Here is a 144,179-nt window from a genome sequence, read left to right on the forward strand (position 1 = left end):
TCATGAATGAGGACCTCCGGTCGCTATGAATGTTGTCGGGGTACCTGAACAGGGTGAAGATGCTGCACAGTGCCTTGGTAACTGTTATCGAGGTCATGTCTAGGCAAGGAATAGCAAAGGGGAACCTGGAGAATTTGTCCACCACCATCAGGAAGTAGGCGTTCCCATTGGAGGTTGGGAGGGGGCCCTTGAAATTGACACTGAGTCATTCGAAGGGGCGTGTGGGCTTAATGAGGTGTGCCTTTTCTGGCTGGTGGAACTGTGGCTTACATTCGGTGCAGATCTGGCAGTGTCTGGTAGTGGACTGGATGTCCTCAACAGAGTACGGGAGGTTCCGAGTCTTAACAAAATGGTACAGCCTCATGATTCCAGGGTGGCACAGATTGTCGTGCAGGGCCTGGAGATTGTCGAGATGTGCGTCCCTTGGGATAAGGCATCTGGGGGATCGTTGAGTTTGCCCAGCCAATACAAGATATCATAATTAGAAGTGGATAACTCGATCCTCCACCTAAGAATCTTGTCATTTTTGATTTTACCCCACTGTCTTGTATTGAACATGAAGGCCACTGCCCTCTGGTCAGACTGCAGGGTAAACCTTTTACCGGCCAGGTAACGCCGCCAGTGACACACCGCCACAACGATTGCTTGTGCCCCCTTTCGATGGAGGAGTGCCGTACTTCGGGACCGTGCAGGGTGTGGGAGAAAAACGCTATCGGCCTGCCTGTCTGGTTAAGTGTGGCGGCCAGTGTGAAATCGGAGGCATCGCTCTCCACCTCGAAAGGAATGGCCTTTGCGATGTCTCCTCTGATCTGTTGAAACGCAGCCTGGGCTTCTGCTGATAATGAGAAGATTGTGGACTTAATCAGGGGGTGGGCTTTATCGGCGTAATTGGACACCCATTGTGCGTAGTAGGAAATCAGCCCCAGCCACCTCTTCAGCGCCTTTAGGGTGTTTGGGACTGGGAGCTCCATTAGTGGTCGCATGCGGTTGGGGTCTAGGGCAATTACACCATGTGCCACGACGCATCCAAGAAGGACCAGGTGATCTGTATTGAACGTGCTCTTGTCCTTATTGTACGTCAAGTTGAGGGACTTGGCCGTACGCAAGAACTTGGTGAGGTTTGGGTCATGGTCCTGCTGGTCGTGACCGCAGATTATGACATTGTCGAGATATGGGAACGTTGCCGTCAGCTTGTGCTCCTCCACCATCTGGTCCATAACCCTCTGAAAAGAAGAGACACCGTTAGTCACATCAAAAGGCACTCGCAGGAAGTGGAAAAGTTTGCTGTCGGCCTCGAATCCTGTGTAGATTCGATCGCTCAGGTGGAGGGGGAGCTGGTGGTAAGCCAACTTAAGGTCAAAAAACTCTATAACGTGCAATCTTATTGACCAAGTTGGCTATCCAGGGTAGCGGGTATGCGTCCAACTGGGTAAACCGGTTGATGGTCTGACTTTAGTCAATCACCATCCTGGGCTTGCCTCCCCCTCTGACCATGAGGACCTGCGCCCTCCAGGGTTGGTGATGATCCCCTCCACCAGAAGTTTCTGAACCTCAGCCTGGATGAACTGCATATCCTCTGTGCTATAGCACCCTCTCTTGGTTGTGATGAGCTTACAGTCCGGGGTGAGGTTCGCAAATAATGATGGAGGGGCTATCCGTAAGGTGGTGAGACTACAGGACGGTGCTGGAGACTGGGTGCTTGGTTGGGGGAGGTGGTCCGCAAGCTGGGGATTGTGAACCATCAGGGGCGGTTGGGGGCTCCCGAATGCCTTCGTCATACTCCTGAGCTGACTCTGGAAGTTGAGGCCCAGGAGAATCAGTGCGCAGAGCTGGGGCATGATCAACAGTACAAAGTCATTGTAACACTCTCTCCCCACTGTTAGAGACGCTACACAGAACCCCTGGATATAGGTTTGTTGGTCCTTCGCTGCCATTGATACCAATCCAGTCATCAGCCTGACAGGAAGGGAGAGTCCACAGACCACGTCAGGATGGACAAAATTTTCGGTACTCCCACTGTCAAAGAGGCAGTTCGTCTTATGCCCATTCACCTCTATCTGCATCATGGAGTTCGAGATCAGGTGAGGGCTGGCTTGATTCAGGGTTACTGACGCCAGGACAGGCATCTCCTCATCATCGTCGTCGGTGGGGAGGCCTGCCCAAGATGGCGACCTCCATGTTGTCCATGTTGACCACGCTGCCCTCGTCGGAGAAGGGGAAAGTGGGGCCATGGCAGGCGAAAGTGACGTTATTGGTGTGGTAGGCTGCGGCGTAGAGGTTGGGAGTGGTAGCAGGTAAGATGGCGTCCCCCTTACCGCGCATGCAGTCGGTATCGGAAGTTCCTTGGGTACACACACCGCACTGCTCCTGGACAGGGGTCTGGACCTACAGACCTTCTGGTAATGGCCCTTTTTCCCACAGCCCGAGCATGTGGCTCCTTTCGCGGGGCAGAGGAATCTCGAGTGCCTAGCCTGCACGCAGAAGTTGCATCTAGACGATGCCAATTGCATCACCGCAGCGGTGTTTGGTTTGGTAACCCCCGACTCTAAGTCCCAAATGGTGGCCCTCGTGGCGGGACATTCGTGGTAGGCCCGCTTCTGTCCGCGATCGACTCCGTGTAGCGCTGGGCCGAGTCTAGAGTTTTGATCAGGCAGACCGCCCTTTTTAGCAGGAGTTGATCCTCCTCGAGGAGATGTTGTCAGATACAATCTGACCTCAATCCCGACATACAGGTGTCTCGGACCAGATCTTCTATGCACTGGGTCAACAATATTGTGGCCGTGGGGTTCCCCAAACAGTCTTTTCCCAGTGTGACCAAGGATCGGATGAACTTTTCAGCGGACTCACCAGGCTGTTGTTTTCAGGACGCCAGCAGGTAATGGGAGTAGACTTCGTTCACCTTTGGCTTGTACAGCCATTGCCTCGATGTAGGTCACGCTGCTTTGGATGGTCTGGAAAGTCATCTGGCTGACTCATCCTTATAAGAGCTACAACTTCTTCTCGTTGGAATTGAGAACTTCAGCGGCGGTGTCGAGGAAATTATTAAAACAGTTCACCCACTGTTCAAAGAGTTCAGATGCACCCGGGACTTGGGGATCTAATTGCTGATCAGGAGGCAGCAACTTCTCCATTACCGGAGACCTTCAAAATCTTGTATAATAAATTGTTGGGCATTACCAGTTGCCCCAATAATCACCAAGACAAAGATGAAGGGAAACGATAGGCTTTATTACACATGAGACTGTTGGCCCGGGTCAAGGCTAGGGAAAATGAGGAGAGGAAGACAAGACTCGACCTTTATGGCCTGGGTCACATAGGAGGAGTCCAGGGAGGAGTCTAGCAGAGGATATCATCAGGAGGGCGGGCCAGCCTGTACATACAACCATATCATTACAGGGGGTACGTGTCCAGGAGTGTGAAATGATTAATTGTTTGGCTGTAGTCATTCATTAGCCTGGACTTTTTTATTCCCCTTTCACAACTACCTCCCGGGCTCTCCATGGGCTGTTGCTAGGTTCGACGATGTTTTCTATGAACAGCCGCTGTGTCTTGGCTCTGATAAACTCCCAATCCCCCGCTCTGTATTGCCTGCTCTTTGTGGGTATTGGTTTGCAATTGGGAGTCAGGTTAGGAAATGGGGGGGGCGGGGGGGAGGGGGGTGGGTGGAATTCAATATTTAGGGTGGAGAAATGGCATGTGGTGTCTGGCTTTTGGGACCTTCCATTCCACACTGTGATTGGAGGGAGTGGGCCAGAGTACTCCATGGTCACCCTTTTAAGGTGACACAGGAAGTCCAGGTCCAGCAACACAGGAGCACACAAATTCTTCAGTACATATAGTCAGAACTTAAAAAATCCCCCCCCCCCCCATTTTACTGTTAGATGTACTATACAGTACCCCTGGATTGTCGCAGAGCATGAGTGCGAAGCTAGGAAAATATGATAGTTCGTCAGGTACACTCTTAAATCATACTACAGAGCCTTCGCAGCATTTATAATGCTCTAAGTAGATCCATTGTCAATTAAGCAATCAGTCAAATGTCTGTTCACCCTCTCCTCCAATGTCAAATTATTCAATTGGTGAGGTATTTCCTGATCCAGGACAACCGATGCCAGTGCTCCGGAAACCCCATCGTTTCTCACACTGATGTTGACTCTATCTTCTTGGCCTGTGGGAAGACAAGATAGCGTAAACCATGAACTGATGGACATCACAGAATGCCTTTTTTTCCACACTGTAGTTTCCCTGCCATCAAAATGAACTGAGCTCTTGGCCACAATTTTTCCATTTCCTGTTCATCTGTTCTCATACATTCCTCACAAGGTCGAGACTCAAGAGGGGAACTCCCTCTTTACAGCTTTTACACAATTAGACTCACATTTTACAGATTAATCTCTGCCACCTTCATTCAATGTGATTATCCACATTAATTTCAGGATGTTCCACAATGCCAAGTTAAACTAAATCTCTGCTGCTGCTTGCACATGATCAGATGAATGCAGAGAGTAATTTCCCAGAGAAATGGAAAATCTGGGTTGTAACCAGAGGACATAGGTTTGAGGCATGGGGAGGAAAAATTTAATAGGAGGATTGTGGGTGTATGGAATGGAATGCCAGAGGAGATGGTGGAAATTTTAATGAAAAAGTTTGACAGATGAATGCCTTGGATGGTATTAGAGAGATATGGGCCAAATACAGGCAGGAGGGACTTGAGTGTATGGGACATTTTTGGTTGACATTAGCAAGTTTGAATGAAGGGCCTGTTCCCGTGCTGTATGACTTAATAACATAACATATAACATAACAATTACAGCACGGAAACAGGCCATTAGGCCCTTCTTGTCCGCACCGAACCAAACACTCCTCTCTAGTCCCACCTACCTGCACAATGACCATAACCCTCCACCTTCTTCTCATCCATATACCTGTCCAGCTTTTTCTTAAATAATAAAATTGACTCTGCCGCCACTATTTCTCCCGGAAGCTCGTTCCACACCGCTACCACTCTCTGAGTAAAGAGGTTCCCCCTCATGTTACCTCTAAACCTCTGCCCCTAACTCTTAACTTATGTCCTCTTGTTTCAATCTCTCCTACTCTTAACGGAAATAGTCTATTCACATCCACTCTGTCTATCCCTTTCATAATCTTAAATACCTCTATCAAATCCCCTCTCAACCTACGCTCCAAAGAATAAAGACCTAATCTGCCCAATCTCTCCCTGTACTCTAGATGCTTAAACCCAAGTAACATTCTGGTAAATCTTCTCTGCACTCTCTCCACTCTGTTTATATCCTTCCTATAATTAGGCGACCAGAACTGCACACAGAACTCTAAATTAGGCCGCACCAACGTCTTATACAGTCTCAACATCACTTCCCAACTCCTATATTCCATGCAATGATTGATAAAGGCCAGCATACTAAAAGCCTTCATCTCCACCCTATTCACATGAGTTTCTACCTTCAGGGAACGATGTACCGTTACTCCTAAATCCTTCTGCTCTTCTGTATTCATCAATGCTCTCCCATTTACTATGTATGTCCTGTTCTGATTCTTCTGACCAAAATGAAGCAGCTCACACTTATCAGCATTAAATTCCATCTGCCATTTTTCAGCCCACTTTTCTTAGCAGCCCAAATCCCTCTGCAATCCTTGAAAACCTTCTTCATTATCCACTATTCCGCCTATCTTGGTATCGTCTGCATATTTACTAATCCAATTCACCACCCCATCATCTAGATCATTAATGTATATAACGAACAACAATGAGCCCAATACAGATCCCTGAGGCACACCACTGGTCACCGGCCTCCAACCTGACAGACAATTTTCCACTACCACTCTCTGGCCTCTCCCTTTCAGCCAATGTTCAATCCATTTGACCATCTCAAAATTTATACCTAAAGACTGCACCTTCCTAACTAACCTTCCATGTGGTACCTTATCGAAGGCCTTACTGAAGTCCATATAGACAACATCCACCGTGCTACCCTCATCCACGTTCCTAGTCACTTCTTAAAAAAATTCAATCAGATTGGTCAAACAAGACCTTCCGCCTACGAATCCATGTTGAGTGCTCCTGATCAGACCCTGTCTATCCAGATATTTATAAGTACTATCTCTAAGAACTTTCTCCATTAATTTACCTACCACAGACGTCAAGCTTACAGACTGATAATTGCCAGGCTTCCTCCTTGAACCCTTTTTAAATAACAGAACCACATGCGCAATACGCCAATCCTCCGGCACTATCCCCATCTCTAATGACATTTGGAAAATTACCGTCAGAGCCTCTGCTATTTCCTCCTTTACTTCTCTCAATGTCCTGGGGAAGATCCCGTCTGGTCCCAGAGACTTATCCACCTTTATATTCCTCAAAAGCCCTAACACTACATCTTTCGTAATCACTATATTCTCCATATTTACCCAATTTGCTTTTTTTTATCTCACATATCCCAATATCCTTTTCCTTAATGATACACGTCCGTTCATCCTCTGCATATTAATGTGTCTTTATAAAACCCTCTTAATTGCATCTGATGCAAGGATCGACAAAGAGATAGACAACAGACTCGCCAAGGCAAATAGCGCCTTTGGAAGACTACACAAAAGAGTCTGGAAAAACAACCACCTGAAGAAACACACTAAGATCAGTGTGTGCAGAGCCATTGTCGTACCCACGCTCCTGTCCAGCTCCGAATCATGGGTCCTCTACCGGCATCACCTACGGCTCCTAGAATGCTTCCATCAGCGCTATCTCCGCTCCATCCTCAACATTCATTGGAATGACTTCATCACCAACATAGAAGTACTCGAGCTGGCAGAGTCCGCAAGCATCAAATCCATGCTGCTGAAGACCCAACTGCGCTGGGTAGGTCACGTCTCCAGAATGGAGGACCATCGCCTTCCCAAGATCGTGTTCTATGGTGAGCTCTCCACTGGCCACTGAGACAGAGGTGCACCAAAGAAGAGGTACAAGGACTGCTTAAAGAAATCTCTTGGTGCCTGCCACATTGACCACCGCCAGTGGGCTGATATCGCCTTCAACCATGCATCTTGGCGCCTCACAGTTCGGCGGCCACCAACCTCCTTTGAAGAAGACCGCAGAGTCCACCTCACTGACAAAAGACAAAGGAGGAAAAACCCAACACCCAACCCCAACCCACCAATTTTCCCTTGCAACCACTGCAACCGTGCCTGCCTGTCCCGCATCGGACTTGTCAGTTACCAACGAGCCTGCAGCAGACGTGGACATACCCCTCCATAATTCTTCGTCCGCGAAGCCAAGCCAAAGAATTGCTACTATTAGAATCAGAGAAGAATACAGCACAGAAATGCCCTTTGACCCACTTAGTCCATTATTGAGCCTCATCCCATTTACCAGTACCCAGATCATAGCCCTCCATACCCCTCCCATCTACATACCTATCAAAATTTCTCTTAAATGTTGAAATCAAACCTGCATCCACCACTTTCACTCATTCCACACTGTTAACCACTGGCTGATTCCTTCCATGGTATATGCTTCCACCACTACACTTGGCAACCTAGTCCAGGTATCCATCGCCATCTGTTTAAAGAACATGCCCTTAGCCCAACTTCACAATTTTAATCCCTTTTTATTATTTTGTACTATCTTTTATTTTGTATTTATTATCTATTTTAAATTTAATGTATACTATTGTATTTGTTTTCTTTTTCATAGTTGCAGGAAGTAAGAATTTTGATGCATAGGCACATTGTATAATATTTGTGACAATAAACTCATTATTATTGTCATTTATGAACTTACTAATCACTCAATATTTGCTTATGAGTTTTATACACACACATACAGTATATATACATATACACACACACACACATTTTTATATACATATATATATTATATATATATATCTTTCTTTGGCTTGGCTTCGCGGACGAAGATTTATGGAGGGGGTAAAAAGTCCACGTCAGCTGCAGGCTCGTTTGTGGCTGACCAGTCCGATGCGGGACAGGCAGACACGATTGCAGCGGTTGCAAGGGAAAATTGGTTGGTTGGGGTTGGGTGTTGGGTTTTTCCTCCTTTGCCTTTTGTCAGTGAGGTGGGCTCTGCGGTCTTCTTCAAAGGAGGCTGCTGCCCGCCAAACTGTGAGGCGCCAAGATGCACGGTTTGAGGCGTTATCAGCCCACTGGCGGTGGTCAATGTGGCAGGCACCAAGACTATGATGGAATATTTGGGATATTTATGGGAGATAAATTGGTAAAATTAGAGTAGGTTGCATACACACACAATTTAAAACAGATCATATTTGAAATACTGAAGACTTCATATCCACAGTACTTTGCAGAAACTACAGAATGTCTATGGAGGATTTCACAAGTGGGTGTTACTTGAATTGACATCATAAATTAATGAACTATTGAGTTGCAGAGTGGTCACTCAAACATCATTCAGGTCCTAAAAACCACAGATGAACCAGGAGACGAATTCCTCATGTTTGCTGGAGAAGGATGGGGTTTTACAAGTGAGAGAGAGAGAAGGCAGCTGGAATCTGAGAGATAGAGAGAGACACACAGCTGAAACAAGCAAGAGAAGCTTTTTGGAAATGAAACAGAAGCTCCAGACAGGCAGATGGCTGGAAGTGTTATCTGTCTGATATTTCTCTTGGAATAAGAGGAATGGAAAGGAATTCTGTGGTAGTCTGAAATAAAGAGGTAATCATCTGGAGAACCCTGATGGGACAAGTTTCATTAGCAAGACATTGAGGTGACTAATGGTGGTACCTCAGATGTGGAAATCCTGGAACAACAAATCTCTCTCTGCAAAACCTACAAAGAACCTTCCTGAGTGGTAAACATGTATCGTTCGAGCACCAAAGCCTGGTGAACTTTATACATGTTAAATTCTGTGCGCAGTATAAGAATTGCCTGCAACCAGAGAACTTGGAAGAATGAGAGGTGAAATTGAACTGTGAACTAAAGAACTTTTCTTAAATTTACACACACACACACTAGAAGGGGGTTAAGTTGGGTTAGTTAAGTTAATAGAGATAAGTTAAAGTTTGATTCTGTTTTCATGTTTAAAGATAATTAAAACAACTTTTGTTTAAGTAATTACTTGTCTTGGTGAATATCTATTGCTGCTGGGTTTTGGGGTCCTTTGGGCTCGTAACAATATATATATATTCATCTACACACATAAACACACACAGTTTATACATACACACACACACACACACACACACACACACACACACACACACACACACACACACACACACACACACACACACACACACACACACACAGAGAGAAAATACTAATGAAATTTCTAACTTGTTCTGTTTTCAGACATCATATAAACATATTAAAGCATATGGCAATGGAATCATTCACTCTTGTCTGACATCAGTGCACTGGCTTTGGATACAAAAGTCTTTTCTTAATTTCTGTAAGTATTGATGAAGGCAGGGTTGTAAGTTTAGACTATATGAACTTAAATATGGCATATGCAATGGTCCTGCTTGATAGGATGGTTCAGAAGCTTAAGACACATGGGATCTAAGATGAGATTGTTAATTGGATCCGAAGTTTTCTTGGCGATAGGATGCAGAGCGAGTTGTGGTGGAAGGATGCCTTTTGGAATGAAAGTGTGTGACCAGTAGTGTATAGCAGAGATTGGTACTACGACCTTTGCCATTTGTTACATATGTTAATGTTTTGGATGTGAATGTAGGAGGAATATGATTAATAAGTTGGTGGATAACAAAAAAAATTGATTGTGGATAATGATAAAGATTGTCGGAGGCTAGAACTTGACATAAATCAATACTAAGTTGGGCAGAATATTGGCAGTTGGATTTAATCCTGATGAACACCAGATGGATGTATTATTTTCTGTTCGGCACATATAGGTAGGATGTAATTGCATGGGGCAGAGTGTATTGCAGATTACGCAGGACGTTGCCTGGATTGGAAGACTTTCATTATGGAGGAGATTGGAGAGCTTAGCTTGTTTTCCATGAAGGGATGGAAGCTGAATTAAAACTGACAGAGGTAGAAATATTATGTGGAAGAGGGTAAATTTAGCAGATATTCAGAATTTTTTTTTCCATTGCAGGCTTAACAAAAATAATAAGGACATGGCGTTAAAGTAAGTGGCAGGAGTTATAATGAGAATCTGAAAGATATTTTTTTATGCAGAGAGAATTTAGTGTTAGATGAGATGATGAAATCAGATACAATAATTGGATTTAAGAGACAGTAATAAATGGGATTAGTGTAAATGGGCAAAAAGTTGGCCTGGATGTGATGGGTTGAAAGGACAATTTTTTGTATTCCATGACCAATGAACCCTTGGTATTGCAGTAACAAGAAATAAATACGGTTTATTCAGTTATGTTAAATTTCTAAAATAAACTTGTTGAGATCTTATGATTTTTGATTTATTCACCCTAAGGCTCCTGCCATAATCTTTTAAAATGCGTTTCATCAGTTATAGCTGTGACTTGAATTGCTGTGAACTGTATCATCTATTATCACTCTGAGATTTATTTATTCCAGGAAATACTTCTTTAATGTTAATAACTGAACTACTTTGTCCTACTGCAAAAATCCAGCAATTGAATTTAAGGCTCACCTCTCCATAATTGACCTTTAGATGATGACAAAAGTTGCAAATTAAGAACTGGCCATGGTCTGAGTAATATACAGGAAGCAGGATTGAACTTAAACAGAGAGAAAGGCTAAAGGTGATATGAAATGTCAATGGAGAGTGAGATTGATAAGCATCCCAGGGAAGTTTATAGATAACATCAAGAGGGTAGTACCAATCAAAGACATGCGAGGGAATTTATGCCTAGAACCAGAGGAAGAGGCAAGATACTAAACAAACACTTTGCATTGGCATCCACCAAGGACCCGGAGGATATCAAGATCAGAGAGTTGTATACTGATATTCTGAGGCATGCTGATTAGATATCTCATGGTACTTTTCATCTTTAAGCTCTAAGTGTTCTATATTTTCATTTATTGTTCAGAGTAATTGATGCTCCTGTGGCAGATGTAGCCAATTGGAAAAACTTCTGAGTCATCATGTTCTTGGTTCATGTTTTTGGTCCAGAGATCAGAACATAAGATCAAGGCTAATGCTCCAATGCAATACTAAGGGAGTGGCTTTCATTTTTCACATGGAAATTTAACTATCGTATATTTTGGCACTTAAGTCAAGTCATGAAACCTAAAAGAATGCTCATAAAATGGGGGTCGACTTATACATCAGATATACTTTTGAGACCTTAAATTCAGCTCAAAATCCAGTCCATGTTGATCCGGCGTATAAGTCGAACCTTGAAAAAAAACCTGACTGTGACAGATTTTCATTGAGATTTTTATTGAAATTAAAAAACACAATTAAGCACCCTTCAAAACTGCTATCATTGTCTGAAAACCACACATTTAGAACCCTTCAAAATCAGTCTCACTATCGTCGTCTGAGGCAAAGATGGCGGCAAGCACATCCACCCTTGCACTGTTTAAACAGTCATCAAATGGGTCTCAGTGTGTATCTGATGAGGCGGTTTCAGCTTCGTCATCAGTGTCCTACAATAAATCATATTTTGTGGCAACAACTGCACAAGAGATACCACACTTTTTAAACCATTTATCACAGTCTCTACTTTCAATTTTGTCCCATGACTTGAACATGAAATTACACAGCATATCAAGTAATGCAACCTGCATTCCCCCACCTTTTGTAAATGGCTTTTCTGCACTCGACCTCCATGTATTCCATTCTTCACTCACTCTTTGAATGGCTTGTTCAAGCAGACATCGAGATTTTGCAATACAGACATCAAACCACCTGGGAAAATCGTCATGTAAGTATCATGTAGTGTTAATCTACTGTTAATGTTCTCAGTTAAGTGACTACGAAACATATCCCAGACCAGTAAGCTCCATTCTTTGCGTAAACTGCCTGGTCACCTGTTCCACACGTTGTCTATCCATAGTTTCATACTATTTTCATCCATCCATCGTTATTCATGAAAATGTACAAAAATACCTGTCGGGAATTTCATTTTCAGTTTAAGTTTACATTTGAAGATTACAATGGGTTTTAACTTTGTCCTGTCGACCATGCATGATAACACCACGGTAAACCAGATCCTTTTATGTCCTGTACTCTGGTTTGCACAGTTTCAACACCTTTCTATTCCACTGCTCTATTACCTATCATGTCAAAATTCATAGCGGTTTCATCCATATTTCCGAAGTTTGCCAATTCAAACTGGTGTTGCTGCCAGTTGCATAATAATAAACTGGTGAAAACTTACAAGCTTATGATAAAAAACCATAGTGTCAACAGAATCCTGAGTTTTACCCCCAACTTTATGATCAAGATCTTTTGGTAGTTTCTGTGTATTTTTTGTTTTCTGGTGTAACACCAGATATTTTCTGTTCATAAAACAGTTGCATTAGCCTACTGTGGAAGTCAACCAATGTCTCTGAAATTAAATCAGACTGCAAAAGAGCACAGAGCAAAACTATCTTTTCAAAGAATATAGATTATTATTTTAAATGATCAATTCATGTACAGAAATGAGGATGGCTATCAGGAATGTAGGATCCTATAATTCAACATTCATGCTGATATATTATAAGTACCTTGTGACTGCAATAATTTTTCTTTGGCTTGGCTTCGCGGACGAAGATTTATGGAGGGGTAATGTCCACGTCAGCTGCAGGCTCGTTTGTGGCTGACAAGTCCGATGCGGGACAGGCAGACACGGTTGCAGCGGTTGCAAGGGGAAATTGGTTGGTTGGGGTTGGGTGTTGGGTTTTTCCTCCTTTGTCTTTTGTCAGTGAGGTGGGCTCTGCGGTCTTCTTCAAAGGAGGTTGCTGCCCGTCGAACTGTGAGGCGCCAAGATGCACGGTTTGAGGCGATATCAGCCCACTGGCGGTGGTCAATGTGGCAGGCACCAAGAGATTTCTTTGGGCAGTTCTTGTACCTCTTCTTTGGTGTACCTCTGTCTTGGTGGCCAGTGGAGAGCTCGCCATATAACACGATCTTGGGAAGGCGATGGTCTGGAGACGTGACCTGCCCAGCGCAGTTTGATCTTCAGCAGCGTGGATTCGATGCTGTCGGACTCTGCCATCTCGAGTAATGCTGAGTCATTAACCTTATTGTTTTATGTCAATGATCTGTTGCATAATTAATACCCAAGCCCATTATAACCATATATGGTAAAATGTAAGCTCTGTATAGCTATGACTGAACCATCTTGGAATGTGACTTAACAACAACTTGGTCCATGTGTTATGTGAATAAACTACTTGAATTTCAGATCTTACTCAATCAAGTTGTGTGTCTTACTTCTGTTCTTTTACTTCTGTAAATGAACTACTGGGGCTTCTAACCATCCTCATATTTTCTCCAGTACACAAGATTGACGACGAGGACTTTTAAAGTACACACGATGGCAGATTTCAGTAATGTTGCTGTTTTTGCGGAGACTGTGGAGTCTTTTGAAGACTATGCTGATCGCATGGATCCCTTTTTCAAGGCCAATACCATTGCTGAGGGCAAGAAAACAAGTTTATTTCTTGCAAGTGTGGGACCGACGACATATAAGTTGCTGAAAAATCTGTGCAGCTCGGATCAGCCCACCAGAAGGGAATATCCAGGTTTGAAGAAGCTGCTTACTGAATATTTTAAGCCGGAACCTATTGTCATTGCATAGAGGCATAATTTTTGGATGGCACAACAGGGAGATAGAGAGCCCGTGGCAGACTTTGCCATCAGACTGAAGCATTTGGCTCAAATTGTTCCTTTGGCTCCTTTTTGAAGGACTACATCCCAAAATGTCCCGTAATCAGTGATATCTTCTTTCAGTTCGTGATTTAACATTGACAGTGCAAGGACTAAAGGCATCGCTGACGAGATAGTTGGGGCAGCAAACCTGGACTACATGGGGAAAGCACCCAGCAACGGAGAGGCACATTGGCTAGGACGGGAGGAAGAAGCAGATGTCAAAATTCCCTTCTAACTCATTCAACAAGGGGATGCAGTGCAAGTGCTTTGGAGGAAATCATTGGGCTGACACCTACTGATTCAAAGGCGCTACGTTCCACAGATGCAAGAAGTGAGGACATGTTTGCTCGGTGTGTTTCTCCTCAAAACACGGCCATGAGAAGACAACATTTGTTGAAACTGATTCTGATGATGACTCGAAGACTGAGAGTATACAAACGGACAAGGCATTTGGTTTGTTTCAGCTTGAGGGTGAATGTTACCATACATTTTTACCGTATAAGGTTAACACAAATGCAGGAAATGCATGTATTGAGATGGAGGTAGATACAGGAGCTTCCCGCTCGACCCTGTCTGACAAGGTGTACAATGCAAAATTGTCAGAGTTTCCATTAGAGGAAACAAATATCATCCTTAAGAGTTGCTGTGGGGAGATAGTACCACTCCTCGGTAAGATAACTGTCCCAGTGCAGTATTAAAATAGTGAAACATTCAGGCTGGAATTGTTGATTGTGAAAGGAAATTGTCCAGCTCTCTTTGAGAGAGATTGGCTTACCAAAATCAGATTGAATTAGGAGAACATTTTGCTGGTTAAGGATCAGGGTAATGAGACCAAATTTAAGTCCAAGCCAACCCATAAATCACACCATAAATGGGTTGCCACATCTTCTGCCCAGTTGGTGTTAGACTCAGTTCTAAGAATGCATGAGTAATTGTTTAGGAATGAAGGATCAGGCATAAAAGGGTTTATTGCTTCAGTTAAATGCAAGCCAGGTGCAAAACCGACACTTCAGAAAGTGCGACCTGCGCCCTACGCACTGGTGGAAACCAAAAATAAAGAGTATGAGTGGCTCGTAAATGATAACATACTGATTCTGTTGCACATAGTAAGTGAGCCTTGCCCACAGTTCACATTCTCAAGTCCCAAGAAAATATTCGCCTGTGTGGCTACTACAAGCACATGAATGAGGTCATCGAAGATAATGGCTAGAAGCTGCCCAATACACAAGATTTGTTTGCGGAACGCACAGAAGATAATACTATGTCGAGAGTGTATTCGGTCAATGACCAAGCTGGTGCTTTTAACCAGCTCTTTCTCGATGAGGCGTTGGCTGAACTCTTTGTACTCAACCCTCATACTGTGCAGCAAATTGCAGATTGAACGAGAAAAGATCAGGTGCTTGCAAAGGTGAATTAATGCACCCTGTCAAGATGGGCAACTCATAGTGAAGAAGTGTTGCTGCAACCATATTTCACACGTCGACATGAGCTGTCCTTGGAAGAATGATGCATTCTATGGGGTAGATGAGTTGTCATCTGAGATGCGCAATGTCAGCACCTACTCAGTAAGTTACATGAATGTCAATCTGGCATGAGCCGAATGAAGGCTTTCACATGATTATTCATTTGGTGGCCTGGTATCAACCAGGATATTGAAGACACAGTGTGCACTTGTTCGACATGTGTTGAAGCGCATTGACACACCTAAACAAGTTCTGTTGCTATTCTGGCCATGGGGCATGGATCCATGTCAGAGAATTCACTTTGACTTTTCCAAAGACAAAGGTCAGTAATTTCTACTTACAGTAAACGGCCACTTGAAGTGGCTGGAAGCATTTCCTTTGAGTGGCACTACATCAGCTGCTTCCATCACTACACTGCAATCCCTATTTGTCCATTTTGGATTGCCCTTACAGGGAGTAAGTGATAATGGCCTGTAGTTTACATCTGAGGAGTTTGTATCATTCCTCAAGGGTAATGACATCATGTTCAGACTTTCAAGCGGCTGCTTGAAAAATCTGACAAGAAGCTACCCATTCAACATAAGGTAGCAAACATGTTGTTTCATTACGGAAATACACCGCACACAACCATCAGAAAAACACCAAAAAAATCAGAAAAACACCAAAAAAAATTAGTTAGATTTCTCAAATATTTGCTCATAATAAACCCATCCTTACTGGCCGTGTGGGCTTTGATCCCCAAGATGTCTGTAGTAGCTGCCTGTGGACCATCTCTACAGCAGATAGCCCTGACTTAGCCTGCAGTGTCATCTGCATTTTAAACAATGCTAGGGCTAGCACTTTTTAGCCAATCTTAGACCTGTTTCTTCAGTCAACTTCGCCAACTTAAATTTTTTTAAATGTTTCATTCGCACATTCCACTATTTCTGGTGCCTGGAGTAGTGGAACCACAGTCAGATCCCCAATTCCTTATAAGATCCCCATTTCCTTATACAATTCTTCATTTATCTTGACTACAAATTGAGGACCATTATCTGAAAGCAATGCCTCAGGCAGACTGTAGCAGGGAATTATTTCTCTTAACAAAATTTTAAATAGTCAAAGCAGTAAAACAAAATCTTAATGACGTCAAGGCAGTATTGTCTTTTAAAAAAAAATGGCTAATTATAAACATGAAAAATGGCTTGCTGGCAAGAGGTACATACCTGCTGCCATGGTATCTCTTTACCTAAAATTTGGATGCCACCATGTCTGCAGTGAGGCATTTACAGTAAGATATCTATCATTCTCTCCTTGCCAATGTGGGAATCATTGTGAAGATAATCAAGCAACAAAGATATCAAGTTCTGTACTTATGTTTGGCTGGCTGACATAGTCTGAAACTGAGTATTTGTCTGTTGGCATTTTTTGGTTGATTATTGTCTCTGTTGCTAAGTTGCTGCATTTCAATGCATTAAGAAATCATATGGGCTTGTTCATTTTCACTTTAACCACTTACTAATTGCATTACCTTTGACGGTTTGCAGGAACACTATGTTAACTTATGACTGAGCTTAAAGAGTCCTCAGAAAATTGGTATTTAGGTCATCAAAATGTATATTCAATGATTATCAAGCATTGTTTTATTTCAAAGCATGTAGTCACCGGGCTGGAGGAGGGGTACCTCTTTGCCACCAATGGGTTCCTCAAGCTCTCTCTCTGTCTCCTACACCTGTGAGTGTTGGACTGACAGTGCTTTGGTCACTTGCTGTACATAGGTGACCATTTTGTCTCTTAACGTAGGTAAATCTAAAGTAATGTCACATCATTCTTAGCATTTTAACCCTGTACTGCGGTGTGGGGTTATACACATTTCAAATAACGCCAACGGCAATATCTTTATCCAATTCAATAGTTTCCTCTGACAACTTAGACAACTTGTTCTTTAAGGTCTCTGGTAAACTCTGGTAAATTAACAATACTTTTAGTTACACACTTAATTCTATAAAATCAATCTATGTACATGCAAATGGTAGGCATTCATGTCCTTCCCAGAAGGCATTAAATTTTTTTACCAGGTCTATTTTCTCAAATTAGTGATATGCCACTCCTATTATTCCTTCTTAGTCAAATATATTATTGCATATATATATAATTAAGTAGCACAGGTAAAAAAATTGCATTAGGTACAGAAAGTGTCCAGTTTCTGGATTTCTGTCACCCACCCTCCCCCCGCCACAGTTGTTTACAGAGCTTAAATGAAATTAGCAGGGCAGGGGCATATCCTTGTTAAGCTTCATCCCCATATCAGGCATCATTCTATTTTCAAGCTGTTTATCACTTTCTGAATAAGCGGGCAAAGGAACCATTTGTAACAACAGCTTTTGCAGTAGTATTTGTGTAAACATTTCCAAGAGCTACAAAGTACTAGTACAGGCTTAAATATTCCTTTCCCTATCATGTAGGTTCTAATAAGGATAAATAATTCAAATTCTGGGAAAACTGGATTATAGAAGGCAGCTGTCTTTATTACTTCATTTTTGTATTTTTCACAATTTCACAATTTGCAGTGTAGACCTGTAACATCAACGAAGGCTGACCAGTCAATTAACCAAGTTGCAGTTTGACTAATAGGAGTGTCTGTTAAATCTTCTCATTCCTGAAATAAAAAAGATAATTATGTTGCAACAATCATAAGATGGTCATTCAGGTTAATCTGGAGGTGGTGTTAAGAGAAGACTGCCAAGTTAACAGTAGGCCATTTCAGGTGAATCCTCCACCTTGAGGCCAGCGACAGGAGTGGATTGAATACTGAGAACTCACCTTTCAGGCAGTAGCCCTAAAAGGCTGCTCTAGTGTCTCATTCATATCCAGAAGCACCTCATAGTGCCCTCTGGATCTGATGGAGGTGGGGCGACTGGTGCCGCAGTGCCACCCGTCATAAATATGCTCTTTGTTTCCCAGAACAGTTCCAGCTGCATGGGAGATTATGGGTAGGGAAGACCGCCATGCTATGCTGCATTTTGGACCACAGAGAGTGGCCCCAAAGACTGAATTGCCCAGTGAGGTGCTGGAGTAGCCAGTTGAGCTGTCACAGCCCGTACCAGCCACTCCCAATGTCCCCCGCCGGCCACCCCTGCCCTGACATCCCCCACAGTCCTCCCCTGCCCCGGCGGCCCTCGCTGACCTCCCTCCCGTGAGAGGCTGGAGAATGTCAGGTAGTGGGGTGGGGGACTGTCAGGTAGCTGGGCAGGGGGCTGTCAGATAGTTGGGTCGTGGTCTGATAGAGTCATTAGCCTGCCCCTAAACAGCCGCTTAGTGAGGCTGTACATTCAGGTGAATTGGCGGAGTGATGCGCTCTGCTGATTAACTCTTCCCAAGGAGGGTTGGCATCAGCACCTCGGAGGTGCTCTCGGTGCATTCATGTAGGTAAGTATTTAGCCACAAGGGGGTATAATCTTTGCCTTTACACAAAGGTGTTTGGTCCACCTGAAAGGGCCAAGTTATACAGTCATGGAAGGTCAGATGAATTCACTAAGGGAAATGTAGCCTGCCTGATCAGACATAAGGAGAGCTATCACTGAATGCTGGATGTATTTCACTCTGGGTTTTAATGGTGCTTCAGCTCTCCCTCTTTATTACTTGGGCAGAAGGTCATCACCGCTCTTCTCAGTTCTTTATTTTAAACAATTTTGGAGGTTTTTTTTTTCTGGTAAGCTTTGCATTAAATATCTGATCTGCAGCATAAGTCTGGTATGCTTCCGAAATTCCTGCGCATTGGAGAGGGCCAACTCTGAAGGAGTTGAACATCGTTTAACTGTTATTAATGTCCAGCAGCTGTGAAGCTGTGAGTTTTTTTTACAAAACCACTTCTTCCTCTTCATGCACAGCCTCATTACACAAACAAAAGTGATCAAAGATGGGAGGCAAACTTCTATCAAATTTCTTTTTCCCAAAAAGAGCAACAATTCTCCATCAAAGCCAAGTCTGAAACCTTTTTCTTTATTGTAACTAGTAAGAGACATAACTGGTCACTCTGACTACTTGATTACATATGGGAATTACATATTCCTTGCCCACAAGGAATCTTTTGATTCCTCATTCTCATCATTCTGCAAGAATAGGGTCACGGTGGCTGATATCAGGTCCCCAGGGTTTTCTTTTCTCACTTTGTTTGTTAACATTCAGGCTGCAGAACTTCTCAGTTTTAAATTTTCTTGCTGCATCCTTTTCTTACATTTATCTGTCCCTGTGATTTAAAGGGAAAAGAAATGGTTGCGTGAGGGAAAGACTGATAATTAGGTAATGGTGTTTCCCTTCTAATATGTTGAATCAATGTATGAAAGTTTCAGAAGCAAGAAAAAAATGGGCACTTGATAAATCAATTTATTTAATAATGCCTAAAAAATTTATGCATGTATTTAAAGATATGTTAAAAATTGGCCCATAACATGTTTTGTCTTTGAAGAGTTTCAAGTAGAGCATTTAATGTGGGTTCAGTGCTGTTTTGAAAATGCTAGAAGCACTGGTGCTTAACGTGGTTTCAGAATACACGTACAGATTAACAGAACAAAGCGTTAAGTCAGTCACTTAGGCAGCAGAAAAAAATCTCTCTCTTAGGTGGGGATACAGGCAGAAAAATCCGCTACCATCTTTATAGTAAATATATCTTTAATCTGAAATGCTAAATCAATTGCACATTCCATTGTTGGTGCTGGTTTGTTCCTTACTTAAATTTTAGCCATTTGTGATCTTTAAACATCCCATTTAGTTTTAATTTCAATATTCATCACAATTGATAAGCACCTTCTAATTTAATGTCTGCTCATTCAAACAATTTAGCTTGATTATTTTCTGTAACCTCCTGTAAAAGATAAATTTCAGTCTTTAAAAAATATACTGCACAGACAGGGTGGGAGCTGCCATTCACTTTTAACTTTACTTGTTCTACCTTGTCTGTGTTACTAGTGTTATAAATTCTTCCTCCTGTTCCATATAATTTTGGAACAGTTCTGGTAAACTAGACATGGACGGGACTGGTTCCTTTTCTAATATATCATTGGTTTTTTAAACTCTATCATAAATTTACCCAGCATCTTGCTCAATTCCTCCCCTTTTTTTTTATTGAGTTGTGCAACTCACAGTCCAATTTAAATTTCTACCCTTAATCCCTTACCCTATTTTGGATACAAATAACAGATTTGCTGTACTGGACAGTTCCACCTGCCTTATCCATTTGCTGTCCCATATCATATCTCCTGCCTGTTTCACAAATTAAAACCTTTTATCCAGGCCCCTCTGGCCAAATGCTTGAATTAAATTTAACCTCAGGCAAATAATATAACCTTATTGGTTCTTTTGTGGATCTTGGCATGGAACCAGATCAACCTCGGAAGAGGGACCACAGTGTTCCTGGGTGTGGGTGATGGAGTCTGGGCGCAAAGGTCGTAGAGGTGCATTATCAGCTCCGTCTGACATCCACATATCTGTTCTATCCCTATCAATCATTTTTGTGAGATCCTTGCTTACGACACCAATGTGGAAGTCAGTCCGTGCCCTTGAAATGAAATCAGACTGCAAAAGAACACACAGCAAAAATATCTCTTCAAAGCATACAGATTTTTTAAAATTATAAATGTTCAATTCGTGGAGGGGAAGTGAGGATGATGATCAGGAGATGTCTCAAGCAGACATCTTTCTGAAGTCTCAGTACTCACTTCAAAAATACAGAGGTGCGCTTCTATACTTATTCAATTTCAAGTGAGTAAGGGGCAAAACAACCCTCACTCTTCATATTACATCATTCTATATTAAAGAAAATACAGTTTCCCTGCCCCGACACCTGGCTTTTTGGTTCTTACTTTTCACAAGCAAAATAGAATGTGTTATGGTCTAGCATTGCCTCAAAAAATACAAATTAATGATGTTTATGCTTGCTTTATCTAAACCTTTGCAAGCCATCTTCTTATTCGTCCGTCCTTGTAAAGCAGATTGGGTGCCATTTTTCACAACATGTTGCAAGGTCATATTTGCAGTTGTCTAACTGTTTTCAGGTATCTTATGACACATTAAAGGTTTGGTAGCCACCTTGTCCGTCTCCAAATGTTAAAAGCAAAAGCTTTAGCATTGAGATATAAACTATACTTCCACACTACTGTCACCTGAAAATCACCACTGAGGTCTAGGTGCGACTTGGCCCACTGCTGTGCAAAGGTTCTTATTTTATTTTGGGTTACTATGCAGCAATCCATTCATGTACCCATTCTGCAACATGATTTTCCAACCCTGGCCTACAAGTGATTCCTTTTCTCAAAGAGCATTGCCTTTTGGGTATGTTTCTTAAAATCTCTTCTTTCTTTCTCTTACCAACTTCAAATGCACATCAAATTTTCTGGTAGCAGCACAGTTATTGGTTTTCTTGACCATTTCTATCACTTTCAACTTAAAGCTCACTCCCATATTTTCATCATGTGCTGCGTTGTGTCGATGGAGACTCCATGATAGCAATCACCTCCACCAACTATGAGCAGATTAATCTGCGCCATCTATGGGTGTCGACGAATACGCCAATCAATGGCCCATTTCAGGCATTTTATGCTTTGGGGTTCGACCTATACGTTGGTCAACAGGGCATCTCAGTCAACCAGAAAATTGGGGTTGACATATTTGCCGGATATACCAGAAAACCCTTAAAATTAGGGTGATGATGGGGGGTGGGGGGGGGGTCCCGACATATACGTCAAAATGTACGGTCCTTTCCCCCAATATTTTAAAGAGCTCTCTTTAATTATTAAATATAAAAATATAAGCACATATTAGGAGTGGTTCATCAGGCCCCTTAAACCTGTCCTGTCATTCAGTAGGATCCTAGCCTTTGTGAGGTATTTAAGCAGATTTTGAATGTTACCAAAGACTCTTGAATACTTCTAAGGTGTACCGTGGAGAGCATTCTGGCTGGTTTTATCACTGTCTGGTACGGAGGTGCCAACACTCAGGACAAGAAAAATTCCAGAGGCTTGTTAACTCAGCTTGTGATATTACGGGCATCAGACTTCACTCCACTGAGGACATCTACAAGAGGCAGTGTCTTAAGAAAGCAGCCTCTATCCTCACGACCCAGGCCACATCTTCTTTACTCTGCTACCATCGATAAAAGCCTAAAGGAGTCTAAAGATGAGCACTCAGTGGCACAAGGACAGCTTCTTCCCTGCTGCTATCTGATTCCTGAATGATCAATGAACCAAAGACACTGCCTTAATTTGACTTTTTGTCACTATTTTTATTTATTTTTAGAAGGTGGTTTATATGAATGTTTGCACTGTGATGCTGCTGCAAGGAAAGAGATGATCTCATTTGTTCATGTCAATAAATTCTGATCTATTCCTCTTCTGTGCCAGTCCCTATACCCCTCAGCATTCTTGTTAAAAGAGATCAGAGGAGTAGTTCAGAAGTGCAGGCTGTCTGGGAGTGCAGCTTGCTGTTCTAAGAGGGTCATGTGGTTTTGCAAGCAGAGAGAGTTGAATAGCTTTCTCTGAGTGAGAGAGAGAGAGAGAGAAATCAGTTTTGCAGGGCTACAGTCAGCAGCAGCAGAAGCTGGGACTAGAACAGGACAAGCTGGAAAGCTTGTGGAAAACCCCCATTTGGAAGATGGGTTGTGAGTGCTTAGTTCAGCCTGGTCAAATCCCTTGTGGTTCATACAAGTGGAGAGGACTGACTACCTAATGTTTCATTTGAAATAAGAGAAACAAAAAGGAATTCTGTGGTGACCTGAAATAAAGAGATTATCATCTGGAGAACCCTGATGGGGCAAGTTTCTTTGGTAAGACACTGAAGTGGCTGATTACAAGGAATCAGTTGTGGGGGTCCAGCGAACAACAAATCTCTCTCTGAAAACCAACAAGAACCTTCCTGAGTGGTATCCATTTACCTTTCAAGCACCAAAGCCTGGTAAACTTCATAAATGTTAAATTCTGTGAACAGTATAAGAATTGCCTGCAACCAGTGAACTTGGAGGAATGAGAAGTGAGATTGGTCTGTTAACCAAAGAACTTTTCTTAATTTACTCATATAGTTCATACACGTGTGCTTAGAATTAGAAGAGGGTTAAGCTAGGTTAGTTAATAGAAATAAGTTAAAGTTTGATTCTGTTTTCATGTTTAAAGATAATTATAAGTAACTTTTGTTTAAGTAACTATTTGTCTTGGTGATTATCTATTGCTGCTGGGTCTTGGGGTCCTCTGGGCTTGTAACAATTGTAATAAGCAATAATACTTGGTCGTTGAGTAATTGATTTGGAATTGAAACAGCATAAACGAAGTGATTCTGGGGTGAAAATCAAATTAAGTTTTTGAGTAATAACATGCTTAACAGAGAGTCAGAGAGGTAAGTTCTGAAAGTGAGGGAATTAGAGGTGCTAATAAATATGGAGGTAAAGGTCATTGAGAGATGGAAGAAGAGAGTTATAGAAAAAAGTACAGAGAGATGGAGACAGAGATATGAAATATAGAGTGTATTGACTGTAAAGTGCTTTAGAAAGTCCTAGGGTTGTGGAAAATTAAATATAAATGCAAGAATTTTATTCTTTTACTCTGTTTTCATATTTTTTTCAGAATCCTCAATCTGACTGCAGTATGCAGCAAAATCTAGGCTGTTAATCAGCCTCCATGAAGAGACAGCTGTCCTTTGAGAAGCATCTATTTGAAATAAAAAGATTTTTTTAGACAGCCATTTTATTTTAGACAAAATACATCAAGCATGCTCTCTGTTGATGCATGGAATGCTGATATTTCTCCAAACATCTCAGGGATGGTTTTGATGTATGAAAGTTTCAATACTCTGAGGACATTGGCATGATGTTGTATCTTCTGTCAGATCACACATGAAAGCAATTACTTGTGGAGTGGACTGTGATGTAAAAATGTTCTGGTTGAAATGCACCATTCCAGAAATTTAATTAGACATTTCCTGCCTCAAATTGCAGTTGCTTTGATACATAGGTTATTAAATAAGATGAAGGTCCATGGAATTACAGGGATGCTATTAGACTGGATAGAAAATTGGCTGATAGGCAGAAAGCAAAGGGTTGAAATTAAGGGATCCCATTCAGGATGGCTGTGGTGTTCCACAGGTGTCGGTCTTGGAGCCACTGCTGTTTACAATTTATATAGCAATTTGGATGGTAGAATGACTGGTATTGTGGCCAGATTTTCAGATGACACTAAGATAGGTGGCGGAGCACAAACTGTTGAAGAAACCGTAAAATTGCAGAAGGATATAGATAGATTGGGAGTCAGGGCAAAAATATGGCAGATAAAGTACAATGTTGAGAAATGTTTGGTTCTACATTTTGGCAGTGGAAATAAACAGGCAGAGAACTATTTGGATGGGGAGAAAATTCAATCCTTGGAGGTGCAAAGAGATCTGGGCATCTTTGTGCAGAGTAATCTAAAAGTTAATGACCGGGTGGGATTGGTAGTGAAGAAGGCGAATGCTATTCTTGCATTCATTTCAAGAGGTATAGTACATAAGAGCAGAGAGGTATTAATGAGACTCTATGGGGGGCTGGTGAGACCCTATTTGGAGTTCTGTGTACAGTTCTGAGTCCCCTATCTTAGAAAAGATGTGATATTGTTGGAGAGGGTGCAGAGGAGATTTGCTAGGATGATTCCTGGAATGCAGGGGCTGGTGTATGGGAGTGTTTGACAGCTCTTGGGTTGTATTCGTTGGAGTATAGGAGAATGAGGGGGGGGGGTGGTGGGATTTCATAGAGACATTTTGAATATTGAAAGGTTTTGATAGAGTGAATGTGGATAAGATGTTTCCCTTAATGGGTGAATCAAGGACAAGGGGTAATAGTCTTAAAATTAGAAGGAGGAAGAACTTCTATAGTTAGAGGGTCGTGGACCTGTGGAACTCACTACCACACAAAGCAGTGGACCCCAGATCACTGGGAGTATTTAAACAGGAAATTAATAAGTATCTCATTAGTTAGGGTATCAAGGGATATGGGGAAAAGGGAGATAATTGGAACGAGGTGTGAACTTAATTCAGCTAGATGTAGAGCCTTGGACCAAATTCGATGGGCCTCAGGGCATGCTTCTGCTCCTTAAACTTGTGAACGGGAAATATCAGATGCAATTTCCTCATGCAGCACCAGTTAGAGGACCATCTGAGAATTAGATAAGACTATTTTGAGTACTGTTGGACACTCGTAACTTTATTAGCACTGCTCCATGGACACATCCCAACCTCAGGCTGAAAATCCCTCTTGGATATGTCCTCTTACTTCTCTCTTCTGGGAGTCCATCTATTTTGTACAGGTTTTACCTCCTATACCACCCCTTCAATTCACTGGATGACTGCTTGTCTGTGCACTCTGTCATCACAAACATAGCCGAACTCCCCTGATGAAGCCTAATTCCCTGATCGTCCCTCCTCTTCCTTGATCACTGTTTAAAATCCAACCCCAGCTATTATGTGAGCCCCTAACTCTGACAAAGGTCTTCATCTGACTTTTTATTCTAATGAAACCTGCAATGACCAATAACCTTAACAACAATCTCCCTTTTTTTTCTTGTTGCCTTAGTCTCTGCCACATCTTTATTTGATGCCTGATATTAAGTCTTAAAAGTAACAAAGCAATTTATGAAGTTGCAAGGGGCAAGTTGCTCATGACCTGAAATCCTTCACCACGTGGGAGGGCAGCAAAGAATCAATTGTCTGTTTCAATACTTGGTGGGTTGGCCATGTGAGGAGAGAGTCGTAGAGTAGGCTTTTGTTCTGTAGAGTTTAGAAGAATCAGAGGAGATCGCAAAATGACAAATTTCTTAAAGGACTAATCAGGCTGGATGCAGTGAGGGCCTCTTCCACTGGCTGAGAAGACTCAAATCAGAAGTCACAATCTCACATTAAGAGCTAGGACCGAGCTGAGGAAACCATACTTCAGGCAGAGGGTGACGAATTCTCTGACACACAGGGTTACGAATGATGAGCTCATTCGATACAGACCCATTGATTCCATCATTTTCTGTTCAGTATTGTAGAAACAAATAGAAATATCACACAGAGTTGGGGTTGGAAACAATGGGTGATTGATTAAAACTGATGCCCAGTCAAAGCTGATCTCCTGAGTATGATTTTGGTACAGGTTTTATACACTCAATGGATATGATCAGAGTTCTTCTGTTTTGATAACAGAATAGGAGTTACAAGATCTAGTTATTGGCAAGATAAATGGTGATTTCAGAATAGGATCCTTACTTATCTTTAAGTTTAACAGTTAACAATGAGTCTATTTTTCTGTTTCAAAAATGGGTGCATTATGATTGTAACAGTTTCCGATGATGTTTCTGAAACTTGGTCGTCATCACCGCTGTATTTCATGGCTCTACTCTTGGGCCTGTCTTTGGTTTCCTGCTATCATATTAGCACAATCCACCCCTCTTTAGTAGTTATAGGCCTCTCTATTCTTCCCCCACCACAACTTTCCTATCACCCATTTTCCCACTTCCTAGACCTTTTCCTTTTTATGCTTGACATCTCCCCTTCAATAAAGGATCCTGACCCAAAATGTTGACCAACCATTTCTCTCCATGGATGCTACTTGATCCAATGAGTCCCTCCAGCTTCTCTTTGTTCACCAGAGATCATTTAATTTATAAATTTCAGGGGGATTAACAGATGTGGAAATAATTAGGAAAACAGTGTCAAGCAACTCCATTTTAATAGCGAATTGATTCTAGGTGCATTTGCTGTCATAGCATCTCTGTAGAATGTATGGCCTTACAGACCATCAGCACTGGTTTTGTGCAGGATGATGCAAATGAAAGATCCTTTCAAACAAGGGCAGGCATAGTGGGCGTTGACCCATGAGCAAAGACAACAAACCAGCACCTGGAAATTCTGATGCATTCAGGCTGAGTTGTACCCATTAGTAGGGTGTTGAGTCATAACTACCTGTGCAGATAGAAAAGCTTTCGTAAATGGTTGAGAGAAGCAAAACTGCACTGCTAGGTCACAAACAAATCCACAGCTGAGTGAGCACATGGTACATCAAATGTGATAAAGGAGGGTTTGCACAGGTATGCAGGGTTTTCATAATTCTCAAAACACAAAGTGAATGGTGTCTCTCAAATCAGACCAAGTAGAAAAAAAGATCTTTGGTCGGAAGAATCTGTGCAATCTATCAAACATTTATTTACACGATGCCTACACTATTCTCCTTTTAAACTCCCACATTCCCATCACCCCTTACCAAAACATTTGGGGAAATTTATAGATAGTCAATTAAGTTATCCACCTGCAACTGGAGGAAACATACGTGATCATAGGGAGAACACATAATCTCCAAACTAACACACTGAAGTCAAGATTGAATCCAGGTCAGTTGTGAGGCAGCAGTTCAAATCCATATGTGATGTCATGTATGTGATGTCATGTGTTATATATAGAGAATTTAGGTTAAAATGGCTTAAGTTAAAATGTGATGATTAATCATAAAAAGGGAAGCCAGAACGGACAGGGAGCTTACTAGCAGCCAAGGACAAAAGGTTCAGCTGGATATGTTTTTTTAAACATATCTTTCCATGGTCATAGTGAGAGACATGCAGGAGACAAAAGATTGATAAGAAGGGTGAGAAACAGAATTTAGTGTATGTAGAGTTCGCAGCGTACGTAACGAACGTGATAATTAAAAATGCAGTTGTACTTAGAATGCTTTTGCAATACTAACCAATTAAAACAGTATTAATAAGTAGGGGAAGGGCAAACAACAAGGGTATAAAAATCAATGCACTGTATGTATCGGGGCTTAACTGGTGAGAAGCCAGTTGAGTCCAACTCTGCAGACTTGTAAATAAAGCTTGTCGTGTCATCAGTTTTAAAGAGACTCATGTGTGAGAAGTTTTATTTCTGACATCATGTATGTTCATTATGGTTCTGACAACTGAGAAAGATGACAAAGTCAAAACCACTGTTTTCCATCCGTGAATCTTAGTGAAAGTTTGGAAGTCCTGTCCAAGGGCTAAGTTCTGCTTCTTTCATACATGTACTTGCTATTGAAAAAAATCACTGGTGGTTTACAAGTGGTTTGTGATCTGATGAATGGCCATTATTATTCTGGAACTTTACCTCCATTTCTCTCTCCATAGATCCTGGCTGTCTGGTTCAGTATCTGCTTTTATTTCAGATTTCCAGAATTTGTAGGATTTTGATTGTGAAATATGTCCTTGGATTTTCTTTTGAAACCCAACATTTAACCTGGGAAATTGATCTGTTGAGTGAACCCAATTTATGTGAATGGTGAAAAATAAATCAATTGCAGATTTATTGTCAGAGTACATACATAACATCACAAACAGCCCTGAGATTATTTTTCCTGTGGGCGAGGCAGAATTACCTCTCAATGATAATGCAAAAAAAAAACTGTACACAGCATATACATGTACACAAATAAAATAAGCAACTGACTCTGCTATACAGAGAGGACAAAAAGACAAACTATAAAGTCCTTAAATGGGTCCCTGATAAAGTTTATTGCTGAGGAATCTGATGGTGGAGTGGTAGCAGGTATTCCTGAAGTGGCGGTGTGAATCTTGTGGCACCTATATCTCTTTCCTGATGGTAGCAGCAAGAACAGAGCATGTGCTGGGCAATGTTGATCTTTGATGATTGCTGCTCTCCGACGGCATTGCCCTCCGATGTTCTCGATGGCGAGAAAGTTTTGCCTGTGAGGTCCTGGGCTGTGTCCGCTACCTTTTGTAGGGTTTTTATGCTCAGGGGTATTGGTGTCCCCCATAATGGACCATGATGCAGCTGGTCAGCAGACTTTCCACCACGTATCTGTAAAAATTTGTCCGGGTTTCTGGAGTCATACTAAACCTCCACAAACTCTTGAGGAAGTAGAAGTGCTGACGTGCTTTCTTCACGATGCTGTTAGTATGTTGGCTCCAGAAAAGATCCTCTGAGATAGTGACTCCCAACAATTTAAGTTGGCCCACCCTCTCCAACTCTGATCCCCCAATGATCACTGGATCATTCACAACTGGTTTTCCCTTCCTGAAGTTAACAATCAGCTCCCTGGTTTTGGTGATATTGAGTGCGAAATTGTTGTTATGCATGATTAATGCACCATTTGGCCAGGTTTTCAATCTCTCTTCTGTATGCTCATCAACCCTTTTTATACAACCCACTAACGTGGTATCGTCACTGGATTTGTAGATGGTCTTGTCATACTGATCCACACAGAGGTGAAAGGAAGATAAAGAAACAATTTCCGTTGACTATGTAAAATTGAATTTTGATAGTTTGTGTATTTAATTGTATTAAACACTACGCATTTTACCTTATTGTACCACTGTATAAAAACATGTCTCTAGTTTAAAAAGTTCTACATCATTCCCCATAATTCAATAGATTTGACAGTTGACAAAACAGAAGGGGATGTCTCGCTGACACTCAAAGTAGTTCTGTAGACAGAAATTACAGCTGAGACACAGTCAGCATGAATTGGAAACAACGTCTCCTCCTCACTGATTATCACACAGGTGCACCCCAAGGATGAGTGCTTAGCCCACTGCTCTACTCTTTATACACCCATGACTGTGTGGCCAGGCACAATTCCAATGTGATCTACAAGTTTGCAGATGTCACCACAGTTGTCAGCAGAATCACAGACGGCAATGAGGAAGCGTACAGGAGGGATATTGCTCTAGCTCGTTGAATGGTGTAACAACAATTTGCACTTAACATCAGCAAAACCAAGGAGATGATTGTGGACTTCAGGAGGAAGTCAGGGGAACATGACCCAGTCCTCGTCGAGGGCTCAGTAGTGGAGAAGTTCAAATTCCTGGGTGTTAACATCTCCAAGGATCTGTTGTGGAGCCTCCATGTTGATGCAATCACAAAGAAGGCTCACCAGTGGCTATACTTTGTGATGTGTCTGAGGAGATTTGAGATGTCATAAACTTCTACAGGTATACCATGGAGACCATTCTGGCTGGTTGAATCACTACCTGGTATGGAGGTGCCAACTCTCAGGGCAAGAATAAAATCCAGAGATTTGTTAACTTGGCCTGCAACATCATAGGCACCAAACTCGACTTCATCGAGACCATCTACTTGAGGTGATGTTTTAAGAAAGCAGCCTCTACCCTCAAAGACTCCCACCACCCAGACCACGCCCTCTTCACTCTATTACCATCAAGAAAAAGGTATAGGAGACTAAAGATGAGCACTTAACGGCACAAGGACATCTTCTTCCCCGCTGCCATCAGATTCCTGAATCATCAATGAATCAAGGACACTGCCTTATTTTTTGTGCACTACTTTTTATAGTAATGCTGTAAAATAGTTTATAATATGAATGTTTGCTCCGTGATCCTGCCGCAAAACCCCAAATTTCATGACTTGTTCATGACAATAAATCCTGATTCTGATTCTGAAATGACTCTGAGCACAGGATATCTCATCTGTCAGCTAGAAACTATCTTTGCAGAACTCACTGCAGTATTCTGGCATTATCTTGTAGATATTAGCTGCTGTTGTTTTGGGTAAGGGTCACAATTCCATGTGTCTGAGCGTTGATAAAATTAAGAAGACGATCATTGACTCCAGGAGAGAGATAGTCCACACTCTGTCTACACTAATGGCACCAAAGATGAAAAAGTAGATAGCTTCAAGTTTTTAGGAATAATGTATCTGCAATGAACTGACCTGGAACAAGTACATTGACCTGATGGTCACTGAAGCACACTTAGAAGACTAAGGAAATTTGGTATATGCGACTTGTCCCTTAACAATTTCTACAGGTGAACCATTGAATGCAAACTTGCTGGATGCATCATAATATCCACTGCATGGTATAGGATCTGCTCTTCTCAAGATGGGTAGAAGGTTTAGAAGTTTATGAATGCAGCTCAGAACAGAACACAAACTTCCTTCCACTCCATTGACCATGTGTCCCTCCCACTCCCTATTAAAGGCAGCCAACACAATGAAAGTCCCATCACAACCTAACACCCTCTTCTTCCCTTCATCAGAGTTTAAAAGCAGGCATCAAGATGCTTGAAGATAGTTTCTTCCCTGCAATTTCTGAATGAACCACATAATAGTGCTATCATGCTTCCTTTGCTTGGTGCTAATTAATCTTTCTTTTCATTGCAATCAAATAATTTGTAAATTGTGCTTCATACACTCCTGTATGTAATGCTGGAGATAACTTGTTTATCTGTTTGTAGAATAGCGCTTTGTGCTAAATAAACTTAAAATTCAAACAAAAAGATGATCATGGCCTGATCTTTGTGGTCCAAATGTCATTTAATCCTTATAAGATTGAACTTTTGTAGTGTCAATATCTTCTGAATGTAGGTGTAAACTGCTTTGTTACTTGAGTGTCCAGAAGAATCATCAAAAATCTTAAGAAGGTCTTTTGAAAAATTCACCAGCAAAACTTCTCTCAAATGAACATAAATGGAACAGTTATATAATATTTAACTTCAGCATTTTCACCATCTGGCTGTTTAAATGATTTAAGAGGCATTAATACATCACTGCACTTCTTCCTGGTTTGTTATATCAAGCATGGTGACATTTGATAGAATAAATGCTGTGGTATAGCTACATACACATTGTCAGGAGCTAACTGTAAATATGGAATGCTGTGATTAAGGCCTTGCTTCAGGATATTGTCCAGTCCAAATCCCAACATTGCAAATCCTGACAGGCTGAAAATCCATTGTCGATTCTCTGGCAAAAAAAAATACTGAGAGAACATTCAAATGATTTACAACTTCTGTGTTTATGTTCACTCTATCTCGGGTGACCCTGGGGATTCCCATCAACAATGGATCAGCACTCTGTGTATACGCAAGTTATGAATGATATCAACTCCAAACACTAGTGCCAACAGTGAGCTCCACGGTTTGCAAATGTTGGATGCCTCATGAAGTTCTGCCTGTCTTGTTGCCACTTTCACTTAAGTCTATTTTGCACTCAGAACTAGAAACCACTCAGGGCTGGTAGATAGTAATGGTGGGTGAAAATCTGTTTAAATTCATATTGGGTTATGATTGCAAGGTAGTTTCTGGATGATGGATCAATTTGTTCAAATTTCACCACAGCAAATGAGAAATTCAAATTCAGTATTATATAACCATATAATAATACAGGTTGTTAATTTAACTCAATTATAACCATATAACCATATAACCACTTACAGCACAGAACAGGCCAGTTCGGCCTACTAGTTCATGCCTTAGCAAATCCCCACCCTCCTAGTCCCACTGACCAGCACCCAGTCCATACCCCTCTAGTCCCCTTCTATCCATGTAACGATCCAGTCTTTCCTTAAATGTAACCAATGATCCCGCCTCGACCACGTCTGCCGGAAGCTCATTCCACATCCCCACCACCCTCTGCGTAAAGAAATTTCCCCTCATGTTCCCCTTATAATTTTCCCCCTTCAATCTTAAACCATGTCCTCTAGTTTGAATCTCCCCCTTTCTTAATTGAAAAAGCCTATCCACGTTTACTCTGTCTGTCCCTTTTAAAATCTTAAACACCTCTATCAAGTCCCCTCTCAATCTTCTACGCTCCAGAGAAAAAAGCCCCAGTCTGCACAACCTTTCCCTGTAACTCAAACCTTGAAATCTTGTCAACATTCTCGTGAACCTTCTCTGCACTCTCTCTCAGTAAAGGAGAAGAATCTTACATTTTTATTTTGTTGCTCCCCACATGCTTTATTGAATCATTTTGGCTTAACAATAAAGGAGTCTTTTTGAATTGAATTGTTTGGTGTGATCGCAATTGTGGAGATACAGTGAAACACTATGTTTATGTGTCATCCAGAAATCAACCCAAACATAAATAGAACAAGATAGGACAAAAGTGCAGGCTACTGTTACAAGAAAACTCAGATAAATAAATGAAAGGGTTGTAATAAGATGGGTTTGTGAGATCAAGAGATTGTCCTTAAAGTATGAGAAGGCTGTTCAAAAGCACAAAAACAGCGGGGAAGAAGCTGTCTAACACACATTTTCAAACACTTGTATCATTTGGTGGACAGGAGAGGGGAGAAGAGTGTGGCCAGGGTGGAATGGGCCCTTTATTTGGACAAAATTACATTGGTTATTTTCTGAATAAAAACCACAGAAGTCAATTGAAGTTTCAAAAGTGAGAATGCACCAGGATGAGGAGAGAACTGCCTTGGAATGTCAGAGAGTTAGAAAATAGATACACTCACAGTTCACAACCCTTGTGCATTCCATTTTTCTACTTGAGTCAAACTGTCCAAGCATAGAAACCAGAAGAACAAAAATGGCTCTCCTTGTTTTCTCCAACATCTCATACCTCCTCTCCATGAATGGCAGATGGGATATCACAAAGTCGGTAGAAATAAATAGAAAAGCAGAGTCATTTTTAAATGGTGACAGACTGTTTGTCTTCAGAGGGACCCTCTGCCTTCCTGGACCCTTGAATTATGTGAAAATGAAGAATTTACTATGCAATATTTGCACCCAGTGTGTGTTAAGGCTCACTGCAGCTCTCTCTTAGCATGCCAATTGGCCCATCTTTATATATCAACACTTCACGGAAAGAAGTCACCTGGACTATCTTGACTGCCATGATCTTTCGAGGAGAAATCTAGATGGCCCTTTTCCTACATTCATGATGTGTTTTTTTCCTTCAGATATTTCTGCAATTTTCCTTTGATAGCTACCATTGAATCTGCATAAAAGATTTACATTGATTTATAGAGTTTGACAACATGGAATTGGGCTCTATAGCCTAACCTGTCCATGCTGACCACTAGTCACGGATGTCTTGCCTGCGCGCAGAAGTTGTATCTCAACGATCCCAGTGCTTCTGCAGCCACAGTTGGGTCAGCCATCCCCGACGCTGACTCCCAGGATGGCGGCCCTTGTGGTGGCGCGTACTGGGTAGGCCCACTTCTGCCCATGATCGACTTCACGTGGTGCTGGGCCGAGTCTAAGGTTCTGGCCAGTTGGATTGCCCATTTCAGTGGGAGTTGATCCTCCTTGAGGAGAGGTTGTCAGTTATAATCCGACCTCAACCCCGACACGCAAGCGTCCTGAACCAGGTCTTCCATGCACTGGGCCCCCAGCACAGAGACCATGGGGTTCCCGAAACTGTCTTTTCCCAGTGTGATCAGGGCTCGAACAAACTCTTCCACCAACTCATGAGGCTGCTGTTTTCTGGATGGCAGGAGGTAACGGGAGTCAACCTCATTGATCTTGGACTTGTATAGTGCCCGTAACTCAGCCATTGCCTCTGTGTAAGTCATGCAGCTTCTGATGGCCTGGAAAGCCCTCTGGCTGACTCTTGTCTGTAGGACTTTCAGCCTCTTCTCATCCGAATCGACCACTCCAGCAGTGACCTCCAGGAAGTTGTTAAAGTAGTTGACCCACTGCTTGAAGAGTTCCAATGCACCCGGGACTTGGGGATCCACTTCTAGCTGATCGGGGTGCAGCAACTTCTCCACTACCGGGGACATTAAATTTCCTATGCAATAAATTGTTGGGAACTATCAGTTGACCCAATAATTGCAATGACAAAGAATGAGGGGAACGATAGGCTTTATTGCACAGAAGACTTGAGCTGGCCCGGATCCAAACTAGGGAAATGCAGGGAAGGGAGAGGTGGCCCAACTTTATGGACTGGGTCCCAGGGGAGGAGTCCAGGTAAGAGTGTCATTAGGGGGCAGGCCAGCCCAAGCCCATTAGCATACTCAATCCATACTATTACAGGTATGTTACAGGTTCTAATGCATTATTGTATAAAGTAGAGCTTCATATGCTCGATTCTTTAAATCTTGCCCTCTGATTATGGACCTTTTAGCCATAGGATAGTTTCTTTTAATTTAACTTTCTCAAAATGTTTGATAGTTTTACATATATACTATTGTCATTTTTTTTTCTTTTTGCTAGAGTGAGAGCTGGTCTGAGTTCCTGTAATCAATTGAAACAATTCTGATGGGTAGTTTCCAAATTGGTTCACTCCTCCCACTACTTTGTGTGCTCCCGATGCATGGCCTCGAGAGTCTTCTTAACATTTTCCTGGGGCAAAAGCAGCAAATACCCCAATGTGAGTGGGGGAAAGTTTAGGGAAGACTCCAGAAATATTTTTTTTACACAGAGAGCTATGGGTGCATCAGAATAAGTCTACACAAAAGATCATTAAACCAGCCAAAACAGATAATTGGGTTTTCCTTTCCTCTATTGATGACATTTACTGTGAGTGTTGCCAGAATAAGACTCAAGGAATAATAGAAGGAGACCCTTTCCATTTAGCACACAGTATCTTTAACCCATTACCATCAAGAAGTAAGTACAAGAGCATCAGGACTGTCAGGCTAGGTAATAGCTTCTTCCTACTGGCTATGAGATTGATGAACAGTATCTATACAAATCATGCCAAATATTTATAGATAATAATAATAATAATAATAACAATTACAGCACGGAAACAGGCCATTAGGCCCTTCTAGTCCGCACCGAACCAAACACCCCTTTCTAATCCCACCTCCCTGCACAATGCCCATAACCCTCCATCTTCCTCTCATCCATATACACCTGTATATAATAATATAATAATAACAATTATTTACAGTACAACTCTGATTCTCCAAAATTGGATTCTCCAATTAAAAAAAAAATTCGGATAAATGAGGATATCTGAAATATATCAGAAATCCAAAATTTTTTCAGATTGAACTGACCAGGACGTCAGGCTCCTGGCGACGGCAGCAACAGACCTCGGGCACCCGGCAGCAGTAATGGGGACCTCAGGCTCCCAGCAGCAGCAGGAACCTCAAACTCCCGGGAAGGAGCTGGACCCTCAGGCTCCTGGCATGAGCAGTGCTTCGGTTGGAGAGGTGTTAGTGATTGGTGGTGGATAGCATTTTTTCTGGTGAGAATTATACATTATTTTAATACTTAAAAAGCCTTACCTTGCTGTTTGTTGTTGTTTAAACATTGATACAAGTGATTTGCTGTTGCCACTGGGCTGTTTTAAAAAAAATGACCAGTTTTCCGAAAATTTGTTTATCCGAAGTAGACTTGTATTGTATTTTGTTTGTTTGCATGATCATTTTGTGCTGTGTATTGTGTGTGTTTTTGTGTGTGCACCTTGGTCTGGAGGGATGCTTTTTCATCAGGTTGTACACGTACAATCAGATGATAATAAACTTGAACTTGGACTTGACAGCATTGCTGGGCATAATGGTGGATGCTGGTGCAATAGGTACATTCAAAAGATTCTTAGACAAGCACAGGGATATAACAAAAATAGAGGTTTAAGGGTGTGAGGTAGTGAAGGATTAGATTGTTGTGGTGTAGGTTTATCTAGATAGGCTCCGCATCATGGGACAAAGGGCCTGCACTGTGCTGTAATGTTCCATGTAACACTGTCATCTTCCATGTAAATCAGTATGCTGGATGGAAAAGGTCTTCTATTATTCCTTGAGTCTTTTTCCGGTAACACTCTCATTAAATGTCATCAATAGGAGAAAGGGAGACCCCACTTTTTGTCAAATCTCCTTCTCCACATTGAGTGGTTATTGGCCAGGGATACCCAGGAATCAATGAGGGTGTTGCATTTCCTCAAAAGAAAACAATGAGCACATCCTTGAAAATGTTTCCCTTTAAACTTAATAACCTCTCCCCATCTCACAGCTTGGAACAGTGGTTTTGGAAGCCAGTGATGAGCAGGTTAGGGTTGATATAATTATTCTGTCCGCTCACTCAGCTGGTCCATCGCAGATATTCTAGAAAGGTAAATGAGGAGGAGCAAAAAAGATAACCAAATTTTATAAAAGTAAACAATTTACAAATAATAGGAGTTGGAAGTCTCCCACCATCTTCTAACCAACAACATTAACAAAACCAGCAGACCTCTTGTGAGTTTTGAAGCAAAAATGAGGCAGAGACTACCTGCAGATTTTTTCTGACCCTTGCCAACTCATATTTGGGTGACCTTTGTCAAGGTTCAGCATCCATACGCTTTCTTCTACACCCTCACCTTCCATCTCTGAGGTTCGGCAATGGTTGCACATCACTGCCCCCTTGGGCATAGCTATGATATCACCACTGTCAAATATCATTCACCTTGTATCATGAGGTAAAAGAAGCACCATTGTGGACTAATTTCTGCACATGAGCGAATACCCAATAAGTGAAGGTTTTTGCTGAATGATTTGAAAGTATCAAGACCGCAGCCATTTCCGTTATCTATCAGCAGCTGAAAATTCCTGTCAAGAAAGTTGCTGGGCATCCAGATTCTGCCTCTAACTTCCCCGATAAATGCAGTTATATTTTCCATCATGACCTACAAAGCTAGTAAGGATTTATATTTTATTTTTTGCACTAATAATATATTGTGATCCTGTACAACAAGAAACTCCATTAGCTCTATGGTTTATCATGAATTCAACAGTGGTGTATATTACACTGGTAATCATCGTGCAGATTAGCTGATAACTTCCTTCCAACCACAGCCTTTTCAATGGCGTTGTCTGCCACTAGATTTTCTCAGGCATTAAATTCTAAATGGATCAGCCTTAATATTTGTTGAAGTAGAACTGAAGTCAAGAATGTCAGTATTGTTTATTGTAATTGTACTAGAGTTATCTATTGCTTTTTTTCCCAGTTGCAGAATGATTTGATGATGATAAGAAGCTATTGCAGAATAATCCATAAAATGCCCTTTCCTTGTCCTTCCTCTTTTTTATTTCCAACATATTCACTTTACCTGTTGAAACACAGAGGGTCATCTCACTGGTCATAACTCTTCTTTGGCTTGGCTTCGCGGACGAAGATTTATGGAGGGGGTAAAAAGTCCACGTCAGCTGCAGGCTCGTTTGTGGCTGACAAGTCCGATGCGGGACAGGCAGACAGTCATAACTAAGTCGAAGGTAATCTCCCCATGTCAATCAAAACCAGACCTGCCTTTGGATCAATCATCCTTTTGAATCTTTAGAATCAGAATTTATTGTCGAGAACATCTCACAAAAGTTGTTGTTTTGCAACAGCATTTTGGGTGCAAATATTTCTTAAAGTACATTTTTAAAAATAAGTTAATTAAGAGAAAGTGAGGTAGTGGCTGTGGTCCATTGTTCATTCGGAAATCTGATGGCAGAGGGGAAGAAGCTGTTTTTGAACTTTTGGGTGTTTTGTCTACAGGCTCCTGTCCCTCCTTCCTGACGGTAGCAGTGTGAAGAGGGCATGGCCTGGGCATTGAGGGCCATTGAGGGCAGAGGCTGCTTTCTTAAGTCTCCGCTTCTTGCAGATGTCCTCAATGGAGTGAAGATTGATGCTCATGATAGCACTGGCTGAGTTGACAACTCTCTGGAGTTTTTTCTTGTCCTGTGTACTGGTACCTCCAGAGCAGACAGTGATACAAGAAGTCAGAATGCTCTCCACTAAAGCAATTTTCAAGAGTCTTTGATGACATAAACTCCTCATGAAATACACCCATTGATGAGCCTTCTTCATGATTGCGTCGACATGGATGCCGAAGGATAGAACTTCAGGGATGTTGACATCCAGGAATTTGAATGTCTCAACACTTTCTACTGCTGACCCCTCAATTAGGATTGGTTTGTGTTCTCCATATTTCTCCCTCCTGAAGTCCAGAACCATTTCCTAAGTTTTGCTAACATTGAGCATAAAGTGGTTGCTGTGACACCACTCAACCAGCTGATCTATCTCACTCCTGTACGCTTCCTCATTGTCACCTGTGATTCTACCAATGACCATGGTGTCATCGGCAAATTTGTAGATGGCATTTGAATTAAGGCCTAGCCACACAGTGATTGATGTAGAGCAAGTGGAGCAGTGTCCTTGAGGTGCACCTGTGTTGATTGTCAGTGAGGAAGAAAAGGTGCTTTCTATTTGTGCTGACTGCGGTCTTCCGATGAGGAAGTAAAGGATCCAGATTGAGAGGGAAGTGCAGATATCCAGGTTTTGAGGCTTGTTAACCAGTACTGAGGGTATGATGGGGTTGAAAATTGAGCTGTAGTCGACAAAAAGTAGCCTGAAGTCACGTGATTCAATACCCCAGACTAAGCCACCTTCTGAATGGTCACCCTCCTCACTGAAGTCATGTAAATTAATAACCTAGGCTGGCCTCTGGCCCCCAGAGTACAAAAGGCAGCAATGTGCTAATTTCTCTCTCAGTTATCCTGAGCCACTCAAGGCTGTGATCTGTGTACAGTGCTAGAGGAGCCATTGTAAGGGGTAGGGTACTCAATTATGGTGTGCAGCTGGGTGAATCACCAGAGTTCACCCAGTTTAATTAGATATAGATTTAACTTCTTTCATCTGTGTGCTGTGCTGTACATGGGAGGAGCAGTATCAGGCAATATTTGTTTTAACCACCAGTAATTCTAGATAACTTCCATCGGTAATTGTAGCTGAGGTAAACTGAATATGAGTGAGATTTGGTTTGTTTGTAGGAGTGCTGTTTCTTGTTTCATATTTGTTTCTCACGTAAATAAGTTCTGAAGAGCATGTGTTATAAATCTTGAGCCTTTCAAATCTGTTACCTGAACACTCATCACCACACCTCTTTAGATATTTTACAGGGGGGAGTGGCAAGATGGCATCGAGGGCAGACGTGCGATCCCACCCCTCCTCAGCCAGTTTTTTAAGCACCCGTCTTTAAAGTTTATCTAAGTGATTAAAAGTTGTATCTTTATTTTTGGGAACATTAGTGGGTCATAATGGTGACTAATGTTAAAAAAACAAAAGCTCAGTTACAGAAGAAATTACCTTTTAAAAGTGCTGAAGAATTGAGGCCTACCTGTTCAGCTGAAGCCACGGAATTATCATTTGGAAACTTCAAGGCACAGAGAACTCCTGTCAGGCTGAGTATTACACCGGCGCTGACCTTGTCTCCACAAGATGGTGCCGGCATGTTGATGAGCTCGGCCGGCGTTGATTCACACATTTGTGATGTCGGACACATGTGTGACCCAGCTGAGAGAAGAGCTCTTGAGCACGGACTACCGTTGGGTGAGCCGGGGACACGCAGAATGGCGTAGGTAGCTGCCTCTGCGCAGTCCCTGGCCTTGTCAGGCATGCGCAGTGCTGCAAGGGTCCATGAGTTACTGGACCGTGTGTGGGCCCTCGGGCATGTGCAGACCTGCAGCCGCACCGGGAAGGGCCCGTCAACATTGGAAGAACAGGAAGACTGACCTTTAATGAGCAGTTCACAGGAACAATTGGAGGTGATGTCTAGAGAAGGTAGGCCTCAAAATGTAGAACTGGAACCTGGAATGGAGTCTGTTTGTACAGTCTAGGAAGGGATAGCCTATCATATGGTCCATATGTCTAAACAAATGGCTCAAGGATTTTTGGATGTGACAACTAAAATATCTAATATGTCTGAAGATATATCTACAGTTAAGAGGGATGTCAGTAAATGTACTAAATCAGAGGATACAGTGCAAGAAAATTTAAAAAAAATTGAAACAGCTTTTTCTGAATGTAAAATTCAAGTTGTACGTAATAAGGAAAAAATAGAGAAAGTGGAAGATTAGTTTGTGGATCTTAATCCCTAATCACAACCCTAATCCAGAAGAAATACTTACTGAAAAAAATTGATTCATTGGAAAATCAAAGTCGGAGAAACAATGTGAAAATTGTGGGTCTGATCCAATAAAATTTTTAAAGAGTTGGATTCCCGAGGTGTTGGGCAAAGAGTTTTTTTCGGAAGGTTTAGTATTGGAGAGAGCACATAGAGCATTACGAAATAAACCGTTACTGGGACAGCCACCACAAGTGGTCTTAGTTCGGTGCCTGAACTATCAAGACAGAGAAATTATATTATGGTGGGCGGTACAGAAGCCACGACAAAGTCAATCTCCAATAATGATTCAAAATAATAGAGTATTTTTTTAGCAGATTTGAGTCAAGAAATTATTAGGTGATGACGGGAATTTAATTCGGCTAAAGAAGTGCTGTGACGGAAAGGTTATAAATTTGCTTTTCAGTATCCTGCTGAGTTAAAAGTATTTTATGGTATCTTTCAATCTCCATTTTTTGAGAATGACCAAGATGCATTAATTTTTGCTAATTCATTACCGGATTTACGAGGACATGGAAGAGTTTCGCCACCTTCGCCTAAAAAGAGGGCAAATTGAAATTTAAATGGGCAGAATTGGAAGATTGGGAAAAATGGAAAAAATGGGAAAAAGTGGAAAGAAAGAGGTTTTAACACAAAGTTTTATTGACATTGAAGATCTGGAACAATCATTGGGAATTGAGTCATTGGGTTGCATATATTTACAGTATTAATGTGAATGATGTATTTCTGGCTGGGGGGGGTGGATAGCACTGAAATCTTTGATAGTCATCTGCCACTAGTGGGGTTTACCACACCCAGTTTTTTAGGATGTTACTACCTTTGGGTAGTTTTTTTTGGGTGGGGGGAATAATTAAAAGTTTTTTTATATACTTTCTTTTAATAAATATTTAGGGGAGGGAGAGTGGTTTTTATTTAATAGAAGGGGAGAAATATTTTGTAGTAAGTGATTATATTGTTAGTTTATAAGGATGTCTAATTTGAAATTTGCAACTTTTAATGTTCAGGGGTTAAATAATCCAATTAAATGAAAGAGAATTTTGTCTTATATCAAGAAAATGAAATTGGGCATGTGTTTTTTTCTTCATTTAATTCTAAGGCAAGTGGTGTAGTAATTTTAATTCATAAGAATTTGTCTTTTGAGTTGCAAACTATGGAAAGGAATGCTGGAAGGGTTTTAAAGGTGAATTGTAAATTTTTTAATAAATCTTGGACTTTGCTTAATGTTTAGGCACCTAACGTGGACAATGAGTGTTTTATTTCAGGTGTTTTTTTGTTATTAAATCAAGCTAATGAAAATATTTTAGTTGGGGGAGATTTTAATTGTGTCTTGGACCCTTTGTTGGATAGATTCCCCCAAAAAGTATAAAGAAATCAAAGATGGCGATACAAATTGGGGCCTTGATGAAGGATTTAAATTTGGTGGATATTTAGAGAAGGGTCAATCCTACATAGAAGGATTTCTCTTTTTATTCATCTTGACATTATTCATTTTCTGGAATAGATTTTTTTTAGTATCGGCACATTTACAAGGAAGGGTATTACAGGCAGACTATAAAAGCAGGGTTATTTCAGATCATTCTTTATTATTTTTTTCTTATGTAAGTTCAGAAGTGGTACATTCATCTTATAGATGAAGATTTAACACAATGTTGTTGAAAAAAACAGAGTTCATTATCTTTGTTAAAGAACAGATTACATTTTTTTTTGAAAATGCTAATTCAGTAAAAAGTTGTTTTGTATTATGGGATGTGTTAAAAGCTTATTTAAGAGGACAGATTATTAGCTATACCAGTAAAGTTAAGAAGCAGTACATGGCAAAATATGTAGAATTAGAAAAGCAAATTGATGAATTGGAGAAGGAATTTCAGAAGGAATTGACAGAAGATTTTTAAAAAAAGTGCCTTTGACTAAATTGAAATTGAGTTATAATATGTTGCAGACTTATCAATTTGAATGTTTAATTAATCAATCTAAGCAGCATTATTATGAGTAGGGTGAGAGGGTACATAAGGTACTTGCATGACAGTTAAAGAAGAAACAGATTTCATGGTTTATTAATGCTGTAAAAAAGAATTCAACAGTTACCTATAAACCTCAGGAAATTAATGACCAGTTTTAATCATTTTATTAAAAAAAATATACACTTTTGTGCGGAAACAGGATAGTGGTTCTATTGATTCTTATTTATCTAAGTTAACGTTATCTTCATTAGAAGAGGAGGATGTTATGGATCTGGAAGCTCCATTTACAGAATTAGAGATTAAGGCGTCTATGTTGGAAATGCCCAATGGGAAGTCACCAGGTGATGATGGGTTTTCGGTGAAATTTTATAAAACTTTTTATGAAGATTTATCTTCGGTGTTTGAGGAGGTAGTACAACAAGTGACTGAACAGCATGAGTTACCATAATCTTGCTCTAGTGCTTTAATTACTGTAATCCCAAAAAAAGATAGATATCCATTGAAAGTGTCTTCCTATAGATCTATTTCTTTATTGAATGTTGATTATAAAATTATAGTAAAAGTCTTAGAAAATCGACTTGCTAAGTATTTACCTAAACTGATACATCTTGATCAAACAGGTTTTATTAAAAATAGAAATGCTTCAGATAATATTCTTTGGTTGATTAGTTTCGTCAATGCATATCGACAGCGGAAAAAGCCTTTGTTAGGGTCGAATGGGATTTTTTATTTAAAGTATTAGAGTAGTTTAAATTTGGCCCTTTTTTATTGGTTTAACCCACACATGTCAAACTCTGGCCTGCGGGCCAAATTTGGCCCGCGATATAATTATATTTGGCCTGCAAGATCATATCAAAAATGTATTAGAGGTGGCCTGCTGGCCGCCGCGCCAGTATAGCGCATGCACAGTAATCGCTGTGTCCCAGGGTGAGAGAGGGAGAAAAAAATCCTGCTCCTTGAAAAGTAGTGGTGGGTGGTTTTATAAACACGCTGTCGTGTCCCCCCACCCACCCCCCCACTGCAACGCGGCCTGACCGGTGTCAGGGGAAGCCAAGGCCGCTTCCCAGCACCCAGAACCCCAGTGGCACAGCATTTCTTGGAGCTGCAGATGGAGTCGGGACGCCGGAGGGAAGATTGGGGCTTCCCGCCGGGCGATGGGGGCGCCAGCCGACAGCCGCTCTGTGCCTTCCCACCGGACCAGCGGCGGGTGCCCGGAGTAAACGTGGAGAGTGAGGCTGGTCGGGCAGGTAGGGTGGAACCCCCCGCCAATCTCGGGAGTGGCGTGGGCTGGATCAGGATTAGCCTCGCTCACCTGCTCCTCCACCGCTGACCGGGATCCCAGCGCGGTCCTGAGCGCAGAGACTGCCCTGGAAAGGTCCTGGGACACCGGCATGGAAAGAAAAGGGGATCCAGGAGAAACTCAGCAGGTTAAGGGGGGTCCGGGAGAAACTCAGCAGGTCAAGGGGGGTCCGGGAGAAACTCAGTAGGTCAAAGGGGGATCTGGGAGAAACTCAGCAGGTCAAAGGGGGATCCAGGAGAAACTCAGCAGGTCAAAAAGGGGTCCGAGAGAAACTCAGCAGGTCAAGGGGGAGGGGTCCAGGAGAAACTCAGAAGGTCAAGGGGAGGGGGTCTGGGAGAAACTCAGCAGATCAGGGGGGTCCGGGAGAAACTCAGCAGGTCAAGGGAGGTCCGGGAGAAACTCAGCAGGTCAAGGGGGGTCCGTGAGAAACTCAGCAGGTCAAAGGGGAATCCGGGAGAAACTCAGCAGGTCAAGGGGGGTCCGGCAGAAACTCAGCAGGTCAAAGGGGGTCCGGGAGAAACTCAGCAGGTAAAGGGGGGGTCCGGCAGAAACTCAGGGGGGGCCTGACCTCGCCAGGACCATTGCCCACTCCCCCTCCCTGCCACAGGCCGACCCGCGACTCACGGTGACGGGGCCGCTGATCCGCCCAGATGCCGCCCTGCAGCGAGAGCCGATGCCCCCGCACTGTCGTTGTCCAACCCGATCGCCCGCAAACCCCGCCCTCCCGCACACAAGCCTGAGTAAGGATTATGAACTTTAATCTCAGGATAAAACAATCTTCCAATAGTTTCATGTCACAGTGATAAATATATTCCTGGTTAAAAATGGTCCTGCACCTGGATACAAGCTCATTAGGCATAAAACTTGAAAAGTGTGTAAATCAAAGGATATCTGTACCAATGGAAAAAGGGCATGGCAAATTACCCTGCTAGAGTTCATGCCCACAATCAGTCACCCATTTGATTGTTTCAGGAATCATGTTATTCTCCCACATTCTCAATAGCCCTCAGATTTTACTATTTGACAGCACACTAGCAACATTTGACAAATCCTCTATAGAGAAATATTATTTATTGAATATTTTATTTCTCATTTGTTAATGCTTCTGGAAAGAGTTTATCCAAAACTATTATTAAACATTTATTTTAATAAGAAAAAGTTTAACATTACATATGTTGAAAGAAGAGAAAACATGCAGATGTTGTTGAAAATTTTCAATAAATATTTAGTTCGGCCCTCGACTTAGTCCAAATTTTTAATTTTGGCCCTCCGTGAATTTGAGTTTGACACCCCTGGTTTAACCAGACCAATAAAATTCCCAACCAAAGCTTTATATATGAACCCGACTGCTAGGATGGTGACAAATGGTCAAGATTCATCATCGTTTAAATTGACGCGTTCAACTCGACAAGGTTGTCCATTGTCACCAGCTCTGTTTGCATTGGCTATTGAACCATTAGCTCAAACAATAAGGCAGAATGAACAGATAAGAGGGATGAGGGTTCTGGATGAAGAGTATAAGATTAATTTATTTGCAGATGATGTTTTGATATATTTAACAAACCCAGAACGATCATTGCTACATTTACGGGAATGTTTGTTACAATATGGAACATTATCTGGATATAAATTTACCTGGGATAAGAATGAAATTTTGCCAGTCAGAGAAGAAGATTATTCTGAGTATAAAAATATTATAAAACTGAAATAGGCTGATAAAATTAAATATTTAGGAATAATTGTAAATGCTGAGAATCAATCTTTATACAAGTTAAATTATGTTCCATTATTAAAAAAGATTAAAGCTGATTTAATTAAGGGGAAAGATCTTCAGTTAACTTTAATTGGTTGAGTTAACTGTATTAGACCATTAGCATTCCAAGAGACAAAATTAATGTTTTGATCCATTACTTAGGTCAACCCTCCAGTATATAAAGGGTTAACCAAAGCAGGGACCCATGCGCCCGGAAGAAGAATTAAGATATAAGGAAGGACCGGAAATGACGACGTGTCAGCCATATCTGTAGTTCTAAAAGAAAAATCAAGAAAAAAACGAAAGAAAATGAAACATAAAAACCCCTGAAAGAAAAACAAAACCCACCCCCCCACCCACAAAGCCCCCCATCCGACCAGCGAGTGATCAGAGAAAAAAGAAGAGATAATACTAAACCTACCCCCATGTCTTCAGACGGCAGCTCCTAATATTAAGATAAGATCCACCACCTAAACTTATAAAAAGGATAACTCAAGCTAAAATCAAATGCTAAATATTGAAAGAAAAATATTTAAAAAGAAATAAAAGAAAAATCGTAATTGTGTAGTACCTGCTGATAAAACAAAGTCATAAAGAGTTAAATCATTTTAAAATTACTTTATGAAGAAAGACAGAGAAAATGGCGAATGTAAAAAAAACCATGAAAAATTTTAATAAACAAAAGATAAAAAATCGCCATTTTCAGTAACTCAGAAATAAAATAGTAAAGAATATAATCATATTATTAGTATAGATTAATATAAAATTAAACATACACTTATATATTTAAAAAAAAAATTCTCACAGAGGAGAAAGAAAATATATAAAAATGTGTTAAAGATGAACAGGATAATTAGAGCTATAATGATCTATTACTTTTCGAATGGTCAGAAATCAGAATCTGACTATTAACCTGAAAAAGACCGATATCTACCGCATTTTTTATCGGTCACTCGGGCTGAGAGGTCGCGCTAGACGGGAAATTAGCCGACAGGTAGTTCCGTGCTGCAGACACGGAGTCGAATATTTGACGAGCTTGGTTCTCCGGAGAGATCCTGAGCCTCGCAGGATACAGGAGCGCAGGTTTCAGTTTCTTCTCAAAACATTCGGACATCAGATCTTTAAACAGTCTTCGAGCCCGTACTACCTCCGGACTAAAATCTTCATAGGCTCTTAGACTAAAGCCACGAACAGTCACATTTCCAAGTCTTCTGGCTGTACGAATCAATCTATCCTTTGTACTCACGTAATGCATACGGACCATCACCACTCTGGGTTTGGAAGCTTCAGCATTTCGGTTCCAGATACGATGTACTCTATCGAGTTGCGGTGGATCAGCAGGGAATTCGGATGGGTATGCTTCTTTTAAAAGCTCAGCAAAAAACGTCAGGAGATCTCCTTTCTCAATGCCTTCAGGAATTCCAACCAAACGAATATTTTGTCTTCTGGAACGGTTCTCTGAATCAATGCTTTTCAGCTGGAGCGCTTCTAGCTGTTTAATTGCTTTGGAAAGTTTCTGTTCGACCTCAGTCAGTCTAATCTCTTTTTGTTGAACTTCAGTTTGAAGAGCTGCAATTTTTGTTTTTTGGTTTCAGCTTCTGAGGCAATTAAAGCTGTACGAAGTTCAGCTAGGTCTTTTTTGCGACAAACATCTTTGAATTCATCACGAAAGAATTTTAAAAAGTCAGTGAAGGTCATCTCACTTAGTTTAATGTCTGGTTGTTTCTTCTCTCGGCCGTCACCTTCTTCTGCCCGGGTTTTAGCTCGTGTAACTTTTCCTTCAGTCATTTCTTCAAAATTTTCAGACTCAAGTATAATTAGAGAAATAATAAAGATCTTTCTGACTTCTGTGAAGTTAGTTCAAAGGTGGATACAGGTTAAAAATAGTATATTTTATGGAGCAAAAACCAAAACGTGTTCACTCCATGAGCGCCACCTGGAGACATGTTTAAAAGGAGGAAGGTCTTTAAAGTATTCCAGAGACTGAAAGCACAGATTATTTTTTTACAGGAGACTCATGTGAGGAAGGAGGATAATCTGCATTTTTGTAAATCTTGGAAAGGCCCACAATTTCATGCCAACTCATGCTCTAAGACTCGAGGTGTATCTATTTTTATTGATCCCTCTATTACATTTGTTCAACATGACATCACTGTAGACCCTAACAGCAGATTCTTATTGGTTACTGGGTTATTATTCAATATTAAGGTTGTCATGGTTAATGTTTATGCCCCGAATGTAGATCACCCTGAGTTTTTTAGATCTTTGTTTACTATTTTACCCAATCTAAATGAATATCATTTAATAATGGGTGGGGATTCTAACTGTTGTCTGAATCCCCTGCTAGATAGGTCGAAACCTTCACAGCTCCTACCGAATAAATCGGCTACATATATTAACTCTTTCCTTACTAACTCTGGAGCTGTTGATATTTGGAGATTTATTCACCCGACAGATAAAGAGTTTTCCTTTTTTTCTCATGTATACCATTCATACTCGAGAATTGATCACTTTTTTATTGATTCATGTTTTATTCCACTTGTAACTGCTTGTAAGTATGACATTATAGCCATTTCAGATCACTCTCCATTACAACTCTCTCTTAAATTCAAAGACTCTGTTTCTACTATTAAGCACTGGCGTTTTGATGTTACATTATTGCAAGATTTAGACTTTGTTAAATTTATGAAAGAACAAATTAACTTTTTCTTTTCAACAAATTACACTACGGAAATTTCTTATGGAATATTGTGGGATACATTCAAGGCTTATATTCGTAGTCAAATTATTTCTTACTCAGTAGCTTTGAAGAAATGCATCAAAAACAAGATTCATCTATTGGTTGAGAAGATTAAAGACATTGATAAGAAATAAGTGACTGATCCTACTGAAGAACTTTACAAACAAAGAATTGAACTGCAGATGGAATATAATTTGTTTCTTACATCTTCGATTGAAAACCAGCTAATTAGATCTAAATCTGATTTTTATGTGCATAGTGAGAAATCGGGTAAACTGTTGGCTAATCATCTGAAGAATATTTCAGCTAGACGCCAAATTGTGGAGATTCGCAAACAGAATGGAGAACTGACTGCTAACCAGGAAGAGATAAATCAATCTTTCCAAAATTTTTATACATCCTTATATAGTACAGAATCCCCTCAAGACCTTAGTAATATGTTTAATTTTTTAGAACATTTGAAACTCCCAAAAGTATTACTTCAAGATAACTTAGAATTAAGTAAACCCATTACAGATTCGGAGATCAATAATACTATTTTCTCACTGAACTCGGGGAAAGCACCAGGTCCCGATGGATATTCTGTGGAATTTTATAAAGCTTTTTCTTCTACTCTCTCTCCCTGGCTGATTAAGATGTTTGATGAATCTATCACATTGGGTAAACTACCACAATCATTTTACAGAGCTACGATTTCTCTAATTTTGAAAAAAAATAAAGACCCGACCGAATGTTCTTCTTATAGACCTATTTCTTTGTTGAATGTTGATTTTAAGATCTTCTCTAAAATTCTAGCGACAAGGCTAGAGAAGATATTACCATATATTATCTCTGAAGACCAGACTGGATTCATTAAAAATCGTTATTCCTCCTTTAATATTAGAAGATTGATGAATATTATTTACACTCCTTCACATAAGTCTTCAGAATGTGTTATTTCACTAGATGCTGAGAAGGCCTTCGATAGAGTAGAATGTCCTTATTTATTTACAGTTCTTGAAAAATTTAATTTTAGTCCGATATTTATGTCTTGGATTAAACTTCTTTATAATTCCCCAGTTGCCTTGGTTTTTTACTAATACCCAAAGATCGCCATATTTTCGATTATTTCGGGGCACCAGGCAAGGGTGCCCCCTTAGCCCTTTATTATTTAACTTAGCTTTAGAACCTTTGGCAATTGCTATCAGAGAAGCACCCAATATTACTGGTATTATTCGTTGCAGGGATATTCATAAAGTATCACTATATGCAGATGATTTATTGTTATATATTTCCAATCCTGAAAATTCTATTCCTGCAGTTTTATCTTTATTAGCCCAATTTAGTAATTTTTCGGGATATAAACTGAACTTAAATAAAAGTGAATTATTCCCTTTTAATGGATGGGTTCCTATTTATGATAGTTTACCTTTTAAAATAGCTAGAGACCATTTTATATATTTAGGGATTAAGATTACTAAAAAACATAAAGATTTGTTTAGGACTAATTTTTTCCCTCTATTGGACCTGATTGGCAGTTTACTTACCAATTGGTCACCATTATCCCTATCCATGATAGGCCGAATTAATGCTATTAAGATGATGATCTTACCTAAATTTTTATATATATTCCAAGCTATACCTATTTTTGTTCCTAAATCATTTTTGATAAGGTCGATTCTAAATTGTCCTCGTATATCTGGCAAAACAAGAATCCTAGATTGGGGAAAAAATATTTACAGAAATCTAAACTAGAGGGAGGGTTGGCATTACCCAACTTTAGAATTTATTACTGGGCAATTAATATTAGTTACTTAAGGTATTGGTTGAATTATTCAGAATTATCTCTAAATCCCCATTGGGTAAATTTAGAAATTAAACCGATACAAAATTTTTCAATTAGCTCTATTTTGGGAGCTGCTCTCCCTTTTACTCTTACTAAATTATATAAACAAATTGATAATCCAATGGCTAAACATACACTACGTATATGGTTTCGATTCCGGAGATTTTTTTGGCCTAAGTCATTTTATCTTGGAAACTCCTATTGTACTAAATTTCCTTTTTCATCCCTCTCTAATTGATCAAGCTTATTTACTCTGGAAAGTTAAAGGTATAACATGCTTTTCAGATTTATTCTTGGATAACTCTTTCATGTCATTTGAACAATTATCCATGAAATATGATTTACCTCGATCTCATTTCTTTCGATATTTGCAGATTAGGAGTTTCTTAGTTTCGACTTTACCCTCTTTTCCCAATCGGGAGACTACGACTGTTTTAGAGGATATACTATATTCAAAATTCCCTCCAAAAGGTGTGATATCTAAATTATATAATATAATTACAAAAATAAATTCTGGGACTTTTGAAAAGTTTAAAAATGATTGGGAAAGAGAACTCAACCTTCATATTTCTAATGAAAATTGGAATAAAATTCTGTGACTGGTAAACTCTTCTTCTCTATGTGCAAAACATTCACTAATACAGTTTAAAGTTGTTCATAGAGCTCATATGTCTAAAGATAAACTCCATCGCTTTTATTCTCATATCGATCCTATATGTGATAAATGTCAATTGGAAATAGCTTCCCTTACACATATGTTTTGGTCCTGGCCCTCTTTACAGAATTATTGGAAGGAAATTTTTTCCATTATATCTACTGTTTTGAATATTGATTTACAACCACATCCCATTACTGCAATTTTTGGATTACCTATGATAGATTTGACTTATTTATCTCTTCCTGCGGATCATATGATTGCTTTTCTTACACTAATGGCTAGAAGATCTATACTATTGAATTGGAAAGAGGTTAATCCTCCCACTGTTTTCCAATGGTTTACCCAAACTATACTATGTTTAAATTTAGAGAAAATTAGAAACTCTGTCTATGAATCCCCTTCTAAGTTTGAGTTAACCTGGCGACCATTTATTCAATATTTTCATTTGTGGTGAGTTGATCTGGCTCCGTTTTCTTTCTATGATTATGTATGATAATTGGGCTGTAAGATGAGATCGGAGTGATCGGCGTGGTTTAGCTATATCTGTAGGTTTTTTTTTTAAGTTTTTTTTAATTCAGATTTGTTTTTTCTTCTTTTTTGGGGTTTTTTTCTCTTTTTTCATATATTGTTATTAATTATATCTTTTTTTTTAGAGATAGTTCACACCCTAAACTGATCTAAAAATTTTTTTTATGATATATTTTTATTCTGTAATATTATTGCTTAATATCTCTGTATTAATTCATTACTTACTATGTATTTTTTATATCTCTTTGAACTGTATGTGTTTATAAATTATAATAATAATAAAAAGATTGAAAAAGAAAGAGTTAACTGTATTAAGTTGAATATTTTTCCTCGTATTCAATATTTATTTCAATCAATACCGTGTTCTCTTTCAAAGAGTTTCTTTCAGGATTTAAATAAAGTTATGAGAGAATTTTTATGGAAAGGTAAATTACCATGGGTCGCATTATATGAACTTATTTGGAAGTATGCGGTAGGTGGGCTTCAATTACCTAATTTTCAAAATTATTATGAAGCAACCCAGTTGAAATTTATTAGTAGATTGATGGATTTGGACCATCCCTTGAGTTGGGCTAAATTTGAGATGGTTTGTATTTCTGAAGTTGAGGTCTATCAATTTATATTTTGATGGAATGTAAATTTGTTGAGAGAATATAATGTGCCGATATTAAAACATCTATTAAAACTATGGATTAAAAAAATTAGGATCAAAAGATAAATTGTCATTTTTAAATCCATTATATAATAATCAGCTTATTTCTTTTTTAATGTTTAATAGTCATTTAAGGAATTGGGAACCTAAGGGTATAAAAACATTACAGGATTGTTTTCTAGTTGGACAGTTTCTTTCTTTCAATCAATTGAAAGAGCGTTTTGATATTGCTGAAAACTCTTTATTTGATCAACTTCGATCTTTGGTGAAAAATATATATGGTAGAGAGATGATTCTACCTGTATTGTCAGAATTCAAGTCTTTGATTTCTTCTATACCAAAAAGGGGTTATATTTCTGTTATGTATCAAGTATTACAAGACAATATGGATAAGTTGGAATGGGAGAAGTTCAATGGGAAAATGATTTAGCTTTTGTTTTTCCTGAAGATTACTGGGTAGATATGTGTCTTGATAGTGTTACTAAATTGACGAATGTGCGGTATAGAATGGTTAATTATAATTTTCTACATCAGTTTATTTAACCCCAGAGAAATTGAAAAAATATGGTTTTAGTAATTCAGATTCTTGTTTTAGATGTGGTGTATGTACTGGAACTTTTTTTACATGCTCTTTGGTCTTGTGTGCATGTACAACCATTCTGGGATGAAATTAAGTTAATTTTGGAAAAATTATATAATTTTAAGTTACTATTAGATCCATCTATTTTTTTTAATGGGTTATATGATTCCTTTAAGGGGATTAGGGTTGGATAAATTTCAAATTGCATTTATATATTTAGCATTGTCTGTAGCTCAAAAATGTGTAGCAAGTACATGGAAAGATAATATAGTGATTAATATAATGCGATGGCATAATTGAAAGCTTGTATTGTTATGGAAAAAATGACATATAATCTGCATGACAATTATTCTTTTTTAGTTAATAAGTGGTTACCGTATTTGGAATATATGCATTGAGATATATTTTTATTTATTATATGCTTTTAGTTTCTGTTTATTTATTTTTAGCTCTCCTTAACAGAGCTGGCTGATGGGGTGGGGGGGATTTGATTTAATTTTTTTCTTTCTTTTTGTTTTTTAAAATTTTTAAATATAAAAAAAAAATATTCATATTAAATTTTCTTTATGGAATGTATTTTGTATTACTACTAATGATTCTTCAAATAAATAAAGTTTAATAAATTAAAAAAAGATATTTTACAGGGTAATTGCTGGTCAGGAATTCAGAACACTAACTTTTAAAAGTTATCTGCCAGAGGATAAGAGACATGGAGTCATACAGCACAGAAACAAGCCTTTCAGCCCATCATGTCTGCACTGACCATCAAACACCCATTCACAAGAATCTTTCACTGTCTATTTTCTCTGCCCTCCATTTCCCTCAACAGTCTCCAGAGTCTACCACTCACCTGAAATTCACCTTCCCACCCGTACAGCTTTGGGACTGGAAGGAAACCAGAGCACTCAGATGAACCCAATGCAGACACAAGGAGAATGTACACACATTCACACATACATCATCCAAGGTCAGAAATGAACCTGGACCACTTGAGCAGCAGGACATCAGCTCTATCAGCTGTGCCAATGTAACACATCTGTAAAATGCTACTTTTCTGATGAAAAATTTAAATTGGCTAACTAAATATCCTGTAACTTTTAAAATTTAACTTAGAGATACTGCACAGACTTCTGGTCCACTAGTCTGTTCCGCCCAATAAACCCAAGTGATCAATCAACCTTCTAACCCTGTATGTCTTTGGAATGTAGGAGGTGACCGGAGCACCCAGGTGAAACCCACACAATTACAGGGACATCGTACAAACTCCTTGCAGGCAGTGCTGGGTGAGTGATACTGTAATAGGGGTTGTGCCAACCGCTATACTAACCATCTCACACTAATGACATAATAACCATGGATATATAAATTGAAAGATCCTGAAACTCATCACTTAATAATTGTGTAGTGGTGCAAATACTGGAGAAAATCCATTAACCTCTCAGCTAAAATTAGCTATGACAATTGAAGAATGCTGATATTCCCAAATGAATGAAAATAAAGATTTCCATTTCAAAGAGAAGTAACTATTTCTCTTTGCAGCACATTTCCCATTATATCTATCTCATCGTTCCAAACCATAATTATTTATCCACAATAGCTTTGCACTTGCCTTTAAAATCTTCAAACCAAATCACTTCTCACACATAGTGCCTGCAACAAGACTGGTGGAAGGCTAGACCCTTGAACCAGAGGAGGTTTCACATGGATGGTGAAGACCAGCTCTGAACTCTTTCACTGCTGCAGTGATGCTGGGTCAGTTAGCTGACAGGCAACACCACTGCAGGAGGGTTAAAACTATTGGTCGGAGCGGATAGGTAAAGTCCATCAGAAATTGGATCTGTGGGTGTGATGCTCCCTCTCAATAACAGAGGAGAGCCTCTCATCAAGAGCGAGGTGCTGTACTGGTGTAGGTGTGGCCCATGCCTTTCACCTCCCCCTTGGAAGTCAGCAGAGCAGTCTGCCGATTCATCTGGGGATCCAAAAAGGAATGGGCCTGAAGTGTCAGTATGTTTATTTTGCCAGCAGTGGGGCAAGCTCACACCCAATGTGGCACTCATCCTAATGACTACTTTCTTGTGTGGCTGCTTCAGGATGTATGTGGGACCAAAGAATGAGGGCACCAAGTGCTGTCATATGCTGAGTTTAACCTGTCCCAGGTTTTGTGAGAGATGGGCCGTGGCAGCATGGTTAGTGTAGTGGTCAGAGCATCGCTCTTACAGCGCCAACGATTGGGACCGGGGTTCGAAACCTGGGCTGTCTGTAAGGAGTTTATACATTCTCTGGGTGTCTGCATGGGTTTTGTCTGGGGTTCCGATTTCCTTCCACCATTCAAAACATATTGTGGAAGCAGAGGCAGATATCCAGAGCTGCTGGAAGACCATTAACTTAGTGAAAGACACCCCTGGTCTGCCTGAAAATTGTTGGTCTTCCAGCACAATGAGGGAATGCTGCTGACTGGCACATTCCAAGCTGCAGGAGTATGTGCTGAGGGACGCACCGAGGCTTGGAGCAACCAACGTGAGGTTTTTGTGGGGAAGGAACATAGTCTTAGGATCTCCTGCTACTGGGCATTGAGGGGCTGAAATCAATGGAGGTTCCTCAAAGATCAGAGAGGGGAATAACTGCAGGGGGGCACATTAGTAGTAATGGTGGATATGGGGTGAAATAAATGATTGGCATTATGATGTAAAGTAATGAAATTAACATAGACATATGACACTAAAATGTAAAGAGAACTTTGCAGTTTTGGTTATGTATGTTTTATTGTGAATAAAGTTTCTTTTTTAAATAAAAAAGTCTGCTGCAGTCTGAGCTTTCACACTAGTAATCTGAGCTCCCACTGTGACCCTCAGATGTTACGTGGATTCTGCTATTCTCTCATGGAGATTGGAACACGGCCATTTGATAGTGTATGGTGCAGGGAGACCTTGCTGTTCAATTCATTGTTTCGATATTACATTGGAAGTGTATCAAGTCAAGATTCACTTATCATTACCTAGACTTAAGATTACATCATCACTTGACTCGTACAGAATTACTGGGTGACAGAGTCCAGTTGCTCAGCCATCATTCTGAGATTAGAAAATGAGACTGGAACCCCATGAAGTGAAGACCCAGAGTTACCATCTATAATTCATATAACCATGGCTCTCCCATTCTCATATCACTGCATCCTCCCTTTCCCCCACAACTATCCAAATTGGCCTCTTTCCTGATCTTCTTCTTGGCCCAGATAAAGAATGCATTGAGCTTTACTGAGCTCAGTGTTGCAGCTTCTGAGAACATAGGGCAGCACGAATTGCAAAGTGATTTGTGCCATCGATTGGGACTTGCGTTCAAATCCCGCGTTATCTGTAAGGACTTGCGTTCAAATCCCGCGTTATCTGTAAGGAGTTTGTATGTTCTCCCCATGTGGAAGGACCTTTTATTGTGCTCGATGTCTACATTTTAAAAATTAGTGTCAGTGTAGAATGTGGGTGGCTGTGCTCAGTATGGACCTGGGCAAAAGGCACATTTCCATGGTTTTCGATTCTAGGACTATATTTCTCCTGACCATCGAATTGTACCGTTCAGTTAAGAAGGTAAATCACAATGAATCAGAATCAGAATCAGAATCTATTGTTGTGAACAAGTCATGAAATTTGTTTTTTTGCGGCATCACAGCCGTACATTCATTTTACACCATTTTACTACATCACTGTAAGAAAATAAAATAGTGCATCAGAGTAACATTGGTTCATAAAATTATTGATTACTCAGGAATCTCACGGCAGCGGGGAAGAAGCTGTCCTTGCACTGTGTTGAGTTCTCATCTTTAGGCTCCTGGGCCTTTTTCATGATGGTAGCAAATTGAAGAGGGCATGGCCTGTGTGGTGGGGGGTCTTTGAGGATAGAGATTTTTCTTTCTTAAGACACCTCCTCGTGTAGATGTCCTCGATGGAGTGGAGTCTGGAGCATGTGATGTTGCAGGCTGAATTAACAACCCTCTGGAGTTTATTTTTGTCCTGTGAGTTGGTCCCTCCATATTAGGCAGTGATGTAACCAGTCAGAATGCTCTCCATGGTTTACCTGTAGAAGTTTACAAAAGTCTCCAGTGACATGCTGAATCTCCTCAGACACCTCACAAAGTATAGCCACTGATTGCATCAACGTGATGGCTCCAGGACAGATCGTTAGAGAAGCTGACACCCAGAAATTTTAAGCTCTTGATCCTCTCAACTATTGAACCCGTTGTGAGGACTGGGTCATGTTCCCCTGACTTCCTCCTGAAGTCCATAATCATCTCCTTGGTTTTGCTGATGTTGAGTGCAAGTTTGTTTTCATTGCACCAGTCAATGAGCTGATCTGTCTCCCCACTATATGCTGAAGCCAGTTATAAATCTATTTTCTGAAATGGGAAGTGAGCATGGTTCACAAGCAGCCAATATTAATTATGTGCAAGCCTGTGAACCTATTGCACAAAGTGAGTCTCAACCTATTTTCACCAATTGATCATCTTATTCCCTTGTTACCACGGACCAACCATAACCAATCCATGAGCCAACTTTGTGGTTTGGTAGGGCAGGGAATTTACTTACGAATTCAAGACCACCACTGTGATATTTAGTGGGAACATTTTTGAGAATTTTCAGGGTTTTTTTTTTCCTGATCAACAACCTTATTTTATTATATCAGTTTCATTGCCACTCATAACAAACCCTAAGACTACCAGACCACAGTGTCTGTGACCACAGGCTGAGAGATACTATACTAGATGATTCTTAGTAAGCAATGGGAGAAGCTGGAGGAATTCAGCTGATTGAGCAGAATCCACAAGAGAAATAAACAGAAAACATTTTGTATCAGCTTTGTTTTGTGAGACAATGGTGAAAAGAGGAGATGGGAAGCACAAAAAGAAGGGGAAAGTGAGAGAGCATCTAAAGTAAAGGGATATTGGACAGATGAAAGTGGGAGAAATGGAATAGGAGTTGGGGGTGTAATGGTGGAGACCATTGGGAGGTGGGTGATTGAAAACCGGTTCTGGATTGACTAGAGAGAATGGGGGCAGGTGAAGATCAATGGATATAGTAGAAAGTTATTGTCTGGCCACATCTTAGCAGTGGATAAAGCTGAGGGCAGACAGTTCTGTGATGGAATGGAAATGGGAAGGGCTGGCAACTTGGAATTCCAGCTGGCACGCGTGAATCGATAGTAGCAGCTCAACAAAGCAGTCGTCCAATCTGCAATTGATCTCTCCAATGGATAGGTAAGAGAAGTTGCAAATCAAGTTCAAGTTCAATTTTATTTGTCATCTGTTGTACTACTTCTTTGGCTTGGCTTCGCGGACGAAGATTTATGGAGGGATAAATGTTCACGTCAGCTGCAGGCTCGTTTGTGGCTGACAAGTCCGATGCGGGACAGGCAGACACGGTTGCAGCGGTTGCAGGGGAAAATTGGTGGGTTGGGTTTAGGTGTTGGGTTTTTCCTCCTTTGTCTTTTGTCAGTGAGGTGGACTCAGCGGTCTTCTTCCAAGGAGGTTGCTGCCCGGTGAACTGTGAGGCGCCAAGATGCACAGTTTGAGGCGAGATCAGCCCACTGGCGGTGGTCAATGTGGCAGGCACCAAGAGATTTCTTTAGGCAGTCCTTGTACCTCTTCTTTGTTGTACTACTACATACTGATGAAATAGCATTCTCTGGTTCATGGTACAGAACAGTGCAGGACATAGCACACATACAGACAAACAAAACATAGGCACAGCATTTAAGTACACACCTTACATGTTAAAATAAATAGTCTTAATAAATAGTAGATTAACCAAAAGTTGATTTTAACAGTCATTCAGCAACCTTCCTGCCAGTGGGATGAGGATGTTTCTCCTCAGACGCTGGTTCTGACTCTCATATTTCTGTATCCTTATCCCGACTGGAGTAGCTGGAAGATGCTGCATACAGGGTGGTAATGGTCCTCCCTCCCTGATTTTGTGAGCTGTCTTTAAACAACAATCCCAGGAAATTACCTCAGTGGGGGGGAAGGAGACCCCAGTGATCCTCACTGCTGCCTTTATAGTCCAATGGATTTATCTCTGAACCAATGCTTTATAGCAACCGTACCACACCGTGAAGCAACCGGCCAATAGAGCTCCTGTAGAAAGTTGACAGAATGGTGGCCTGTAGCCTCACCTGCATCAGTCTTCCAAGGAAGCGCAGTGGCTGTTGTGCCTTCTTGATAAGTAAGGAGATAGTATTTGTCCAGAATAGGTCATTTTTTAAGAGATTCTACTCTCTTCACCACTGAAGTATTAATATGTAATGGAGAATGGTCATCCCTGGTCTGCCAGAAATCTTACAATCATCTTCTTTGTCTTGTCCACATTGAGACCCAGGTTGTTATTCTTGCACCATTTCACAAATTTTTCCACCTTTTTTCTGAAGTGTGAATCATCATTGTTGCCTGATGAGGCCCAACTACTATCATGTCATCTGCTAGAGCTGGATCTGGCATTGTATCATGGGGCAGTAGCATGAACAGGAGTGCATTGACCACAAAGCCCTGAGATGCACCAATGCTCAGCATAATGGTGCTTGATGTTCTGCTCCAAGCCTCCACAGACTGTCAAACTTAAGTTAAGAAATCCAGAATCCAGTTACAGATAGGGGTATTGAGTAACAGCAAGGACAGCTTTTCCATCAGGCTCTGGAGTATAATAGTTTTAAATGCCAAGCTGATGTCAATTTATAGCTGCTTGGCATATGAGGCATCATTCTATAGATGAGTCAGGATGGAATGGAGGGACAAGCCTATAACATCATCAGTAGAACGGTTCCACCTGTAGGTGAATTGAAATGGATCCTGTGTCCCTTGGTGGTGCACTTTGATAGGTTCCATCATCAAATGCTCGAAGCATTCCATAATGGTGAAAGTCAGTGCACTGGGCAGTTGCCAATGAGGCCTGTTAATGTCAGCTTCTTTGGTACCGGGATGATGGTGGCTGCCTTGAAAACCATGGATTGACTGCTGCAATGATGTGTCGAAGATCTCCAAAGTGGAGAGGAAATATGAAGGTTGCAGAAGGACTTAGACAGTTGAGGAAATGGGTATAGGAGAGGTAAATAAAATATAATGTCAGAAAGTGTATGGTTGTGTACTTTTCTAGACAAAATAAACAGGCAAATGGACTGATATGATTATTGTCAAAATGGGGAGAAAATTGAAAATATCCCGATGTAAAAGGACTGGGGAGTCCTCATCCAGGATAGCCTCAAGGTAAACTTGCATGTTGAAATGATAGCAAAGAAGACAAATGCAATGGTAGTATTCATTTCAAGACCAATTGAATATTAGAGCAGGGATGCGATGTTGAGCCTTTGTAAGGCACTAGTGAGAACTCACATGGAGTTTTGTTAGCCGGTTTGAACTCCTCATTTAAGAAAAGATGTGCTGAAGTTGGAAAGTGTTCAAAGGAGATTCAAAAGGATGATTCTTGGAATGAAAAGGTTATCATGTGAGGAGCGTTTGACAGCTCTTTGAATTTAGGAATTTAGGAATATGAAAGGGGATCTTGTTGAAACATTTTGAATGTTGAAATGCATGGACAGAGTAGATGTAGACAGTTTGTTTCACATGGTGGGACAGAATAGGTTAAGACAGCGCAACTTCAGGATTGAGGGGCATCCACTTTCAACAGAGATGCCGAGGAATTTCTTTAGTCCAAGGGTAATTTGTTGCCACAGGCAGTTGTGGAGGCCAAGTCATTGGGTGCATTTAAGACTGAGATTGATAGGATTAGGCAGGTCATCAAAGGTTATGGGGAGAAGGCCAGGCAGTGAGGATGAGTGGGAAAATGGATAAGCTTGTAATTAAATGGCTGGACCAATGGATGAGTTGAATAGCCTATTTGAGCTCCTATGTTGTATAGTCTTATGGTATCAGTCAGAATGCTGAATTCAATGTCAAACCAGGTCCAGAATGGAGGAAGAAGAAGAAAGAAATTTTTAAAATAATGACTTTTCAATTATTTAAAGTCTAATCTAAATTGTTGATATTTAGGTCCAAAGTTTACTTGGTAGCAGTTAAGGATTTCTATAAAACAATGTTTAGATAGGAACAAAACAAGAATTACTACAGATGCTGAAAAACTGGAGCATCACACACAATGCAGGGGAAACTCAGCATCTGAGGAAAGCAAAAGGCAGGCAATGCTTTGGGCTGTCACCCTTCATTAGTAATCTGCAGATGAGAAGCAAAGAGATGGCTGCAAAGATTTTTTTGCTTTGGTCCTGCAATCCACCCAGAATGTTGTACAGCAGAAAAATCATCATGTCAGTCCAATTTAATGCCAGCCTGGCTCTTTTGAAATCACACTTCTTTGACATTATTCAGCTGGATATGCATTGATGGTGTGAAGGACCCATGAGCAGGACTAATTCAATGCCACATTCAAACCATTGGAAAAATTCATTTGACAACTAGCACTGTTCTGCTTGGTGCTGAAGTTTTGTTTCATTAATTTAAAAATGTGGACAATTGGCTGTGATGGGCTGCATGGTCGACCTTCCTCTTGAAATACAATTTGAGAGGTGAACATGCAGAAGGTTTGCAGAAGAGGCTGTAGAGGGCAATCTTTGGGGAAAATAGACATTGAAATAGCATTGACACAATAATTTTAATATTCCACCAGCCACCCTCCCCTCCCCTACAGCACTTCCACTTACAAATTCAGGTGATGCAACACTTACACCTTCATCTCTTTCCATACCAACCAAGATGCTGACCTGAGCTAGTCCAATTTGCCTGTTGTTCCATACACTCTCTCTGTGGAAAATCTTTGCCCTTGGGACCCCTTTAAACCTTTGCCCATACAGATTTGAACTTATGCCCTCTAGTTTTAGACTACCCTCAGAAAATGACTGTGACCATTCACTTTATCTAAAAAAAAGCCTCATAAATGTATGTACCTCTAGAAGTTCATCCCTCAGTCCATTTGGCTTCAGGAAAAACAATCCCACCATATCCAGTCCCTCTCCTTATTATTTAAGCCCTCCATTCTCAGCAACATCCTTGTGAATCTTTTCTGCACCCTCTCTCACTGAATCACATCCTTCCAATTGTGTGGTGATCAGAACTTCACACAATATTTGAAGTACAGTCTCACCAATATCTTTCACAGCTGTAATATGATGTTCCAACTTTTTAATTCGGTGCCATGATCAATGAAAGCAAGCATACCAGATGCCTTTTTCACTGTCCCTTCCACCCTTGGCATTCCTTTTAGAACCTCTAAGTCTCTCTGGCCTGCAGTGCTCTCCAGAGTTATCCCATTCACTGAGTGTCCTTCTCTGGTTTAACTTATCCAAATGCATCATTCACACTTGCCTGAGTTAAATGCCTTCTTGCATTCTTTTATCCATTTTCTTAATTGTCTAAATCCTGTTGTAATAAGAGATAACTTTTTCATAGTTCCATTTGCTCTAGATCAGGGGTGTCAAACTCAAATTCACAGAAGGCCAAAATTAAAAACTTGGACTAAGTCGTGGGCCAAACTATATATTTATTGAAAATTTTCAACAACATCTGCATGTTTTCTCTTCTTTCAACATATGTAATGTTAAACTTTTTCTTATTAAAATAAATGTTTAATAATAGTTTTGGTTAAACTCTTTCCAGAAGAAGTATTAACAAATGAGAAATAAAATATTCAATAAATAATATTTCTCTATAGCCTTTAAGCTCCTTTTAAATGTTTTTTTTTCACAAGCCAACAAGTCAAAAAAATAACAAATTGCTTCAATGAAAATCCAATCTTTCAACTATGAACAGTCCAAAGTTAACCAAAGAAAATATTAATCCAAGCTTAGCTTGCTACACTGTGATTTACTCTGAGGCACCTGGGTCTAAACCAGATACGTGGCATCTCTTCTTAGATGCAAGTTCATCAAATTCTGGGGTCAGAGTTTGCCTCCCACCTGTCTTGAAAGGTCCTGTTTTCTGTCTTTCGTTTGGCCATTTTCCGTAAGGGGTTTATTACATGTGAGTTGGGTGACAGGTCGCAGATGCTAATGAAAGTAAAGAGAGGAGGTGGGGGCGAATAGCGGGCTGATGGGCCGGTGCCAATGCATTTGCAAAGCATTCTGGGATTTGTAGTATTAACTGTGCATGCGCTATACTGGCACGGCGGCCAGCGGGCCAGCTCTAATACATATTTGATATGATCTTGCGGGCCAAATATAATTATATCATGGGCCAAATTTGGCCCGCGGGCCTGAGTTTGACATGTGTGCTCTAGATCCTTTTATAACCAGATACATCTTCTTCCCCTCCCACTTGTATTTGCTCTTCGTGATATGGTCTCCTCAACATCAGAGATAAAAAATGTAGATTGACTTTATAGAGCATCTGTGTTCAGTGACGAGGGAAAAATTGGACTTCCTGTTACTTCCACTTTAATTCTCCATTCCAGCCTCAGCCTGATCAATCAGTGTGTGGCTTCCTGCTCTGTTACAACAAGGCCAAATGGAAAATTGAAGAATAGTATCTCATCATCCCTCTGCCAATGTTGCAACCTTCTGGACAGAATATTCATATCACAATCTCAAGTAACTTGACTTCTGTCTATATTAGTTATCTGTAATAGTTATTCAATTTGTTTGCATTTTTCACCTTTCTCTTTTCAGTGATTTGAGGATGTACCCATCCTGACCTGCCAGGCATGACTTCCTTCATTACATTTTGCAATTCATACATTCCTTGGGCTATATTCTTTTGTCTGTACTCCTAATTATGGCCGAGGACATTTTGGAGCCCATGTTTTTGCGCTGGACACTTTGGGGCGCACATTTTGGCGCGGGACATATTAGCTCTGGACATTTTGGCCGACTACTCCATTCACTCTATGCTGGTCAATTCTGTCCCACCGGCCACACTGTATCAGCCCCACTGGCCACCTTGTGACAGCCCCACCAGCTGCCCTATGACAGCCCTGCTGGCTGCATGTTGACAGCCCCGCTTAAAAAAGCATGGTGAATTAGTATGATCTGAAATGCATTGTCTTAACTGCATAGAGTAACCAGATTTAATATTGACGCTGATTATTTACATTTCTGAAATTCCTCAATGGCGCGGGGATCCACGCCAGCACTAAACATGAACCTAGTATAATAATAAATCCTAAATATTTGCTGGGGAAGGATTAGCTTATTTGTATTTGTATATAATAAGTGTGTAGCGGCCACGTAGCGGGCCGAGCGAGTGTGCAGCTCAGTGTCGCAAACCACTGCCGGCATGGTTCGGCGGGCCACAGAACAAATAAACAAACAGGTGAATACTCAGCTAAAAGAGTGGTACTGCGTGCTGGAGAATGGCGTGTTGTCCTGCTGAGTATCCTGCCGGAAGGCCCAGGACACTCGCAAGGATCAGTTTAAACCTGCTGGTCCTGTGGATTGAAAACACTCCAACAGGAATGTCCCGTCTTATCCTGTGGAGTCCGGGTATAAAAAAAAACATTGTAAAATCTGAATAAAGTCAGTCTTGAGTTGACTAATCTGGTGTGTGTGTCTGTATTACTTTAGTAGCTCTACCGTAGTAGCCGCTACAAGTGATTATTTAGTATGTATAACAATAAATCCCAAAATGTTTCTGAAACGCCGAAACGCTAGGGGTTGCTGGGGCAGCACCAAACTGTAGGGGCAAAAATGTCTAAAGGGCTACAAAGTTATATTTTTTGCCAAAATATCCATAGTCAATATGTCTGTCGCCAAAATGAGGTCTGATTCTGTCCTAATAGCTCTTAAATTCTAACTGTTCCTAATTCAATTCACTTGTTGACTAGATAACCTTGGTTTTAGCTTATCACAGATTCATCTTGATCCAATGGGCCTTTCATGGGTCTGACTAGGTTATGGCCCATGTAATACTGATATAAATGTTAGCTAGATACCATGGAACAATTCCAAGCTGATTAAATACTTGTATTTCTTTGTTTTCATTTTTTTCATCAAATAGTGCCAAAAAAAATTTTTTGGTGACTCTTGAGGTGAGGAGATAAAAGCAGTTTCCCCATTTATCCAACTGTGTCACACAATATTTTGTTTTCTCTAGAGTTTGTTAATTCATCAGATAATTTTAAAGATCAACATTTGATCTTGGGTCGCACTACAGATAGATTGTTTTGGGGGACTTCTCACATTTAGTGAAGACATCACATTGTAGATGGCCATGTATTTTGGGGAGCTATTGGAACAAGATTTTATTAAGGACTCTCAATGTTTGATGTTTACTTTACAAAAGGAATCAATGAATATCCAGAATAAAATTAAATCAAGCACTAAAATATGTGTTAAATTTCAGATTTTATTTGAACCATTTTAGTCATTACATTAGTGGACTGGAAATTAGGGGAAAATATGGTTTGATGGAGATGTTCTTGCTAATCCACACAGATTGGGATATAGAGGTGAGGAAATCCAGGATCCAATTACACAGTGAGGTGTTGAGTCCAAGGTCTTGGAGTTTGCTGATCAGTTGTGAGGAGATGGTGCTGTTGAATGCTAAACTGTAGGCAGTAGAGAGCATCATGGTTTATGCTTTTTTGCTGTCCAGAAGTTCCATGGTTTTGTGTGGGGCCAGTGAGATGGTATCTGCTGTAGACCTGTTATCATGGCCAAATAACCCAATAATCTGCACATGTGGCCACAGGGAGAACATGGAAACTCTACAAAGACAGCACCCGAGGGTGGGACTGCCCCTGTCTCTGGTACTGTGAGGCTGTAGCTCTCCTTACTGTGCCACTGCATTGCCACCTTTGGAGATGGGAGATCATGTGATGGAACATCTGGTAATGCTTTCAACTACATATGGACACTGTGGACTTGGATGGATTCTACTCTCTTGATGGCAGGATAAACATGAAAACAAGCTGCCATTTAGCACAAACAAGCAAAATTACATGACAGAATTTCAGCACCTATTAGGCTCTCCAACAGTATGTTGAACGTCCCTGTACAGGTACACGATCCTTTATCCGGACATCTAAAATTCGGAAAGCTCCAAAATCTGGCAAGTGGGGACCGCAGTCAGGGGAGATGTCTGAGGGACCGTGATCAGGGGAGATGTCTGGGCGGTCAAGGGACTGCGGTCGGGGGAGACGGCCGGGGTAGACTGCCGGGCGGCCGAGGAACGCGGTTGGGGAGATGGCCGAGGGACCAGTGGTCGGGGGAGACGGCCGGAGGACTGGCGGTCGGGGGAGATGGCCGAGGAACCGTGGTCAGGGAAGGTGCCGGGTGGCTGAGGGACCGGTGGTCGGGGGAGGCGGCTGGGCGACTGGAAAGGGGTAGGGAAGGAAGCACAATTCAGGTGGGTTTTCCGAAATCTGGAAAAATCTGAAATTCGGAACACCCTGTCCCCCAAGGGTTCCGGATAAAGGATCGTTTACCTGTACTACCTCACCATGATATACTCCAGAGCAACCAAAGAATCTGAGTGCACTATTGAAATAGCACCAATTATTTGCACTACTGTAATTACATTACTATTTATTTTCTCTCATGCCCGTTGTGTTAATTTAACTTGTTGCTGTGGAGCTTTTGCAAGCAAGAATTTCATTGCATCTGTTCATTGTACTTGTGTATTTTACATAAACATCAATTTTTACATTTATATTTCAGTCAATTTTGCTCAGATTAAAAAATAACAAAGCATCTTCTAAATATGGAGCAGTGTTTCAGTTTGTGCAAACATTTCTCCTTTGGAATGCAAAGAAGTACTTTCTTCTAAAGATCCTATTTCTGCTTCGAATTTATTTGATTCTGGTAAGTTCTTATCAAATGATTTTGGTAAGACCAACACTTGCTTTCTAACCAGAATGATACTTCAGCTAAGATTTTTACAAGTCGGTCTGCAATTGAAAGTTTTTGCTAAGATAAGCCCTTAACCTTCACAGAAGATACATTTCAGAAAAGGCTGAAGAACCCTAAAACCATAAATAGCATTTTTATGTGTACAAGGAAGTCAAAAAAATAAGCATGATATGAGTATAAAGTGTAATAAGTAACAACATAATGCTTATTGTATATTTCGGTGTATAAGTTGACCTGTGTATAAGTAAACCCCTCCCCCCACTCCACTTTTCAGCCCAATTTTAAGGGTTTTCTGGAAAGTTGATCCCAATTTTCTGGTTGCCTGAGGTGCCCCATTAACCGCCATGTAAGTCAACCCCCTAAGCTCGCAATGCCTGAGATGGGCCATTGACTAGCATATATGTCAACCCCCCATAGATCACATGGATTGATCTGCTAGGCGTTGGCTGGAGGGATTGCTACCCTGGAGGGTCCATCAACACAACACAACACGTGACAAAAATATGAAGTGAGCTTTAAGTTGAAAGTGATAGAAAACCAACACTGGGCTGCTGCGAGAACATTTGATGGGCATGAGAAGTTGGTGAGAGATTGGCGGAAGAAAGAAGAGACTTCAAGAAGCATATTAAAAAGGCAATGATCATTGAGAAAAGAAATTACTCGCTGGCCAGAGTTGGAAAATCGCGTTGCAGAATGGGTACGTGAACAGAGGCAAGATTATCACTTAGTCACCCAAAATAAAATAAGCACATTTGCACTACAGGGGGGCAAGTCACACCCAGACCTCAGTGATGATTTTGAGGCCACAGTTGGCTGGTGCAATCATTTCCTGAACAGGAAAAATGTAGTATTATGACAAAAAAAATTCTCCAGAAACTACCAAAAGATCTTGATCATAAAGTTAACCAGTTTATTATACGGAACTGGCAGAAACACCAGTTAGCTTTGGCGAATATCGTAAACATGGATGAAACCCCCATGAATTAGGGAATAGAGCAGTGGAGTGGAAAGGTGTTAAAACTGTGCAAACCAGAATACAGGGCACAAAAGGATCAGGCTTACCGTGGTGTTACCGTGAATGGTTGACGGGACAAAGTTAAGACACATGGTAATCTTCAAATGCAAAATTAAACCGAAAATTAAATTCCCTGCAGATATTTTTGTACATTTTCATGAATAATGATGGATGGATGAAAATGGTGTAAAACTATGGAGAGACAACGTGTGGAACTGATGACCAGGTGATTTACGCAAAGAACAGTTTGCTGGACTGGGATATGTTTCATAGCCACTTGACTGAGAACATTAACAGTAGATTAGAACTACATAATACTTACATGGCGATTATCCCAGGTGGTTTGGCGTCTCTTTTGCAACCTCTCTATGTCTGCTTGAACAAGGCATTCAAAGACCATGTGAATGAGGAATAGAATACATAGATGTCGAGTGCAGAAAAACCATTTAGATAAGGCAGGGCAATGCAGGCTGCATCATTTGATGTACTGTGTGTAACTTTGTCCTTAAGGTATGCGACAAAGTTAAATAAAGACTGTGATAAAATCATTTAAAAAGTGTGGTATCTTCTGTGCAATTGATGGCATGGAAGCTGAAATCACCTCATCAGATACAGACTAGGACCCCTATGATGACAGTTTTATCAGTGAGAGGGTGGATGTGCTTGCTGCCATCTTTGCTTCAGTCGATGATGGCGAGAGTGATTTTGAAGGGTTCTAAATGGGTTGTTGTTTTCAGACTATGACAGCAATTTGGAAATTCCTAATTGTGTTGTCGATTTCAATAAAAATCTCAATGAAAATCTGTCACAGTCGGGTTTGACTAATACACTAGATCAGCACGGAGTGAATTTTGAGTTGAATTTAAGGTTTCAAAAGATTATCCGGCATGTAAGGTGACCCCCATTTTTTGGGAGTTTTTTTGGGTTTCTATTGTCAAGTATAGGCAAAACCACATAGTAAGATATACAAAATATATAGGGTTAATGCGCACCCAAGCTAAAGAAAGCCTGGTAAAATTTATGTAACTACAGCATCTACTGAATGTATAAACAAGAGACAAGATATAGAGGTAGGCCATACAGCCCCACACGCATGATTCATCTCTAGCACTTGGCACTGTCCTTGATATTCTTAACCAGTTTCATTCTTCATGCAAATTTGTGACTTGAAGAATAGGAATTTTATCTTTGAGGATAAACTTGCAAGAATATAAAATAAGACTGCACTCAAGCCAAAAATTAGTTTTATGAACACATAGAGTAAGAAACAGAACAGATCATGGAGAAACTCATCCTTGGGGTGTGCCTGTGTTGATAATCAGTGAGGAGGAGACATTGTTTCCAATTCAACATAAAAGAGTTATCAGGGAGTGCTGCGTGATGTACTCTACAGAAACATGGTTAAACATGGACATTCCAGACACAGTGTTGCAGCCCAAGGTCTACACCCTCCATTGCGCTGACCGAACATCACCATCTGGAAAAACCAGGGGAGACGGCATTTATTTCATCATCAATTCATCGTGGTGCACAGACGTGAAGGTCAAAGAGTCCTGTTCCCCAAAACCTGGAACATCTGGCAATCAAGTGCCGCCCATTCCACCTGCAAAGGGAGTTCACCACCATCATCATGGTTGCAGTGTACATTCCACCCCAGACTATCGTCAGGCCGGCACTGGAGGGACTGAGCACTGTCATTAACAGCCACAAGACAGCACATCCTGATACCTTCCCGATCATTCAATCAAGCCAATCTAAAGAAGTCTCTGACAAACTACCACCAATACATACGAGATCAGAGGAACCAACACACTCAACCACTGCTAGGTCACCATGAAGAATGCACATCCACACTTTGGCAATCTTAGCATGTGGCTGTATTCCTACTCCTGGCGTACAAGCAGAAACTGAGGACGTCAGCACTAGTGATGAGGATGGCAAAAGGAGCGAGGTGGAAGAATGTCTTCAGGACTGCTTTGAATCAGTGGACTGGAACATATTCAAGAACGAATCCATAAACTTGAATGAATATGGAACAGGTGTCTCCAACTTCATCAAGATCTGCGTGGATGAGTTTGTGCGCACATGCAGATATCGGCTGTTCCCCGACCAGAGGCCCTGGATAAATCAGAGAATTCACAAACCTGGTGAGGGTGAGAACAAGGGTGTTTAAAGCCGGGGATCAGGATGTTTTCAAGAAGTCCAAATATGACCTGCAGAAGGCCGCCTCTGAAGCAAAGTGGCAATTCTGGAGGAAACTAGAGACCAAGACAGATACATGTCAGCTATGGCAGGGATATTACAGCTTACAAAGCAAGGGCAAGCATTATAGATGTCTGTTATGCTTCATTATCCAATGAGCTGAATACTTTTATGCCCACTTTGGTAAGAATAACTAAACAGTACCTACTAGAATCCCTGAAAATGCTGTGATATCTGTCTCTGAGGGCACAGTCAGAACATAATTCAAGAGGGTGAACCCTGGCATCAGGCCCTTATGTCATACCTGGCAGGGTACTGAAAATCTGCACCAACCAACTAGCTGGAGTGTTCACAGACTTTTTCAACCTCTTATTGCTGCAGTCAAAGGTTCCCACTGGCTTCAAAAGGGCATCAATCATCCCAGTACCCAAAAAGAGCAGTGTGAGCTGCCCTCAACGACTATCGCCCAGTAGCACTAACTTCTTCTATGATGAAATGCTTTGAGAGGCTGTTCATGGCCAGAATTAACTCTAAACAAAGATTTGGACCCACTCTGGATGCACTCAGCTCTGGATCACCTCAAAAACAGCAATTCATACATACAGCTGCTCTTCATCGACTACAGCTCAGTCTTTTATACCATTATTCCCTCAATGCAGTCAAGAAGCTACAAACTCTAGGCCTTTGTACCCCCCTCTGTAACTGGATCCTTGACTTTCTCATTGGAAGACCACAGTCAGTCATCAACATCACAGGCACCAGGCTTCACTCCATCAAGGACATCAACATGAGCCGGTGTCTTAACAAAGCAGCCTCTATCCTCAAAGACCCTCCCACCACCCAGGCCATCCCCATTTCACTTTGCTATGGGAGCCTAAAGACAAGCACTCAATGGTGATGAAGTCCCTGTCTGCAGCGCAATAGCGCCTACTTCTGGTGGCGATCGGCTTGCAGCCTAGCGCAAGATGTGGAAAGAGCGCCGGTGGGGTGATGCGCAGTGTGGAGACGCTGCAGGTTGGCCGGGGCTGGTAGGTTGGAGTGCTGTGAAATGTGAGTGGAGGTTGGGGCCCCCCCGAAGGCAAGGGTGAGAGTCTGCAGGTGGCACTGGAAATTCAGGCACAGGAGGAGTAGTGCGCAGAGTTTGGGCATGACCAGGAGCCTGAATCCTGTGTAAGTCTCTCCTCCCATCATTATATCGACTGAGCAGCACCCGAGGGTACCAACAGTCTTATCCTTGGCGATGAGGGCGATCGAGCAGGTGGTGGGGTGGACCTTTAACCTTATGGAGTGGGCCACGCTCGGGTGAATTAACTCTTGGTACTGCCACTGTTCCAACAGGCACTTTGTTACTTGCCCGTTGACTCGCACGTCCATCATCGAGCGTCCGAGATCGTGGGGGATGTCCCTGGTCAGCGTGGTGGCGGACAGGACCATCTTGGAGTCAGAGTTTTCGCTCTCCGGAGGGATGCGGAATGTCAATAGGGTAGCCTGGTCATAGCCCATGTTGACCACGTCGACATCGGTCGTGAGGTGCAGCGTGCGGTAGCTGATGACCTCCGGAGGCATGGGGAGCGTCTGTCGGGCGGCTTGGTCATGGCCCATGTTGACCACGTCATTCTCAACATTGTCGGGGGCCCTCCATGTCAGAAGCTGCCTGGCCCAAGATGACAGTGGCACTTGGGGGGCCGCTGCATAGCTGACCTCCTTCCCCAACCATGTCCACTGCGCCAGGGGAAGTGACATCATCACGGCCGGCGACTGTGATGTCGTTACATCGGCCGGAAGTGACATCATGCCGTGAGCCGGAAGTGATGTTGCTGTAGTTCTCAGTGTGTGGCGCCGGAGAGGGCAGGGGCTGGTGCAGATGCTCGGGGCACACGCTGTGACAGTCACTGGCAGAGCCGGATGTTGTGCAGTCGAAGTCAGGGAAGGGGGAAATCATCATGGGAACAATGGCGCTGCCTTGCATGCGCACGTGGGGAGTCCACGGGGGAGGTGGAGAGGTCATAGAGGGCCGCTGAGTTGCCGGCCGGCTTAGAGAGGCACACCTTTGCAAAGTGGCCTTTCTTGCTGCATTGGGAACAATACTGGTTCCTCGTTGGGCAGTTTTGGCTTGATTGTCGATCTGACCCACACCAGGACCCACAGAACTTACAGAGGCGCCGGGCACCTGCCACAATGGCGTTCTCCTCCCCAGCTCAGTCTGGGGCTGCAGCTGCAGTGTGAGAGGGCCATGAGGGATCCTGGGGGAACCTGGAATCGAATGCTTCAACATGCAGGGCTGCTGCTTCCAGGGTTTGGACCATTTCCACAGTCCTGGTTAAGGGCATAGATGTTGTCTTCCAGCATCTTCTGCCGGATGGCCCTCAAGCTTAGTCCTTGGATGAAGGCATCCCAGATCAGCCTCTCGACCTCCTCTACATCTACCCCGGGTTCAGCCAGTCACAGTCGGGCCAACTCTCACAAGTGTCCGAGGTAAGACTTGGGCTTCTCCCCAGGTTGCTGAGCTCGGGTGTTAAGGAAGTACCTTGCACATACCACATTCAAGGGGGGCTTGTACAAGTTCTCGAGAGTGTCCATTGCGCTCTTGTATGTGGAGCAGCCTTTGGTTACCTGGAAGGCACGGGGACCCAGCTTTGACTGGAGTAGGACCAACCTCTTCCGATTGGAGTCCAGGATGCTGCCCTCGTGTGCCTCGATGATTGCCTCGACCGCATGCTGCCAGATCTCGAAGCGTGTCTGGGCTTCCGGTTGGCGTGGGTCGACCTAGATGCTCCCTGCACACAGGAGTTTTTCCATAGCTGCCGTGGGAAAATTTTGTGGATTAAATTGTGGTGCACTGTTTGCCAGAATCAGACACACACAAAGATAAAGATTGTGCAATAGGCTTTAATCCACAAAGACTTCCACAGAGCCAGGCTGACTGTGGCTGCAGCAACTTTGTGTGAGGTCTCAGGAGGCCGGCGCAGGCTTATATCTCGGAGGATGATGACACCAGATCGGGTGGGACTTGATCCATTCAGGCCGACTGATTGACAGCTGCCAGGTGTGGTCCTGTCCCCTTACACTCCTGCAGGTACAGAGGTTGCCCCCTGCATCAGGCCGGTGGTGTACCACCACATTCACCACCCCCTGCCATCACATTCCTGAATAATTAATGAGCCAAAGACACTGCCTTACTTTTCATGCAATTTTTTTATTTATAGTGATGTTATAAGATGGTTATAATAAGAATGTTTGCTCTATGATACTGCCGCAAAACACAGAATTTCATGACTTGTTCTGATTCTGAAGAGAGAAATGAAAGAACAATTAAGCATATGTTTTGGTTTGGTTCTTCATAGATGAGGACAGAAATGAACAAACAGAAATGTTTGGGCACCAATAGTCCAAGGAAAAGAGGATTTAAATGTAATTGGAAGCAGAGAGTCAGAGTCAAAAAGACATGCAGCACGAATCACGGCCGTTAGATCTTTACTGATCTTTTTGCCAAGGCAAATGCCATTTGGTCTGTGCAAAAAGGTTAGCAAGCATCTAATGGCTATTTGTCCTCATTAAATCTATCTCTTACTATTCCCTACCAACTTAATTTCTAGTCTAAATGTGTCTTAAACAAGATGATTATATTTGACTCAGCCACTTCCTCTGGTGGTATGTTGCAGATATCAAACACTCTCTGTGTTAAAAAAAACCCTCTTTCCTGTAAAATCCACTTTTGCACTTACTTGATAAATTAAATCTGAACGCTCTTGCTTTTGGTACCCCAACCACAGCAAACAAATAATCTCTGTTTCTCATGATTTTGTATACTTCCATTCTTTTACTCAAGGAAAACAAACTTAGCCTTCCCAATCTCTACCCATACCAAAAGTCCTTCAATCCAGACAAAATCCTGGTGGATCTCCTTTGCACTTTCTCCAGTGCCACCTTGTGTAGTGATCAGCACTGCACAATACTCCAAATGTTATCAAGCCGGTGTTCTGTAAAGTTGTGACATGTTATAACTTCTATATTCTAATATTCTATCCACAACATTATGTCATAACTTTTATATTTTATGCTCCAGCTGATGAATGCAGACATGTCATACCTTCAGATTCAGATTTATTGTCAGAGTACATGTATGACATCACATACAACCCCAAGGTTCTTTTTCTGTGGCAAGGCACAATTATCACATTAGCAGTACAAAAAAAAATCACAATGTACAAATGAAAGCAAATAAATCCCTCCACCATGTAAATAAACTGTGCAATACAGAGTCTGCCTGTCCCACATCGGACTTGTCAGCCACAAACGAGCCTGCAGCTGACGTGGACTTTTTACCCCCTCCATAAATCTTCGTCCGCGAAGCCAAGCCAAAGAAAAAAAAGACAGAGAAAAAAAATCAATAAAGTGCTAAAGTAAGAGTCTTTAAAAAGTTTGTTGTTGAGTAGCCTGGGGGTGGAGGGATAGCAGCTGTTCCTAAACCGAGAGGTCCGAGTCTTGCGGCACCTCTATCTCTTTCCTGATGGCTTGTGTTGGGTGGTGTAGAACATTGATGCTTGCTGCTGCTCTCTGATGGCAACATTCCGTACAGATGCTCCCGATAATGAGGAGAGTTTTACCTGTGATTTCCTGGGTGGTATCCACTACCTTTTGGAGGGCTTTAAGCTCAAGGGTACTGGTGTCCCCATACTAGACGATGCAGCTAGTCAGTGCACTTTCCACCATATATCTGTAGAAATTTGCCAGGGTTTGCGATTTCAGCTAAACCTCCGCAAACTCCTGAGGAAGTAAAGCCGCTAATGTGCTTTCTTCACAATGCCATTAGTGTGCTGTGTCCAGAAAAGATCCTTCGAGATAGTGACTCCCAAGAACTTAAATTTTTTCACCCTCTTCACCTCTGATCCCCCAATGATCATACACATCTGGTTTTCCCTTCCTGAAGTCAACAATCATCTCCTTGCTTTTGGTGTCATTGACTGCAAGGTTGTTGTTAGTGCACCATTCAGCCAAGTTTTCAATTTCCCTCATTACCTCTTTTTACACAACCCACTACTGTGGTATCTTTAGAGAACTTGTAGATGGTGTTGCTGTTGTAAAATAAGTAGAGCAGTGGGATAAAACACAGCCCTGTGGTGCTCCAGTACTGATGGACATAGTGGAGAAGTTCTTACCAATCATCACTGAATATGGTCTGGAGGTGAGGAAATCCATGATCCAATTCGACAGTGAGGTGTTAATTCCCAAGTATTAGAGTTTGTAGATCAGTTTTGAGGGGATGATGGTGTTAAATGCCAAACTAAAGTCAATAGTACATCCTGATGTATGCATCTTTGCTGTCTGGGTGTTTCAGGGCTTCGTGAAGAGCCAGAGCTGGCATCCACCATAGATCTGTTGCTGCTCAGACAGGAGCTGATATGCTTCACTTTCAGGGAACTATAAACATGAACCCTAGGATTCTCTGTTCATCAACATTTTTCAATCTGTGTATATTTTATCTCTTTTTGATTTCCAAAAATGCATCATCCAGGTTAAATTGCATTTGCCAACGCTCTATCCAACTTTTCAGCTGTCTTTAGATAAGCTTCCTCACTGTCCACAACACCACTAACCTATGTGTATTCTGAGAATTAGCTGCCTCATATCATCAAGATAATTTGAATGCAATTTTCCAGTTTATATTGCATCCTCCACCTTACTGAACATCAACACAAGGACATCCTAACGCTAACATCTTAGTCCCCTGCTCTATTCCCTGTGCACTGCCAAGTTCAACTATAATCTATAAATATGCTGATGACACTGCCATTGTTGGTTGAATAACTGGAAATTATGAGTCAAAATACAGGAGGGAAATAGAGAATCTGGTTGGGAGATGTGTCTGATCAACAATCTTGCTCTTGCTGTCACCAAGACAAGGAGTTTAATGTTGATTTTAGAAAGGGGAGGCTGAGGGGTCACACATATGGCCATGTCGATGGGTGGGAGGTGGAGAGGTTTTTTACCTTCAAACGCAGTAGATAAAAGCGCTGGAGGATCCCATCAGGTCAAACATAATCCATGGACATTTCAACCCTGGGCCTTTAAATTCCTCTGGATGCTGCATGACCTACTAAGCTTCTCCAGCACTTTTGCCTAGTGCACTAGATCCCTGCATCTGGAGATTTTCTTGTTTATCTCATACCATCGCATTTCTCTGAGCCCATGTAACAGCACATCAGGGCAAGCATGAAAGAGGCACCTCAATGCCTCTACTTTCCAAGAAGCTGAGAAGATTTGGTATGTCATCAAATATTTATAACGGCACTGTTTGAAGTATACTGACTGGTGGCATTACAGATGATTTGGTCATTCAAGCGCCCAGGAAGGCAGAAGACTGCAGAAGGTAGCAAACATAGCCAAGTCCATCACAGGCTCCGACCCATCCATTGTAAACATCTATGTGAGACACTATGTGAGGTGAATCTATTGGCCTTACACCAGGCAAAAACAATTTCATGTAATATGACACTGTTTAATTGCATTTGAATCTTGAATTTCAGACAGGCAGCGAACATCATAAAGGACCCACATCACCCTGGTCAGAACTTTTTCTCAATGCTACCTTCAGGGAAAAGGTGCAGGAGTCTGAACAGCAGCACCTCTCAGTCCAAGACCAGTTTATTTCCAATGGCTATCAGGCTCCTGAATCTCTCTGTACTGCACTAATCAGCAAATGCTTCTGTTCCATAGAGAGGGCTGTCTGCTTCATTGTAATGTCACTTTTTTCTTGCACTATGGTAACTGTGATCAATTATTATCAATCTATCTTTGTATTTATTATCTCTTTACTTTGATTTAATATATGCTATACTATTTTTTGTTTGCCAGGTACCTGTTTGGCTGAAGCTAGCATATGTGCATGTTATAATGTTAATGACAATAAAAATGATCGTTGTCCCATGTATTTTAATCTTCTAGATCAGCTGACCATATACACCAAATATCTCACTAAAGTTTCCCATCCTGCATTCATCAATCATAGTTACTTCCTTTAAGAAAAAAACAAACATAAATAGGCAGAATTTGCCTGCACAAAGTGATGCTGCCTTATCCCTGATCAGCCCGTGACTTTCAAAATGTATACAAATCCATTCCTTTTCTCTTCTCCATTATTTTCCTACACCCGCTGTCCATCATTTTTTTTAAATTTTATTTAAGATTTTATAACATGAATAACATGTAGGATTACATTAAAAAAAAATTAAGAATAAAATAATAAAATTACAATACAGTATCAGTAATCTAAATAAACTATACCCTCCCCAATAATTATTACACATTAATAACCCAACTCAAATTAGTCCAACCCCCCCTTCCCCCCCAAAATAAAGAGTGAAGAATTAATAAAGTTAATAATATATGTGAGAAAAAAAAACCCACTTACAAAAAACAAACAGAAACATAACCGATTAAAATACTAACAAAAAGAAAAGTAATTAATACTAAAATATCAGACTTAAAAAACATATTTAAATCAAACTTAAATTCATATATTTAACAAACGGGGTTAAGATGAAATATATATTTAACTCAAACTTAATATAAAAAATTAGTAAAGTTAGTAACAATATCTATCAAAAATTCTTAAACAATAATCAATTCATAAAAAAATTGTTGCATGAAAAAAAAAGAAAAAAAAAACATTATAGAGATAAACCTTCACCATATCAACTAACTTCACATCTATCATCATATTAGTCACATAAACCACCATCTTAAAACAAAATTCAAACCTCATTAAGCATTGTACAATTCAATTTTAGAACTCTTCCACCATTTTTCCCTTTTACTCTTGAATAGTTATCCAATAAAAGCTCCAATACCACATTTAAATATCCCCAATCATTACGTTAAAATTCAGATATGCAAATAATAAAAACACATCTACAACAAAATCTATATCTTCAACAAATGGAGCATAAACCACAAACAAAATTCAAGCCTCATTAAGAATTGTACAATTCAATTTATAACTTTCACCATTATTCCCTTCGTTCTATAACTAAAATAGCAAAATAATATACACCAGAATTACCACTCCTTTCACCTTAAAGTTAAAGAAAAAATATTTAAAAAAACTTATCCATCCCATTCACATTTAAATTTCAAATATTCCTTATCTACTGAATAAACTTTACAAAAAAAACCACATCAATTTTTAGTTTTTTTAACAATCAAATACTTTCTTATGCTTTTTTTTAATATTTAAACAAAAAAAAACCCTTCACTCTTTAATCTAATAATACAAAAAAAGGGAAAAAAAACGGGTAGGAGGTTAAAAATACCCCCTCCCGTCTAAACCACGCAATGCGGTAACTCCCAAAAAAAAATGGGTGTGAGATAACTCACACGTAGCAGATGACTTTCAGGAAATAGTGCCTATCCAGTTCTCTCCCCCAACTCTCACTTCATCTTAAACTAACATCATCATTATTTAATATTCCTTTTTTTTAATAAAAACATTTGAAAAAAAAAAGGACAACTCTTCTTTTAATCAGCTCCAACTGCCGAGTCACCATTACAACCATTCCTTCTTGGAGCACGACTCTTTTCTTCCATCTCTTGTCTCCTTAGAGATCGCGGCGGACTATGTCTCTGTTGAAACTGAATAATTGGCAGCTCTTGAGCAAATGCTATAGCTTCCTTTGGAGAATCAAAGAACTTTGGTTGGCAACCATCTTGGAAAACTTTCAAAACAGCTGGATATCTAAAGGTTGCCTTGTAACCTTTCTTCCATAACAACTCTTTAGCAGGATTGAATTCCCGTCATTGGAACATAACTTCTTGACTCAAATCCGCATAGAAGAAAACTCGATTATTTTGAATCATCAAGGGTGATTTTCTCTGTTGTGCATTTCTAATAGCCACTCGTAAAATTATTTCTCTGTCGTAATAATTCAAGCAACGAACCAAAACAGGTCTTGGACTTTGACCTGAAATAGGTCTTCTACGCAAGGCTCTGTGAGCACGTTCCAGTATTTAACCTTCCGGGAAATGTTCTTGACCCAGCACCTGTGGAATCCATTCAGTAAAAAATTTTCTTGGGTCTGGTCCCTCCATACCTTCCGGCAAACCAATAATCTTTATATTGTTCCGTCTAGATTGGTTTTCCAAATAATCAATCTTTTTCACCAAATTTTTATTTTGAGTTTGTAAGTCTTCGACCCTTTTGGTCACATCAAAAACTTGATCCCATATTTCATCTATATCTTCTTCACACGAATTAAATTTATCTCTCACTTCAAGCTTAAAAGCTCCAAACTCAGCCATCTGTTGAGAATGTATTTTCACCAAAGTATTAAACCTAGTACCAAGTTCAGTCATAATCTTGCATAATCCCTGCATTGTATAAGATAATTTAGATTCAAGGTTCACAAGTCGTTCATTCATAACATTGCCGTCAGATGCTACTGCACATGTGCGAACCTGAGTAACTCTTTGTTCTAAAAGCTGTTTGGCGCCCTCTTTAGGGGGCTCTACCGATGTAACATTGATCTCTACATCCGAAACCTGTACCTCTCTCCTGGGATCCATTTCAGGCTGAGTCTCGATGTTTTTTCTGTAGGTAGGCTCCAAAACTTGAACTTTTAAAAAATGTAGTTTTTTTTTTGCTCTTTTTCACCAATTGTACCATCAGAAGTTAAATTAACAACACTGAAGTTATCTAAACTTTTAAAGAATTTTAACGGGCATTTCTAGACAAAACAATAAGATAGAGTCAGGAGAGGACTGGAAGGCACGTCTGATCCTTACGCCATCTTGCCACGCCCCCCGCTGTCCATCTTTAAGAAAGGAAAAATATTACTCATCCTCCAGTTTTCTCATATCTCACCTGTGGTTAATTAAACCTCCAGAGTCCCAGCTACTTCCTGTCTTGTTTCCCCATAGGAACCCAAGATAACCTTATCCAGCCCTGGGGATCTATTGAACTTTATGCATTCCATGATCTTTCACATCCTCCTTCTTGGTAAATGAAAATGAAAGTTCCATTATTGTCACATAATACTACATTTAGAATGTAACATATATGAATTTTTTTAACTTTTGTCTACTGTAAGGCAGACAGAGTCACCACTTTGTCCAGCCCACCTCACAGATAGATGAGAAGCATTCATTTAGGAGCTTACCAACATTGTTGCCTCCACACATTGATTATACCCTTCATCCTTAAAGGCACTGTCTCAATTCCTGGCTATCAACTTCCTCCTGGAATGTATGGTATTACAAATACCTGTGTAAATGACGTCAGATGACTTAATCGAGCTGAAAGCCAATAAACCTGAAGATTCCTGATCATACTGAAAGAAGCAGCCATGAAATTTGGAGTTCTGTGTGCAGTTCTGGTCGCCTAATTATAGGAAGGATATAAACAGAGTGGAGAGAGTGCAGAGAAGGTTTACCAGAATGTTACCTGGGTTTAAGCATCTAGAGTATAGGGAGACATTGGACAGATTAGGTCTTTATTCTTTGGAGCGTAGAAGGTTGAGAGGGGATTTGATAGAAGTATTTAAGATTATGAAAGGGATAGACAGAGTGGATGTGGATAGACTATTTCCGTTAAGAGGAGGAAAGATTAAAACAAGAGGACATGAGTTAAGAATTAAGGGGCAGAGGTTTAGAGGTAACATGAGGGGGAACTTCTTTACTCAGAGAGTGGTAGCCGTGTGGAATGATCTTCCGGGAGAAATAGTGGCGGCGGAGTCAATTGTATTATTTAAGAAAAGGTTGGACAGGTATATGGATGAGAAGAAGATGGAGGGTTATGGGCATTGTGCAGGGAGGTGGGACTAGAAAGGGGTGTTTGGTTCGGTGCGGACTAGAAGGGCCTAATGGCCTGTTTCCGTGCTGTAATTGTTATGTTATGTTATGTTAAGAGTGGATGTATTTAGAACCAAGCAACCATTGAACATTACAGCACAGAAGCAGGCCCTTCATTCCTTCTAGTCTGTGCCAAACTATTATTCTGCCTTGACACATTGATCTGCACCCAAGTCCACATTCCTCCATACCTCTTCCATCTGTGTACCTCTCCATATTTTACTGAAATTTTAAAATTGAGCCCACATTGACCTCTTCAGCTGGCAGCTCATTCCACACTCCCAGCGCTCTCTGTGTGGTTCCCCTGAATGTTCCACCTAAACTTCTCCCTTTTCACCCTTAACCCATTCCTCTTATCTCAGCTAAGCTCGATGGAAAACGTCCAATTGCATTTACTCTATCTTGTTTTTGCTGTCATTTTCCAAACTTCAACAGTCTGGAAACTGCAAATATAAAGTTACTTTAAAAAAGGAGTAAGTTGCAAAACAGCAATCCACAGAGTAGCTGATTTAACTTCAATAGCAGTCAAATTCCTAGGTTTATAAAGGACGCAATGACAGGCCCAGGCCACTTAGCAAATATATTGGAATTAGACAAAAGAAGCATGGATTCATAAAAGATTAATCATGTTTGATAAATTTACTGGAGTGTTCCTGAAGACCTCAATGGTAGAATAGATATTAGAACAAGTGATTGTGATGTGTTTGATTATTAGATACCCCTTGATAAATTCACATGGCAGAAGTTGGTATGCAAAATGAAACATGTGGATTGAGGTAATGCACTGGATTGAGAATTGGTGATTAAAAGGAAACAAAGAAGATGAAAATAGATCTAACTCAGAGTGACAGTTGATGAAGATTGAAAAAGCACCTATGAGGGGGTGGGGGGTGATGGGGGTACATCGTACCCAGGCCTGGGGTCCAAAAGGGGGCCTGGGACTCCCAGGCAAATCAGTAGGGAAAATTTGGGCAAATCTTAGGAGACGGAGACATGAATGATTCAGTTTTCGGTCTCCCTGGCTTTGCCCGATCTCCCCATCCTTCTTTCTCTCATAGCTGCAGCTCGCTTCCCAGATCCCAGCCCAAATGGCAGTGGGCCCAGAATGTTAGTGCAGCTAATGCACAGGCACCTACATCTGGTGCGAACAACAGCGGCTGCAGTTTTTCATTTGTTGATTGGAGTAGTGTTGTGTCTGTGTGGCAGCGGAGTGGACTTTGAAGGAAAGCCAGTGGCGGCGGACACTGTCCAACCAACCAGTGGCAGGTGTGGCTCCCAGACCCCGACTAGCGCAGTTCCCAGAGCCTGACCAGTGTGACTCCCAACCAGACCCTGAACAGCTTGGCTCTTAGAGAGGGAGCACTGATTACAAAAATACTGACTCTTTTTTCTTTGTTTCTCTGTCTGACTGTAAACAAAATATTGTCCTAACTTGGCGGGTTGGTTACGATGCCAAGTAAACTTTAAAGGAATATAGACTTAAAGGTGTGTAAAATAAAAGATTTTGCCTTGGGGGCAAAATAGTCTGGCACCGGCCCTGCCTGATGCAGATTTTTCTGGTCTGGATACTTTGCTGAGAATCTGTTCCAAAGGTGCGGACAACCATACGGTTTGCACCTGAGGCTGTGTGCTAACTCTGTATCATTGATTGATAAAAAAATACTTTTTTATTAGAATTTGGTACTTGTATTTTTATCTGTGTAAAATTTCTGGCAAATCAACCCGAACCAAAGAGACCCATATGCCTATGGGCAGTAGGATGGACAAATGTCCAGTTTTAGGCCGGAGGATCTGTCTTTCGAGCCTTCTGTCCTCCATCCGGTGCCACCTCGAGCTCGACATTAACTTGTCCTCATTTGGGGATGCAGGCCCTACACTCCCAAATGGAGCACAAATTAAAGGGAAGAAAAGGCACTTACCTTTTAATTTTGGTGTGCGCAGCCATGTCTTTTCTCGCGCGCATGCACGAATGCTGGAAGGGGAGGTGTGATGGCAGTTCACAAAGTCACGATGAGTGGGAAGCGTGACGTCACCGCAAGAACTAATCTGCAACTGATAAAGAAGATATAGATTTCGCACACAGATCTTTTCAAAATCTTTCCATTACAACAAATCTCATGTCGTCCACGTTACTGCTGATATGTTTTTCATTGTTAAGAGGAACAAAAGAAAAGCTGTTTATGTAGTGTAGAGCTCGTTGAAAGAATCAAAGACTTGTTGATCCAAACCAAGGCTTTTATTAGCAAAAGACAGGAGCTCTTCACAGGTGGCCGACCAGTCCGGAATGATCCGACCTGGCTAGGGACACAACCCTTTAAGGCCCAGACAATAGGCGTGGCTTAGCTCTCAGCCAATCGCTGTAAGCACAGTCTAGATACAGTAACTATATACACTATGTACATTGGTGATAGATCTGTACTATCACATGTAGCCACCACAGAACTTTTTTCTCTAGCTTGATACAAAATAATTGACCACAATTTCCTGGCCACTTTTATTGGATATCCAATAACCAATATGTCAACTGTGAAAAGATAATTTTTATAACATTAATAATACGCATCTACTACCACTTCTACCACTATTATTAAATCATTAGTCTATATTTGTTGTCTTTTTGTGTTTTTTTTTCCTTTTTTCAGATACAAAAATAAAAATTATAAATCCTCCAAAATGTATTCTTACAAATCAGCAGTCCAGAAAAGAATGAGAGGAAAATAAGAAAAGGTGTCAACAAACACTTTTTTCAATTGAGATTAAGGGCAGCTTAAAAAAAATTCTTTGGACTCACCTATAGAATTGGAGCAAGAAATTGATGGAAACCTCAACCCCAAGTAGTTGATTTGGATAATCATGTACAGGATTTTGATGAAGGGGCAGATGCATAAATTTAAAATGCAAAACAGAAAGAAACAGATACAGGCGCATGCATGTGAAAGTGAATTGGGAAGACAAGAGGAGTCACCATAATGTAGGTCTTGACAACTAAGTTTCTATCTCAAAAAGAAATAAAAAAAATTGTTACGAATGATCACATCCCTCTGCCCAAAGCATTCCCAAAAGACACCTCCAATCATGTTTTCCCAGAAAGCACACTGACATTTCAAAGCATCAATGGCAAACTACATGTAAGAGACTGGTTTGTTTGGAGTCAACAGGAACAAGCATTATTTTTTTTTTTTTTTAATTTTTTATTTTTCACACCATAAATCACATTAGCCATGATATACACTATTTCTTTTTCACACATATACAGTGACTTTTTCTCCCCCCCCCCCCCACTCCTCCCAAGCCACCCCCCACCCCCCCCTCTCATCCATTTTAGGTATACAATCTAGGTTGCATTAAGCCAGTCAGACAATGTTGTCATTCAACAAAATTACACCAGAAATTCTACTGAGTCCATTCTTTTCTTTCCTTCTCCTTCCATCAACTTAGGTAATGTTTGTCCCCGGTAGGTTTTCGCTATTGTATTTAATGTAAGGCTCCTATACTTGTTCGAATATTTCAATATTATTTCTTAACCTATATGTTATTTTTTCTAATGGAATACATTTATTCATTTAAATTTAGTAGTTTCTTCCTTTTAATTTGGTTATGTATTCCATTAATATTTAAAGACATATAGTTCAGCGTAGCCCTTTTATATTTTGTTTATCTTCTCTTTCCATTTTTCCATCATTACCTTTCCTCCTTTTCCATTTCTGTTTTCTTATTTTCAACTCTTTATAAGACAACATTCCTACAACATCCAACATTTTCCTTATTCTCCTATTTCTATCTTATTTATCCCCAATCTCCCCTTCCCCTCCTGAGTTGTCCTTTATCCCTTGTCGGACAACCACATCTCCCCTCTCCATTTGGATTTGCGAATCCACTCGCAAGCGTCAACTGATTTTGCAGTGACCGCTATTTCCCCCCACCCCGCCTCCCCCAGAAAAGATTTCACTTTTCATATGTCACAAAGGTCACTCTTTTAATTCCCTCCTTATTCTCTCTATTCCATTACCTTCCCTTATTAATTCTTGTCTATACTATCTATATTTTCCTCTAAGTACAAATACATTCATTTATGCTCATTGTCTCTATTCACTCTTATACCTCTTTACCCGCATACATATCAATCGTGATCATTTTTACTCTCATTACCCGTCTTCATCCCTCAGTCTATTTTTGTCTTTACCCACATACATATCAATCGTGATCATTTTAACTCTCATTACCCGTCTTCCTCCCTCAGTCTATTTTTGTAATTGTTCTGCAAATTTTCGTGCTTCTTCTGGATCCGAGAATAGTCTGTTTTGTTGTCCTGGAATAAATATTTTCAATACCGCTGGATGCTTTAGTATAAATTTATACCCTTTCTTCCATAAAATCGCCTTTGCTGTATTGAACTCTTTTCTCTTCTTTAGGAGTTCAAAACTTATATCTGGATAAATGAAGATTGTTTGCCCTTTATACTCCAGTGGGTTGTTGCCCTCTCTTACTTTTTCCATTGTCTTCTCCAGTACCTTTTCTCTTGTAGTATATCTTAGGAATTTTACTACAATAGATCTTGGTTTTTGTTGTGGTTGTGGTTTAGAGGCCAATACTCTATGTGCCCTTTCTATTTCCATTTCTTGCTGTAGTTCTGGACATCCTAGGGTCTTAGGGATCCACTCTTTTATAAACTCCCTCATATTCTTGCCTTCTTCATCTTCCTTAAGGCCCACTATCTTTATGTTATTTCTTCTGTTATGGTTTTCCATTGTATCTATTTTTTGAGCTAGTAGTTCTTGTGTCTCTTTAGTTTTTTTATTAGATTTCTCCAATTTCTTTTTTAAGTCTTCTACCTCCATTTCTGCTGCTACTGCCCGCTCTTCCATCTTGTCCATTTTCTTTCCCATTTCTGTTAAGGTCATCTCCATTTTATTTATTTTCTCTTCTGTGTTGTTTATTCTTTTTCTTAAATCCTTAAATTCCTGTGTTTGCCATTCTTTCAATGACTCCATGTATCCTTTATTAAGAGCAAGTATATCCTTTACCTTGCCTTTCTTTTCTTCTTCTATTTCCCTGTACTCTTCCTCTTCCTCTGGGTTGGCCATCTGTTGTTTCTTTGATGCCCTTTCCTCCTCTTCTTTCTTGTTTCCATTGTCTTCTGTGGTCTCTTCTTGCTGCAGGTGTTCTGCAGCTGTCGTTGCCGGCTGTGGAGATCGACTCCCCAGCTGGTCCCCCCTCCCGTCGGTGTGTCTTTTTCATTCGCATCGCGCATGCGCGATACTTCACGCATGCGCGGTTGCGCACTTTTACTCGGCTCTGCGAGCCATTTTTGTAGTCCATTATTTACCGACCTGAGGGAGCGGGTTTCTCTCTCCGCAGCGGGCCTCTTCGGACAGGTAAGGCCTTCACCTTTTTCCTCCTTTGTCTTCTCTTCCTCTCTTCTTACCGTTGCTTTCGATTTTTCTTTTTTTGTCGCCATCTTCTTTCCACCTTTATACTCACTTTTCTGTAACTTTTATTTCTGTGCCTTTGTGTTTTCCTTTGTTTTTCCCGACTTTTCTGGAGAGGGCTGGAGTTCACCGTCCGGCCACTACTCCATCACGTGACTCCCCCGCATTATTTTGTTTTCCATGTCAATTATTTTGGCACAAGACAGTCAAAACCAGCACTTCTGTGTCTAAGACTGTGCTGCTATCTGCTGAAGGCTGGGATTCTAATGGGAAGAGGCAAAAACTTAACTTCAGGATCCAAAAACATGAAAAAGGCAATGGTCACAGAGAATGTTACCTAGCTTGGTGAGAACTAGGAAGGCACCTGCTGCCTGGGAGAGGAGTTGACACCATCTTAGAAGTGTCAATGAAAACTGAAGCCGTGAAATGGTACAATCTTTTAAAGCACATCATCGATGTTGTACTCCTCTTGGGAGAACATGGTCTGGCATTTGCTGCCTCGTCCCATTGATTTGGTGACTTTTTAGCACTCATTGAACTGCTCTCCAGATGGGACCCCATCCTTTGGAACATGTGCTAAGTGTAGAGGAGTCACAGAAAAAGAGTGAGTGGCTTCATTCATTATCTGTCCCGACTCACAAAATGAATTTATTACAGAATGCTCGAATCTTGTGAAACAACACATTTTACTTGAAAGGCAATCTGCAGTTATAGTAGATTCCACACCAGATTCCTCCCATATTGAACAAGGAACATTTCTTTTGAGGTACATAACTTTTAAAAGAAACACAGCATGAGATTCAAGAAAGATTTCTCAAGTTTGCAGATTGTAGCAACAAAAGAGGGGAAGAAATTGCTCAGTTGATAACTGATGCATTGAATGAACATGCTATTCCTCTCAGTGATTGTAGAGCTCAAGCCTACGATAATGGGGCAAATATGGCTGGAAAATACAACGGTGCATGAGCGAAATATAAGAACAATGCTCAACGGCAATTTTTTCACCTTGAGGTTGTCGCACACTCAACTTATGTGGAAATGGTGCTGATGAATGCAAACCTGAAACAATAACCTTTTCCGGAAAAGGTATACCACCTGTTCAGTTCCAGTCCTAAGCAGTGGAAATGACGACAGAACCGCATTGGTTATTATCTTCATGGTATGTCTGAAACAAGATGGTCAGTTCGTGTTGAATGCCTTTTGTAGCTCACTTGCCTGGCATTAAATTAGCACTAGAAGACCTCCTTGAACTAAATTTAACAGCCAAAACAAGAAATGAAGTCCATGGAGTTTTATTAGATGTGACATTTTTTGCCTGTGTGGTACAAAATATTAGCCAGCATAGATATTTGCAACTAAGTCATCCAAGCTAGAGATACCACACTGGATGTTGAAGTAGCAAACATGGAAACTCTCCTCACAGATCTGACAAAACTTTGAAACAACTGGAAATCCATGTGGAATGAAGCCAAACATGTTGCATCAAACCTAAAGATATAAATAAAACTCTCCCTTAGATGTGGAGGAATTAGCCCCATGATGAAAGCATGCCTGAGGCTAACATGGAGGAAGTGTCCGACACAGATGAAATGCCAGAAGAGGCCGACTTCAGCAAATGTGTGTTTTACATTTTGGTGGACAATGTTAGAGCAGGATTAACTGGCTGCTTCGATGCTATTAAGCAGTTGGCAGAAAAATGTGATTTCTTGTGGAAATATCACACCATGTCTGAAAGTGATGTGAAGAGAAAAACATTATCTTTATCAGATCAATATCCTGTTGACCTTAACGGTGATGATTTTGGAAAAGAAATGTAACATTTACCCTCAGTACATAAAGCAAATGTTGTAAATGCACAGTTAAAGGCATGAGCTCAGTTGAACTTGTTCACAGTAGACATACTTGGTGACTTGTTTCAAAATGTTTGTGTTAGCATAAAAATACTATTAACAATTCCAGCACAGAGAAGTCATTTAGCAAACTCAAGCTGATTAAAAATTATTTAAGGTCTAAAATGTCTGATTCCATGCACTGATTCAAATTTAAAAAAAAACCCTGGAGAGCCTTTTTTAAAAATAAATGAACCCTATCGACCTCTTTTTTCCTTTTTACTAATAATTGTCTTCTGATGTTCTGATCTGCTTTGCAATATAAAAGTATGTTTCAATATGAATTATTACTCCTTATCTACATTATAGCATAAACAAAGATGTTCAAAACAAATTTGCTTTCTTCTCTTTGATCCTATTTTATTTATATTTATTATGGAGGGAGTATAGGAGCACAAGGCTTCAAATGTAGAAGATCAGCAGAGCTCTCCATTCCACCCTCACTCATCTTCCATACCATTTTTGGCCTTCCAGGATACCACTGGTGGCATAAAACTGTATTGGATAAAAACAGGATGATTAATGGAGAAGGGAAGGGGGCCCGAAAGAAACTTTGTGCCCCCAATGGAATTCCTCTCAGAAGCCCCTGCATTGAAGTTCTGTAGGCATCAGCTCATCAAGTTGAAGTTTATGATCATCTGACTACACAGTCACAATCTGATGAAACAACATTTGCCCAGACCTTAGTGCATACACATACACACATGGACATGGTATATAATAATCACAAGTAAAGATATAATTTAAAATAAACACTGTATATATAAATATTTTGGGATGATTTACTCAGTTTCAGGACACTGTTCATTGATCTCACAGCCTGTGGAAAGAAACTATTTCCAAACCTGGCAATCCCGATTTTGATGCTCATCTACCTCCTTCTTGATAGTACTGGGACAAAGGTATTGTATGCTGGATAGAAAGGATCTCCTACAATTTCTTTTAGCTTTACTTAAGCAAAGCTCCTCGTAAATGTCATTAATAAAAGAAAGGGAGACTCCAGTGACCCTTTTTGGTTCTTTTGATCCTTTGTAATGACTTCTGGCTTGATGCTTTGCAGCTATCATACCAGACAATGATGCAGCAGACATGTACACTGTTATCAAGATGGGACCTTGCACTCTTGATATTCTTTCAGAAGTGTAGGCCCTGCTGTGTCTTCATGACTAATGAGGAGGTGCTGTGGGTTCAAGATAGGTCATTCTTTATATGCACATCAAGGTACTTTGTGGTCTCCACTCTTTCCATGATGGAACAATTGATGTATAGTGGAGAGTAATTTATAATATAAATCCATGATTAGGATAAGATGATCAAATACAGTAAACCCTTAGTTTTTGAGGGGCTAAATTCTAGAAAACGTTGTGAATACCAAACACTTTTTTTTATCTCAATGGAGTAAAATAGTGTATAGACTGTTTAGATGATGTAAGAAATAATGCAATGCAATTGATGAACTTACATTGATATGGAGTTGAAATATACCTATGACAATCTTGTACTATTAATGCTGCTGTCTGGTGGTCAGTGGTAGCCACTAGTTTCCATGGATAGTGAGGAAAGAATGCAGAAGGTAGTTAATCCCTTCCCTGTAAGGATGTAGTTAATCTAAAGCAGATGAGACAGATTATGTTGTGTTTATATTGTATATAGATATGATTTTGGGAAATAAAGTGTGGCAGGTTCTTTTTAGTGCCGGTCACATGCAAACACTTCAGAACAGATCTCATTTAAAATACTAGAGCTCTGCTTAAGCTGGACAGGGCAGCTCCTGGGGGCCTTTGCAAAAACTTTGGGGAGTCCCCAAGAGACTTCACTTATGGATTGTTGTTTTGAAAAGGAACAGATGAATGAGATCAGAGGAGTAGTTTGGAGCCACAGGCTGTCTGGAGTGCAGCTTGCTGTTCTAAGAGGGTCATGTGGTTTTGCAAGCAGAGAGAGATTCAAACAGGCTTTTCTCTGAGAGAGAGAGAGAGAGAGAGAGAGAGAGAGAGAGAGAGAGAGAGAGAGAGATCAGTTTTGCAGTTTTATAGTCAGCAGCAGCAGGAGCTGGGACTGGAACAGGACAAGCTGGCAAGCTTGTGGAAAAACCCCACTTTGAAGACAGGTTGTGAGTGCTTAGTTCAGCCTGGTCAAAGCCCTTGTGGTTCATACAAGAGGAGAGGACTGGCTGCCTAATGTTTCACTTGAAATAAGAGAAACAAAAAGTCACTCTGTGGTGACCTGAAAGAAAGAAGTTATCATCTGTTAAACCATGATGGGGCAAGTTTACTCGTCAAGACACTGATGTGGCTGATTGAAGGGGATAAGTTTATGTCCAGGAACAACAAATTTCTATCTGAAAATTGACAGGAACCTTCCTGAGTGGCAACCATTTATTTTTCAAGCACCAGGGCCTGGTGAACTTCATGAATGTTGAATTCTGTGCTCGGTATAAGAATTGCCTGTAACCAGGGAACTCAGAGAAATGAGAAGTGAGATTGGACTGTGAATGAAATAACTTTTCTAAACTTACATATACGTGCATTTAAAAGGGGGCTGTTAGGTTCATTAAGTTAATAGTGATGTCAAAGTGTGAATTTGTTTTCATGTTTAAAGATAATTAAAAGCAAATTTTGTTTGGGGAGCCATTTGTCTTTGTGAATATTTATTGCTGCTGGGTTTTGGGGTCCTCTGGGCTTGTAACACAGACCATACCTGTTTTCACAAATGAAACATAAAGTCAATCATCAAACTGCCCCTGCTGAGAGAAATGGATAAGAGGATCCAAAGATAATGAACACTAATGAGCTGAAGTACAGTATCCAGCTTTCATTTTTAAAAGTTAATATGAATTCTGTGATGAGTTTCTGCCAAGTTACTCATTTTACATTGATTGGTACATTTCTAGAAATTGTAAAACCCAATGGTCATCTACTCACCTGATGGTCTGGTTACGATCTCCTCTACATCAGAGAGGCTGAATGCAACATCAGAGAGATTGAGCAATTTAACTCTGTCCGCTGCAATCGTGTGGATCTCCCTGTGGCCATTGTTTCAATTCCATGACCCATTCCTTTGCCATGCTCTCATCACTGCAAGACTGAGGCCACCCAAAAATTGAAGGAATAACACCTCATATTCACTCTGGAGACCCTTTAATTGGATGGCATTAACATTGAATTGTCCTGTTTCCATTAACCCCCATCTTCCTCTGTCTCCTTTCCTCTAGCTCTGTCTCTCCCTTTTCCCTTTTCCCTCTGTCTCCCCTGCATTCACAGAAAACACACCCCCCCTCCCCCAATCATTTGTCACCTTTCCTTTTTCCTGGCCTCCTCTCCATATCCAATTAACACCTTTAGTCTGTTGGTCTGTACTCCTCCCCCTGCCCTTTCTTTTGATTTTGATGTTTACCTGCTTTTTACTCATATCTTGAAGAAGGGCTCAGGTCTGAAATGTCAGTTATACATTTTTAGCCCCCCCCCCCCCCCCCCCCATTGGTAGCTGCGAGATCTGTTGAGTTCCTCCAGCATTTCTGTATGTTTACTGCAATCATAACTTCTATATACTTTGTGTTTCACTTCATCTGCATATACCAGTTACTGAAAACAAACATGCAGGTAAGCAAGCAGATGTCATTGCAAAATGTATGAGGTCAGGCGCAAGAATGTCTTTCTACAATTATACAAAATCGTGATGAGGCCCTCCTTTGTGGCTTTGACCATTGTCTGATATATGTGCTGTAGGAGAGAATGCAATGAAGCTTCACTGGATTAATTTCTGGGAAAGCAGACTATTATATTGGTTGACATGTCTTCTGGCTATCCATCCCATAGGATGACGAGGATTCCTTTCAGTCAGTTTGTGGTGCTTGATATGAGGATACCCCACTCCTCAGAAAGGAACAGCATGTGTGTGAATGGATTTAGGTGAGTAGGGGATTGCACAGGTCTAGACCCACCCTCTCGACATCCCCTCCTGGATTCAGCAGGATGGTGAGGTCCAAGATGGCTGGGGAAGTTCTATTGCAGTGAATGGCTAGACCAAGCTTTGATGCAAGGTATGCCTTTTCTGTGCTTCATGGCACGTGTTCGCTAGATGGTTGTTGCCCTTACGAGAGGGTTCATCCACCCTTTGCCCTTTGATAGATCTTGTTTTTCATTCATCAGGTGTCTAGCCATCCTCTGCACTAGGCAAGCCTGGTGGGGAAGCCGGTTTAGTCACTGATCACCCAACCATCTGACAGGGAATACTGGGTTACATGGTACCAGCAGCACGCAGATGAGTGATCTGACCATTGTTGACATGTATTTCTTCTTCTTTGGCTTGGCTTCGCGGACGAAGATTTATGGAGGGGGTAAAAAGTCCACGTCAGCTGCAGGTTCGTTTGTGGCTGACAAGTCCGATGCGGGACAGGCAGACATGATTGCAGCGGTTGCAGGGGAAAATTGGTGGGTTGGGGTTGGGTGTTGGGTTTTTCCTCCTTTGCCTTTTGTCAGTGAGGTAGGCTCTACGGTCTTCTTCAAAGGAGGTTGCTGCCCGCCAAACTGTGAGGCGCCAAGATGCACGGTTTGAGGCGATATCAGCCCACTGGCGGTGGTCAATGTGGCAGGCACCAAGAGATTTCTTTAGGCAGTCCTTGTACCTTTTCTTTGGTGCACCTCTGTCACGGTGGCCAGTGGAGAGCTCGCCATATAACACGATCTTGGGAAGGCGATGGTCCTCCATTCTGGAGACGTGACCCATCCAGCGCAGCTGGATCTTCAGCAGCGTGGACTCGATGCTGTCGACCTCTGCCATCTCGAGTACTTCGACGTTAGGGATGTAAGCGCTCCAATGGATGTTGAGGATGGAGCGGAGACAACGCTGGTGGAAGCGTTCTAGGAGCCGTAGGTGGTGCCGGTAGAGGACCCATGATTCGGAGCCGAACAGGAGTGTGGGTATGACAACGGCTCTGTATACGCTTATCTTTGTGAGGTTTTTCAGTTGGTTGTTTTTCCAGACTCTTTTGTGTAGTCTTCCAAAGGCGCTATTTGCCTTGGCGAGTCTGTTGTCTATCTCATTGTCGATCCTTGCATCTGTTGAAATGGTGCAGCCGAGATAGGTAAACTGGTTGACCGTTTTGAGTTTTGTGTGCCCGATGGAGATGTGGGGGGGCTGGTAATCATGGTGGGGAGCTGGCTGATGGAGGACCTCAGTTTTCTTCAGGCTGACTTCCAGGCCAAACATTTTGGCAGTTTCCGCAAAGCAGGACGTCAAGCGCTGAATTTACTAATATTCATACGAATGAGAGAGATTTTGTCGAAATGTGCAAAATTTTTAATAGGGATGGCCAGATTCGAGTTCAGTGGTGAGGAATATGCCTAGAACAAAGGACCATTGTTTCAGAATATGGGATAAGTGTTTGACTGAAATTTCTTTGCTCGCGTAGTAGTAAATTTCCAATAAAAGAGGGCTCACTTTTTTTGGAAAATTTTATTTATTAATCATGATAAATCATACAATAAAGATACAGACAAGTAAACATAATGCATACATGATAATCTACATTCAATAAAGAAATAGGTCTATAAGATCCTGCTTTTAATGGATCCCTCCCTATTCTTAAGAATAACTGTAATAATTGCTTTAGAAAAAGAATCTGGAAAAGAGCCATCTCCGTTGCTTATTTCAATACACCCATCAATAAAGGGATTAATAAATCCTGAAATACTTTATAAAATTCAGGCTTAGATTAAAGTCCTTCTTTACTTCATTAACAGTGAAAGAACCATCTAAATCCTTAATATCCATATCCTTCAAAGAAGGTAAAACTAAATCAGACAAAAGATTATCAATTTTGGCTTCATCTTCATCGGAAGTATACAATTTCTCATAAAATGTATGAAACTCATCATTAATTTCTTGAGGTTTATATGTAATCACAGAATCATGTATAAAAGCGTTTATAGTTCTAGAAGCTTGCTCTGCCTTTAGCTGCCAAGCTAAGACTTTATGAGTTCTCTCACCCAACTCATAATATTGCTGTTTAGTTCTTTGTAATAATTTCTCAAACTTATAAGTTTGTAATAAATTATACCGTAATTTCATATTCACTAAGTGTGCTTTCTTAACTTCCATAGAATTTCGTTGTAAATCCTTTTCCAAAATCTCTATCTCCTTCTCCAATTTAATAATCTCACTCATATGTTGTTTCTTAATTTTAGCAGTATAATTAATAATTTGTCCCCGTAAGTAAGCTTTTAAGGCATCCCATAAAACAAATTTGCTATCCATTGAACCTAAATTTACTTTAAAAAAAAGCTGTATTTGATCCCTTATAAATTTACTAAATTCAGAATTTTTTAACAATAAAGAATTAAATCTCCAATGATAAACATTCTCTACTCTCTCCAAACCTGCACACGTAATTAATAACAAAGAATGATCAGACAAAATCCTACTCTTATATTCAGCCCTCAAAACTCAACCTTGTAATTGCGCTACTAAAAATAAATCTGTTCTAGAATAAGAATAATGACAGAATTAATAAAATGAGAAATCTTTCTCCTTAGGATTTAACTTCCTCCATATATCTACCAAATTCATATCTTTCATTTACACTATCAACTGTAACCATATAACCATATAACCATTTACGGAGCGGAAACAGGCCATGTTGGCCTTTCGAGTCCGCACCGGTTAACTGTTTAACCATTTTAGTTCTAATCATTGATTTTGGAGATTTATCCAACAATGGATCTAAGGAACAATTAAAATCACCCCTTGCCATAATCTTATCATAAATTTTTTAAAAAAAGAGTCCACCATAAATTGCTCATCATCTATATTAGGAGCGTAAACATTCATTAAAGTCCAAGATTCAGAAAAAGATTTTACAATTATCAATCAAAAGCCTACCAGCTGACTCAAAAACTGAATCCAATTTAAAAGATAATTTTTTATTAATCAAAATAGCAACTCCTCTTGCTTTAGAATTAAAAGAAGATGCTATAACTTGTCCAATAAAAATATCTTTAAAAACATGCATATAAATATAGATAATTTTATCATTGGACATATCATTTGGCAGGGTTGCTGAACCACATTTTGTGACAGCTGAATGCTCCATTACAAGATATATTACAAGATGTATAGATGAATTCTTCCAAGGTGCGGCAAAAAGTTTTGAAATAGCTTTGCAGTATGATGTTGAAGCCATAAATCCTTAATATCCATATCCTTCAAAGAAGGTAAAACTAAATCAGACAAAAGATTATCAATTTTGGCTTCAAAGAATATTGGAAAAAGTGGAACTTTTTTCTTTCCACTCACATACCACTTTACGTAATCCTTATGCCATCGGTGCTCTGTGATTAGTAAGGGATTACTTAAGGTGGTATGTCGTTGGGAAGGGAAGGTTGAGAATCACTGCTCAAGACCGAATTGTTACTGAAAAAAATTGCTTGAAAAAAAAAAGACCATTGGCCCATTTCCTTTGGAGTGATGAAACCGTACACATAATGAGTCAGTTAGGTACGATTAAAACAGTGGTTTTCAAACCTTTCTTTTCCACCCACCTACCAAGCCCTTACTAATCACAGAGCACCTATGGCATAGGGAATAGTTAAAGTGATATGTGAGTGGAAAGAAAAAGATTGAGAACCACTGGGTTAGACTGAGGATCAGGCCAGTTTAAAGAAAATTAAAAGCAACTTTTGTTTAAGTAACCATTTGTCTTGGTGAATATCTGTTGCTGCTGGGTTTTGGGGTCCTCTGGACTCACAGCATTTTGGGGGCTCATCCGGGATTTGAACCCTGTACCTCTCGCACAAGTGAAAACACAAAAATGCTGAAGGAACTCAAAAAGTCATGCAGCGACCTGTGGAGCTTCTCCAGATTTTTGGGCTTTTACTTAGTATTTGTGAAATGTCGTTTTTGCTAATGAAATGCATCTTGTTCTGTTTTGCTGCCATATGAATGAATCCACCAAATTCTATGTCCAATCTGCCACCACATCCAGAATCATCCAGAACAGCTTAGACCCAAAGCAGGTTTGCAAAATGTCTGATTTAGCAAAGCAGGAAATCTGTTATCAGTTACAGAGCACTGTTCAATGTTACAAGTTTCCATGATAACTTGTGAATACTTTTCACAACGAAATTAGATTTAAACATCAGATTAACGCATATCCTTTTACATTTAAAAAAAAGAGCACAAAATGTTGGAGGAACTCAGCTGGTCAAACAGTGTCCTTTATAAAGCAAAGGTAAAAATACATAATTGACATTTCGGGCTTGAGCCCTTCATCATGGTACGGAAAACTGTTGGCAGGTGTCCAAACAAAAGAGTTGGGGGCGGGGGAGACGTGGTCGCAAAGACAGGAGGTAATGTGGAGAAGGGAGGGAGGGCACAGCAGCAAGCAGAGGAAGGAGGAATGGCGAGATGAATAGGGAGGGAAGAGGGGAAAAAGAGCTGGAATGGGGAAGGGAAGGGGGGAGAGGAGAGCAGGTCCTACCCCCTTTCCTCTCTATTCAGCTAGCCATCCCTCTTCCGCTTACTTGTGCTGTCCCCTCTTTCCCTTCTCCACCTATTACCTCCTGTCCTTGTGACCATAGCTTCCCCTTCCCCTATTGTTTGGACACCTGCCTAAATTTTTCCATACCTTGATGAAGGACTCAACCCGAAACATCGGTTATGTATTTTTACCTTTGCTATATGAAGGACATATGAAGGCCTGTCCCGCATCGGACTTCTCAGCCACAATCGAGCCTGCAGCTGACGTGGACATTTACCCCCTCCATAAATCTTCGTCCGCGAAGCCAAGCCAAAGATGAAGGACACTGTTTGACCAGCTGAGTTTCTCCAGCATTGTGTTTTTATATCAATCACATTATACCACCAGCTTTTCAATAACCACTACACTCAAACTACTTACCATTCTGTAACAGTGGCAATGGACAGTTCCATGACTTAAATCAGTAGTTATAAATTAAATGATTAAAGAAGATTAATTTTATCCTACTATGGGGCTGTGAAGGGATTACCCTGATATTTTGTGGTTTGTGCATAACTCACTTGGGATTTAACTTACATTTTATAGAGTATGTCTCACCCACACAAGATTAAAAGCATCAAAATGTTTCTGGGCAATAGTTCATTTTTTAAAATTAAATTGTTGTTGAAAAAAATTTTAAATTTCTTCTCTGTTATTTCCTGATCCAGCAGCAAAAGAAATTGGCAAACAAAGGAAACATTAAACACGATATAGTTTAAAATATTACTTTATTGCATTTGCATAAAGTACTCATAAAATACTTCACTAAAATACAGAATTAAAAAATGCACTAATTTAATGCCAATGGGAAACCAGGTGTTGGGCAGCCTTCTCCCTTTCTCTTTCCTGTTCTTTCCCACCCCCCTTTCTCTCTCTCTCCTTCCTTTCCCTCACCCTGCATTCACCCACTCTTTTATCTTTCTCTCTCCCTTTCTCTGTTGCTCTCCCTCTCCCTTTCCTTCACTCCCTTGCCTCCACCCTTCCCTTTTTCTCTTAGTCCCCCTCCCTTCCTTCTCCCTCTCCCCCTCCATCTTCTTCTCCCACTTTCTCTCCCTTTCCCTCTTCATCTTTGCAGAAAAGCATGTTTTTCACCATTTTCTAGCCTTGAGATTCTGCATATTCTCTGGGCATTGCCACATTCTAAGCTGACACCATTTTTTTCTCACAGGCACAATTTTTTGATAAAATCTTTTGCACATACCAAGGAGGAATCAAATATGACTTCTTTGAAATTTTACCTCTCTCCTTACAAACATGTAGCATAGTATCAGGCTACTTGGCCCAGTTAAGGAACACTGCACTGGCCATGTCAATTTTGGTGAGGATCACTTATGTGCACTGGGTGAGAGAGGTGTTCCATCCATATACAGGTGCAGATATGAGGTCTGGATAGAAAATCCCACACTTGCCTTCAAGTGATGCAATTCGTTGCCATTGTGTGGATTGTGCAATTTTTCCAAGCAGGCATTGACCAATACTGCAAATGAGTCTATTAAATTAATTGAAAGTACAGAATGTGTGTTTGAGGTATCCACTGTGAAATTCAGGAAAAATCTCTTTAACAAAAGAATAGTTGGACTACAGAAGTCACAAACCATATGACATGGTTGAGGGGAATTAGATGCAATAAAATAGGAGGATATGATAACATAATTTGAGAAATTAAAAGGACACACAAGACAAGTAGTCAGTTTCTGTGTTGTACATTCTATCTTAAAAGGAATGAACTCTTATTCTAAACAGATGGATTTTTATTTTGCACGGGTGTGGGGGTACACCACAAGGCTACTGCAGGGGGCAACCTCTGTACCAGCAGGAGTGTAAGGGGACAGGACAATACCTGGCTGGCTGCCAATCAGTCGGCCTGAATGGATCAAGCCCCTCCGGGATATAAGCCTGCGCCAACCTCCCGAGGACTCACACTGAGTTGCTGCAGCCACAGCCAGCCTGACTCTGTGGAACTCCTTGTGGATTAAAGCCTGTTGTTCAGTCTTTGCTTTGTGTGTGTCTTATTCTGTCAAACAGCGCACCACAACGGGTAAGGTGCACATTAAAATATTTTGAATCTATAGTGAATGCTGCACAAACCACAAAATTTCAGGTTAATCCCTCTGGAGACCCATTTCAGGTCAAAATGATCCTGCAGTAACCATTTCACATAATGCTACTGATTTAAGTCATCGAGCGACTTATTGACACTGACTCATTGCCACTGATTGAAAAACTATTGCTGCTGTTCAGTTATGCTTCAGATGAACCATTGCACTAATTCAGAATGAGGTAGGGGGTTTCTGGTATTGTTTAGATTCTGACTTAAGTCAATCTGAAATTCTGTTGTGGCAGAAGAAAATGCTATGCAAATGATGTTATGTTATTGCTTATTTGAAATGCAGAACAATACAGAGGCTAAAGGACATCAAAGGAGAGCATACTGAAGTTCTGAGATGGCAGTGTAACTGCACTTGAGAGCAGAGGGACTGTCCCCATTTTAATCGAGAAGAATGGTCCTAGACAGAGCATTGTTAAAGGTAAAGCTAAACAAATTGGGCCATGACGGAATAGAAGCAAGAGGAACATAATAAGCTATTGGTCCCTGGGGATGGAACTTTCCAGTCTAAAATAATGAAATCATATCTATTCATTGTATCCTTTAGACTTTCACACTTCACACTTCACTCAGCCAATGAAGTGCACCAATTGCTGAACTGAAGGAAGCAGCAGTTGATATGCAAGAGCAAGCTGATACAGGATGCAGTTTGAGAAATCAGCCTCTTGGCAATGTTGGTGAAAAGATAAATATTGGCCAGGAACCCAGAGAGAATGATGATTTAAGCTGGGATGTGAATTTAACATCTCAGCATCTCCTAATGTCCAGCACTCTCTCTGCACTCTTCTGGAATATCAGCCTGCTCGAGCCTATGGAATGGGACCTGAACCTGGAAGCAGGAGGGCAACTGTGACCATAACAAACACGTTCTAAATTACCATCACCCAAATATATGAGGATAACAATGATTGGGGTCAGCAGCAGCAGTCATGTTGCCAGACAGGACAGCCCCTCCGGATGAATGATGAGGAAAAGATAGCATGTTCACTAGTTTGCAGATACCTCAAGAAAACATTTAAGTGCCAAAGACCCATAATTTTGTGAAATAGAGCAATATAAAATATTCCATAGAACCATAAAGCACTACAGTACAGAATAAAAGCCTATAGATCAGTGACTCAGTCTCGGCCTTTCGAGTTATTTATGGCACATCAATTTTATTCACAATTATTTTATTTTTATTGCTAATAATGGACCAACTCCCGAAACCTGACAATCTGGAGATTGATCCACAGTCGCCAGACGCCTCTGACAGCTTCAAACTCAGGCTACGCTGTTTCGAGGTCTTCCTTCAAAACTCAGCCAGCATCAGACGCAAACAGACTGCATCTACTCTTCTCTCAGGTCAGACCCTGAGTGTTCCCAATGATCTGGGACGGCACCACATATGTGGAAACAATGGATGCTCTTAAGGGGCAATATAGGGAGAAAGTTAATGAGGTATATGCCAGACATATGCTGGCCATCAGCAGACAGGGATCCGGCAAATTAGGCGACGAGTTCCTTCATGCCCTGGGAGGACTCGAGTGGACATGCAACTTCCAGGTAGTATCGGCCTCCCAAAACACAGAAGACATGATCTGGGATGCCTGTGTTTCAGGCATCTGGTCTGACAATATGTGCCAGAGGTTATTCGAGCAGAATAGTTAGACTTAAAAGGGGCACTCAATTTTGCAAAGTCACTGGAGATCGCCCTCTGCAACTCAGAGGCATACTCTGTGAATGGGTCTTCATGGGGCCACTGGTACACTACTGCACCCTATTAATGAGCCCAACACAGCCACTGTCTCCCATGAGTCCTCAAAGTGCTACTTTTGCGGCCAGGGAAAACATCCCTGAAAACTGCCCATCAAGAGGCGTGACATGCATGAAGAATGGTTTCTATGCAAGAGTATGCCACTCACAGCCCTCCAGCCCCAGTACCACCATGTGCGCGGCATGGCAGTTGCCATCTTGGATGTCGGCATCTTCCAGAGATGACCACACCGCGATATGGGGGCCACCATCTTGGATGCTGTCGAATTCCGGGGAGACCCATGCCACCACCTGGGTGCCGCCATCATGCTCCCTGCCGGAGACTCTGGGTGGGTCGGACCATGGACCAACTCTGACTTTCATGGTGCTAGACCACAACAGCCCTCACTAACTTGCCTGCTCCATGATAGACATCTCCATCAACGACTAGGAGACTAAATGCCTTTTTGATAGCAGGAGCACCGAGAACTCTATTCATCCTGACACTGTCCAACATTACTCCCTTGAGGTAAAACCGATCAGCTACAAAGCCTTAAAGTCTCACTCCACAGAAAGCCACACCTACACTAAGGTGACGTTGACCATGTGGGGCTTGGCATATAGAGAATTTAAGCTCCTCATTATGCCATAGCTCTTCAGACTAGTACTGTTGGGACAAGACTTTCAGTACTACTTAAAGCAATATGATGGCTCTTTCCCACCCCTCATGGTTGGCAACCTGCAGTTCCTTAACTGGACGCTCTGCGCCCCCCCACCCCTTCCCTCCCCCACTGGTCCAACTGACGTGCAGTCTCTCTACCCTCCACACTGACCCCCTGCCGCTACTCGACAACCTCATCCCCAACTGTAAACCAGTCGCTAAAAAAGCAGGCGATATAGTGAGGAGGACAGGGTGCTTATAAAGGCGTGGGTACGACAACTCCTGGACAAGGAGATTATTGAAGCCAACACCAGTCCCTGGAGAGCTCAGGTAGTTGTGGTCAAGGATGGGGGTAAACACAGAATGGTGATCAACTATAGTCAAACCATTAATCACTACACACACCTGGATGCATAACCTTTCCTTCACATCTCTGATATGGTCAACCAAATTGCCCAGTATTGTGTGTTCTCCACAATAGACCTGAAATCTGCCTAGCACCAACTCTACATCCGCCCTGAGGATCACCAATTCATAGCTTTTGAGGCAGATGGTCACCATTACCACTTCCTCATGGTCCCCTTCGGTGTCACCAATGGCATTTCGGTCTTCCAGTGGGAGATGGCCCAGATGGTAAACCAAATTAACCTTCTCACCACCTTCCCATATCTGGATAACGTCGCAATTCATGGTCACAAATTGCAGGACCATGATGCGAACCTCCAGAAATTCGTCACCAAATCCCTGAATCTTACCTACAATAAGAATAAGTGTGTTTTCTACACTACCCAACCGGTGATCCTTGGTTGCATCATGGAGAATAGGGTCATTCACCCTGATGCAAACCGCATTGGCCTCTGCTAGACCTCCCCTTCCCCATAGCCTCAAGGCCCTGAAAAGGTGCCTGGGGTTATTTTATTATGCCCAGTGGGTTCCAAATTATGTGGATAAAACCCACTCCTTTATCAGGTCCACCTCCTACCCCCTTACAAATTAAGTATGGGCTGCCTTCTGCCGCATAAAGGAGGACATTACAAAAGCCGCAACGTATGCAATGGATGAATCTGCCCCCTCCCTTGTGGAGAGCAATGCATCTGATTTCACCCTGGCCACCACCCTCTATCAGGCAGGTTGTCCCATTGCCTTTTTCTCCCACACTCTCCAAGGGCCCTGAATTCTAACTCTCTCCTCTATAGAGAAGGAGGCTCAGGCGATAGTTGAGACTGTACAGCACTGAAGGCATTACCTGGCCGGCAGATGATTTACCCTGCTCATGGACCAATGTACGTGGCATTCATGTTCAACATAAACATCAGGGTAAGATAAAGAATAATAAATTGTTGAGGTAGAGGATCGAGCTCTCCACCAACAATTATAACCTCCTGTACTGGCTGGGGAAGCTCAAGAACCTCTCAGGTGCCTTGTCATGAGGGACATATGTCAGTGAACAGGTGGATCGCCTCAAAGTTCTCCACAATTACCTCTGCCACCCTGATGTCATGAGATTTTTTTCTCTTTATCACATCTCATAATCTGCCATAACTCCATTGGGGATGTCAAAGACATGACAAGGGACTGCAGGGTCTGTGTGGAGTACAAGCCTCATTTTTACCATTCGGACAGGGCACACCTGATTAAAGCCACTCACCCCTTTGAATTCCTGAGCATGGACTTCAAGGGCCCCCTTCCCTCCACCAACCACAATGCATATTTCCTCTTGATTACTGATCAGTATTCGTGGTTCTCCTTTGCCATCCTCTTCCCTGACTTGACCACTATCACAGTCATTGGGGCCCTGTGCAACCTGTTCACCCTGTTCGGGTACCCGTCATACATCCAAAGTGACCGGGGGTCTTTGCTTATGAGTGATAAGCTGCACCAATTCCTGCTGGCCAGGGTTATTGCCATCAGGATGACAATGAGTTATAGCCTCTGGGGGAATGGCCAAGTGGAGAGGGAGAACATTACCGTATGGAAGGCCATCTCCTTGTCCTAAAGTCCAGGGGTCTGTCTGTCTCACTGGCAGAAGGTCCTTCCAGAGTCATTCCATGCCACTCGATCTCTGCTAGGTTCTGCCACTAACACTACCCTTCACGAAAGAATCTTCTCCTTCCCCATATCGAGGACCACCCTACCCTCTTGCCTGATGTCTTCGGGACTGGTCCTGCTATGAAAACATGTGAGGGGCCATAAAATCGACCCCCTGATGGGAAGGGTTCAGCTCCTCCACGTATACTACCCAATGCTACCAGGATGGGCGTGAGGAAACAGTCTCCATCCAGGACCTCATGTACATGGGGGGCCCCGAGGACCACATCCACCAGGCAGCAACCCCCTTCCTTCCGCAGCCATGCACCCTTCCCCCTACCACAGTCACTCAAGTCGAGCCGTCACACCTGCTGAAGGTCAGCACAGTGTCGCCAATGTGGTGAAATGCTGAACTGTATTGTATTCCTCATTTCCTGTTTACCTGGCTCCACCCCGTCCTATGACTGTACCTGCAGCCCCTCCCTCTTTTGATCTTGTATAGAGCCTCCATCACCCTGACCCTTCCCCAGAAAGCTCAGGTCACGACACAGGATGAGGTCATTGTTCATTGTGAATAAAAGCCTGTAGTTCAGTGACTCAGTGTTAGCCTCTTGAGTTATTTACTGTGTGTCCCAACTATTGTCTGATTTCCTTCTTCCAAACTTATTGAAATAAAGGCCAATGTGTCTTTTATCTTCCTAAATGGTTGCATTTGCTGCCTTGAGTGGAGTTATGCTAAGTTCAGCAAGTTATGTTTATCAAAAAGAATTTCCCTGAAATAAATTTACAGCCAGCCTATCCAGTGGTGCAGCCCATCAGCAAAAGTTTCTTTATTGTAATCTAGAATTTCTCTGTTAATTGATGTCTGGCTACTAACTCAGCAATTAATTTTTCTAATATTCTCCACACTCTGAACTGCTAACTAATATTAACATATTATACTTTCCCGATAATAACTTTAAATGAGTGATGAGTGGAGCTAAGCCAAGAAATTGTATTGCGTTTGCTTAAGGAGGATAAACAGTCAAATTTGGTGGTTGCTTGACACAGTGAGCAAACAAAGTAGGGAACAGGTTGGGACCCATGATCATTTGAGGATCTGGGAAGGCGCTGGTTTAGTGGGCAGGTATTCGTAAAGAATGACCCGAGGGTTTCTCAGTGCTAGACGCCACAGCCTCAGATATATTAAATCATGAGGAGGCAGGCTTCAGAAGGCTGACGTGGCTCACAGGCCGAGTACCCAGTGGCTACAGATGTGAGAATATAAATTACGCATGTGTTGGGCGCCTCGGTAACCCCAATAATGACATAGACAGAAAACTGAGGGTAATGATAGGCTTTATTGAGCAAGAGACTGCTGGCCCTGGTCCAGGCTAGGAAAATGAATGGGAAGGAGAGAGGACTCGACCTTTATGGCCCGGGGTCACATGGGTAGGATCAAGGGAGGAGCTAAGATGGGGAGACACCAGGAGGACAGGCCAGCCAGTGCATACAGCCATATCACCACAACCTGTCTTATGGACATGATGAAAGCAAAACTTGTTAACAACTGTCCAGAAGGGAATGCCCATTAGGTCGCTCCTCATAGCTCAGCACACCTGACTTCTCAATTGCTCTTGAATCCACTGGTTAGTCTGTGCAGATTCTCCATGGACCTGACTTGAGAGGGTAGTTACCAGTACATTTCATCTTTGGCTAGTTAACTTTACATCATCCATGGGTGGCATGGACCAGGAACTAAAAGGGTTTACTTTTATTTTATTTGAACATTATAGTTAATTTACACCAGGTAACAAATTAATGACAAACATTATTGTTTAATTTGATTTTTAGGTTTTATTTTTGCACTAGTCCTTGTAATGAGATCCTGCTGGACTGATCTTGCCCCCAGCTCCCCTTTCCTTTCTGCTTCTCATATTGCTAAACTCCCCAAAGGACCACAAATATTTTTGTCTTGAATCTTTAGTCTTGAAGTGGTTCATCTCCATGGCTCTTCAATGTAAATAATTCTGAAAATTCACAACCATCTGAGAGAGAACCTTTGTTTTACCTGCACAGCCACTGGAATCCCTCTAGATGAGGAAACATCTCAGCTTCCACCTTGTCAAGCCCCTGTCTTTTATCTCCAATTCTTAATTCTTCCAAGTCTGCATAATCTTTCCTCATAAAATAACCTTGTCCTTGCAAACTACTTCTTGAACTTTCTCAGATGCAAACTGAGATTTCATTGAAAAGAAATATTTCTTGCATTTTATGTCCCAGGGAAGGCAGCAAATAAGACTTCCATTTCATTAGTACATTGTACTTATGTATGTAATAATATACAGTAAAAGACCCATTATCTAGAATTCAAGCAACTGGCAATCTTAAGCAACCGGTAAAAAAAAATTGAGGAAGTAAATAAATTTTCATATTTAAAATATAAAAATTAAAATTGTAAAGTAAATATTCTGTGAAGTAACACTTAAATCTTTGGTGATGGGAGCAAATATTCAGCCAGCTGAATGCCTTGGTCATTCATTGCTCGTAGCAGCTATTTGAATAAAGTTGTGTTTAAATAAAAATGGTGCTGCCCAGGATTAAGAGCTGGTTGATGCCACTCACCATTGGATGCCTAATTAGTAAAAGTCTTAGTAAGAGGTTCACTCAATACTTTGTCAGAGTTTTTATCTTTATTAGTATATTATCAAGTATATTAGCAAGGCTTAGATGTAAAAACACAATGCTGGAGAAACTTGGCAAATTTCATCTCATTATCAAAAATTAAGATACATAACCAACATTTCTGGCTTGAGCCTTCATCAAGGTATGGAAAAATGTTGGCAGGGGTCTGAACAAAATGTTCTGAACAACAGATTATTTTGTTCAGACACTTGCCAACATTTTTCCTCCCTTGATGAAGGCTCAAGGCCGAAATGTTGGTTATATATCTTTATCTTTGCCTTTTAATTGTTTGACTTGCTGAATATCTCCAGCATTGTGTCTTTACTTCAACCACAGTGACTGCAGAGTTTCATGTTTTACTTAATATTAGTTAGTCTTTATCTCTAAACCTGGGGCAAGTGGGGAGTGGGGGGCTTAATTTTTTATAATGTTATTGTTTGTCTTTTAGGTGGCTCCACGGAGATGCAGTGATGGTTAAATGTTTTCAATCAATGTGACTGAAAATAAAGTAAAATTCTTTAAGGTGTATATTCATGCAAGTGAAGTTTGCTCAGTGTAATTACAGCATAGTATTTTTGACTTTTAAACAGTTTATTCTGAATGCAGATGTATTAGTTAGGGATTGTAAGAGTGAGTCTCAATCAACCAGAAAATTCACATATCCAGCATCTATCAAATCCCCATAGATCGTGGTTTTACTTTACTTCATTTATTCATTCACTTAAATTTACACTGTATTCTAGATGGAGCAAACTATCAGACTTGTATACTCATTGCAATAAAAGTGTCCATTTCAAGCTTGACATACTTTTAGTTATATTATAACTGTGCTTCAAGTGTGTATATAGAAGTGTTTGGGAGATAAATTGGGAAAGGTTTATTAGAGCAGGTCACACACAAACACTTTAAAACATTGAATTTTTGCAGGAGCTTTTGCAAAAGTGCTCAGAGTCTCATGATGTACTGTTATTTGCAAAAGAGCAACAAATGTAACAACATGCAATGGCAGCTTTGTCTGGAAAACAGAATTTGCTGTCTGGAAGGTCATGTGATCGTTGCAGGCAGAGAGCAGAAAAAACAGGCTTTGCTTTGAGAGTTGGAGGGAGTGAAAGAGAAGAGAGAGAGAGAGAGAGAGAGAGAGAGAGAGAGAGAGAGAGAGAGAGAGAGAGAGAGGAGAGACACAGACATCAGTTCCAGAAGGACAAGCTAGCAAGCTTTGGAAGACTGCCTGGTCAAAGGAGAGGACTGGCTGTAAGGTGTTTGCTTTGGAATAGGTGAAACAGAAAGGAACTCTGTGATGAACTGAAAGAAAGAGGTAATCATTGGGAGAATCCAGATTATTCAGGGCTGAAAGTTTCATCAGCAAGACACTGGAGTGGGTGATTAAAAAGGAATCAGTTGTGGATGTCCTAGAACAACAAAAACTCTCTCTCTCTGAAAACCAACAAGAATCTTTCTGAGTGGCAACCATTTACTGTTAAGCACTAAAGCCTGGTGAATTTTATTAATGTCAACTTCTGTGCACAGTACAAGAATTGCCTGAAAACAATGAGATTGGACTGTGAACTAAAGACACATTACACACATACGTGAGCTCAGAATTAGAAGGGGGTTAAGTAGGTTAAGTGTCAATAGAGATAGGTTAAAGTTTGATTCTATTTTCATATTCAAAGATAATTAAAAGCACCTTTTGTTTAAGTTACCCTTTCTCGTGGTGCATATCTATTGCTGCTGGGTTTTGGGGTCCTCTGGGCTCGTAACGCAAGGATACTCAGTTCCAACACCAGCACGTCATTCTATAAGTTCCACTATACAAATTATATCTACTTTTCTTTCCAAAGTGGATAACTTTGGTAAAGTATCTGCCACAATTCTATCCACTCACTTAACCTGTCAAGTCCCCTCACAATAATTATTCATGTTTTTGATTATGTACATATATTTAACCTACTGGAGATATTTAGAAATTATTTAAAAGGCTCTTGAGAATATGAATGGTTAGAAGGCCATCTGGTTAATTTAGGATAAAGGAGCAAGGGATTGGTGATGGTGGAAAAGGCATTAGAATGAACCTATTATCTGAGGTCTGGTTGAGACCTGCTCCTCTCCATTGGATGCTCACAGTAATGACAGTTATTGATTCATCATTTTAAAGAAAGTGATTGTGGGAGCCTCAAAGGTTATTGGGAGCAGCAGAGCTGCAAAAGATAAGTTCAGCCTGAAGAATAACTGGAGTTATACTTGAGTTAAGCACCACAGCCATCATTCTTTCATCTTTAGTCTGCTGAATGTCTACAAGGCAGGCCTGTGTTCCATTTGGATGGCAAAGATGACTTCCGCAGCCCTGAATAATCAGGAAGTATCTGGCCACAAGCTCCATGCCTCTGTTCCAATATAGCCAGTCTCAACTGTGAGATTTCTGAACAAATTAAGCATTTTATTCAAATGCAGTTCAACTGTTCCCACATTTGCAATTTTTAACAATATAAACCCCACACAAACAAAGCCATATGGAATTCACACTAACCACAAAAGGTTATACATGCAGATCTGTGGGGCCCAATGATATGGTTGTTATCTGAGTCATTTCTCGTAATCTCATTGCAGGGGCATCATCTTTAAGCAGTGAAAGGACAATTTAAGAATCTGATAACAGGAGGAAAGAAACTGACCTTGAATTTAGAGGTTTGTGTTTTCAAGCTCATGGCTATTTGAAGAATTTATTTTTTTTTCTACAGAGAAATACACACAAAAACATTTGCAGCTTTCAATGCACAAGCAAAATCATAAAATCATATAGTGTGAGAAATCAATAAGAAACAGAAAATGAAAAAAATCCTCATCAGGTCAGGCAAGATTTGTGCATCGCAGGATAAGAGTTTAAGTTGAGGGGCTCTGGACCAATGGCAACTCTCTGTCTGCCTTACGGTTGATAAAAGTTAAAGAATTTCATATATGTTGCATTCTAAAATGTAGTATTACATGACAATAATGGAATTTTTACCTTTCACACAACCAGGAAAAGTAAGACCAAAATGAATTTTACTTTAAACCCTGTGTTATGTCTCTGTATTACATTGGAAGCTTCTTAAATAACTTTGAGATGCAAGATTCAAATAACAGAAGAGATTTTACTTATTGATGTCTTCTTTCAGCAACTCAGGAAACTAGGAAACTGTTCACGCACTCACATATACATATACATACACCCCACAGTGGTGTTACTACTTTGAGAAGGGTGTATTCTTATGCATTTACAAAGTAGATTCACATTATCCTGACTATATAACATCCCTCCTTCTCAAGATAAAGAAAATTTAGTGTTCTTTATCAATTTCTTTCCAGTGCAACTTAAGTAACTGAACTTCTCCACTAGTTTATTTACACAACTATTTTTAATAGTTCTTATCGATATCGCACTGGCGGCAGTAGGTTCCTTTGCCATCTTGTGGCTTTGGCTGTGACCATTGGACTCTATGTTGCTGGTACACGTGTAGGTGATGTAGCTTGTTGTGCATCACCTGACAACTGCTGTGTTGATGTTTTAGTATTGGTGATTATGGTGTCTTCACTTGATACCTCACTTGCTATTGGTGTTGAAGGCATTACGGGTATTAAAGCTTTCTGCTTCATCACATCTTGTGTCAGTCGGATGTGAATTCTGTTCCTCCTCAGCTGATTGCCAGAGTTTGTCTCGACAAGGTATAATCTTGGTGTCTCAGCCTCTCTGATGACCTTTGCTGGGGTCTATGTTTTCAACATCTGCTCTTGAATATGCACATGCTTCCCTGTGAAGAATTCTGACAATGTTTGTGCATGTTTATTATAATGCTGGCATCCTTCTTCTTCTGTGTCTGCCAGTCTTCTTCTGGTTTCCTCCTGATATTCTGGAGGGTGTATTTTGCTTGGCAGAGTTGTTTTATATCTCCTGCCATTTAGAAGTTCTGCCGGGGACTTCATATCAAACCTTAAAGCTGTTGCTTGTAATGATAGAAGAGTGAGGTGTGGGTCTTCTTTTGTTTTGTGACACATAACTAGTGGGCGCTTCACAGTTGCACTTGAATTTCAATGAACCATGACCTTTGGGGTAGTAAGGGGATGATGTAGTGATAACAAACCCATACTCTGCAGCCAGCTTTCTGAATTCTTGTGAAATGAAGTGTTCCATTGTCACATATTACTTGCTCGGGCATTCCTTGTTCAGCAAGGAGCATTCTCATTTTTGAGGTAATAGTTGATGCTCTCAGGACTTTCGCCCTTTTAACAAAAGGAAACTTGGGGTAGTAACAGGCTACTATTAACTCCCAATCTTGATCCTTGGTGAACAAGTCTGCTCCCACTGTGTGCCATGGCCTGGAAGGTACTTCTGTGGAAATTATTTCCTCTTTTTGTGTGTGTTTTTATTGATTCTTTTGGATATCTTCTTCATTTGGATCACATTCTGACAGAGATCAACTACAACTCCTGGCAGCTATGCAGACCTAGAATTTCTGGTCCAACTGTATCTACCACATAAAACGTACAGAGGATTTTCTTTCCCTTATGGCAGCTATTGATCTTCGCTCTCTCAAACTGCTTGATCATGGGTCCATCATTGGATGTTAATGTGACATTTACTGTTTCCAATACATCATCTTTTGGATACCCTTTTATTATGTTCTCTGGGAACATTTTATTTGTGTCCTCATGGCTTCAAAGGCTCTGGCTGTGTCAATAGCTTCAGCCAGCTTCAAGCTATCCTTCCCTTTAAGAGACTTTTGCACTTTGGTATGGGCACTGTAAAGGTTAAAACCTTGTGTTTTTGATTCTCAGTTAATTTTGTGCCTGTCTCTTTAAGGAAAAGTATTGTTTGTAGTGTTACCATAGTGACTATGACATCATATGTCATAACATCCAGGCAGACTAAGAGCTTGCATCTCATTCTTCGATGAACTATGAAGGAGATGTGAGCTCAAGATAATTTTCTTTGAATTTGTCTTAATTTATCTTATTTCTTCTTGTATATCTCTTGGAAGTTGAATATCATTATATCTTTAAATATTGCTAAATGCCTTGTTTATTCATTGTTTTGAAAATCTAAATGCAAAGTTATGCAAAACGTTTATCCATTTTAATCAATGAATTAAATCTACATAAAGCACATTTAGAAAGTTTGGTTTATTGGATTAATTAGATAGTAATTTGGAATATCACCCTCATGTTTCCTTGAAGATGACATATTTTGAAATTAGGAAATACTAGAACCTGGAAAGTATTGGCTATATTTTAATTCAAATAAAATTCTAATTGTGAACTTTGTTTGGAAGAAAGGCTCGTAAAATTTGTTTGAAAGAACTCAACTTGTTAAAAGACAAGAGACATTCTTGCAGTACAAACAGAATATTCCAGAAGCCTCTATAAGTCATATCTGTGAATTGAGCAGTTTTTAAGAATTTTAAGACTTGCAAGAGCAAGATAAGATACAACTCTGGCTGCAGAATCTGGGAGGAAGCCCAGAAGAATGTGCTGTGAAAAGTTATTAACAACCAGAGATGTAGCCAGCTACCACAGATCCAAAACAATTCAGAACAATCCTCTTAAAGGGACCAAGGAAGATACAAATTTGTTTGGAGTTCCCAGGAATCAGGATAAGCCAGGAGAAGACAGGCTGTAGTGTGTCGAACCCAAGATAGCTAAAGACCTCGAGCAAACAGCTCCTCTCAAAGAACTGTTTGGCTGTGAATTGAGCCAGCAAGGTGGACCAACAATGTTTGGCAGGAGGTTGGAGCCTGCCACCAAAGAAGAAGCAGCTTTAACTACCAAGCAAGAAGAGGACAAAATCAAGGCACTGCAGGCCTCATTGGCTGACTTAGTGGAACTGGAACAGATGAATGTACGTTGCCAAGTCCCACTGGTGCTGTACCAGGCAAAATGAGGAAGATAAAGACTCAATGAACAGTATCTGAAAGTTCAGATGTGAATCCTGATGATAGTATTTTCAAGGGTATGAGTGCAGGAAGTCTTCAAAGGCATCTAGAGTAAGTACAGCCTTACTTGCTTTAAGCATATCATCTATGCATGCTAAGGTGCAAACAGACTTGGCTACTCTCTGTGCACAATGTGAGTGGTTGGAGAAATGATCTGCTCTGGAAGATATGGAAGATGAAATCAAGAAACAACAACTGGATCAGGAAGAGCAACTTAAAAGGTTACAAATAGCTCGGGAAGAACAAAATAGATGATTGAAGAGAGAAAAGAAAAGACTAGAGCTTGAGAAATAATGTGCTATGAATATGGCCAAAGTCAAAGCATTAGCTCAGATTTATCTCTCAAAGGGAAATACCCAAAGGGCTAGCACCTAACATACTAGCAGATCAGTGGGTAGCGCAGCCACAATAAATGAATATACCTGAGCAAGGAGCCATAGGTGGTACTGCTAGTGCTCAAATGATAATGACCATCCTTGTGGAAAGAGCCAGCGACATTCAATCTCTTCAGAGCACACATTATATCAATCTTCCCAAAAGGAAAGTATTTCTAAAACGTTCAACCATGTGAGTTGATCATACTCAACCATTGAGCTCTCTTCATGTTGCTGAAGAACCAGTGACAAGTTAAGACAAGTGACAGTCATACCAAGGATCCCCATCAATGTCATCACTCAAGGTCCTATATCTATGGCACCAGTTCAAGTTTCATATGCTCCATTCACAACAAGAACACCAGTTGTAAGCCACGGTGGACAAGACAATATATTATCACTCATAGCAAAACAAAATTAAATTTCGGCTATGGTAGCGCAGCAACAAGGTTCATACGGTTTACCTAAGAAGGAAATTCCAGTTTTTAATGGAGATCCATTACAATATCTAATGTTCAAGAAATCCTTTGAACATCACATTGAAAGTAATATTAAAAATGCTGAAGATTGTCTGTATTATCTGGAACAGTATACTGGAGGACAGGTGAAGGAACTACTCAAAAGTTGCCAATAGATGGATCCAGAACAAGGTTTTAAAAGGTTTATTGGATCATTATTATGGCGAAGAACATAAAATCGCAAGGGCCCACATCAACAAGATTCTTTCTTGGGCAGTATAAAAATTAGAGGACACAAAGGCTTTACAAGTAAATGCACTCTTTCTGAGAGGATATTGTAACACAGTGGGAAGTAGTGTACACTCGCAAGAGTTGAATTTGCTTGCTAATTTGTTGATTATTGTAAATAAATTACCTTATAAGCTGAAGGACTTATGGAGAACCACAGCTGCAGAACTTAAAATGATTCCTGGAGGGGATGTCACTTTTGAGGATATGGTACAATTCTTGGAATGGAATGTATATGTTAACACTATTCCAGCCTTTGGAAATATTAAAGATATTTCAATAGTTCCCAAAGTTGTAAAGAAGTCTAAATCATCATCTCAACAGAAACCAAAGGGAAGTACCTTTGTTAATGCTGTGTCAAATATAAGCACAGGAAAGAACAAAAGTAAAAGAAGATCAGACTGTTCAGGAAAGAAATTTGTATTGCAAAGATAAGCATGCTTTAGAAAAATGCTCACAATTGGAGAAAAAGTCGTATGATGAAAAATTAAAGTTTTTAAAGAAGAATGGAATATGTTTTGATTGTGTAAAGGACACATCAGCAAAACTTGTAATAAGTGACTCAGTTGTGATATATTCAGTTTAAAGCTTCCCACATTATGGCATACTCAACAAAGTAAAGTTGAGAAGGAAATCAAACAATCTGAATCCAAGGCTAATGTAACAGTCAGAGAGAATGCTTTAGCTTCAGTTCAGACAAACAGTCTTACTGGGGCTGGTGAAAAAGTTCTCTCAATAGTTCCTGTACAGGTTAAAGTTAAAAAAGGAAGCTTTGTACTTAAGACCTACGCATTTATTGATCCAGGAAATACTGCATCATTTTGTATGGTTGAATTAATGATAAATTTAATCTTAATGGTAAAAGATCACAGATTATGATGAAAACAATGAATGATGAAAAGAACATTGAAACTAATATAGTTTCAGGATTACAGATTGCTGGATTGAATAGCAATGAAGTTTGCTGTCTTCCAAGTGTATATACTCAGAAGAATGTGCTTGTGAATAAGGAGAATATTCTCTATCAGGATGATATCAAACAATGGGATAATCGAAAAAATGTTTGCTTACCAAAATTGATGCTAAAATTGAGATGTCAATTTGATTAGATGTACCAAAAACTCTTAAACCTCTAGAAGTAATAAGGAGTCAAAATGACATACCTTATGCTGTGAGAACTTTGGTTGGATGGACAATTAAGGGACCATTAGGAGGAAAAATAAATAATGATCAGGAGTCATTGAATGTACATGTCAACCAAATTTCCTATAGGAAATCTATAGGAACAACAGTTTAAAATTGATTTCCCTGAATGTCTCACAGATATTCAATAAAATTCGAAGGAGGTCAAGCAGTTTCTGGATTTAGTTTCAAATTCCATTAAATATGTTGATGGTCATTACTGTGTAGCATTGTTATGAGCCCAGAGGACCCCAAAACCCAGCAGTAATAGACATTCACCATGACAAATGGTTACTTGAACAAAAGTTGCTTTTAATTATCTTTAAACATGAAAACAGAATCAAACTTTATCTTATCTCTATTGACTTACTTAACCTAAATTAACCCCATTCTAATTCTAAGAGGATGTGTATGTAATGTGTGTGTAAGTTCAGAAAAGTTCTTTAGTTACAGTCCATTCTCACTTCTCATTCCTCCAAGTTCACTGGTTGCAGGCAATTCTTATACTGTGCACAACATTTATAAAGTTCACCAGGCTTTGGTGCTGGAAAGGTTTTTGTTGATTTTCAGAGAGAGATTTGTTGATCCTTTTTAATCAGCCACTTCAGTGTCTTACTGATGAAACTTGCCCCTTCAGGGTTCTCCAGATGATAATCTCTTTCTTTTAGGTCACCACAGAGTTCATTTCTGTTTTCTCTTATTCCAAGTGAAACATTAGACAGCCAGTCCTCTCCTCTTGCATGAACCACAAGGGCTTTGACCAGACCATCTTCCAAAATGGGGCATTCCAAAAGCTTGCCAGCTTGTCCTGTTCCAGTCCCAGCTGGCTGTAACACTGTGCAAGTGATCTCTGTGTCTCTCTCTCTCTCTCTTTCTCACTCTCTGTGAGAGAAAGCCTGTTTGACTCTTTCTGCTTGAAAAACCACATGAACCTCTCAGAACAGCAGCAGTACCAACAAGCTCTTTCATCTGTTGCCTTTTGCAAACAACAAGCCATTAGTGAAGTCTCTTGAGTACTCATCAAAAGCTCTGGCACCGATAAAAGATCTGTTTTAAATTGTTTTAAACTTTTCCCAATTTTTCTCCCAAAAACACATCTATATATATCTATATACTCTGTCACTGCATTACCTTTGAAGAAAACAGAAATTTATAAGCCAGACAATAAAATAATTGGAGAACAGCGTATGCTAAATTTGAAGAGAAAATTCAAAAGAAATTCTTCCTTTCATTTGGAATATACCAATATCATGTCAGACATGATAACCAAGGGTTATTTAGAAAAGGTATCAGATGGTACCTTGGAATGTAAAGATGGTAGAAAATGGTATTTACCTCATCATGGGGTTATATATTCACAAAAGGAGAAACTATGTGTAGTATTTGATTGTGGAGCATCATTTAAAAAAAAGTTTAATTGAATTCTCAACTTTTACAAGGTCCAGACTTAACCATTACTTTAATAGGTGTTTTGATAAGATTTTGTGAAGAGCCTATTGTAATTGCTGCAGATATTGAAATGATGTTTCATCAAGTGAAAATACCATCAGAAGATCGTGATTTTCTACGATTGTTATGGTGGCCTAATGGCAATTACGGTAAAGATATGATTGAATACAGAATGACAGTTTTCTTAATTTGGAGCAACTTCATCACCGAGTTGTGCAAATTTTGCTCTCAGGAAATGTGCTGAAGATAATGAAGAGCAATTTAGTTCTCAATCTACAAACATCATCAGAAATAATTTCTATATTGATGATTGTCTTACTTCAGTCATTTCAGAAAAAGAAGAAATAAATCTTTATCAGGAGTTAAAAGAGATCTGTAATAAAGGAGGTTTCTTCCTTATGAAATGGATTAGCAACAGTTGGGATGTGTTGGCTGTTATTCCTGAGGTAGAAAGAGCAAAGGAGATTTTTAAAAATCTTGACTTGGATTATGACATTCTATCTGTCGAAAGAATTCTAGGGGTGCAATGGTGTGTTTAATCTGATGTTTTCAAATTCAAAATTGTTTTAAAAGAATGGCCTTTGACAAGAAGAGGCATTCTTTCAATCGTAAGCTCAATATATGATCCTTTGGGAATATTGGCACTAGTAGCCAAGAAAACTCTGAAAGAATTGTGCAGAAAAACATTTGGATGGCATGAAACTATACCAGATTCCATCACACAAGATTGGATGAATTGGATTGAGAGTCCTAAAATGTTGGAAAGTTTTGAAGACAACATATGTTTTAAACCTACAGACTTTGTTCAGTTACACAATTTTGTTGACCGCAAGGGAAGGTGGTTTTGATATTGTTAGTTATTTAGTACTGTGAAATAACCAAGATTCACATTATGGATTTGTAATGGGAAAAGCCAGTGTGGCTCCATTAAAGCCAGTCACCATACCTCAAATTGAACTGATGATGTTACTATGGCAAGCAAAATGGACACAGTTTTAAGAAGAGAATTACAGATGGAGTTAGCAGGCTCTATGTTTGCATCTGATAGTACATCAGTGCTTAAATACATTAATAACAAACCATGAGGCTTTGTACCTTTGTGACTAATAGAATTAATGAGATTAATAAGGTTTTTCATGCTAATAAATGGAGATATGTTAAAACAGTGGATAATCCATCTGTTATGGCTTAACGAGGATCAAAAGTTAAATCGTTTCTGAAAAAAACCCAACAGTTGGGTGTTTGGTCCTCAATTTCTTTCGCCATCTCAAGAAGAATGTCCTCAAAATCCAGAAGAGTTAAAAGAATTTTCAATGGAGGATCCAGAAATCCAAAACACTAATGTGAATACTATTCAAATATCTAATGAGAATGATCCAATCATTCAATTAATTTGCTATTATTCTTCATGGCTTTGCTTGAAAAAAGCAGTAACATGGATTCTTAGATTAAAAATTATGCTTTTAAATCATATCAAGAAAGAGAATCTAAAGTCTTGAAAGAACATTTACCTATCAATTGATGAGTTGGCGAATGCTGAATTGGAGATAATTCATTTTTGTCAAAAAAAAGGCATTTCATAATGAGATATCAAAATTGAAGAAAAATCTGAATGTTACAAAGGCAAGTCATGTTTACAAGGTAAATCCTATTCTTGTAAGTGATGCACTGAGAGTAGGAGGAAGATTGGAAAAAAACAATAATATCAGAAGTGAAACATCCAATTATATTAGCTGAGGAATTTCATATTTCTGAGTTGATTGTTTGACATATACATGAAAAGAAAACAGGTCATGATGGTTGTAATCATGTGCTAAGAGAATTACACCAGAAATATTGGCTACTTGGTGCTTCAACATTGATTCTTTTATCAATGTTCTTCATCTCCAGACATGGTCAAATAAATAATTACATTCTGATAATTGATCTAACCTTACAGGAGCTCAACTAGAGTTATGAAAAGCAATTCAAAATGGGAATCAACATCAAATTCATGATGCATTACTTCAGAAAGTAATTAATTGGATATTTAACCCACCCACAGGATCAAATCATGGTGGTGTGTGGGAAAGAATGATTAGATCGGTTAAGAAAATTCTTAATTCCATGTTGAATAATTATATAGTCAATGACAATCTTCAGAGAGTATTGTGCAAAATCAAAGCTATTTAAAGTAGTCGTCCATTAAATAACATTTCTGTCAATTCAAATGACATCGTGGCACTTACACTGAATCATCTCTTACTTCTTAAATCTAAACCTTTAATGCCTCCAGGTCATTTTCAGAAAGAAGATATTTGTGCAAGACACGGATAGAGACAAGTGCAGTTTATTGCGGATTTATTTTGGAAAAGATGGATTGAAGAATACTTTTCATTATTACAAGAAAAACAAAAATGGTCACAGCTAAACACAATTTTGTACACAGAGACATTGTAATTATCATGGATAATTCTGCACTAAGATTATTTTGGTTGCTAGGGAAAATCATGGATACGGTTCCAGACAAGAAAGGTTTCGCTCAGCAAGTGCAGATTACAAGCAAGACTGGTTACTTAAATCGACCTATTACTAAAATTTGTCTTTTACAAGAAGCAAAAAGTTTTGATTTCTAATCTTATAATTTCCATATTTACTTTTGTATCTGTAATAGTAATTATTATATATTAGCCGGATTGTAAAGGTTTTCAGTTAATTTTACACCTGTCTCTTTAAGGAAAAGTATTGTTTGTAGTGTTACCATAGTGTCCATGACATCATATTATCAGTCTAAGAGCTTCCATCTCATTTTTTGATGAATCATGAGGAGACGTGAGCTCGAGATAATTTTCTTTGAATTCATCTTATTTCATCTTATTTCTTTGAAGTTGAAAATCATTATATATTTAAATATAGTCGAATGCTTTGTTTATTCATCATTATGAAAATCTTAATGCAAAGTTATACAAAATGTTTATCAGTTTTATTGACGAATTAAAGCTACATAAAGATGCATCTACAATGTTTGGTTTATTGGATTAATGAGATAGTAATTCAGAATATCATCCTTACATTTCCTTGAAGGTGACACGTTTTGAAATTAGGATGCTGTGGCGGCTCACATCCTCATGGTGAACTGGCTCCGCTTGTATTGCCATGTGGCGAGGCAGCCATAAGGAAATGGCGTCATCAGAGGTTTCTCTCTGACTCCAGCATCCCTTCCAGTGCACACACTGGGCAGCGATTATGACGTCACAGTACACCAGGTGACTGAGCTCATGCTGCCCTTAAAGGGGCGTGCTGAAATTGAATAAAATCAGTCGTTAACTATCCTCAACGTGGTGACTATGTTTCTTCCACTGCTCACACCGCCACAATACATTAGAACCTGAAAAGTGTCATCTACAGGCATATTAGTTGATCAACTAATCTTTCCTCCATATCCTTAAATCTGCATTTTGCAGCAACAATTTTTAGTTTGGTGAGGAAGTTATCAACAGTTTCATCAATTTCTTGCATTAAGCCTTGAGATTCATTGTGTTTAATTCTATGATTAGATCTGGGTTCAAGGTGAGAAGCAAACTTTGCAAATATCTGCTCTGGATCATTTTTCTCCACCTCTGTAAGCTCCCAGCTATTAAATAAGTCAAAGCCTCACTTCTCTGTCCAGAGAAGTATATAACTGACCTTCTCCTCTGCTGTTGCATTTTTAAAATAGGTTTTGAATACTAAATGCATTTTGGCTGAAACTTTAAAAGTTATTCAATAATGTCTTCAGCCTCCCAGTCCATCACTGGGTGAACTGCTGTTGCTCCAGCCCTTTTTTTTAAGAATGTGTTTTGCTCTTCTTCCCCTCCGTATTTCAATGACTTACAATCAATAGTATGGCTTTATTCTTGTTCTCTTATACTTGTGGTGGTACACCACCAGCCTACTGCAGGGGGCAACCTCTTTACCTGCAGCAGTGTAAGGGGACAGGACAATAGCTGGCCAGCTTTCAATCAGTCAGCCTGAATGAATGGGTTCAGGCTCCTGGTCAAGCCCAAACTCTGTGCCCCAGTCCTCCTGGGCTTAGATTTCCAGTGCCACCTGCAGAGTGTCATCCTTGCCTTCAGGAGGCCCCAACCTCAACTCATGTTACACAGCATGCCAACCTACCAGCCTCAGCCAACCTGCGGCCTCTCCACACTACGCATCACCCCACCAGCGCTCTTCCCACATCTTACATAGGAACACAGGAAGTAGGAACAGGAGTAGGCCAAAAATGGCCCATTGAGCCTGCTCCACCATTCAATAAGATCATGGCTGATCTAATTTATGACCTAACTCCACCTACCTGCCTTCTCCCCATATCCCCTAATTCCTCTATCATGTAAAAATTTATCTAATTGAATTTTAAATATGTTTAATGAAGCAGCCTCAACCACTTCCCCGGATAGAGAATTCCAAACATTCACAACTCTCTGGGAAAAACTATTTTTCCTCATCTCTGTCCTAAATCTACTCCCCCGAATCTTAAGACTGTGTCCTCTCATTTTAGTTTCCCCGGCCAGCTCAAAAAACCTTCCTACATCTAACCTATCCATACCCTTCATAATCCTATATGTTTCTATAAGATCTCCTCTCATTCTTCTGAACTCGAGCGAATACAATCCTAGACAATTTAATCTTTCATCATAAGTCAACCCCTTCATCCCAGGGATCAACCTAGTAAACCTCCTCTGGACTGTCTCCAAAGCCAGTATATCCTTCCTCAAATATGGAGACCAGAACTCGACACAGTACTCCAGGTGTGGTCTCACCAGTACCTTATACAGCTGCAGCATTACCTCCCTACTCCTGAATTCAATTCCTCTAGCGATGAAGGCCAACATTCCATTTTTCTTCTTAATAACCTGCTGCACCTGCAACCTAACTTTTTGTGATTCATGCACAAGCACTCCCATGTCCCTCTGCACAACAGTATGCTGTAGTTTTTCACCATTTAAATAATATTCAGCTCTTTTATTTTTCTTGCCAAAGTGGATAACCTCACACTTACTAACATTGTACTCCATCTGCCAAACCTTTGCCCACTCATCCAGCTTAACTATATCCCTCTGCAGACTCTCCACATCCTCATTACAATTTGCTCTTCCACTCAAATTGGTATCATCCGCAAACTTGGCTATACCACATTTTGTCCCCTCCTCCAAGTTATCAATGTAAATGATGAACAGTTATGGGCCTAGCACCGACCCCTGCGGCTCCCCACTTACCACTCTCTGCCAACCTGAAAAACTCCCACTTATCCTGACTCTCTGCCTCCTGTCAGACAACCAATTTTGGATCCATGCCAATATACTTCCCCGAACTCCACTTTCCTGTAACTTACTGATAAGTCTCTTGTGCGGCACCTTATCAAACGCTTTCTGGAAATCCAAATATACAACATCAACCTGTTCCACTCTATCCACCGCACCCATTATATCCTCAAAGAATCCTAACAAGTTTGTCAGACAAGATCTTCCCTTTCCAAAACCATGCCGTTTCCTTCAGAACTCTTGGATGCATATCATCAGGACCAGGTGATTTGTCTGGCTTTAGTCCCATTACTTTCTCCATCACTACTTCCTTTGTAACAACTATTTTATCAAGGCCTTCCCCAACATTCGCATTCTTAACTCTGCACTTGGGAATGCTGGACGTGTCTTCCACCGTGAAGACTGACATGCTAGGCTGCAAGCTGATCACCGCCAGAAGTAGGGCACTATTGCACTGCAAACAAGGTGGAGGTGCGGCGACTCCTGGCGGAAGGTGTCATAGAGCCCAGTAATAGCCCTTGGAGAGCCCAAGTCCTGGTGGTCAAAGGAGGAAGTAAGCAGAGGATGGTTATGGATTACAGCCAGACCATTAACCGGTACACCCAACTGGATGCTTACCCCCTGTCGAGGATTGCCGGCATGGTCAATGAGATAGCCCGCTACCAGAATTTCTCCACAATTGACCTGAAGTTGGCATATCACCAAATCCCCATCCACCCGAAGGACAAGCCCTTCACCTCCTTCGAGGCAGACGGGCGCTTATACCAGTTCCCTTTGGAGTCATGAACGGGGTCTCCATCTTCCAGTGAGAGATAGATCACATGGTAGACTGGCACAAGCTAAAGGCGACATTCCCGTATCTGGTTAATGTCACTATCTGCAGCCGTGACCAGCAGGAACATGATGCTAACCTGGAAAAATTCCTCCAGACAGCCGGGAAGCTGAACCTCACAACAAGAAGAAGTGTGTGTTTAGCACCACCTGCCTCACCATCCTGGGGTACATGGTAGCACATGGAGTCGTCGGCCCAGATTCAGAAAGGCTGCGCCCATTAATGGAGCTACCTCTACCCCCATGCTAAAGGCCCTCCGTAGGTGCCCTGGCCTATTCTCCTATTACTCGCAGTGGGTCCCTCACTTCTCAGACAAGGTCAGCCCATTGGCCCAAGCTACAACTTTTCCCTTCCCACCGGAGGCACAGGCAGCCTTCATCTGCATCAGGCAGGACATCGTGGATGCCACAATGCAGGCTGTGGATGAGGACTCCCTCTTCCAGGAGGAGAGTGATGCCTCCGAGGTAGCCTTCACCACTACCCTCAACCAAGGGGGGCACCCGATCGCCTTCTTCTCTAGGACCTTCCGCGGCTCAGAACTAGGGCACTCCGCCATTGAAAATGAGGCCCAGGCAATTGTGGAAGTGGTCCGCCACTGGTGCCACTACCTGGCCGGCAGGAGATTCACCCTCCTCATGGACCGGCGGGCTGTGTCACTACCCACAAGAGCAAGGTCAAGAAAGACAAGATCCTGTGCTGGAGAGTCAAGCTGGCAACCTACAGCTACGACATCCAGTATCGCCCCGGGAAGTTTAACGTCTCCCCCGATGCCCTCTCTCGCACCTGCGCACCTATGCATGATGACAGGCTGCAGGCATTGCATGAGTCCCTCTGCCATCCAGGGGTCAGCAGGCTGTCAGGTTGTACCACTTCATTAAGTCCTGGAACCTGCCGTATACCATCAGGGACATCAGGGACATGACCGAGGCCTGCCAGGTCTGCACGGAGTGTAAACCCTGTTTTTTCCACCTGCCCCAGACCCATGTTGTAAAGGCCAGTCGGCCCTTCGAGCATATTGGCATGAATTTCAAAGGGCCCCTGCCTTCCACGAACCAAAACGTCTACTTCCTCCCGGTAGTGGACGAGAACTCATGCTTCCCTTTTGCTATCCCTTGCCTGGACACTTCCACGGCCACCGTCATCAGGACCCTGGGGCAGATCCACAGCGACCGGGGATCTAGTTTCATGAATGACGAACTGCACCAGTACCTGACAGTGAGGGGCATTGCAACCAGTCACACGACGAGTTATAACCCAAGAGGCAATGGGCAAGTGGAATGCTAAAATGGGGTGGTCTGGAAGGCAGTCCTCCTGGCTTTCAAGTCAAAAGGGTGGGCCATTGAGTACTGGCAGAACACCCTGCCCGATGCACTCCATGCCATTCAGTCACTGCTGTGTACGGCTACCAACGAGACCCCTCATAAACATCTGTTCATATTCCCCAGGAAGTCGGTGACTGGAATGTCCCTCCCAGCATGGCTCACATCCCTGGGACCAGTGCTCCTGCGTAAGCATGTACGGACACACAAGGCCAAAGCTCTGGTCGAGCATGCGAACCACAACTACGCCTACGTTAGGTTCGGCAGTGGCAGGGAGGACACCGTCTCAACCAGGGACCTGGTACCACAGGAGCACCCACCACCCCACGGCATCTTTCAGCCCAGAACGACGACGACTGGGCATACATCTCTGTCTCCAGGCAGCTATGGGGTGTGCAGGACCTCCTTGACCACCAGGGGCCTGCTTCAGCCCTGGGGGACGAACCTGCCCCCCCCACCCATCCAATATGACTCTCATACGTCAACCCTGGCCCCCTCGGCCATCCCTCCACACGGCACCACACCAGTCACACAGATCCCTACCTCCAGCCCCCCCACTTCCCCTCCCACCAGTGACCAAGAGCCAGTCCTACAATGGTCACAGGGACCCCAGCGGCCACCGGATCGTCTCAATCTGTAAATAGTGTATGTTGTATAGTGGGTATGATTCCTTGTTATTCCCCCCCCGGGGACAATTTTAAAGAAAGGGGTGAATGTGGTGGTACACCACTGGCCTACTGCAGGGGGCAACATCTGTACCTGCAGGAGTGTACCACCGGCCTACTGCAGGGGGCAACCTCTGTACCTGCAGGAGTGTTTGGAGACAGGACAACACCTGGCCGGCTGTCAATCAGTTGGCTTGAATGGATCAAGCCCCACCCGGTCAGGTGTCAATCACCCTCCAGGATGTAAGCCTGCGCCGGCCTCGCGAAGCCTCACTCAGAGTTACTGCAGCTGCAGCCAACCTGGCTCTGTGGAAGTCTTTGTGGATTAAAGCCTGTTGTACAGTCTTTACCTTGTGTGCGTCTGATTCTGGCTAACAGCACACCACAATACTGCTGCCACCTCTGCGTTACGTGGAAAGCTTCTTAAATAACTTTATGCAAAATTCAAATAACAGAAGAGATTTTACTTACTGATGTCTTCCTTCAAAAACTCAGAAAACTGTTCATGCACACGCGCACACGCGCACACGCGCACACGCGCACACGCGCACACGCGCACACGCGCACACCCCCACAGTGGTACACTACAATTATTACATTGAGAAGGGTGTATTCTTATGTGGTTACAGAATAGCTCACATTATTCTGACTATAGTCCAGGCACAAAGAAAAGCAGGACAAGGGGCAGAAAGAACAAAATAATTTTTTTTTAGACCAGATGAAAGGTTGGAGAGGTTGGTATGAATGACAGTGGAAGGCACAATTGAAGAACCATGATGGTAGTAGGACAAGTGAAAATGGGAAAGATAGATCAGGAGAATATCTAGTTGATTGCTATAAATCTTCACCAGCATTTCTCTCCAAAATAGTCAGGGCGATGGCAAATTCAGTGTTCCGTCTAGTGGTCCATGGGGCTAATCAAAAATATTATGGCTTCCATGGGCTGCTATTCAGATTGGAAGCAGAAATTAAATGAGAGCTAATTAAGATGCTGCCTCAAGATCAACGAATGTGCTCTGCAATATTTCTTTTACTTGCACCCCTAGTTTTTGATAATAATTTTTTTTCTCCATTTACTCCACTTCTGAACACATTTTAATTTTTACATTCTTTCTTCTCCAGCATTTATCTTAAACAATTGTTCTTTGTTTTGTTTGACATACCCACTTTCTAACCTGATATTCTTCTTTATACATTTCCTTTTCCCTTATATTTGTGTCAACCGATCTATTTTCGTAGTTCTAATTAATGATCATCCGTCCATAATAACCTGCAACAGGAATTCTGTTTCTCGGTCAACAGACCCCACCTGACCTATTGTGTGTTCATACACTTTATTATAGATTGTTATTTTCATGAAACACCAGATTTCAAAGCTGTCTTATCTGCTCTAATTCATCTCATGTTTCAAAATGACTTTAAACAAAAAAATCTCCCATCAACCGAACAGGAACATCCTATGATAGTTCTATATGCATGAGTTTCTTATATAAAGGTCATTGCGTATGGTGGTGGCATTGCTATGAGGGAAATAAATTCACACTAAAACAATGTAAGTGCTGTGTTTGGAACAAATATAACTCATAATGTGCAATGTAGGAAAAGGCTGCTTGGAGGATGTGGTTTGACTAGAAAATTGAGTTGGGGAAAAGGTGGCATGTGTTATTGAGGCATTAGAATAAAGTCCATTTATTAGAGATGCTTAGTAACAACAGGAGCTGGTAACATTTAAGTGAACTGGTTTCATTTTTAAGTTGTGTTTAATCACTAGCTTTGGAAAGCATGCTTGTGGTTTGTGATGTTATACAGATCTTCCCTGACTTTGAAATATGACTCTCACTTCCTATACCAGTCAACATCTCTAAATATAACATGAAAGCATTTGCCTAACTCTGACAACTTTGGGGCAGATTTTTGAGCCACTGTCGGTAAGGTGAGGAAACTGACAATCTAATCACACTTCATAAGTGGATTCACATTGTTAGGCATATTCATTAATGTAGCAAAATAAATATGTATGTACACGACATTGCAGAAGTTCAGTTTCCTCAGGAAAAGAATTAGTAGGTCCCAATTAATTCCAGTGAACTCACTGATGTTCTTCCTTTAAGCCTTTGAAAACACCAACAGCAGAAGAGAAATAATTTAGATGAAATACATTAAAACAAATGGAGAGAGATTAAAAATCAAAAACATTTTAGCGTGGTGGGCCAAGCGGCCACCGGGACGACTCGCCGAGCAGACATGTAGAGCTGTGGGCCGGGTCGCTGCTCATTCACCTGGGCAGGAATACTGCGTGCATGTGGTGCTGTGAGCCCAATAGTGGCATACTGGACCATTGTGCCACTTTCTAGAGGGTGCGGGGCTGCCATCGTGTTTGCTTTAAACATGCTAGCCCCGCAGATTAGTGGCAAGCACATGGTGTCGTCACTCCTGTGAGGGATACAAAAGGTAGAAGCAAATGTGAATAAACAGTCTTTTGCTGACTAACCCTGTGTATGTGTATTTATTTAGTCGCTCTAGCGGAGTAGTCGCTACAATTGGTGACCCTGACTGCAAGATTCAGCCGAAGTTTGAATCTACAGTCGCCATGGATGCAACAACAGTAGCAGCTGCCGCCACACCTGCAGTTAGCATAGTGGGAATTTACTTGCCTCCTTTTTGGACCCACCAACCTTGGTTATGGCTGAACCAGGCTGAAACCCAGTCTTGTCTTTGTGGCATAAGAGCTGAGGACATGAAGTTTTGGCACATTGTTGGGGCATTGGATGCTGCTACAGCAGCTAATGTGAGTGAATTCATTGCACACCCTCTCAGCCCCCAGCAGACAACCAATACACCAGGTTCCACTAGTTCCTCCTGGACCTACTGGAATTGACCAGACACAAGCAGGTCATGCGGCTTTTGAATATGGAAGGGCTAGGTGACAGGAATCTGTCCAATCTGATGAATGAGATTCTTGTGTTAGCAGACGGTTATTCTCAATGCTTACTTTATGAGACTTTATTCCTATTGAAGCTCCCAGGTCATGTCTCCATACCAATAGCAAACATGGATTTCTGCCATCCCCATGGCATGGCCCAGGAGTCTGACAGACTCCACTGTACACCAGCACAAGAGTCTGCCCACATCCAGCCTGTATTCTTGGTGGATACATCTTCCATGCCCTGCACGCCACCCATGTCTGTGGTTCAAACAAAAAAAGCAGCGTACTGACAGGCACCGAAAATGATATTTTTACCATTGCCAGAGGGGAAAAATGCCCGTAGAGCATGCCCCCGCGTAGCTACAACAAAAAAGTATTGGGAAATGACAGAGCCATCTACCAGTATTGGCTTCGGAGTTGGCACAAGTACTGGCCTCTTGTATCTTCCAGGTGACACTTGCAAATAAAAGTTTCTCGTAGACACAAGTGCTGAGCTTAGCTTGCTCCCACCAAGATACTTTGAGAGAACACGTTAACGACAGGACTTTGCTCTTCAAGCCACAAACTCGACTTCTATTCCCAGGTTTGGCAAGCGACACATCATGATTAAGATAGGAGAGGTGATGTTACATTGGGATTTTATTTTGGCTTCCGTCGTGCAGCCTATTTTGGGTGTAGATTTCTTATGATCCTGTTACCTGCTCGTCAACGTTAAGTGGAAGAAGTTAGTCAATGCCGAAAAGAATGTAGAGGAAATTTGGGGGGCATTTAGCGATGAGATTTTGAGAGTACAGGATCTTTATGTTCCAGTTAGGCCTAAAAGATAGACTAAAGGTTTAAGGGAGCCATGGTTTTCTGGTGAAATTAAGAAGTTGGTATGGGACAAGAGGGAGGCCTATACCAAATATGAAAAACAAGGGATTGAGGAGATGTGTGGTCATTACTTAGATTGCAGAAAGAACCTTAAGAGGAAATTAGAAAGGCAAAAAGAAGTTATGAGGTGTCCATAGCTAATAAGGCAAAGGTGAATCCTAAAGGTTTTTACAGATATGTGAACAGTAAAAGGAGGGTTAAGGATAGAATAGGTCCACTGGATGATGGGACCAGTGAACTATGTCAGGAACCGTATGAGATGGGAGAAATATTGAACAATTGTTTTTCGTCAATATTCATGAGGGAAAGAGACATTAGGCTATATGAGTTATGGAAAAGTTAAGGATTAGTAAAGCGAGACTTTTAGAGCTTCTAGGGTCAATTAAGGTGGATAAGTCTCCTGGTCCTGATGGGATTTTTCCCAGGACTTTAAGGGAGGTCAGGGAACAAATAACGGGGGCACTGACAGTGATTTTTCAAAGATCACTGGAGGAGGGAATGGTACCACAGGATTGGAGGGTTGCAAATGTTGTTCCTTTGTTCAAAAAAGGCTGTAGGTGTAGGCCAAGTAATTATTGGCCAGTAAGTTTGACTTCAGTGGTGGGGAAGGTTATGGAGGGCATTCTTCAAGATAGTATATACACATATCTGGATAGGCAGGGATTGATTAGGGGCACCCATTATGGTTTGGTAAAAGGAAAGTCATGTTTGACGAACCTTGTGAGTTTTTTGAGGAAGTGACAAAAAAGGTGGATGAAGGTAGAGCTGTTAATGTGATCTTTTTGGATTTTAGTAAGGTTTTTGATAAGGTTCCACATGGAAGGTTAATAAGGAAGGTTCGTTCAGACACTAAGAATTAGTAGAGAGATTGTGACATGGATTCAGAGGTGGCTGGGAGTTAGACAGCAGAGAGTCATGGTGGACAACAGTATGTCAGGTTGGAAGCCTGTAACAAGCGGGGTGCCTCAGGGATCGGTGCTGGGTCCCTTGTTGTTTATCATTTATATTAATGATTTAGAGGAGGGTGTGGTTAACTGGGTAAGCAAATATGTGGATGATACGAAAATAGGGGGTGTGGTGGTTAGTCAGGTAGATTGTTTTGGATTTCAGAAGGATTTGGTTTGTTTGGAAGAGTGGGCTGAAAGATGGCAGATGGAATTCAATATAGATAAGTGTGAGGTGTTGCATTTCGGTAAAAATAACCAGAATAGGACATATACAGTTAAGGGGAGGGCATTGAGGCACACAGAGGAGCAAAGGGACCTGGGGGTTACAGTACAGAGTTCACTGAAGGTGGATTCCCATGTAGGCAGGGTGGTTAAGAAGACATCATATGGTATGCTGGCTTTCATAAGTATAGAGTATAACCATATGCAGCGCAGAACAGACCAATTTGGCCCTACTAGTCCATGCTGGAACAATTCCCACCCTTCTAGTCCCACTGACCAGCACCTGGTCCATACCCCTCCAATCTTCTCCCCTCCATGTAATTATCCAGTCTTTCCTTAAATGTAAATAACATCCTTGCTTCAACCACCTCTGCCAGAAGCTGATTCCACATCCCAACCACCCTTTGCATGAAGAAATTTCCCCTCATGTTCCCCTTATAATTTTCCCCCTGCAATCTCAAACCATGGCCTCTGGTTTGAATATCCCCCTTTCTTAATTGAAAAAGCCTATCTACCTTGACTCTCTCTGTCCATTTTAAAATCTTGAACACCTCCATCAAATCCCCCCCTCAATCTTCTACGCTTCAGAGAAAAAAAACCCCAGGCTGCTCAACCTTTCTCTGTAACTCAAACCCTGACATCCTGTCAACATTCTCATGAACCTTCTCTGCACTCTCTCTATTTTGTTTATATCCTTCCTATAATTCAGTGACCAAAACCACATGCAGTATTCCAAACTTGGCCTCACCAATGCTTTGTACAATTTCATCATAACATCCCAACTCTTGAATTCAATACTCCGATTTATGAAGGCCAACATTCCAAATGCCTTCTTCACCACTCTATCTACCTGAGTATCAACTTTGAGGGTACTATTTACCATAATTCCTAAATCCCTTTGTTGCTCTGCACTCCTCAATTGTCTACCATTCAATGTATATGACCTATTTAGATTTGCCTTTCCAAAATGCAACATTTCACACTTATCCGTATTAAATTCCATCAGCCATTTCTCTGCCCACTCCTCTAGGTTTCCTATATCTCTTTTAAGCTATGGTAATCTCCCTCACTGTCCACAATACCACCAATCTTTGTATCATCTGCAAACTTACTTATCCAATTTACCACCCCTTCTTCCAGATCATTAATATATATAACAAATAATAGTGGACCCAGGACCGATCCCTGAGGAACTCCACTAGTCACCGTCCTCCAATTTGACAAACAATTTTCTGCCACTACTCTCTGACACCTCCCATCCAACCATTGCTGAATCCATTTCACTACCTCCTTATTTATACCTAATGCCTCCACCTTTTTTCCTAACCTCCTGTGGAGAACTTTGTCAAAAGCTTTACTAAAGTTGAAATAGACAACATCCACAGCCTTTCCTTCATCAATCTTTTTTGTAACTCCCTCAAAAAACTCTATAAGGTTTGTTAAACAACATCTACCCCTGACAAAACCATGCTGACTACCACCTATCAATCCCTGTTCTTCCAAATATTTGTAAATGCCATCCCTCAGAACACTTTCCATCAACTTACCCACCACAGATGTCATACTAACAGGTCTATAATTTCCAGGCTTACATCTGGACCCTTTCTTAAACAGCAGAACAACATGAGCCACCCTCCAATTCTCTGGCACTACCCCGTGACCAGTGACATCCTAAATATCTCTGTTAATGGCCCCACTAGCTGTACACTAGTCTCCCTGAGTATCCTTGGGAATACATTGTCCGGACCCAGAGATTTATCCACTTTTATCTTTTTTAACACTGCCATCACTACCTCCTCGGTTATCCTTATATGATTCATGACCTCCCACTATTTTTCTTTACTTCAACTGGTTCAATATTTTTTTCCCTAGTGAATACCGAGGAAAAGAAATCATTTAAAATTTCCCCCATCTCCTCTGACTTTTCACATAGCCTACCCTCCCTATCTACAAGGGGTCCAATTCTATCCCTCACTAATCTTTTACTTTTAATGTACCTATAGAAACCCTTTGGATTTATTCTTACTCTGCCTGCCAAAGCCTCTTTGTGCCTCTTTTTGGCCTTTCTAATTTCTTTCTTAAGATTTTTTCTACACTCCTTGTAGTCCTCTTTCAATTTCTCATCACCCTGCTGTTTATACCTCTTGTACACCTCCCTCTTTCTCTTAACCAAATTTCTAATATTCCTTGAAAACCAAGGCTCCCTATGACTTCCAGCCTTTCCTTTGATCCTCACTGGGACATATCTACTCTGTACTTTCAAAATTTCTTCTTTGAATATTCTCCATTTTTCATTTACATCCTTTCCTGAAAATAATCATGTCCCACTCAATACTCCCCAAAGCCATTCTCATTCCTTCGAAATTTGCTTTAGGCCCTTCTTTGCTCTTCCCTAAAAGTACCCTAAAACTAATAGAGTTGTGATCACTGGACCCAATTTGTTCTCCAACATTAACCTCAAACACCTGATCTATCTCGTTCCCTAACAGGAGATCCAGTATTACACTGTCCCGAGTCGGTTCCTCTATGTATTGATTAAGAAAACTATCTTGCACACATTTGACAAACTCTAGCCCATCCAGCCCTCTTACTATATGGGTATCCCAATCAATGTGAGGGAAGTTAAAATCTCCCATGATCACTACCGTATGTTTATTACACATATATGCAATCTCCTTACAAATTTGTTCTTCCAATTTTCTTGGCCCATTTGGTGGTCTATAATACACTCCTATTAGTACCCTCATGCCTCCTCCACCCTCAATTCCACCCAAACAGCTTCACTGGATGATCCCTCCAAACCATCCTGCCACCTCACAGCAGTAATGTCCTCCTTAACAAGCAGAGCAACTCCTCCCCCTTTTTTACCCCCTGTTCTATCACATCTAAAACATTTGTTTTCTGGAATATTTAGTTGCCTGACCCTCCTGTAACCAGGTCTCACTAATTGGAGCTGGGAGGTGATGCTGCAGCTGTTAAAGGCATTGGTGAGGCCAGGTTTGGAGTACTGTGCTCACTTCTGGTCTCAAAATTATAGAAAGGATATAGATAAGGTGGAGAAGATCCAGAGAAGGTTTCTAAGGATGTTGCCTGGCTTACAGCATCTGGATTACAGGGAGAGATTAAGGAGACTGGGATTTTATTCATTGGAATGTAGATGACTGAGAGGGGACTTGATAGAAGTATTTAAAATTATGAAAGGAATAGATAGTCTAGACATAAAGAGACTCTTTCCCCTGAGGGCTGGGGAGGTTGGAACAAGAGGCCATGAGTTAAGGATAAGGGGGCAACACTTTCGGAGAAATATTAGAGGAGGCTTTTTCACTCAGTGAGTGGTGGCAGAATGGAATGATCTTCCGAATGCAATAGTTGCATCAGGGTCCCTTCTGTCATTTAAGAAAAGGTTGGATGTATACATAGAGGTGAAGGGGTTGGAGGGTTATTGACGGAGAGCAGGATGTTTGAGCTAGTGGGTTGTTCTAGTGAACCGGTGCAGACTCGAAAGGTCGACATAGCCTGTTTCTGCTCCGTAAATGGTTATATGGTTAATACCACCACTTTCCAAATATACCCATTAACAGACAGCAAAGGGCAAGTTTCCCAGCTCGGGTTGCACACCCTGCATAAAGTCACCTATGCTGCTCTGCTCAATGAATTTCCTGGTGTCCTCTCTCTTAATTTCAATTCCTCCACAATGGTGTATCCCATTACCTGATACCTCACGCCCGCCGATTTATGCCAGGGCTCATCTGTCCCGCCAGATAAGCTACAGGTGAAGGCAGAATTTATTGTAATGGAGGAATTAAGCATCATTCGGCATTCCAACAGTCCTTGCGCATCGCCATTACACATAGTTCCTAAGAGAACTGGAGGATGGAGACCCTGCGGCGACTACCACAGGTTCAATAATAAAACTACACCTGACAGATACCCCATTTCTCATATAAAAGATTTTGCTGCCCATCTGCATAATTGTCACGTTTTACCAAAGTCAATCTCATCAAGGGATATCATCAAATTTCAGTCCATGCAGATGACATTCACAAGACGACAATTATTACTCCTTTCGGGCTTTTTGAATTCCTCAGAATGCCATTTGGGTTGAAGAACACCGCTCAGATGTTCCAGCAGCTTATGGACACTTTGGGGAGGGATTTCGAGTTTGCTTATATCAACTTAGATGACATCCTTATTGCCAGTCAAAATGAGCAAGATCACCACCTGCCCTTACACCTGTTCCAATGGCTGGATGAATTCAGACTTACCATCAACCCTAACAAATGCCAGTTTGGCAGGACAACCATTTATTTTCTGGGGGACAAGATCGCGTTGAAGGTGTCTTTCCCTTATCCACCAAAGTGGGCACAGTACGTGCCTTTCCAAACCTCAGTTAGGTTAAGGAACTGCAGAAGTTCTTGGGAATGGTGAATTTCTATCATTGTTTCATTCCAGCAGCTGCTGACATTCTTCAACCACTGTTTCAGCTCCTCACCACAAAGTGCAAGGAAGTTACTTAGACAGAGGCAGAGCATGCGCTCACAACCACCAAAGACTCTCTGACCAAAGCAGCGATGTTCGTGCATCCTAATCCCACCACTGCCCTGGCACTCACCATTGATGCCTCAGATACAGCGGTGGGCGCAGTTCTTGAACAGTCTCTCAATGGCCATTGCCAACCTCTATGACTTTCTTTACTTGCCACCTATGGCCATTAGAAGTGAAATACAGCGCATTTGACCGAGAGCTGTTGGCGTTGTACCTGGCCACATGACACTTCCAACATGTTCTGGAGGGCCGCTATTTCATTGCTTACATGGACCATAAGCCACTTACTTTTGCCTTCAGCAAAATATTAGATCCGTGGTCGGCCAGGCAGCAACACCACTTGTCATACATTTCTGAATTCACAACAGATGTGCGTCATGTCTCGGAAAAAAAAAAATCTGTTCGCTGACATGCTATCCAGACCGACAGTGCATGATATCCAGGGTGGCATTGATAACTCTGACTTGGCCAGTGCACAGGCCATGGATCCCAATGTCCAGCCATACAGTACTGCCATTACGAACCTGGACATACATCAGGTGGCACGACAACTAGGCGGGCCAACTCTGGTTTGTGACATGTCTCTAGACTACACCAGGACAGTGGTTCCAGCGTCTTGGAGGTGACGTCTTTTTGACGAAGTTCACAACATGTGTCATCCCTCCATCAGAGCAACCATCAAGCTCATGGCAACTAAATACACAAGGGATGGACTTAAGAAAGATGTTCCAGCCGAACTTACAAAATTCAGCACCACTCCAGACTTTCCTGGCGATACACTGGCATTTTGAACATATGCATATAGACCTGGTCGAACCATTGCCAGTGACTCAGAACATGAGGTACATCCTGACAGTCATATACCAATTCATGCACTGGCCAGAGACCATCCCATTGGCATCCAGTGATACTGAGACATGCACAAGAGCATTCATTGTCAATTGGATCTCAAGATTCAAAGTTTCCACACACATCACTTCAGACTGTGGAGTGCAATTCACCTCTGCATTATGGACTGCACTTGTGGCACACAACTGCATCACACTACAGTGTACCACCCACAGGCCAATGATCTCATTTCTCATCCAACTCCTGCTTGTCTGACCTGGATGCTCTTTCAGCAGCTTCGACGCAACGTTCCAGTAAGGAAACCTATTCCAAACAACTGGCATGGAACCCCCAAGCAGGATGTGTCTCCACCTCTCCTCAACACTGACTTTGTGTTTGTGTACAGACAGGCCCCAGGAACACCATTGCAAAAGCATATGATGGGCCTTTTCACATGTTAAAGAGGGATGGGGTTGTGTTTACTTTGGACATTGGGGGGCATTCGCATCTGTTTGGTGTGAACAGCCACAAATCAGCACATGTGGACCCTACTTCCCCTATTTACTGCCCCCAACCCAGGAAAGGAGGGCATTCCCCCAAGGCGCTTGCGACCAGTTCATCTGTTTTCGGCAATGATTTTAGGGCGGGATAGTGTAGCTGGCCGAGTAGCCATGTAGCAGGCTGAGCGGCCATGTAGTGTGGTATTGTGAACCATTGCCGGGATGGCTCGCCGAGCAGATGCATAGAGCTGCTGACCAGGTCACTGCTCACTCACCTGAGCAAGAAACCATGTGCATGCGATGGTGTGAGCCAAGTAGCGGTACCCTGGACTATTGTGCCTCTCATGGAGCCCAGAATGGTAGGGATACAAAAGGAGGAAGCAAACTTGAATAAACAGCCTTTTGCTGACTAAACCTGTGCAAGTGTATTCATTTAGTAGATCTAGTGGAGTAGTTGCTACATTATTAAATTATTTATCTTGAATGTTAACAGTATGGGAAGGAAATATTAGCTTTGCAGAGAGTCATATAGAATCAGGCCTTTCAGCCTACGTCCACACTAAACCATCAAGCACCAATTTTCATAAACCTCATTTATACTCCCCTCATAGCCAAATGCACCATAGATTTGGGTCAATTGACTGACCAACCCACATGTCTTTGGGATGGGGAAAGACCAAGGAAAACCTGGACAAAAGCTATGCGTTTGTGGAAGAATGTAGATTCCAGTGGCAGCGCCACCACATATAACTGCGTGCAGAAATGATTCACCAGAATGTTGATCAAAGGTTAAATTATGAATGAGAATTGCACAATTCTTTGTAATTTTGTTCAAGATATGAGAAAACAGTTGGGATAGATAAACAAAAAGCTTTTCTGCTACTTTAGGAGATGCTTTCGGAAGAATAATTTAGAAATTAAAGACAGGTCCTTCACGAGTGGCATTGTAAACATTTGCTCAAATAGAAGATATTTGGAATAATCTTCCTGAAATACAGCAGGGGGTAAGGAACATGTTAATCTTAACTCTGAGATTGATAATCAATGTATTCAGTTACCGGAGGAAATTAGATCACTCTTTATTTGGTATCACAAGCATGCTGGAACAGTCTCCAGAGGCTATTCCTGCTTGAACCTATCTTTAAAATTATGATTTTCAAACTGGAGAGCACCACCCACTCTGGGTGGGAGATAATGACAACGCTATGGAGAAAGTTTTCAAAAAAGAAGTGAAATTGAATAAAAAATATAGTGTTCTCACTGTCCAACCTGAAGATCTGTGAGTAATTTCCAAGAATTCCTGAGCTAAAAGCAGTAGCTCATCACATGACTTCATCAGATGTTTATGGGAGAGGAAAATCATATCTTAACGGGTGGGAACAAGTTGGGTTTTCATTCAGGAATGTTGGAAGCTATCATAATTGAATGATTAACAAATTTGTTTTGATAAAACCCAAGAGGAAAGCTGAAGGAACTCAGCCAGTTTTGCAGCACCTATTGAGGATAGAGATATACTGTCGATGTTTCCAGCCTGAACCCTTCTTCAAGAAAAGTTTTAGACAACCAACATTATCGTCTGTCAGGGATGGCCAAACCATCGCTTGAGAGCCACATGCGGCTCTTTGACATATAATGTGAGGCTCGTGGAAATATGTTCGCTGAGACAGGAATCATACGAACTGGTGCTCTCAATGGTAGTTTTAGTGACGTGATCATTTCATTGGGTGAAAACTAACACACAAGGACTACAGTAGCTCAGTAAGTTGTTCACCATAACATATTCAACCAAAACAGGGATGACTTAAGTGCAGTTATGTCACTGATAGCTATCACGAGCATATAATTAAAAAAATGTCTTCCTTCGCAAGGTTAAATTCAGTTTTGGTAATCTGCCTACCTGAAATTAAACTGCCAGAGTACAACAATGACTCCACTTATATACGGTGATTAGGTTACTTTGAAAAGTATTGTTACCTTTTTATCACGAGTAGGTGTTAAAAATGCCTGAGACAAAATTACGTCTATCTGCTGGGTGGTACAGTGTAATAAGGTGCTGCAAACCAAACAACTTGACACACGTTATTACAGCCCTCCAAAAAATATACGCACCTGTGGCAATGATGCTTGTGTTCAGGACATAGGTGAAATAACAAATAGAAATGCCGCTAAACACACCAAAAAATGTGTTTATGCCATATAATCAGAAAAATCTTGGATATAAACAGCAGCATTAATTGCATAAACATTCATAGTTCATCCAGGTTTCCTTAGTTCAAAACCAAACTGGTGCAGAGGGGAAAAAAAAAATCAGTAATAGATCAGCAGACTTGAAAACGAATAGAAATCAAGTTGGGGAAGTAACGGGCATTGGTATGAATGTCTTCTTCTTTGGCTTGGCTTCGCGGACGAAGATTTATGGAGGGGTAATGTCCACGTCAGCTGCAGGCTCGTTTGTGGCTGACAAGTCCGATGCAGGACAGGCAGACACGGTTGCAGCGGTTGCAAGGGAAAATTGGTTGGTTGGGGTTGGGTGTTGGGTTTTTCCTCTTTATTTTCAGTATGAATGTAAGGTTTAATGAAAGGGACTATTCACCAGTGATTACAGTGCAGGATCTAAACATTACCCACATCTCAAGCAGGGCTGGTCTGGAAAGTACTTGAGCCTATGAGAAGGGGAGGGTTTATTTTGCAAGACTTTGCCTTGAAATAAAATATTGAGAACTGAGAGTGCATATTTGTTGAGATACTCATCAAATAGTCCACATTATGTTCCAGGTAAAACATGAGCTTTCCTGCCAACCTGTTACTGTCTTCCCCAGTTTGGATATGAAGGCTAAGAAAACTAAAGATTAGACCTATAATTAGATTAGCCATTCTAAATTTCTTCGGCTCTAAATAAATCATCAATTGCAGGTTGGTAGCAGTGAGGCAATGTGTAGAATCGAACCCAGTAATGCAAAGCGTTTCAATTGTATATAAGTGAGTCAACACCAGATCAAATATTAAAAAGGTTGGTTCCTAAAATATTGTTTATTTAGTCCAATTTACCTTTTCACAAAATGTTGTTTACAATAATATGCAATTAAATCAAAATAAATTGATTTGACAGTCGTGAGACAAATCCAAAAATAAATGTTAAAATAAATAGTATCACCAGTATACTATTTCAAATTAACATGCAGGTAGGATTTGAAATGAGACATGTAGTGACAGAACAGAATGAATCATTCCACATTCTAGATTTGTTAGTTATACAGAATAACATTGCTCATGTTTGCTCATAGAATGGTCTTAACTGGAGTGACATGTATTTCTTAATATTTATCTGAATTGTTTTTGTAACAAAATGTGCATGGAAGTAAAAATGTGTACGTAATATTTTTTCTATTTCCTGTAGCTCACAAACATCTGAAGTTTATTGTATGTGGCTCTATGTGAAGCAAATTTGGCCAACCCGGACTAGAAGTTAGGGGTGTATAAAATTAACATGTAAAGTGATAGCTAAAAGCCAGCTTGAATGGAAAACTGATCAACATCTCACAGAGTTATTTGGTGTTACTGCCATTTCTACATCTGTTGGTCAAAATTATGAATCTTGAACATTGGCTTATTTTACTGTTACTTCCATGTTCATAGTGTTGGCCTTTTTCATATTTCCGTGCAGCAGGAAAGGAGGCAAATTCAGCCCATCAGCTCTATACTAGCTCTTAGCTGATCCTATTCACTCACTCATTTTCCATAGATCCTACTCTCCTTAGTCATATTCCAACACTCACCAATATACTGGGGCAATTTATGGTGGTAAATTAGCTTGCATAGAGACATTTTAAAACTGTTAAAATTGAAGTAAAATGTCCAAAATAAACTGGTAAAAAATTTTATTTAAACTTTGATTAAAATGAACAGAAATCATGGAATAATTCTAAAAATCCTTCTTCTATCATTGTTACCCAGAGCCCACTCTCCATCACTTTTCATCTTTTTTCTCTTCTCCCCTCCCACTTGTATCTACCTGTTGAATCCTGAAGTCAAATTAAGTCAGCATTCGAAGTTCAAATATGTTCAGTTTTATTCCACCATTAGTGTTTTTTACTTGTGATCCTGTGCAACATGCCAGCCATTACAATCGATAACCAATCTATATTATCCTCCAAGGCATTGTAGTTGAAAACCAAACTATATTATCTATCACTATGACCTCTCTCCCTTATCAAATAAAAGGATCATCAAATAAATTAATGATGCTTAAACTACTTTTAAAGCAGTCAACTTTCGATACTGATTATTTTCAATACCAATATCAACTTCAATTTCCAAATCACATATTTTCCTGGATGATTTACAAAACACAGATTTCCAAACCATAAAATACACAGTTCTCCATGCTATTACATCATGAAGTCTTGAAATCTCTTAGGTGGTCATCGTTGATGTTGTGGTCTCTCTCCTCGTATTGACTGGCCTGCTTCTGGACTGTCTACCACCTTGATGCTGATTTCCAGTCGTTTCTCTCTCCAGCTGGTTCATTCCAAGCCCCTCAAGCTGGTCATCCCGGCTCTGCTCTTTCTCTCTCTCTGGCGTTGACATCACTGGAGCGTTGCGATGATGACACTTTTTCCACATGTGATGTGTTTCTGTCATAATTAACACCTTATGGTGACTGGACCGTCACCTGATTTCCTTCTCTGGACACCACAATATATGGTTGGGGAATAAATGGTGTGCCCATTTTATTCTGACTTTCTTTCCTCACCAGTACCTCACCCCCTGGTATTACATCCGAAGGTATGGCATTCCTTTTCACGTCCGCATACAGTTTTGTTGCCCCTTTTCTTTCAGAATCATGATCTTCCACTTCCTGGTCATTCACTATGTCATCAACCAGTGGTATTTTGTTTCTGATCTTTCTTCCGAGCAAGAGTTCTGCTGGACATTTTTGTGTGGTACTATGTGGTGTTGCTCTGTATGCTGCAATGTAGATCAAAAGAGCTTATTTCCAGTCCTTGCCTTTTGCTTGAGCGATTCTCATTCTTTTCTCCAGAGACTGCTTCTGACGTTCAACTTCTCCATTGGCCTATGGCCATTTTGGTGTAACCTTGTGGTGATGTACAACAATGATTCTCGTTAATTCTCAGAATATCCCTGATATGAATTGAGGTCCATTGTCTGAATGCAAAGTCACTGGTAAGCCATGTCTGGCGATGATTTCCCTCAATTCTGCAATAGTTTTTTTCTGCTGTCGTTGATTTCATTATGACATACTCATAATATCTGCTGTAATCATCGACAAACACCTTAATCGACTCTCCAGTTGGGAACGGGCCCAAGAAGTCAACTGCAATGTACTCTTGTAGTCCCGCTGGTAACAGGGTGCTTCATATCAGTTCAGGTGGGTTGGATTTGCTTGTCACCTGACATCCATGACATGATCTCACATATTTTCCACATCTTTTTCCATTCCTGGCTACCAAACCTTTGTATGGAAGGTTTGTTTTGTCCCAACAATTCCCAAATGTCCCTTGTGAGCCAGTGCTGTAATTCTCCCTCTCAATTTCTGTGGAATAACAAATCGGTTTTCCCTGAGTACACATCTTCCAACTATGCACAATTCATCTCTGATGGCCACATAGGCTGTTTTGACTGCTGTTCCAGTCACGGCTGTTGATCTGATCCCTAATGTCCATCAGTTCTGGGTCCATGCACGATTCCTCCTCAATCTCCCTGATTTGTACTGCCCGTACTGCAGCATTCAGCCTCCATCTCAAGTATTGAGTGCTTTACCCCACTGTCTTTCAGCAATCTTGATAATAAATTGGCAATATTGTTTTTCCCTGCTATGTAAATCATCCTGTAGTGATATTGTTGTAGTCTCAGGAACCATCTTTCAATTCTAGCACATGGCGTCGATCTTGGAGAATAAATGGTTTCCAGTGGTCTGTGTTCAGTTAAGAGCTGGAACTCTATGTGACATAGATAAGCATGGAAATGTTTGCAGGCCCATATGAATCCCAGGGCTTCCTTCTCTGTCTATAAATAACATCTTTCAACATCAGTAAGTGACTTGCTCGCATATGCAATCACCCTCCATTGATCCCCTTGCTTCTGAACTAGGACTGTTCCTAGTCCCACTGGGCTAGCATTGGCTATGACTCGTGTCCAAGCCTTTGGATCAAAATATCCCAAAGTACATGCACTCATCAGGCTTCTTTTCAATTTCTGAAATGCCTTCCTTTGGTGGGGTCCGAACATAAAGTGAGTATTTTTCTTTGTTGGCCTCCTCAGTGATTCTGTAATAGTTGCTAGATTTAGTATGAACCTTACAATCCAGCATCTCTCAACTGGGCTAATATCTAAGTCTCTCATCATATTCCTCACATGTGGCACCATGGACAATGATATCATCTGAGATGTTAGTTGTGCTTGGAACTCCTTGGATCACTTTGTGGACTTCGTGTTGATAGATCTCTTGAGCAATGTTTATACCAAATAGTAACATCTTGTATCTAAACAATCCACAATGTTTTTCTTGACTCTGGCTCTAGTTCTAACTGGTGGAAGCCCCATTTCATATCCAACTTTGAGAAGACTTTGCTCATTGATAGTTCCTGTAGGACTTCATCCATATAGGAATGGGATGCCTTTCCCTCACTACTGCTTTGTTTGCTCTCCTCATATTAATACATAATCTCATCTTTCCATTGGGTTTTGGAACTACAATGACTGGGCTGACCCAAGGTGTTGGTTCCTCCACTGGTTCAATTATGTCTTGATAGATAAGTTCATGTATTTTTGCTTCTACTTTCTCCCTCAGCCCAAATGGTGTCCTTCTCATGGTTTGTGCTACTGGTCTGACTCTGGATCTACTTTCACTTTGATCTGCCTGTTCTTTACTTTTCCAAATCCTTCAAAAACTGACAAAGAGCCAAGCCCGAAATTTTGGTTACTCTTTATTTCTTACAGATACTATGTGACCTGCTGTGTTTCCTTGGTATATTTGTGTTTTGGAATAGATGTAAGGTTTCGTGAGTATATTACAGGGGAATCTCAGCAAGTCTGAGTTCAACTCTGGAATCTCCAGGCAGCTCAGAGACAGAGAATATGGACAGCTCCAGCTCCAGCTGTAACTCGGTAAGTCTCAGACTTTACTTCTCAACTGAATAGCCAGTAGAACCACTTGGCATAGATTTCATTTAATAAAATCACAGATCCCCATCTTTTTTTTTTACCACGGATTAAATAATTGATTAACTATCTAACCAAATTCTTTAAAGATTAGCTTAAAGTTCTTCCAGTCTCTCCCAAACAACATAGACAGATGCATATTGACAAATGATTGCAAACCAAAGTTCCAAATGTGATAAAAATCTGACGAATTGTTTTGCTCAGATGACGATGACAAGAAATATTTGTTGTTTCTCTTTCCTCAGGTATTAACTGACCTGCTGAATATCAGCAGTACTTCCTGTTTTTATTTTAATGCCTGTGGCATCTTGCGAAATGGTGGCCCATTTCAACCACATAAGGTGAGGTGCATTGTAAGGTGATTGACTGAATATGAAACAATGTCACAGGTTTAGGCCCTGTGTAACTCTTGGATCTGAATAAAACCAGGGCAGGCACACTGTTGAAAGAGGCAAGAAGTCACCACCAGTCTCCTGCAAAGTTGTTCACTTACTTAATGAAAACACACTGATGCAACAGTCTGCCTGATATCACATAGATCTTGAACGGCTCGGTAGAGTGACTTGTGCCGTACTGACAGAACTAAGCACAATCTGCTGGAGGAGTTTAGTGGGTCGAGGAGCATCAGTGGGAGAAAAAGAATGATCATCATTTCAGCCCGGAGCCCTTCGTCAAGATTGGGAAAGCTGAGAAGAGTCCGCCTGAAATGTTAACCATTCATGTTTTTCCCACTGATGCTCCTTGAGCTACTGAACTCCTCCAGTAGTGCTTCCATCAGATCTGCGGTCTCCTGCACAAGTCGAGTGTTTTTAGCACATTTATAGAAACAGAATCCCATTGTCAGCTGGTAATGATTGCCATTTATCATGTTGGTGTTGGCAGAAATAATCTCGACTGGCTGTTTGCCCTCGTGAATTCTCTTTTATGTCATCCCTTCTTCACTGAGATTGGCGCATGTCCCTGCTTAGCATTTATAATCTCAGGAGCAATAATGTTCACTAAATTATTTCTTTGAAATTATCAGAGTGGGAGTTGCTCTCATAAATCAGTACCCAAATAGCAAAGGTAAAACTTCACCCTAGTGTTGATGCATTAAAGGAGGGCATGGAGGAGAGGATGGTTTATCATTTATTCACTCTACATGCATTAGAAGTCTGTGGTTCATTTGTTGTTTTGGAAAGGGTTTAAGTTCAGTTTCTTCTGAGCCAATAGTTTTCAAAGTTGATCCAAAACTTTAAAAGTTGAAGGAATAGAAGGAATCACTTTCTCTGAATTATTAATTATGGTTTAGATTTACCACACTATTTTTGGCATACCATTTCACTAAGCTGCCTTGTTTTATTTCAGTGAAGCAAATGATTGGGTAGCTGTTTATGTTTTCTCAAAGTTTTACAGAATCTGCTCACCTTGCCCAAACTTAATCCTCCTTGCACTTATTAGTTCAACCTTTAGCCTGTCCTTTGGATTGTAAGATTTCTTTATTTTGCCTCTGTTAGGAAAAGGGCCAGTGGTATTGAAACTTTGAGTTTTCTGCTTTCATCGACTCAGTGGACTAGAGGTAAGTTACATCATAGAACATCACAGTACAGGCCCTTCCACCGATGATGTTGTGGCGTCCTAAAAAACCTTCTCAATGATTTAAATCTTCCGTACCTCACACTCACAACCATCAATTTTTTTTTTTCATTCATGTGCCTGTCCAAGAATCTTTTAAATGTCCCTATTGTACCAGACTCAAAGTATTCCAGGCACCCACTACTCTGTGTAAAAAAAAATTAACTGTCATAGCCCCCTGAAGATCTCTCCTGATCTTAGACAGATGTCCTCTGGTATTTTCTGCTGATGCCCTGAGAAAAAGATGCTGCCTGCCCACCCTATCTATATCACTCATAATCTTGTAGATCACTATTAAATCATCTTTCATCCTCCTTTTCTCCAAAGAAAAGCCCTAGCTCTGTTAACATTGCCTCAAGACACATTCTCCAATCAAATCTCCTCTCCAAATCTTTCACATCCTTCCTGTAATGAGGTGAACAGAACTGAATACAATATTCCAACTATGATCTAACCAGAAGCCCCTTTTCCACTGGCACCTTGTCCCAGGAATTAACTGGGAATTTACTGGGACAGGGTCCAGTGGGAAAGAAACACTGTCTGAATGCGGGCATTGAATGATGTCATTTCACATCAGGAATTAACCACGTAAACCCCTACTCATATCCCCGTCATTTGGTGATGCCGGCATACTGAAAAACCAGTTGAAAAGGGGCAACAGAAAGTTACCCATTACCAGATGAAGGTAGAATACTCTGATCTCCAGGGATGTGTTGTGTTTAGTGGAAAAGTAATTAGTGTTCCATTTAAAGGTGCCCCAGAGGAAAAGGCACAAAGGCCTTTCTATCCCTGGACACTGTATAGCCAATTAACTGGGATGCCAGTGGAAAAGGGGCTAGAGTTTTATAGAGCTGTCACATTACCTCACAACTCTTCAACTAAATCCCCAAATTAATGAAGGCCAGCATATAATAAGCCTTCGTAATTACCCTGTCAACCTGTATGACCACCTTGAGGTCCCCTTGTTCT

General features: G+C 41.0%; 2 long non-coding RNA genes across 8 annotated transcripts; one reads left to right on the top strand and one right to left on the bottom strand.

Moving 5' to 3' along the window:
- Nucleotides 1-3,228: 3,228 nt before the first annotated feature.
- On the bottom strand, nucleotides 3,229-118,676 carry LOC138763416 (uncharacterized). Of its 7 annotated transcripts, XR_011357538.1 has the most exons (5): nucleotides 118,527-118,676; nucleotides 82,651-82,783; nucleotides 17,774-17,899; nucleotides 11,736-11,848; nucleotides 3,229-4,168 (listed from the first exon to the last, which is right to left on the bottom strand). It is a non-coding gene; the product is annotated as an uncharacterized lncRNA (long non-coding RNA). The 7 variants fall into 7 exon arrangements; XR_011357541.1 differs by lacking the exons at nucleotides 3,229-4,168; nucleotides 11,736-11,848 and adding an exon at nucleotides 79,746-79,876 and having other exon boundaries at nucleotides 17,748-17,899; XR_011357542.1 differs by lacking the exons at nucleotides 3,229-4,168; nucleotides 11,736-11,848; nucleotides 17,774-17,899 and adding exons at nucleotides 19,222-19,489; nucleotides 79,746-79,876.
- A 21,051-nt stretch (nucleotides 118,677-139,727) lies between these two features.
- On the top strand, nucleotides 139,728-141,918 carry LOC138762681 (uncharacterized). The gene is made up of 3 exons (XR_011357050.1): nucleotides 139,728-139,803; nucleotides 141,375-141,542; nucleotides 141,842-141,918. It is a non-coding gene; the product is annotated as an uncharacterized lncRNA (long non-coding RNA).
- Nucleotides 141,919-144,179: the final 2,261 nt, after the last annotated feature.

This window comes from Narcine bancroftii, chromosome 5, assembly GCF_036971445.1.
Source record: "Narcine bancroftii isolate sNarBan1 chromosome 5, sNarBan1.hap1, whole genome shotgun sequence".
In the NCBI taxonomy this organism is placed as follows: Eukaryota; Metazoa; Chordata; class Chondrichthyes; order Torpediniformes; family Narcinidae; genus Narcine; species Narcine bancroftii.